General features: G+C 44.6%; 1 protein-coding gene across 1 annotated transcript; it reads right to left on the reverse strand.

The window, feature by feature from the left end:
* Nucleotides 1-44,268: 44,268 nt before the first annotated feature.
* Nucleotides 44,269-109,690, reverse strand: GFRA2 (GDNF family receptor alpha 2). Its single transcript, XM_077262136.1, has 9 exons — nucleotides 109,458-109,690; nucleotides 59,500-59,793; nucleotides 57,933-58,016; nucleotides 56,745-57,084; nucleotides 50,924-51,033; nucleotides 50,686-50,826; nucleotides 49,612-49,787; nucleotides 47,697-47,744; nucleotides 44,269-45,008 (listed from the first exon to the last, which is right to left on the reverse strand). The coding sequence occupies exons 1-9, from the start codon at nucleotides 109,513-109,515 to the stop codon at nucleotides 44,886-44,888; spliced, it is 1,374 nt and encodes a 457-aa protein (XP_077118251.1). The 5' UTR covers nucleotides 109,516-109,690; the 3' UTR covers nucleotides 44,269-44,885.
* Between the last annotated feature and the right edge of the window lie 34,489 nt (nucleotides 109,691-144,179).

The following is a 144,179-nucleotide window of genomic DNA, read 5'->3' on the forward strand; positions in this document are numbered from 1 at the left end:
TACGTTAAAATAGGGGGCAGGTAACTGAGGGATCAGTGACCTGTCAAAAGCCATACAGATGAATACTTAATCAGAGCACCCCATGGAGACCCCCCACAGTCAAGCCCAGAGCATATAATTAACTCAAAATCAAAAATAAGGATCCCTTTAATTACTGTATTCTTATCCAAGTACTTACATACATACTGTTTAATGATTTGCTCAAATATCTTCCCTGGTATAGAAGTAAGGCTCACTGGCCTGTAATTTCCTCATTCCAACTTCTTTCATTTTTTGAAAATAGGGATAACATTTGCCCTTCTCCAATCTTCTGGGACATCTTCTGTTCTCCAGGATTTTTCAAAGATTCTGGCTAGTGGTTCAGCAATTTCCTCTGCTAACTCTGTCAATACCCTAGGATATAATTCATCTGGACCAAGAGATTTAAATTCATGTAAATTATCTAAGTGTTCCCTCACCATCTCCCTGTTTATAGAAGGTGTGGATTATTTTATTCCTTCGATAGCATGAAGCTGGACCCTTGGAAGAGTTGTTACGTGAACCAGCCGTCGTCCTGTCTTTCTCTCCTCGCATTCCTCTGTAACCCGCACACCTTGTCTCTGTCCATGTCCCAAAGCACGGAATAAAGGACTTTCATATTTTACAGAATTGGTGAGTGGAGTCAATATAGTCACAACACCTATAGATAAATTCGCAAAGGGGTATAATTTCCAAAATGGGGTCACTTGAGACGGAATTCTGCTTTTCTTGCACTTAAGTGCTCTGCATATGGAACTGCAAACTGTTATAAGAAAATCTGTGCTATAGGAGGCAAATAGCGCTCCATCACTCCTTAGTCTCGACGTATGGCTAAGCATACTGTATGTCACAACTCTGTTGTCAGGTGTCCCAGGACCAGGGGCCCCATCCCTGTTCCTATCGCTAGGGGCACCTTAGTTCTCCCTGTTCCCCGGATTACTTGTGATTTTGAAGATGCCGGGGCTACATACCTTTCTTAGCTCCTGAATCGGTCCTCAGTCTGTACCCTTTCCCCACCTCGGGAAGAGGGAAGTAGTAGTTTACCGTAATACACCAACCAGACTAACAATGTAAACAGGGATAAAGAAAAATACCAATCATACAAAAATATACCCACATAAACAACAGAGGCAAACACCAGGGAGTGGAGGATGGGTTAAACCAAAGTAGGAGAAGAAAGGGAATTATCACACACTGAAAACCTAGCAACAGTCACAGATAAATCCACCAAAGGCCTTCTCCAATAACAACCACTAACAACTACCAGCCATGCAGCAAAAGCTAACTCTGGCAATGAGTGCTAGCCATGGCTCAGTTTAAATTAGAAATGGGAGTGGCCAACAGTGCACAGCTGAGAGCCTTAGCTACAGGAGCTTTCAACTGAGCAGATTAACCCCTGCACTGCTTAAAGAAACTTACCCCATTTAATATGAAGGTGAAGTGCTTCTAATCAGTGCAGGACCAGAAGACATCAGACGTTGTAGTTTTCTGGCTCTTTTCTGTCACGGTAAACCCATAACAGTACCCCTCACTTTTATGAGGGACCTCAAGAACCTCAGAATCAGGTTTATGAGGGTGTGCCACATGAAAAGTCTGGATCATCCTTGCCGCATGGACGTCAGATGCTGGTATCCACGTCCTTTTTTCAGGACCGTATTCCTTCCAGTGTACCAGATACTGTAGTGTGTCATGATTCCCAATGGCAGGGACTTAGGCAAAAACGGACTAGCTCTAGGAAGATGGAATCTCAGATGACCGTGATGCTGAACCTAACACACAAATAATAGTAGCCGGGGGGCGTGCCTACGTTTTATCCCTAGACGTCTCGCACCAGCCGGAGATCTAGCTACCCCTAGTAGAGGAATACACAGACCTGACTTGCCTCCAGGGAAACCCCAAAAGTGATAGTAGCCCCCCACATATAATAACGGTTAGGTAAGAGGAAAACACGTACGCAGTATGAATATAGGTTCAGCAAAGAGAGGCCCTCTGACTAGATAGCAGAAAATACAAAAGAGGACTTCGCGGTCACCTCAAAACCCTAGTCAGCCATCCTGAAATTACTTTAACTCCGATATCAACTCATGACACCGGAGTAGTAATTTCAGATCACTAGAGCTTCCAGCAGCAAGAGTGAAAAAATGCGTGCTGGACAAAACAAACACAAAAAATACAAAAGATCCAACTTAGCTGAATTGCAGACTTGGAGCAGGTAGCAAGCAACAGAGGTGCTCTGGTAACATTGATTGCCGGCACTAGAATGACTGAGAAGCCAAACTAAATAGGAAACTCCCAATTCCTGATGGGAACAGGTGCACTGGAAATAAAAGACAAAAGTAAGCCAGTACCACCAGTAGCCACCAGAGGGAGCCAAAAACAGAATTCACAACAGTAGTGGTAGCGGTGATGGTACAGTGGACGCAATATATTTTTTGAGTAGAGATCGATGAAACACATTATGGATCCTAAAAGTGGGCAGCAAGGCGGAATACTACAGGATTGACGATGGTCACAATCTTATAAGGACTGATGAACCTTCTTCAGGTATTCCAGAAGAACAATTTCTATTAAATGAGATGAACAGAAGATGAAACCCCTATGTCCCAAAAAACGGGAACTTAACAGTAGACTCATGACGTAAGGGGTACACGGGACTCATGTGCGCCTTTGTAGCCAACCTATTTAACCCTTAATTTTCTGACAATCTTCTACCACCTAGAAAAAATTCCCCCCAAACAAGTAAGACATGAGACTCCAATTGGATTAAATGGCTATGGCAACTTTTTATTAAACATTAAATTACAAACAATTCAACAATATCCCCCCAGAGGGGGTGGTCCTCGAACCCCCGAAATAAATACACTGCAGATATGCAAATTCCACCTTGGTCTCCAGGTTTAGTCTTACCTACAGCCGCTATGCACCAGCTCGGATACAGATAGTGATCAACCCGGCCAAACCAAAACCTATTAACAAGCCCCTTAATCATCCCTTCCACGGGATTATTTACCCCGTCCACTTGAAATCAACCCATGGGGAGTCCAGGACCACTAGAGATCCCCCCTCCAATCCGCCTTTCCCCAATTCCACCAACTTCGAGGACCTCCCCTCCACGCCCCACTGCCGTGACAAATTATGAACTCAAGGAAATAAATTTCGTAACCGACAACCACTGTTACAAACAAAACAAAGAGGAAGGGTGGGTGGGAGCTTCACACGCTCTCAAGGGAGGTAAGTGGAATGGTTGCCGCCACAAAATGGCTGATCCCTTCTATAGTGTCCCTACGCTCCACCTTCAAACCCCTCCTACCCCCCCCGGACCCAACCCCCCTTTACCACCTACCCCTCTGTTAACCCCGAATGCCTACCTAACATTAAGGCTCACTAAATTCCCACGTTACCCCGTCATGACATCCTCCCTTGAGGGCCAGGGCCCCGTACGGCCTCTCTTGACATCGATTCTTTACTACGAATTCAGCTAGAGGTAAGTAGGTAACCCCTCCTGATTCTCAGACACAAAACACCTAAGATAAGTCTCAAGATTTTGGTTAACCCATTCAATTTGCCTATTAGACTGTGGGTGAAATGCTGAAGAGAATGACAGGTGGATTCCCAAATGAGTGAAAAATGCCCTCCAAAATTTGGAAATAAACTGCACCCCCCGTTGGAAACAATATCAGTAGAGATCCCAAGTAATTTTACAATCTCACTTATGAAAATTTGCACTAAAGTCTTGGTGTTAGGTAAAGTGATTAGTGTAATAAAATATTACCTTTTACTGAATCTGTCCATCACCACCAAAGTTACAGTATTACCTGCCGACACGGGTAGATCAATGATAAAATCGACCGATAAGTGAGTTCAATATCTACTGGGAATCGCCAATGTTTGAAGAGACCCAAATGGACAAATATGAGAATTAGAACGCGCATTAGAATGCGTACAGACACTGCAGGATGGCTACATACTCCTGGGCATCCTGATGTACTCCTGACCACCAAAAATGCTGAGTAAGAAGATCTGTGGTGGCTTTATAACCGGGATATCTGGCCAACACTGAATCATAATGTTCACTAAGAACTCTAAGGGTACCGTCACACATTGAAATTTTCATCGCTGCGACGGCACGATTCGTGACGTCGCAGCGTCGTATAATCATCGCTCCAGCGTCGTAGACTGCGGTCACACGTTGCAATCACGGCGCTGGAGCGATGCCGAAGTCCCCGGGTAACCAGGGTAAACATCGGGTAACTAAGCGCAGGGCCGCGCTTAGTAACCCGATGTTTACCCTGGTTACCAGCGTAAACGTAAAAAAACAAACAGTACATACTCACCCGTCGGTGTCCTTCAGGTCCCTTGCCGTCTGCTTCCTGCTCTGAGTGCAGCCGTACAGTGAGAGCAGATCGCAGCACCGCTGCGCTCTGCTCTCACTTTCCGGCCGGCACTCAGAGCAGGAAGCAGACGGCAAGGGACCTGAAGGACACCGACGGGTGAGTATGCACGGTTTGTTTTTTTACGTTTACGCTTGTAACCAGGGTAAACATCGGGTTACTAAGCGCGGCCCTGCGCTTAGTTACCCGATGTTTACCCTGGTTACAAGCGAAGACATCGCTGGATCGCTGTCACACACAACGATCCAGCGATGTCAGCGGGTGATCAAGCGACGAAAGAAAGTTCCAAACGATCTGCTACGACGTACGATTCTCAGCAGGGTGTCTGATCGCAGTAGCGTGTCAGACACTGCGATATCGTAACGATATCGCTAGAACGTCACGAATCGTAACGTCGTAGCGATGGAAATTTCAATGTGTGACGGTACCCTTAGATGGAGATTCACAGGTACAAACAGTTTACCTAATGGACAGATAGTAGGGGCCAGTGGCGTAACTACAAAGTTATGGGCCCCGGTGCGAACTTCCAAATGGGGCCCCCCCCGCCATAAAATTCAATGTAAGCCCCATAGAATACAATGCAGCCCCCCTCATAGTATAATGCAGCCCCTCCATACAGGGGCAGTGACAAAGACACGAGCAAATGGTGACGAGGGGGCAGAGGAGAGGGAACAAGGGGGCAAGGAAGACAGGCACTAGGGGACACATGGGGGCTAGGAGGCAGGGGAGAAGGATACAAGGGGTCTAGTGGGCAAGGGAGACTGACACAAGTGGGCAAGGGAGACTGACACAAAGGGCACACGGGGACTAGTGGACAAGAGAGACTGGCACACGGGGACACGGACTAGTGGGCAAGGGAGACTGACACACGGGGAATAGTGGGCAAGGGAGACTGATACAAGGGGACTAGTGGGCAATGGAGACTGACACACGGGGAATAGTGGGCAAGGGAGACTGATACAAGGGGACTAGTGGGCAATGGAGACTGACACACGGGGACAAGGGACAAGCACAAGGGGACAAGGGAGACAGGCACAAGGGGACACATAGGGACTAGTGAGCAAGAGACTGACACAAGGGGACAAGGGATACAAGCACAAGGGGACACACAGGGACAAGTGGGAAAGGGAGACTGACACACAGGGACTAGTGGGCAAAGGAGACTGACACAAGCACAAGGGGACAAAGGAGACTGACACAAGCACAAGGGGACATAGGAGACAGGCACATGGGGACACACAGGGACTAATGGGCAAGGGAGACTGGCACACGGGGACACAAGCATAAGGGAGACAGGCTCAAGGGGACACACAGGGACTAATGGGCAAGGGAGACTGGCACACGGGGACAAGGGACACAAGCATAAGGGGACAAGGGAGACAGGCACATGGGGACACACAGGGACTAATGGGCAAGGGAGACTGGCACATGGGGACACAAGCATAAGGGAGACAGGCTCAAGGGGACTCACGGCCCCCTGACCTGCCAGAGCCGCTTGCAGCTGCGACCGTAGTAGTTACGCCGCTGCCTCACACACACACATACTACAGATATCACACACACACTACAGATATCACACACACACACATCATACTACAGATATCACACACACACACACACACACACACATCAGTTATTACACACACTACAGATATCACACACACACTACAGTTATCACACACACACACTACAGATATCACACACACACACACACAGACATACTACAGATATCACACACACACACACATCATACTACAGATATCACACACACACACACACTACAGATAACACACACACACACACACACACATACACACACTACAGATATCACACACACACACACATACACACACTACAGATATCACACACACACACATCATACTACAGATATCACACACATACTACAGTTATCACACACACACTACAGATACCACACACACACACACACACACACACACACACACCAGAGATACCAGCTCATATACACAACTCACAATCTCCTCTCTGGTACAGGGGTGGCTGATGTAAACCGGCTGCAGCTCCTCAGCTTCTCCTGACTAAGGCTAGTTTCACACTAGCGTCGGGAACAACCCGTCGCTGTGCGTCGGGCCGACGTTCCCGACGCTAGTGTGGTCTCCGCCGCACAACGGGGGCAGCGGATGCATTTTTCCCACGCATCCGCTGCCCCATTGTGAGGTGCGGGGAAGTGCGGGGAGGTGGGGGCGGAGTTCCGGCCGCGCATGCGCGGTCGGAAAAAATGGACCGTCGGGAGCAAAAAACGTTACATGTAAGGTTTTTTTCTCCCGACGGTCCACTACCACACGCCCAAGCGTCGCAAAACGGACGCAACGTTTGGCAATGCGTCGCAAATGCGTCGCTAATGTTAGTCTATGACGAAAAAACGTATCCAGCAAGAACTTTTGCTGGATGCGTATTTTCGGCAAAACGACGCATTTGCGACGTATTGCAGTTAACGCTAGTGTGAAACTAGCCTAAAGCGGCTCTGTCCCGCACCTCCCCCCTGCTCTCGCCTTCTGTCCCGGGGTTATTTTGGCTTTCTCTTAAAGGGAACCTGTCACCCCGTTTTTTCCGTATGAGATAAAAATACTGTTAAATAGGGCCTGAGCTGTGCATTGCAACAGTGTATTTTGTGGACCCCGATTCCCCAACTATGCTGCAGAAATACGTTACCAAAGTAGTCGTTTTCGCCTGTCAATCAGGCTGGTCTGTTCAGATGGGCGTGGTGTCTTCCCCCAGATCTTGCTTAGTTTTCCGTTGGTGGCGTAGTGGTGTGCGCATGCCCAAGGTCCCGAATCCACTGCACAGGGGAGTGAAAATAGCGTGATGTGCGACATTTCATTGGTGATCGGTGGGGGCGGCCATCTTCCTTTGGCCGCGCGTGCGCAGAAGCGGCGCTCTGCTGGCCGCGGCTTCAGGAAAATGGCCGCAGGATGCCGCGCGTGCCCAGATGGAGATCGCGGCGGCCATTTTCCTGAAGCAGAGATGCGACACCTCGTACACACCCGACTCCGCTCCGTACACCCCCGACTCCGCTCCGTACACCTCGTACACACACGGCTCCGCTCCGTACACCTCGTACACACACGGCTCCGCTCCGTACACCTCGTACACACCCGGCTCCGCTCCGTACACCTCGTACACACCCGGCTCCGCTCCGTACACCTCGTACACACCCGGCTCCGCTCCGTACACACCCGGCTCTGCTCCGTACACCTCATACACACCCAGCTCTGCTCCGTACACCTCATGCACACCCAGCTCTGCTCCGTACACACCCGGCTCTGCTCCGTACACCTCATACACACCCAGCTCTGCTCCGTACACCTCATGCACACCCGGCTCTGCTCCGTACACCTCATACACACCCAGCTCTGCTCCGTACACCTCATGCACACCCAGCTCTGCTCCGTACACACCCGGCTCTGCTCCGTACACCTCATACACACCCAGCTCTGCTCCGTACACCTCGTACACACCCGACTCCGCTCCGTACACCCCCGACTCCGCTCCGTACACCTCGTACACACACGGCTCCGCTCCGTACACCTCGTACACACACGGCTCCGCTCCGTACACCTCGTACACACCCGGCTCCGCTCCGTACACCTCGTACACACCCGGCTCCGCTCCGTACACCTCGTACACACCCGGCTCCGCTCCGTACACACCCGGCTCTGCTCCGTACACCTCATACACACCCAGCTCTGCTCCGTACACCTCATGCACACCCGGCTCTGCTCCGTACACCTCATGCACACCCGGCTCCGCTCCGTACACCTCATGCACACCCGGCTCCGCTCCGTACACCTCATACACACCCGGCTCTGCTCCGTACACCTCATGCACACCCAGCTCTGCTCCGTACACCTCATGCACACCCAGCTCTGCTCCGTACACCTCATACACACCCGGCTCCGCTCCGTACACCTCATACACACCCGGCTCTGCTCCGTACACCTCATGCACACCCAGCTCTGCTCCGTACACCTCATGCACACCCAGCTCTGCTCCGTACACCTCATACACACCCGGCTCCGCTCCGTACACCTCATACACACCCGGCTCTGCTCCGTACACCTCATGCACACCCAGCTCTGCTCCGTACACCTCATGCACACCCAGCTCTGCTCCGTACACCTCATACACACCCGGCTCCGCTCCGTACACCTCATACACACACTGCTCTGCTACATCCACCCAAACCCCTCCTGACCTCACACAAAAGCTTACCCTCCTCCAGCATGATGACAAACAGCACTGCACTACTGTCCTGCACTACATGGAAGCCCTTGATCATGTGACTCCAACTCCTCCCCTCCTGTGACCTCATCACAGGTCCTGTGCGCACAGAGCAGTGGCAGCTAATGCTATAGTAGTGGTGTGCGGCTCTCTGCGGTGGAGGGGCTCTGCTGCGGGTCAAGTGCAGTCCCACCCGTGATCGCGAGTGCACGCGCAGCAGGGCCTGTAAGGAAGAATTATTTAAAGGGCCGGCGGCCCATTTTGTAGCTTAGAGTTCTTAGGAGCCCGCCCAGTCTGCTGGACTGGGTGGGCCCCTAAGCACTGCGGGCCCCGTCGCAATTGCGACCCCTGCGACCGCGGTAGTTACGCCCCTGGTAGGGGCATCCCCCTGAGCCTCAACAACCTCTTCTCAAGATTGAAGCATATAGATGCAATAACCGCACCTTTTGGTAGTATAGGAACTGGTTTACAATTATCTCCACTCTCAGGAAAACAACGAGATAAGGCATCCACCTTAAGGGTATGTGCACACGTTGCGGATTTCTTGCAGAAAATTCCTGAAGAAAACCTGAAATTTTCTGCAAGAAATCCGCATTTTTTTTTTGCGTTTTTTTTCCGTTTTTTTCGCGTTTTTTTAGCATTCTGCAAGCGTAATTAGCTTGCAGAATGCTAAAGTTTTCCAAGCGATCTGTAGCATCGCTTGGAAAACTGACTGACAGGTTGGTCACACTTGTCAAACATAGCGTTTGACAAGTGTGACCAACTTTTTACTATAGATGCAGCTTATGCAGCATCTATAGTAAAAGATAGAATGTTAAAAATAATAAAAAAAATAAAAAAATGCTTATACTCACCCAGACATCTCCTCAGCGGCGTCCGTTCCTCTTTCTCTAGCTGGCGTGTGCGCACAGGACCTTCCGTGACGTCACGGTCCGGTCACGTGAGCGGTCACATGACCGCTCACGACCAATCACAGGACAGTGACGTCATTCGGCGAGGTCCTTCAGCGCACACCAGCTACAGGAACCAGCCAGCGTGCAGCACAGAGGCGGGAACACAGCGCCGGACATCGAGGGTGAGTATAGGACTGTTTTTTATTTTATTTCTTATTTTTTTACCAATTATATGGTGCCCAGTGCGTGGAGGAGAGTTTCCTCTCCTCCACCCTGGGTACCAACCGCACATAATCTGCTTACTTCCCGCATCGTGGGCACAGCCCCGTGCGGGAAGTAAGCAGATCAATGGACCCCTAGGTGTGCGGAATCCCCGCAATTCCGCATTTTTAATGAACATGTTGCTTTTTTTTCCGCTATGCGATTTTTTCGCGGAAAAAATCGCAACATTTGCACAAAAAATGCGGAATACCTTGTAAATAATAGGAGGCATATGTTAGCGTTTTTTTCGCGTTTTTATCACGTTTTTATAGCGAAAAAAACGCGAAAAAAACGCTAACAATCCTGAACGTGTGCACATGGCCTAAAGTTCTTGTTCCCCTGTCTATATGTAACAAAAAAGTCACACCTGGAGAAGAACAATGCCCATCTTGACTGTCAAGGCATTAAATGTTTCACAGACTTTATACATAAGAGATTCTTGTGATCCGTGATTACCATAAATGGATTAACTGCCCCTGCAAAAAATTACGTCACTCTTTAAAGGCCCACTTGATTGCCAAGAGTTCACTGTTACCAATGTCATAATTTCTTTCCACATCCCTGCTCTGAAAACACATCCCCAAAGTCAGACAGATATTTAGGCACAGACTGGGTATGCACCTTTGCAATATGTGTCCCCAAGGCAGTGTCCTTAACAATACTCACTTCACTTTACCACCTCCCAAGTCTGCCAATCTACCACATGGTTGTGCAGAGTGAGCCAAGGGAGTCCAAGAACCACAGGAGAGGGCAGGATCTCTAGCACAAAACAGTCAGTACCTTCTGAGTTCATGGCCCCTATCTGTAGATGTAACTGCAGCGCCCCAGAGTCCTGGTCGTTGCAGTACTGTGGCTCCGCCACTCTGGGGAGCTATGGTACGTCTGATTGCACTAACGGAGTCTCTCTGACCAGGTAACACCTCACTACACTTCACACCCGGCCACCAGGGGGGGTGGTTCTATCTAGTAGGCCACTCCTCACATTCTGGTAAAACTGGGGGTTGGACAGGAAGACAGAGAGAAGTAGCTGGGAAGAGCTAGCGAGAGGACCTGTCAGGGATGGGATCCTGGCAGACTCCTCAGAGCAGGACTAACCAGTGCACAACGGGAATACAGTAAAGAGGAATTGGGACCAGAAGGAGTCGTGCTGTTAGACCGAGGCAACATCCTTCTGAGCCAATTACAGGTTGGCTGTCTCACTTAACACCTAAGCAGACAACGGAGGCAGCTGTGGGAGAGGGGCGACTCTAGGGTCCCGGAAGAACTCCAGGCCTACCCCGTCATACGGGTGCGTCCTACCATATCACCTGGAGGACGGAGAGAACGAACATTAGAGAAAGACAGAACCAGTTGTGAGGACTATCCCGGGAGCTCAGCAGGGAAGGACTACAACACCCAGCGCTAGAAGGTAGACACTGATCCCCACCTGTAAAGAGAACTCCTGATGTGCCTTTGGACCGGCCGGTCTCTGACAACCCCGTTAACAGCGCTCTGGACTGAGGACTCTAAAACCTTCAGTAAAGAGGTAAAGAGACTACAACCTGGTGTCCTCATTATTTACCGCGACCTGCACCCCACAACCGCACCATTATCACCACTTATTGCACCGGACGTCCCCCACTGATAGACAGGGCCACGGACCGGGTCTAGCCACCGTGACTACTCCTGAACTGAGACTCAGAGGCCCGGTACCGGGTACCCCTCGGCCCTGCGGCGGTGTGGGGGCGCTCCATTTTGGCGTCACGAACATGATCTACTTAAGCCTGAAGAATCAGGTCATGTGTGCCTTGGAACTGTGAATTATTGTGCTCGAACTGTACTTTATTGAAAGGACTGTGTATTGCCATTTACCGCCAAAAATTCGCCATTGCCGTGCACGGAGGGAGGAGCCTTAGCTACGTGGGCGGAACCAGCCAAAAGAAGCGCGGAACGGAAAGCGCGGTAAGGCGCCAATCCCGGAAGAGGAACTCCGACCTCCAGCAGGTTAGTGGGAGGAAGGGACAGCCATGTCCGAGTCGGGAGGAGAGGAGGTGGCGGTCGCAGCCGCGGACGCAGGGGCAGCTCCGGTCCCCGCAGCGGGCGAAGCCGCGGCCCTAATACCACCACCGGTTGCTGCAGAACCTGCTGCCCCCGTCAGCCAGTCGGACACTGCCGCTAACGCAAAAGCCATAATGCCCTTCTCTATGCCCTACCTGCCCGGAGCGGCCTGGCTCCCACGATACTCTGGGGAGTCGCATACATTCACTGACTTTAAAGAGGGGCTCTGCAGCCTGCTCGAGTTCTATCCCCTAACCGAGCCTCAGAAGGTCCATATGATAACCGGCCAACTCTTTGGGGCGGCTCTGAGAGAATTGAAATCCTGGCCCGCTGAGGATAAAGGAACTGCACAACAGATTTTTGCCAAGCTTAAAGCCACCTTTGATACTCGCACTGCTACAGAAATTAAACTGACTTTTTATGGATGCAAACAAAGGCCACAGGATAGCTTACGGGACTATGCCCTTAATCTCCAGGAGGCGATGCGGGCCATTAAGCAGAGTGACTCCGGCAGCATGCAGGATGAGGATAAACTTCTGAAGGAGCGGTTCATTGAGGGGCTCCTGTGCAGTCACCAGCGGGGCCAATTGCACTTCCTGGCCATGCAAAATCCAGACTTGACTTTTGCGCAGTTTAAAGATAAAGCTATCCAGGCATTGCAGGAGCGACAGCCCAGCCGTGCAATACCACCCAGGCGCCCCGCTATCACATACCACCAGGAGGTGGCATCGGATACCCCAGTTGCCGCGGAGGTCGACGCCCAGAGCTTCGAGGACGACTCCCCTGCAGGACTCCGTCTTCAGATGCGGGAGCTGACCAGGAGCGTTGCTGCCCTAGCCCGGACGGTGCAGTCCCTACAGGAGGCCCCCAAAGAAAAGATCCAGCTAGCCTCCGGACCAGAGGATGTTCCCTGGACGCGACAGAAGAGGACCCCACCGACCAGAGGCCGGGACAGCGATCGCTTCCATCAGGACGGACGACCCATCTGCCGCCGATGTCACCAGGTGGGCCATCTTGCAAGGTACTGTCCTTTAAACGAGCAACCCCTGGGGCAAAGGGCCAACCCCCAGGAGTAGGACGGTCAGGCCCGCAGCATTGGAGAACCAAGTATATTGGAGGACGACCAGTTCTCCCTGTAGTGATTGATGGAATCCCCTTGAATGCTTTGCTGGACACCGGTTCTCAGGTGACGACTATACCTTACGTGCTCTACAAACGGTATTGGGAGGACGCTGATATTACTCGTGGCCCTGACGATGATTTCACCATAATAGCTAGTAATGGTCAGCCGTTGCCACAAGTGGGGTATAAGGAGGTCACCATCAAAGTGGGGCGGGTGGAATTGAAAGCCCAAGGGATTGTGATTGTTGATATTGATCGTCGAGAATGTAATCCCATGATGACTCTTGGTACTAATGTTATAGAAAATTGTCTTGCAGAAGTGATTGTTTTGTTGCAACAGGTGGCAGAAACCGCTGGCCACAGTGAGCAACGCACCCTGCAGAAGGAAATCAGGGCTCTGATGCAGAGACAGCAGGTAGAGCTGACTGGTGGTGAGATTGGTCGTGTCACTGTGAGTGATTCAAACCCCATCGCGATACCCCCCAAGAGCGAAATGTTAATATGGGGTCGAGCAGCCATAGGTCTCAAGGGGTAAGGACTACCAGGCCTTGGTAGAACCCGTATATTCAGACAATAGGCCTACTGTTCTGACAGCCCGGGGGGTGGTCGACGTCCGTCAGGGGAGAGTGCCCGTACGTGTCCTCAATTGTGGGGAGGAAGAGGTCCACCTAACCAAGTATACCACGCTCGCCAAACTGTTCACTGTCAATAATAGTGTAATACAGACACCTGAACCCTTGGTCCCGTCAAACGTGGCGGAGAACAAAGGTTCTGCAGAGCACTCGAAAGACTGGTGTCGGGAATTGCATGTGGGCACTGACTCTACCCCATCTCATCAAATACAGGGAGCTTACAGGGTGGTACACGAGTACGAGCAGGTATTCAGCAAACACCCCTTAGATTTTGGGCAGGTGAAAGCGATCCAACATCACATCCCCACGGGAGATCACCGACCCATAAAAGAGAGATATCGCCCTGTACCCCCAGCTCATTACCAGTGTGCCAAGGACATGTTGCGGGAAATGAAGGAGGCTGGGGTGGTGAGAGACAGCTGTAGCCCCTGGGCAGCTCCGTTAGTCCTTGTTAAAAAGAAAGATGGTACAATGAGGATGTGTGTGGATTACAGGCAGTTGAATCGCATTACACATAAGGACGCATACCCACTGCCCAGGATAGAGGAGTCCCTGGCTGCTTTAAAATCTGCTAACTACTTCTCTACCTTAGATCTCACCAGTGGGTACTGGCAGGTTCCTGTAGCGGAGGCGGACAAAGAGAAGACGGCCTTCACGACACCAATGGGTCTCTGCGAGTTCAACTACATGCCCTTCGGATTGTGCAATGCTCCCGGGACGTTCCAGAGGATGATGGAGTGCTGCCTGGGACACATGAACTTTGAAACTGTGCTGCTGTATCTGGATGACGTCATAGTCTTCTCTAAGACCTACGAAGACCATCTGAAGCACCTGGCCGAGGTGTTTGAAGCCTTGTCCAACTTCGGCCTAAAGGTTAAACCGTCCAAGTGTCATCTGCTGAAACCTAAAGTGCAGTACCTGGGCCATGTGGTGAGCGCTGAAGGAGTGGCCCCAGACCCCGACAAGGTCACAGTGATCAAGGACTGGCCAAAGCCCAGTGACCTCCACGAAGTCCGGCAGTTCCTCGGGCTGGTAGGCTATTACCGGAGGTTCATTAAAGACTTCACCAAGAAGGCCGCACCCTTGCAAAACCTGTTGGTGGGCCAACCAAAGAAGACCAAGGGGAGGAACACCCCCTTTGACTGGAACGGGGAGCTGGAGGAATCCTTCACCTGCTTGAAGTCGGCGCTGACGGGAGAAGAGGTACTGGCTTACCCCGAATACGACCAACCGTTTGTGCTGTACACAGATGCCAGTAATGTGGGATTAGGAGCCGTGCTGTCTCAAGTCCAGAAAGGCAAAGAAAGAGTGATCGCTTACGCCAGCAGGAAACTCCGTCCCACGGAAAGGAACCCTGACAACTAAAGTTCCTTCAAGCTGGAATTCCTTGCCCTTGTCTGGGCAGTGACGGAGAGGTTCAAGCACTACCTGGCCTCCGCGAAATTCACCGTTTTCACGGACAACAATCCACTAACGCATCTGGATACTGCCAAACTCGGGGCTTTGGAACAGCGGTGGATGGCCCGGCTGTCCAACTATGATTTCACCATCAAATATCGGGCAGGACACCAGAATGCCAATGCCGATGCCCTGTCCCGAATGCCCAATTTACCAGAAGTGGGAGAAGACCCGGAGGCACTTGAAGAGGTGGAGCTGCCTGCCTTCCATCGCCCCAAAGCCACTCAGAACTCTCACCATGTGAAGAACAGGCACAAGAACCCACCAGATGCCACGCTGAATCCCCTGCCCCACCACGGATGGGCAGAAACCCAGGATAGTGACCCCGCGGTCCGTCAGGTGAAGGAGCTCTTGACGCAGGCTGGGTTGCACCCTGGCCCAGATGATCCACAAGAAACCCAACAGCTGTGGAAGGGGAGAAGCAAACTGTTTATCCATGATGGCAAGCTGTGCAGGAGGAGCATCGACCCACGTACTCATGAATTGGTGTGGCAGATAGTGGTGCCAAGGCGAGATGCGCCCATGGTTCTGGGAGCCTACCATGATGGGGCCGGACACTTCGGATGGAGGAAGCTGGAGAAGCTGCTCCGAGGGAGGTTCTATTGGATTGGCATGAAGAGAACCATTGAGAAGTGGTGTCGGGAGTGTGGTCCATGTAGTCTGCGCAGAAAGGACCGTGACAGTCAACGGGCTCCCCTGCGGCCTATCATAACCAAACGGCCGCTTGAACTGGTCGCACTGGATCATGTGAAGCTGACACCTAGCCGGTCGGGCTATATCTACGCCCTTACCATCGTGGACCACTACTCCAGGTTTTTGGTGGTTGTGCCTGTTAAAGATCTAACGGCCAGGACTGCCGCCAGGGCCTTCCAGCAGCACTTTTGTAGGCCCCATGGCTACCCAGAGAAGGTACTGACCGACCAGGGACCTGCCTTTGAAGCAGAAGTGTTCCAGGAATTCTGCCAACTGTACGGGTGTAAGAAGATCAGAACCACACCGTACCACCCTCAGACCAACGGGATGTGCGAGAAGATGAACCAGGTGGTAATCGATTTATTGAAGACCTTGCCTGTGGAAGAACGGAGCCTGTGGCCGATAAAGTTGCCTGACTTGGTGGATATGTACAACCACATCCCAGTAAGTTCCACCAACTGTACTCCAGCGTACCTGATGCGAGGAAGATCTAGTCGGTTACCCGTTGATCTGGATATGGGGGTCCTAGTACCCGAAGATACCCCGCCGGAGGCAGATTGGGATACAGAAAGGCAGCGAAGATACCGCGAAGTACAGGAGTGTGTAGAGAGGAGCCTCGCCCAGGCTAGGCAAAAACAAGAAAGGGACTACAACCAACACGCTCCTGCGATTCCTCTATCACCTGGTGAGCAAGTACTTAAACGAAAGAGGAGGTTACATAAACTCCATGACCAATGGGAAGCGGAACCGTATACCATCCTGCCGTCCGTTTTCGACAACACAAAGGTCTGCCTCATCAGCAAGGACCAAGGTGAGACCTCAACAGCGGTATCCAGGGATCACCTTAAGGTCTGCCCCGATAAGTTGAAAGAGAGAGAGAGGGTCCCAAAGATCTCCCCACCGGAAGAAAAGGAGAAGATGTTCCATACCGTTCTTGGTGACTTTCCCCAGTCCTGGACTCAGATAAATCAAGCCATCGTGGTGCCTGTTCTAATGTTTCAACAGCCGGACCCGCCAGAAACAGTGGTGGCACCAGATCATCCGGCCCCGCTACCTCAACAAGCCTTACTTGATGATGCCATGCCAACCGTTGAACCGGTAAATCCTCCCTCTGCTGTCAGTGAATCTGCTGTACCCACTGTTGATAGCAGCAGCTCTGAGAACCCCAACCTGCCAGTGCTACCCCGACTCACTAGAAGTGTAGCTAGAAGACAGTGCACTACACCAGCGGTAGCAAGCATAGCGGGCCCCGTTAGGCCAATAGCAACCCCTGCGCTGCGAAGGTCCACACGCAGCACTCAAAATCAAACTCCCCTCCGCTACAAAACTTGGAGGTATTAATAAGGGCTGCTCTTTAGTTAAGAATGTTTTTGTGTATGTCTTTTGTTACAGGTTTTAAATGGACAATAGAGTAATGGACGGTGAATTGCTCAAAAACTTTCACAAGGGGACCCCTTTGTTTACCCGGGGTCCCCGCTGTTTCAACCACTGAACTGAGAGTCATAAACTGTGCATGACCTAACTTTTGCAACGTTCAAGAATCCTCACCTCCCGTAAAGGGAAGCACTGTTATGTTCAATTGTTATGCTATTTCAAAAATTTGTGTGTTTTCTGTTAACATGTGTTATTGTTCTTGTTTTCCCAGTCCCGGAGTACTGGATTTAACCGGGGGGGAGTGCAGCGCCCCAGAGTCCTGGTCGTTGCAGTACTGTGGCTCCGCCACTATGGGGAGCTATGGTACGTCTGATTGCACTAACGGAGTCTCTCTGACCAGGTAACACCTCACTACACTTCACACCCGGCCACCAGGGGGGGGGTTCTATCTACTAGGCCACTCCTCACATTCTGGTAAAACTGGGGGTTGGACAGGAAGACAGAGAGAAGTAGCTGGGAAGAGCTAGCGAGAGGACCTGTCAGGGATGGGATCCTGGCAGACTCCTCAGAGCAGGACTAACCAGTGCACAACGGGAATACAGTAAAGAGGAATTGGGACCAGAAGGAGTCGTGCTGTTAGACCGAGGCAACATCCTTCTGAGGCACAAACAGTCGGTGGCCGGAACGCCGAGCAAGTAAGAGACTTTAAGTACACTGCAAACCACGGCCGGACAGCCAATTACAGGTTGGCTGTCTCACTTAACACCTAAGCAGACAACGGAGGCAGCTGTGGGAGAGGGGCGACTCTAGGGTCCCGGAAGAACTCCAGGCCTACCCCGTCATACGGGTGCGTCCTACCATATCACCTGGAGGACGGAGAGAACGAACATTAGAGAAAGACAGAACCAGTTGTGAGGACTATCCCGGGAGCTCAGCAGGGAAGGACTACAACACCCAGCGCTAGAAGGTAGACACTGATCCCCACCTGTAAAGAGAACTCCTGATGTGCCTTTGGACCGGCCGGTCTCTGACAACCCCGTTAACAGCGCTCTGGACTGAGGACTCTAAAACCTTCAGTAAAGAGGTAAAGAGACTACAACCTGGTGTCCTAATTATTTACCGCGACCTGCACCCCACAACCGCACCATTATCACCACTTATTGCACCGGACGTCCCCCACTGATAGACAGGGCCACGGACCGGGTCTAGCCACCGTGACCACTCCTGAACTGAGACTCAGAGGCCCGGTACCGGGTACCCCTCGGCCCTGCGGCGGTGTGGGGGCGCTCCATAACCCTCAGAAGATTTGAGTAAAATACACCTGTCTCAAGGGTACAGAGTAGATTGAGATTATGGTATAGATCTGGACAGTGTATGTGGTTTGAGGTCCTGGACCCGGACGAACCTAGCATCGATAAAGTTAAATCCCGCCTCACTGTCCAGAAAGGCAGAAACAACCACCTTATTTTTGCCCAGATGGATTTCAGCAGGCAGAAAACTTGTGTCCTACAGACGGAGGAGATATGTACACCCAAGTTGCTAACTTCCCCGCAACTCGGGCTCCTTAGTTTTCCAGAGGCTGTTCACAGTGAGATAGTGAAGGACACGTGCCCACGAAATGGCCCTTTCTACAACAAGAAAAGCATACTCCCTCTTTGAGCCGAACAACAGACTGCTTTCCATAACGAGATGTTCCACCCAACTGCATAGGTTTCTCAGATGACTCAGACCAGGTTTCCCTTGGCCCGGACCTCCTGCGCATTGGGGTGTCTCTTTATGTCTCTGGCAAAGACGGCGATCCACCCGGACAGCAGGCACGGTCACTCTAGGCATGCAGCCAGGAAGTATGCAAACAGCAAGCAGAGGACATGGAGCTTATACATACAGCAAACAGAAGACAGAACTCACTGCAGGACCTTGACTGGTGAGTAACTCGGTGTACCTGCCTGGTGGGGAATAGTAAGCCATGCAGTGATGTCGGCAGGGATGTTACAGTTTCCATCAAGTTGCAGGCTTGCTACTTCTGTCTCATTCCTTTTCATGCACCCACAATCAGTGGCCTAACTTGATCCACTTCTGTCATTGACTCTCTCAATCATCTGAACTGGACTCTCTAGAACTTACTTGTAAAACTCCCTCTTTTACTCCCCAAACTCCTTTCAGCTGCAGGGTTTAGCTAACTGTTAAACCCTCTTTACCCTGTGCCTGCAATGTTATTTTTACTATTTCCCAATAACAATACATTTGAAAAGTATAGAAATACAATATAAATTATCATCAAACATCAACATACAAATGATGCATTAATGTAGCACATCACAGTCACAACGGCAACATCTTTTGGGGGTGCTGGCCATCTTCACCTTTAGAAATATACTACTTGTACAGCCTATTTAATACCACCACGTAGTTCCCAAATAATAAACAGTATCCAACTCTAAAAGGGACCACATAATAGTAGACATACTGTATAATCCTACAGATCACATTCCAAATAATGTTGCTCCTGGGGTTCATGTCTTTTCTAGAGGTGGGGACCGTGGAATTGGGGCTCAGCCTGGGATATTTACAGTACCCATGTGGGTACTCATACAATAGAAACTTATAGCCCTTAACACCAGTCAACATTTAAGAGAATCTATACTGATCAACCATGCACGTTGCATAAAATATTCAGTTAGTTATTTTTCCTCCCTCTGGATTTTCGGGAGGCTGAATATGTATGGCATTAAGTTGTCTTGGCTCACACCTGAGCAATCTGTAACTCTTCATTACTTGTCTGTTTTTGTAATTATTGTCAAGGGCTTGGTTAGCTACCACTGAGAGCAGTAACTGACTATCGTCGAAAATTAATTGAATAATGGAGAATTTTAAATGAAACATCTGGTTAGGAATACACTGTGCATAGCGTGATCTATTATCTGTGGAGACCATCTTCTGGCATCTCTCCCAGATATAAGTGGACCAGGTCCAGGAGAGATTCCATGAGGGTGGCTAAAGGGGACGAAGATTGGCTAACCCCCAAGGGTCTAGAAATAGACTTGAGGGATAAGTAGTTCTGGGTATCTCTGGGTTTCTGCCAAAGCTCTTTCAAGATAAAACACATGGCCTATGTGAAGACGGTCTGCTCTTCTTCAGCCTGTTGTTCTTAATGGAAATTATCCTCTTTTACTCCGTACAGAACATTGTGAATTGTACACAACGAATAATACACAGCTCGGTCAATCTCGGAATGGAGCACAAAGAAAGTTCTTCTCAAAAAATGTATCATCAGTCAAAACAGGAAGCAAAGTCCACGTGAAAGTTCAGTGTGGAACTTTGTTGGCCACAGCAGATATAATAAATAATAAGATTATAATATATCCTCCTTAAAAATATAAACAAGAAAAACAAAAAGTTAAGCTAAACCAGCAGACTCATTTATATGAGAAGAGGAAGATACGCCAAAGTTTTGTTTTGATCCATTCCCTCTTCCTGCAACTAAAAGTTGAGAGGGTCCAAAAATATTAAAAGACTTGTCCACTGCAAACTTAGAAGAAAATTGCTTAAAATAGCATAAAATATACCTCACTGATCCCCAGACATGCTGATTCCAGTGCAACCCAGTCCCTTGCCAGTTTCTTCTTCTTTCCTTTTCAGCTGACTAGTCACTGGCTAAGGCGAGTCACTGTGGAGGCCAATGATTGTCTATTTAGACGAGACAATAATTGATGAGCAAACGTTCGTGGGAATGCTTTCCCCTACTTTCGGCCCATCTAAATAGGCCCGTATTTGCAGCGCCCCAGAGTCCTGGTCGTTGCAGTACTGTGGCTCCGCCACTATGGGGAGCTGCGGTGCGTCCGATGGCACTGAAGGAGTTCATCTGATCAGGTATCACAGACACCAATACATTTCACAGCTGGGCCTCCGGGGGGAGCTAAGGGTGCTATTCATTAGGCCACTCCCCACCATAGTGGGTAAACTGGGGGTCAGGCAGGAAGTTAGATCAGAAAGCTGACTGGATTGGACGAAGCAACACCTGGTGGCAGAGGGTGTTGTGGAGGAAGAGACAGTAGGGTCTCTGTCAGGGGTGGGATCCTGACAGAGGCTTGGCATTGAAAAGAACGTAACGGGTCCGCGCCAGCTCCGGGAAGCGGCGGGACCCAAGAAAGGATTAGAAGCGAGATAGATTGTGCTGAGTGAGAAATGGGATCACGCAAAGGAGAAATACCAGTAGGAGTCGTGCTGTAAGACCGAAGCAACATCCTACTGAGGCGCACTACCGGTGGCCGGAACGCCGAGGGAGTAGAATAACATTCAGCTTCAAGCAATACTCTAAACAGCGGCAGGGCAGTCAGTCTCAGGCGGGCTGTCTAACTCAAATCACCTATGAAGTCTTGGGAGGCAATTGCGGGAGAGGGGCGTCTCTAGGGTCCCGGAAGAACTCCAGGCCTACCCGACAAACGGGTGCCGTTCCTACCCGAACCTCAGGGAGGGACGGAGGATTAGCAGAACATCATCTAGTCGAGTTGTGAGGGAACATCAGAAACAGACACAACAGTTGTGGGGTACTTTCCGTAAGCACAGCAGGGAAGGACTACAACACATAGCGCTAGGGGGAAGGCACAGATTTCCTCCTGTGAAGAGAACTCTGGAAGTGTCATTGGACCGGCCGGACTTGCGTAGCCTGGTGAGCCGTATTCTGGATTGAAGACTCAGAGATCTTCAGTAAAGAGGTAAAGAGACTGCAACCTGGTGTCCTCGTTATTTACCGCGACCTGCACCTCACAACTGCACCGTTACAACACCACTATCCACACCGATCATTCACTGTGCGCCCCACGGCAGGGTCACGGACCGGGGCCTAGCCGCCGTGACAACCCCAGAAGCAGAGACTCAGAGGCCCGGTACCGGGTACCCCTCGGCCCTGCGGCAGTGGGGGCGCTACAAACTTGGCGTCACGAACAGGATCTACTTAAGCCTGAAGAATCAGGTCATGTGTGCCTTGGAACTGTAATTTATTATGCTTTGACTGTGCTTTATTACGAAGACTGTGTTGCGCCATTTACCGCCAAAATCCGCCGCCATTGCAGCGCTGAAGAGAGAAGGGGCGTGAAGTAGGCGTAGACAAGCTGGAGAGCGCGAACAACCATGGCCGCCCAGTCTAAATATTGTTGCATCTTAAGGGCGGGCCCGTCGACAGGAGAGATCCGCCTCCTGATCTTCTATAGCGGGCGGAGACCGAAGAAACGAAACTATGACTCAGATGAGGTGGAACTGGAGACCAGGACAGGCCTACAGAAAAGGATGGCTCCGCATCGACCCCCGTCACCAGCGGATTATTCTGACATGCCTTCGCTGGAGGATTTGGATCCTTGGGAGCTGCCGCTGGAGCATCCCGGGCCTGGACGGTCCCCGACTCATATGCCTTCCCCAGGAGGGGCTACTACAAGTGGAGGTACCCCGTGCCGCGATCCCCGAGATGGCCACCTCACTTCTGCACACGGCCCGGTCACTGCTGCGACCGGTGACGCCCCGATGTCCCCGCCGTCTAGCACCAATGCACCGGGGGGGCATGACCTCGGGCCCTTCCCCTGGGGGGAATATCGGAACCATCTAATCGCAGAGTTCCAGCGTGAAGTGGAGCGGGAGGCGCGAGGTGAGCTGCTGGAGGGCTCCTTGCCGAAGTGGGGCGTGGTGGTTGTATACCTGCCCCAGACGGGAAAGGGCTTCGTGCAGGAGATCGGGTCCGCCCTAAGAGTCCGCATCACCCGGGAGGAAGTGGAGCCCTGCCTGAGTGGAGACGGCGCCAAGTCCTTCCTGAAGCCGGGGGATGTAGTCACCTACCGTCGGCACCTAAAGGGGAGCGGATGGTGGGCTCGGGACATGCAGCGCTGCACCGCCGTTCTGGCAGTATCCCGCACCGAGGGGGAGGAGCTTGCCGCTGAAGCCGCCGCTGCCGCTGCTGCTGCTGCCAGCCGTATCCATCGGCCCACGCAGACCATTGCGGCGCACGACCTGGTCGTGCAGAAGACCCAAACCCACGAGGTATCCCTGGCCGCAGGGGTAAGCTTGGAGCCCAGTGAATCCGGCCAGCAGAAAGCCACCTGCCAGGTAAAGCCTCGGTGGGGGTTGCCTCCTGAGTAAGATTTTAAGATGCTTGGAATGTAAATAGTTAACTGTTTTCCTCCTGTTCTGCTAAAACCCGTTCAGGGTAAACTTTTAGGGGGATCCTTCTATGGACCCGGGATCCCTATTGTTTTTGGTTATTCTTCTATTTTTCTATGTTCTTCAAAAACTGTGAAATCATGAACAGTGCATGATCCGAACTTTTTGTAAATAGTTTGCACCTTATTAAAGGCGCTCCCTACTGGTTTTACTTAAAGACTCTTTGCGAAGATACCGCACTGGAACCTTTGCTGAGTATGGACTGGTAGCTTGGGAAGACACGCTACCTCACAGAGACTTGGTCCCCTCTTAAAGGGGATGTTCATTTATCGCATTTCAATAGTAAAATTGCTTAAGATAAATAGCAATAATGTCAATGAGAGAAAAGTGATGATAATGTTTGTACAAGAGAGTTATATGTGTTTAATTAGTTAAATGTGAAGGAATACTGATGATGTGCTCTGAGAAGTAAAAGGTGAAAGATAGAAGAAGGATGCAGTGGGCCCGTAGAAATAGATGTGGTGTCCAGCATGCAAGAAAGGAAGAAAGATATTGAGAAGGCTTAATGTTCGATAGACAATGTTTAGATAATGCTGATAGAAAGTTAGGATAGAAGGTAAACCCTGAGTCCTGATAGGAGTCATGTAGGGATGACTCAGTGCTCTTAAACTGAAAGTAATGTTATGTTCTATACTGTGTATAGTAGTTGAAAAGGCAGTAGGCCCTGGCTGAACGGGGCGGTCCTGTAACAGAAAGGAGAGGCAGTAGGTCTGGTGCCGATAGGACAGGCGGTCCTGCAGAATTAAAGAAGGAGAATGAGAAAGTTAAAGTGCCTTATAATGTGATTATAGGAAGGTCTTTAGTGGATTTAGAGTGTGAGTCCTTAAAGGCAATGTTAAATTATTGTTCAACAATTTTGCACTTAAGTAGAATGCCCGGTTGGGTAACAGGAGTTATTTATAGCCTGTAATTTATAATGTTAACCATGTTTGTAACGTTCAAGTGTCCTCACCTCCCATAAAGGGAAGCTCTGTTCAAATATGCTTATTGTTATTGCACTCAACAAAATTGTATGTCTTTTTGCTAACTTGTATTGTTGTTTTCTTCCCAGTCCCGGAGTACTGTGTTTAACCAGGGGGGAGTGCAGCGCCCCAGAGTCCTGGTCGTTGCAGTACTGTGGCTCCGCCACTATGGGGAGCTGCGGTGCGTCCGATGGCACTGAAGGAGTTCATCTGATCAGGTATCACAGACACCAATACATTTCACAGCTGGGCCTCCGGGGGGAGCTAAGGGTGCTATTCATTAGGCCACTCCCCACCATAGTGGGTAAACTGGGGGTCAGGCAGGAAGTTAGATCAGAAAGCTGACTGGATTGGACGAAGCAACACCTGGTGGCAGAGGGTGTTGTGGAGGAAGAGACAGTAGGGTCTCTGTCAGGGGTGGGATCCTGACAGAGGCTTGGCATTGAAAAGAACGTAACGGGTCCGCGCCAGCTCCGGGAAGCGGCGGGACCCAAGAAAGGATTAGAAGCGAGATAGATTGTGCTGAGTGAGAAACGGGATCACGCAAAGGAGAAATACCAGTAGGAGTCGTGCTGTAAGACCGAAGCAACATCCTACTGAGGCGCACTACCGGTGGCCGGAACGCTGAGGGAGTAGAATAACATTCAGCTTCAAGCAATACTCCAAACAGCGGCAGGGCAGTCAGTCTCAGGCGGGCTGTCTAACTCAAATCACCTATGAAGTCTTGGGAGGCAATTGCGGGAGAGGGGCGTCTCCAGGGTCCCGGAAGAACTCCAGGCCTACCCGACAAACGGGTGCCGTTCCTACCCGAACCTCAGGGAGGGACGGAGGATTAGCAGAACATCATCTAGTCGAGTTGTGAGGGAACATCAGAAACAGACACAACAGTTGTGGGGTACTTTCCGTAAGCACAGCAGGGAAGGACTACAACACATAGCGCTAGGGGGAAGGCACAGATTTCCTCCTGTGAAGAGAACTCTGGAAGTGTCATTGGACCGGCCGGACTTGCGTAGCCTGGTGAGCCGTATTCTGGATTGAGGACTCAGAGATCTTCAGTAAAGAGGTAAAGAGACTGCAATCTGGTGTCCTCGTTATTTACCGCGACCTGCACCTCACAACTGCACCGTTACAACACCACTATCCACACCGATCATTCACTGTGCGCCCCACGGCAGGGTCACGGACCGGGGCCTAGCCGCCGTGACAACCCCAGAAGCAGAGACTCAGAGGCCCGGTACCGGGTACCCCTCGGCCCTGCGGCAGTGGGGGCGCTACATATTTATCTGACGAATGAGCGAAACACTCAATCTTCCGGTGCAATGATTTATATGCTGGCAAAAAAATCATCCTTATCAGTAGTACATCGCCCTGTGTAAACTGATTTCAGTGGCTGTTTAACCGCCTGGATTGGCATGCCTAAAGGTGCCATAAGCGCTCAGCTCCAGAGTGTCAAGACGGATCAGGAAGTACTGACTAGTTGGGGACTGGGGCAGTGTCAGAATAGAAGGGTCAGAGGTATCATTTCTTTTATATGTCCTTCCGGCCACTTTTTAAATTCTATAGTAGACAACCCATTTAACGTTTCACATAACTAGCTCCTGGTAGAAGTCTGTCTAGTGTCTACCACATAGATGCCATTCTTCCTTTAAGCCGGCTCACATTCTCCCCACCATCAAAAAGTAAAATGGGCGGACACGAGACTCTCACTACCTCCCTTCATCATGGCACACTTGGGGCATTGCTCATGCCTAAAATCCTCAATTCTGTCGGTGACCTTACAAAGTTTGTTTCTTGTTTGTGGTAAAATGGGCAATCACCCAGGTTCCCTGTTTACTAGGAAAGGCCTTGAGTAAAGGAACTTCAGTGTTACTCACCTGTCCTTGCAAAGGCACCAGAAAATAATTCCTTCCCCTAGGATGGGTTCCCTTTGTGCAAGTCCACACCAGGTTACTGGTCTAACCCAGCAGACACTTGTGTCATCATGACCCATGGCTTTTCAAGGCCAACTCAGACATCTATTTACTGTCTGAATATTTAGAAGACTTTGTATTCAGTTAATTAAGTGTACTTCAGGAGTTTGCCTCATCATCCATTTCTGTCAGTTAGTTAATCATCTCTTCCATGAACTAATACTTGTTTATCAACTATCTGCTTTTACGTCCTGGCTCAGACCTGCAGTTAACCATTCATCTGCTGTAAGTATAATAAACTGTTCTTTGCGATACTGTGCTGTTCACACAACAATATTGCTGCAATAGTGTGTAATTTTTTTGCTACCAAGTATTCAGTTTGCTTGTTCATCATTTCTGCCTGTGATTAACATTTGTTTGCTGACTGTCTTCAATCTGCCATTAACCATTTCTTTGCTGCAAGTCCTAGACTGACTATACATCTGTTGTTCCTAATTATGTTCACACTCTTGTCTCTGTTTCTTCTGATGGTTCTTGCTCTGCTTGTCTGCCTGCCATCCTGCATATTATGCTATCTTGGTTTTCACTGATCCAAGTGTTGTCTGGCAACAGTGGCAAGTCTTGCTTGCTGTACCATTGTCTTCAATCCATGCTGCTTAGAAAATCCACTTAACCAGCTGATCCTATATCATTCAGGAGAAAACTAATACTGTGCAATATTATTTAGTGATGTATAGTGGTATTATTTAGAAAATCATTGACAGTATCATGTGATATCTATATGGCGGTATTATCTGTATAACACATATTATTTGGACAGTAGGCATTTTAAAAGACTATTATGAGGATCTGCATATCATTAGAGCACTGTATGGTTGTCTGATTTGGTCTTTATATGGCAGTACTTTTTTGGGACTATAAGGTGATATGGAGCTACTAAGTAGACTAATCTTACAAGCACTATCTAATAGTAGAAAGTTAGTCTACCTTTCTAGGTACCAAACCAAAATTTTTTAAACCAGTTTTACACACAATTATAGCAAAATCTCACTCCTTTTTGATGCCCTGCCTTCCCATGGCCTCCTGCACTGAGAAGACCTGCTGACTCCAGTGAGGACTATCAACAATTTTATCCATGTATAAGAAGATATCTATATCATCTCAACCTTTCAGAAGACTAGTTTCCTTGGAAGGTTCAGAGTCTTTGGCAACTCCCAGGAAACTTGCCAAATCTTTGGGGAGTCCAGGAAATCTACCTTTTTTCTGGGAGACTTGCCAAGCATCTAGACAAATCTTGTAAGTATAGACTGACCAGCAAAAGGGTAACAATGTTTTGAACTTTTGACTTTCAGGCTCCATATCTCATCATCCACAACTGCTTTGATCGTGAGTCTACCATCATTTTATAGGGAATCATCTCGGATATCTCATACATAAATTTGACTTGCAGTAATTTAGCATATGATTAGTTATTCAGATTCTTGTTATATCACTGCATTGTTGCTGTTTTGCTCCTAATAGTCTACATTTTTATTATTTTGCTAGTATTTTTTAAATCCACATTTGTTTTTCAACACTGCCTGAATCCTTCTGGGCTGCTCTCAGATTCACACATGTCTTGACCAAAATCTGATCCCATGTCTCTTCTACATGTTCTCAAAGTTGGTGCATACTGGTTGCCTTACTTGGGTATGTATACAGCTTTTTCTTCAAATTTACTCACAAGTGTTCGATTGGGTTGCGGTCTGGGGACTGTGGGGGCCAATGCAGTACCTTTACTTAATTGTCATTGAACCATTTCTTTGCCAATCTCAACGTATGCTTCAGGTCATTGTCCTGCTGGAACACTATGTCGTCGTCCTTTTTATACCCATAGTACTCAAATGTATGAAGTAACTCGTCTTGTAGGATACTCACAACTAGCTCAGCATTGATTGAGACCACCATCGTTCCTGGTGATCATATCATCATGCTTCCTCCACCAAACTTGTCAGTTCCGTCAATTTCTCGATCCGTTAGCCCCTTTTTCCCTTATTTCTTCCAGAACCATTTTCACCCATCAGAGCCTAGTCTATTGACTTTCATCTCATGGCTCCAAATCACCCTTTTCCACTCTTCTACTGTCCACTTTTTGTGCTTTTTTGCAAACTCAAGTCGACGCTGGTGATATTGAAGTCGGGGCTTCTTCACCTTTTTTCGCGTCACAATTCCTGGCTTGTGTAACATGACTCACACGGTGCTTACATGGACATCTGTGATGTCACTATCATGAAGCATGCAAGCCACCTACACAGCCATGTTTGTCTCGCTAGGACTGATAGACCTTGGGATGAGCCAACTTCTTCACTCCAATATTGTGCTTGGACATCCACTTCTTGGCTTCTGAATGGATGGACGGACTTCACTTCATATTTTTCCAATTGTCATGGCACTCACCTGATGCAGTTTGGCAATTTTCTTGACCGAGAAACCGCTATCGATGAACTGGATGATGCTGTTTCTTTTTTCTTGGGAAATCTTCTTCATGGCTGATCTTCAATTTAAACCAGTGACCTTTTGCTTGGGAATCAACCTAATAACACACTGAGCTATTAGGGAATGTGAGAACAGGTTTTAATTTTTTTTTAAAGATTTTTCCACCACCAGGAGCAAAACAATAACAATGCAGTGACATGACAAGAATCTGCATAACTAGTCATATACTAAATAGCTGCAAGGCAAATTTATGTATGAGATAGCCAAGATGATTGTCTTTAAAATGATGGTGGTCTCCTGCTCAAATCAGTAGTGGATGGTGAGATATGGAGCCTGAAAGTCAGAAGTTCAAAACATTGTTACCTTTTTGTTAGTGTAGTTATATTCCCTCCTGCTTCTTCTTTCCTGTATCTATACCTGTGTAAGTAGTGCAAATGCTTTTGGTGCCCATTATATTAGCAAGTACACCCACACCGAGGTCCAAAGGACCTTTCTAGTCTTGTGTGCTCCTTGATTCCTGTTAGCCCACAACAGTGGTCTTTAACTTGTGTACACTCCAATAGTGGCAAAACTAAAATGTCCAATTTGCCCATAAAGACTTGGGGATGTATGAATCTTTGCTTACCTAGGGTGCATGTACCACAAAGGCGGGACACATTTTTGCCCTTTTTGGTCCCATCTCAACTGCCACAGGCTGACGACAACTTTTCCTTTCCAGAGAAGCAGAATTGTTGGCAAGCAATATCACAAGAAACTGTTTCAAGAGTCGTAGAACTGGGTATTAAACTTGGTATCTTAATTGGTGGTCCATTTTGATCTTGTGGATCCCCTATCTTTGATGAACACCGCTGCTCTAAAGCCCCCCATATACAAGACCTGTCGTCGGCCAAATGTTCGTTCAACCAATAGCTCTCTTTTGGTTCCCTCATACACCGGAAAGCCCTGAGATCAAAAGGAAATCCAACGTGCCAAATCCTTCTCTCCCCCGAGATCAATGCTGGGGAACGTGTGGAGGAACCATACACATTGGACCGTCATCCCATACAACTAATATTGGCATTATTCTAATCTGTACGGGGGCTTTAGTCCTTATATATCTTTCAGTACAAGCTGAGACAACATTGTGTGTGGGCCATACAGACTGTGACTTGTGACTAAGGGTACCGTTACACAAAACGATTTACCAACGGTCACGACCTGCGATACGACCTGGCCGTGATCGTTGGTAAGTCGTTGTGTGGTCGCTGGGGAGCTGTCACACAGACAGCTCTCCAGCGACCAACGATGCCGAAGTCCCCGGGTAACCAGGGTAAACATCGGGTTACTAAGCGCAGGGCCGCGCTTAGTAACCCGATCTTTACCCTGGTTACCATCGTAAATGTAAAAAAAAAAAACCGTATATACTCACATTCCGGTGTCCGTCAGGTCCTTCGCCGTCCGCTTCCCGCACTGACTGAGTGCCGGCCGTAAAGTGAAAGCAGAGCACAGCGGTGACGTCACCCCTGTGCTCTGCTTTTACTTTCCGGCCGGCAGTCAGTCAGTGCGGGAAGCAGACGGCAAGGGACCTGACGGACACCGGAATGTGAGTATGTACGGTTTGTTTGTTTTTACATTTACGATGGTAACCAGGGTAAACATGGGGTTACTAAGCGCGGCCCTGCGCTTAGTAACCCGATGTTTACCCTGGTTACAAGCGAACGCATCGCTGGATCGGTGTCACACACACCGATCCAGCGATGACAGCGGGAGATCCAGCGACGAAATAAAGTTCCAAACGATCTGCTACGACGTACGATTCTCAGCAGGGTCCCTGATCGCTGCTGCATGTCAGACACAGCGATATCGTATGGATATCGCTGGAACGTCACGGATCGTACCGTCGTAGCGACAAAAGTGCCACTGTGAGACGGTACTCTAAGGGGCTTCAGCTCAACTTGACCCCTTATTCAAGTGATTAGTTAACCAGATTAAGGTTTTTTCTCTCCCTACACACAATAACAGAAGCAAACAATGGAGAGGAAACTGTCCAGGGACATTACGATTTTCTTTTTCCCACAAGAATGAGGGGCTAAACATCTCACCTATAGGACAGAGTGGTATAGTGGGGCGGGGTGAAAGGCGGGTCCCGTCTGTCCCAAATTGAGGGATTGTGGTTCTGTGAACCAGCAATTACTGGTTTACATATTTCCCATGTGGTCCCGGTAGTCCCTGCATCTGATTTGGCATTAATTGGTTGTTGTATTGCAGTATTATGTGTTCACTATAAGGCAGTAGAAAGGGGAATGTTGCTTTCTTCATGCAATTACACTTTGTCACGCTTTTTTAATATCCGGCACTAGAGCATTTACATATTTATGCATTTGATGGCTTCTCGGAGTGATAGCATAAGATCTGCAAACATATCTGGAGACTCCATAACATTTGCAGACCACCCTGCAGCTAATAAATCCCCCCACAGGGCTAAATGCCTCCCAGCTGCCCTAGTAGCCAGTGTGCTGCAGATACCAGCCTAAGGAATCGGAAGGGCAGAGCTGAACATCTCGCTGTTAACTGTTTCATGCTCCGGCCGACCACACAGTCTCTGTAGTACTAGGATATTTATATACGTCCAACAATATTTTCCATTTTTTTCCATGTCTTGGGCATCTGACCTAATAATGCACTGGAAACTCAATTATCATGACTAATGACTGAAAGCCTGATAAGAATCCATGGTTAATTAAGAACAGATTAAAATAGAAAAAGGCTGGAATCAGCGCAAGTTAGTTCTGATTTCACTGCTTCTTTTCGCCAAAAATGCAGATGTAGCAGAGCTGAGCTTCTCGGAGATAGCAGGGCTCAGTCAGGAATCCGGTACCATTTCTGAGGGTTGTCTCATTACAGGAGCAGACGGCATAACCTCTTCCCTTCCATCCTTTTTTCCGCTTACAGTTTTACCTCCCTTTCTTCAAGAACCATAACTATTTTAATTTTTCGATCGACATACCCAAATAAGGTGTTTTGGTTTTTTTTGTAGGATGAGTCGTAATTTTTAATATACTGTAAAAGAAGAAATTAGCAGACTATGTTAGCACTATAAAAAAATAAAGATTATTATTATTATTATTATTATTATTATTATTATTATTAATTAAAAAATCGAAATACAGTGAAATGGTGAAAAATAATCTCTTTCACCATTTTTTTTTGGGGGGGGGATTTGTTTTTACAACTTTCAATGTGTAACATGGCGCAGGGCAGCAGCCGTGGGAGAGGTACTCGTCTTTTGCGCCCCGGCATGTTACATGAAGGTGGAGGTCCTGGCCGGTTGTGTGGACTTGTGCTGTGAGGCCGCATGTAACCGATGTTGCTGGTTTGCCAGGACCAGATGTTTCACAGTTCAATGAGGGAGACCACCATTTAAAAATAGACTTTTCCCTGAACGGGAGCTTGGTAGGGAATATATACAAGAGATAGCGGGTAGAGACAACGAACATTTTCTTTACAACTCAAAGCATTTTCCACACAGTCTCAATTCCTTCCTCTTTCCTCTCTTGTCCTCTGCATTCACTGTTCCTCACGACTTCACCACAAACCAGCTCGACACTACCGTCCTGTTTAGGAAGCATCCTTTTCTCAGCCCTCAGTTCCGTCTCTTCTTTCCCCCTAGGGGAGCTATGGTGCCAGTATGGCGAGTGCTTATCTTCTCCACTGACGCTCTGGAACTCTCGCATGGGGCACTCTATTTGTCTTGTGTACTCAGTCCTGTCTAGGCCCATTACCTTCAAGAGTCCTCAGCCAGGCATCCTCTCCCAGGACCCGTCTCTGGAAAACCACTCTGTCTCTCAGTCACTTCTGCTCCGGTTATCGCTATCTCTTCCTTTTGGTCTCCTCTCAATTTGGACACTCGAGAATTCAGCACTGCTTACATAGGTCCTCTTTCTATGCACTACAGGCCCTATCTCCCTCACTACCAAGAAACTGTCACTTTCCCTTTAACCTAGCCCCTCCCACTCCGGGCTAGTCCCAAACATTAACTCTCACTATCCCTACTGTCAAACTACACAGATTATCAACATTATACATCACAGTTCACATTACAACAATATACTTGTTTCTTCAAGGGGGACCATGGGCGGTATGTCCATCTCCTTACAATTGCATGGTAAAAAATAACCGGTAAATATAATTTTAGTTTAAAAAAAAAAAAATCAAATCTGTGTAACAAAAAAATTAAAATGATTTGTGTCGTCATTGTCGTGTCTTTTTCCATCGAGGGTTTCTTTTCTGCCCACTGAGCCGTAGATTTATTGCCATTTTTGGAGTGTGATGTTTTCATTGCTTCTCATTGTATTTGTGTGTGTGGGGGGGGGGAGCCAGCAATTCTTTTTTTTTTTTTTTTTTATCTTTTCACCATTTAAATAATTTTATATTTTGATGGATCAGAGTTGTACAGGCTTGGCAATATCGCACATATATATATCTATATATATATATTCTGGGTCGGACTGGCCCACCAAAGAACCAGAGGATTCTCCGTTGTGCCCGAGCACTGGCACCTGCTGCCATACAGGGTCAGCAGCTGCCTAGGACCCCCGTTGCTCCAGGGGCCCCAGCCAGTGGTGTGTAGTTAATAGCGGCAGACCACGCAGCTGCTTTGGGGCCCGTGAGTCAGTGGGGCTCGCTCTGTGCCAGCAGAGCACCAGCGAGTGACAGGAGGCAGAAGCTGGCTGCTGCGGCTAAAGCCTGTCCCCGCTGCTAAAGAAAAATGAATATTCACTCTTCCCCACGCCCGCATGGGCGCAGAGAGGTGAATAATAATTTCACTTTAATAGTGGGCAGTGTTAGATGCAGGCTAACACTGCCTGATATCAGGGCCGGCAGACCAGGGCCCCTATTCCTCCATAGATGCCGATACAGTTGAAAGCAATAATAGAGGAGATGACGCTCCCTCTCCCATCATTCGCTTCTGCCTCTGACACAGCAGGTGCGCGATGACGTCACTTTATCGCGTACCCGATGTGTGCCGGGTAGACGGCAGAGCAGCTGCTGATACCGGAGCAGAACCGGAATCAGCATGGGAGCAAGGAGTAGAGGTGAGTATTGTGTTGTTTATATATATATACTAGCTGTACTACCCGGCTTCGCCCGGGTTAATGACTGCTGTTAGCAAAATAGAATGTGTTAACAAAAATTTATTCTGCACACAAAAACCACAAAACAAATAGATAGAAATGTAATTATTAAAAGGCAAAAACTAAGCAAATAGAAGCATTTCACAACATATATTAGCTTTGTTATACTGAGAATGTCTTTGTTGCCTATATTAACCAATCAGAGCTCAGGTTAATTAACTGTAGCAAAATAGAAGCTGAGCTGTGATTGGTTGCTATTGGCAGCCTGATAAATCCCCAGCCAACAGGAAGCCCTCCCCCCTGGCAGTATATATTAGCTCACACATACACATAATAGACAGGTCATGTGACTGACAGCTGCCGTATTTCCTATATGGTACATTTGTTGCTCTTGTAGTTTGCTTATTAATCAGATTTTTATTTTTGAAGGACAATACCAGACTTGTGTGTGTTTTAGGGCGAGTTTTATGTGTCAAGTTGTGTGTGTTGAGTTGCGTGTGGCGACATGCATGTAGCGACTTTTGTGAGATGAGTTTTGTGTGGCGACATGCGTGTAGCAACATTTTGTGTGTTGAGTTGCATGTGACAGGTTAGTGTAGCAAGTTGTGTGCAGCAAGATTTGTGCATGGCGAGTTTTGCGCGTGGCGAGTTTTATGTGTGGTGCATTTTGAGTATGTGCAAGTTTTGTGTGAGGCAACTTTTGCATGTGGTGCAACTTTTGTACATGTGGCAATTTTTCTGTGTGTGCAAGTTTTGCATGAGGTGAGTTTTCCATGAGGTGAGTTTTGCACGTGTGGCGAGTTTTGCGTGAGCCTAGTTTTGCATATGGCGAGTTTTGCATGTAGCGAGTTTTGAGTGGTGACTTTTGTGTTTCGACTTTTATGTGGCGAGGTTGGTGTGTGTGTGTGGTGAAATGTGTGCTGAGGGTGGTATATGTGTTCAAGCACGTGGTAGTGTGTGGCGCATTTTGTGTTTGTGTTCATATCCCCGTGTGTGGTGAGTATCCCATGTCGGGGCCCCACCTTAGCAACTGTACGGTATATACTCTTTGTCGCCATCGCTCTCATTCTTTAAGTCCTCATTGTTCACATCTGGCAGCTGTCAATTTTCCTCCAACACTTTTCCCTTCACTTTTTCCCCATTATGTAGATAGGAGCAAAATTGTTTGGTGAATTGGAACGCGCGGGGTTAAAATTTCACCTCACAACATAGCCTATGACGCTCTCGGGGTCCAGACGTGTGACTGTGCAAAATTTTGTGGCTGTAGCTGCGACGGTACAGATGCCAATCCCGGACATACACACATACATACATACACACATTCAGCTTTATATATTAGATATACCTGTATGTAATCTCCTGTATATAGTATATACCTGTGTGTCATCTCACCTATATATAGTATATATCTGTGTGTCATCTCCTGTATATAGTATATACCTGTATGTCATCTCCTCCTATACATAGCATATACCTGTGTCATCTCCTCCTGTATATACTATATACCTGTAGGTAATCTGCTCCTGTATATAGTATATACCTGTGTGTCATCTCCTCCTGTATATAGTATATACCTGTATGTCATCTCCTCCTGTATGTAGTATGTACCTGTATGTCATCTCCTCCTCTATATAGTATATACCTGTGTGTCATCTCTCCTGTATATAGTATATATCTGTGTGTCATCTCCTCCTGTATATAGTATATACCTGTGTGTCATCTCCCCTGTAAATAGTATATACCTGTGTGTCATCTCCTGTATATAGTATATAGCTGTATGCCATCTCCTCCTGTATTAGCCCTCGTTCACACGTTATTTGGTCAGTATTTTTACCTCAGTATTTGTAAGCTAAAATGGCAGCCTGATAAATCCCCAGCCAACAGTAAGCCCACCCCCTGGCAGTATATATTAGCTCACACATACACATAATAGACTGGTCATGTGACTGACAGCTGCCGGATTCCTATATGGTACATTTGTTGCTCTTGTAGTTTGTCTGCTTATTAATCAGATTTTTATTTTTGAAGGATACCAGACTTGTGTGTGTTTTAGGGCGAGTTTCGTGTGTCAAGTTGTGTGTGTTGAGTTGCGTGTGGCGACATGCATGTAGGGACTTTTGTGAGATGAGTTTTGTGTGGCGACATGCGTGTAGCAACTTTTTGTGTGTCGAGTTGCATGTGACAGGTTAGTGTAGCAAGTTGTGTGCAGCAAGTTTTGCGCATGGCGAGTTTTGCGCGTGGCGAGTTTTATGTGTGGTGCCTTTTGAGTATGTGCAAGTTTTGTGTGAGGCAACTTTTGCATGTGTTGCAACTTTTGTGCATGTGGCAATTTTTCTGCGTGTGGCAATTTTTCTGCGTGTGCAAGTTTTGCGTGTGGCGAGTTTTGCACGTGTGGCGAGTTTTGCATGTGGAGAGTTTTGCGCGTGGCGAGTTTTGAGCGGCGACTTTTGTGTTTCTACTTTTATGTGGCGAGGTTGGTGTATGTGTGGTGAAATGTGCACTGAGGGTGGTATATGTGTTCGAGCACGTGGTAGTGTGTGGCGCATTTTGTGTGTGTGTTCATATCCCCGTGGTGGTGTGATTATCCCATGTTGGGGCCCCACCTTAGCAACTGTACAGTATATACTCTTTGGTGCCATCGCTGTCATTCTTTAAGTCCCCCTTGTTCACATCTGGCAGCTGTTAATTTGCCTCCAACACTTTTCCTTTCATTTTTTCCCCATTATGTAGATAGGGGCAAAATTGTTTGGTGACTTGGAAAGCGCGGGGTTAAAATTTCACCTCACAATATAGCTTTGACGCTCTCAGGGTCCAGACGTGTGACTGTGCAAAATTTTGTGCCTGTAGCTGCGACGCCTCCAACACTTTTCCTTTCACTTTTTCCCCATTATGTAGATAGGGGCAAAATTGTTTGGTGAATTGGAAAGCGCGGGGTTAAAATTTCACCTCACAACATAGCCTATGACGCTCTCGGGGTCCAGACGTGTGACTGTGCAAAATTTTGTGGCTGTAGCTGCTACGGTTCAGATGCCAATCCCGGACATACATACATACATACATACATACACACACACACACATTCAGCTTTATATATTAGACTAGCTGTACTACCCGGCTTCGCCCGGGTTAATGACTGCTGTTAGCAAAATAGAATGTGTTAACAAAAATTTATTCTGCACACAAAAACCACAAAACAAATAGATAGAAATGTAATTATTAAAAGGCAAAAACTAAGCAAATAGAAGCATTTCACAACATATATTAGCTTTGTTATACTGAGAATGTCTTTGTTGCCTATATTAACCAATCAGAGCTCAGGTTAATTAACTGTAGCAAAATAGAAGCTGAGCTGTGATTGGTTGCTATTGGCAGCCTGATAAATCCCCAGCCAACAGGAAGCCCTCCCCCCTGGCAGTATATATTAGCTCACACATACACATAATAGACAGGTCATGTGACTGACAGCTGCCGTATTTCCTATATGGTACATTTGTTGCTCTTGTAGTTTGCTTATTAATCAGATTTTTATTTTTGAAGGACAATACCAGACTTGTGTGTGTTTTAGGGCGAGTTTTATGTGTCAAGTTGTGTGTGTTGAGTTGCGTGTGGCGACATGCATGTAGCGACTTTTGTGAGATGAGTTTTGTGTGGCGACATGCGTGTAGCAACATTTTGTGTGTTGAGTTGCATGTGACAGGTTAGTGTAGCAAGTTGTGTGCAGCAAGATTTGTGCATGGCGAGTTTTGCGCGTGGCGAGTTTTATGTGTGGTGCATTTTGAGTATGTGCAAGTTTTGTGTGAGGCAACTTTTGCATGTGGTGCAACTTTTGTACATGTGGCAATTTTTCTGTGTGTGCAAGTTTTGCATGAGGTGAGTTTTCCATGAGGTGAGTTTTGCACGTGTGGCGAGTTTTGCGTGAGCCTAGTTTTGCATATGGCGAGTTTTGCATGTAGCGAGTTTTGAGTGGTGACTTTTGTGTTTCGACTTTTATGTGGCGAGGTTGGTGTGTGTGTGTGGTGAAATGTGTGCTGAGGGTGGTATATGTGTTCAAGCACGTGGTAGTGTGTGGCGCATTTTGTGTTTGTGTTCATATCCCCGTGTGTGGTGAGTATCCCATGTCGGGGCCCCACCTTAGCAACTGTACGGTATATACTCTTTGTCGCCATCGCTCTCATTCTTTAAGTCCTCATTGTTCACATCTGGCAGCTGTCAATTTTCCTCCAACACTTTTCCCTTCACTTTTTCCCCATTATGTAGATAGGAGCAAAATTGTTTGGTGAATTGGAACGCGCGGGGTTAAAATTTCACCTCACAACATAGCCTATGACGCTCTCGGGGTCCAGACGTGTGACTGTGCAAAATTTTGTGGCTGTAGCTGCGACGGTACAGATGCCAATCCCGGACATACACACATACATACATACACACATTCAGCTTTATATATTAGATATACCTGTATGTAATCTCCTGTATATAGTATATACCTGTGTGTCATCTCACCTATATATAGTATATATCTGTGTCATCTCCTGTATATAGTATATACCTGTATGTCATCTCCTCCTATACATAGCATATACCTGTGTCATCTCCTCCTGTATATACTATATACCTGTAGGTAATCTGCTCCTGTATATAGTATATACCTGTGTGTCATCTCCTCCTGTATATAGTATATACCTGTATGTCATCTCCTCCTGTATGTAGTATGTACCTGTATGTCATCTCCTCCTCTATATAGTATATACCTGTGTGTCATCTCTCCTGTATATAGTATATATCTGTGTGTCATCTCCTCCTGTATATAGTATATACCTGTGTGTCATCTCCCCTGTAAATAGTATATACCTGTGTGTCATCTCCTGTATATAGTATATAGCTGTATGCCATCTCCTCCTGTATTAGCCCTCGTTCACACGTTATTTGGTCAGTATTTTTACCTCAGTATTTGTAAGCTAAAATGGCAGCCTGATAAATCCCCAGCCAACAGTAAGCCCACCCCCTGGCAGTATATATTAGCTCACACATACACATAATAGACTGGTCATGTGACTGACAGCTGCCGGATTCCTATATGGTACATTTGTTGCTCTTGTAGTTTGTCTGCTTATTAATCAGATTTTTATTTTTGAAGGATACCAGACTTGTGTGTGTTTTAGGGCGAGTTTCGTGTGTCAAGTTGTGTGTGTTGAGTTGCGTGTGGCGACATGCATGTAGGGACTTTTGTGAGATGAGTTTTGTGTGGCGACATGCGTGTAGCAACTTTTTGTGTGTCGAGTTGCATGTGACAGGTTAGTGTAGCAAGTTGTGTGCAGCAAGTTTTGCGCATGGCGAGTTTTGCGCGTGGCGAGTTTTATGTGTGGTGCCTTTTGAGTATGTGCAAGTTTTGTGTGAGGCAACTTTTGCATGTGTTGCAACTTTTGTGCATGTGGCAATTTTTCTGCGTGTGGCAATTTTTCTGCGTGTGCAAGTTTTGCGTGTGGCGAGTTTTGCACGTGTGGCGAGTTTTGCATGTGGAGAGTTTTGCGCGTGGCGAGTTTTGAGCGGCGACTTTTGTGTTTCTACTTTTATGTGGCGAGGTTGGTGTATGTGTGGTGAAATGTGCACTGAGGGTGGTATATGTGTTCGAGCACGTGGTAGTGTGTGGCGCATTTTGTGTGTGTGTTCATATCCCCGTGGTGGTGTGATTATCCCATGTTGGGGCCCCACCTTAGCAACTGTACAGTATATACTCTTTGGTGCCATCGCTGTCATTCTTTAAGTCCCCCTTGTTCACATCTGGCAGCTGTTAATTTGCCTCCAACACTTTTCCTTTCATTTTTTCCCCATTATGTAGATAGGGGCAAAATTGTTTGGTGACTTGGAAAGCGCGGGGTTAAAATTTCACCTCACAATATAGCTTTGACGCTCTCGGGGTCCAGACGTGTGACTGTGCAAAATTTTGTGCCTGTAGCTGCGACGCCTCCAACACTTTTCCTTTCACTTTTTCCCCATTATGTAGATAGGGGCAAAATTGTTTGGTGAATTGGAAAGCGCGGGGTTAAAATTTCACCTCACAACATAGCCTATGACGCTCTCGGGGTCCAGACGTGTGACTGTGCAAAATTTTGTGGCTGTAGCTGCTACGGTTCAGATGCCAATCCCGGACATACATACATGCATACATACATACACACACACACACATTCAGCTTTATATATTAGATATATATATATATATATATATATATATATATATATATATATATATATAAACATCAGTGAGTCCTGGTGGCCATAAGACTGCGGGGGTGGATTATATTCTATGGGGGGGCTACATTATATTCCATGTGTGGCTGCATTATATTCTGTGGGGGAAGGCTGCATTATACCCTATGAGGGGGGCTGCATTATATTCTGTGAAGGGGGAGGCTGCATTATACCCTATGAGGGGGGCTGCATTATATTCTGTGGAGGGAGAGGCTGCATTATACCCTATGAGGGGGGCAGCATTATACCCTATGAGTGGGCAGTATTATACCCTATGGAATGGCTGCATTGTACCTTTTGAGGTGGGCTGCATTATCCCCTATGAGGGGGGCTTCATTATACCCTATGAGGTGCTACATTATACCCTTTGAGGTGGGCTGCATTATACCCTATGAGAGGGCAGCATTATACCCTATGAGAGGGGCTTCATTATACCCTATGGGGTGGCTGCATTATACCTTTTGAGGGGGGCTGCATTGTACCCTATGAGGGGAGCTGCATTATACTCTATGAGTGAGGCTACATTATACCCTATAAACACAAGAGAAAACAGAGTACAAATAGACCACCAAAAAACAAAAATAAAAATTATAAAGAAAATTGTATTACCAATATTACATACAAATAAAAAAACAACCCCCTTTTTGAAAAAGCTGTCACGCGAAACGCTCGTCAAAGGGGCCAGCAGGGAGACGTGAGGACACTGCCTTTGGTGATGGGTAGGCAGGATTAACCCTTTTGGGTATAGGAACTTTGTGTTTATTGTGTTCTGACACCTTTTTTATTACTCACCAGTTTTTGTTTATTATGCATGTCACTTAGGGTACTGTCACACAGTGCAATTTTGATCGCTACGACGGTACGATTCGTGACGTTCTAGCGATATCGTTACGATATCGCAGTGTCTGACACGCAGCAGCGATCAGGGACCCTGCTGAGAATCGTACGTCGTAGCAGATCGTTTGGAACTTTCTTTCGTCGCTTGATCTCCCGCTGACATCGCTGGATCGTTGTGTGTGACAGCGATCCAGCGATGTGTTCGCTTGTAACCAGGGTAAACATCTAAGCAGGGCCACGCTTAGTAACCCGATGTTTACCGTGGTTACCAGCGTAAACGTAAAAAAAACAAACAGTACATACTCACATTCCGGTGTCTGTCCTCCGGCGTCTCAGCTTCTCTGCACTGTGAGCGCCTGCCGGCCGGAAAGCGAGCACAGCGGTGACGTCTGACGTCACCGCTCTGCTTTCCGGCCGCTGTGCTTACACAGTGCAGAGAAGCTGAGACGCCGGGGGACAGACACCGGAATGTGAGTATGTACTGTTTGGTTTTTTTACGTTTACGCTGGTAACCAGGGTAAACATCGGGTTACTAAGCGCGGCCCTGCGCTTAGTAACCCGATGTTTACCCTGGTTACCCGGGGACTTCGGCATCGCTCCAGCGCCGTGATTGCAACGTGTGACCGCAGTCTACGACGCTGGAGCGATAATCATACGATCGCTGCGACGTCACGGATCGTGCCGTCGTAGCGATCAAAATGGCACTGTGTGACAGTACCCTTACACTATCTTTATGTGTTTACATATCTGATCCTGCTCACCCTTGGGAATATGTGACTTATTTTTCCCTGTTGCACTAGTATGTCTCCTTGATTATCTTCCTTTTTGTACTATGATATTGATTGTTTTTCATTTGTATATAGAATTTTTATTTTTGGCTTTTGATTGTCTATTTGTACTCCATCTTCTCTTGTGTTTATACTTTTGGGAGTATTCCACTAGCTTATTATCCTTTGTTGTGGTGGATTTATTTAGGGAGTGAGGTGCTTTCCTCTCTTGGCCACAGTGTTATGTATTACTTACTTTGACTATTGTTCTATTTATACCCTATGAGGGGGCTGCATTATACCCTATGATGGGGCTGCATTATATTTTGTGGGGGCTACATTATACTATATGTGGGGGGCTGCATTATGCCCTATGAGGGGGCTACATTATATTCTATGGGGGGCTGCATTATACCTTGTGAGGGGGTTGCATTATACTCTGAGGGGACTACATTATATTCTGTGGGGGGCTGAATTATACCCTATGAGGGGGCTACGTTCTATTCAATGAGGGGGCTACTTTATATTCTATGAGGGGGGCTACCCCAACCCCTGCTACATACGATAATTAAGACGTGTACTACCTTATATTACACCCTGAAATTAGAGTGTTTTACCGCACAATTATTGGTCTTGTATTTATTTCTATGTAGCTACACAGTGGGCCCCAAGAATGATTTTCTCTGGTTGGCCCAAGGTGCACCAGTCCTACGCTGTATATATTTACATTTCTTTATTTGTTAGTTGGAAAAAGAAGGTGATTTCAAAACCTTTCTGTCACGATACTGCCAAAAATGGCATATTGTGAGTTTAGTTTCAGAAGGTTACATGGTTTTCTACACACACACTGCAGCTTCGACCCCCCTTTCTCCCCCCCCCCTGCATTAGCTCATACCACAAACAAAGCCCTATGGCAGAGACACAGTGCAACTTGATACTAATGTGTGAGCAGGGTGTGGCTTTTAAACTGCAGACGACCAATCCCGTAAAGCTACTCGTTTTCCCTTCCCGTTCCCCAGGAATGCCTTTGCCTGGGGGCTTCCAAAAACATAAATAACTGGGAAAAGAGTGCATATCATTACTCAGCCCACTCAGTGATGTCACGCCAGAGGGCATAGTTAGTTTTCAGTCTTGGCCCAGGAAGCAAGCTAGCAACAGCTCGGCACAGCTGGTCTAATGCACCTGGATGTATTTCCTGAGCACACGGCCCCATGCTGATATGAAATGATATAAGGAACTGTAAGGGTGTTTCTTCTGTTAATCCTTTTTTATTTGTAATTTTCATTTACATACGAATTGTCTCCTATATAAAATCTGTTTATACCTTGTAAACACTGCCTACCTTTTTTATGGAGTAAAATATATAATCTACTAGCTTGTCTCTTCATGCTCTATAAACGAACAGTCGCTTCCTTTGAAGTGAATCACGCTACTAATTTGGATTGGCTCTGGACCCTTGTGGAATCGGAGCTGGAGGCAACATACTTTGTTCTGTGCGATTGGGAATCTTTGTAGCGACAGCAGTGTTGAGAATTATTGTTCCTGCCTGTGTGGGAGTAGTTATATTGCCCTCGCTGCAGTGTGCCCAATAGCCAGTACATAGCAGGCAGCCTTTCTGGCGACTAATTACCCTAGGTGCAGTACCTAATCTGACCTGAGGGTACGGGGGTGCCAGAGAGCTGCAAGTTCCAAACCGGAACTGGGGAGTGGGATATAGATAAATCCCCTTCAGAAGGAACCAGGGTCAACCAAGCTACCCCTGTTTGTGACAAAATGGTGTGAGTAGTGCGGATGATAAAGGTATCTTCCCCGGGATCCCTGACACCTTGTTGGCAGTATGGTGTGAACCGTGACACTTTTATTTATTTTTTATCTTTTTTTTTTTTCAGTCTATCTAGAGGACTTCAACATGCAATCTTTTGATGCCATCGTATTGCAGTATATACTTAAAATTGCTGATCTCCTATGAAGCCCAGACTTTTTGTTTCCACGCACATTCAACTTGGATGTGGAGTGGATAGAAATCGTCTGAGAGGAGCTCGGAAAGAGGCAAACTATCCCGCTAGACTGTCATAACGACCTCACTGACTGATTCTCAGTTAACTCATTCTGGGGCCAACAATAGACGCTACATTGCAAGGCTAAAGAAGGGATGCTACATTTTTAATGTATATCAACGACAACAATTGTTTTTAGCCAAAAATACATGCAAGAAAACAAATTGTCCTTAATAGTGGGACATGTTGGCAATTATGGCCCAAGAGGCTGCATGGTTTACTTCAGTGTTCCCCAACTCCGGTCCTCAGGAGCCACCAACAGGTCATGTTTTCAGGATTTCCTTAGTATTGCCCAGCTGATAATTGCATCACCTGTGAAATACTAAGGAAATCCTGAAAACATGACCTGTTGGTGGCTCTTGAGGACCGGAGTTGGGGAACACTGGTTTACTTGCTGATCAGTCGGGGTCCCCTATCTACTGCCGGTAATGACATCTGAAGATAAGTGTCTCTCTGCAGCCTCTTTCCGTCTCTCCGCCATCCCCCGCCTCATCCCTTGGAGATGTCTAACCACTTCTTTTTCTAGCTCAATAATAAAATGAATGAGACTTTGGGGTCAATACATTTTAATTCGTTAAATGAAGAAAAATGCAGAATTGCAGAAGGAAGTATAAAGATATTTATATACAGGGAGCTGGAGCGACAGATCTCCCTGCTGCTAACTCATCACCTGTCAGCTTCGCCGTGCAGGCGGCTTTATTTCACTTCCTTGCAGGTTTCCTCCTTTATATTCCATGTCTTCACTTTTGTCTGGCTTTGGGTCAATACGGTTGTAATATTTCTCCCCTCTCCGGTTGACAGAAAAATCTGCTGGGTAGAAGTCTTTGTGATGGATTCATCCCTATCGGAATTTGCAGTGCATCGCTCCGCTGTGACTCTGCAGGTCTTCTCTCCACCTTGGAGTTCATTATCTCGCCCTAATTTTATTCTATCTATACATATATTTACTCACGTAGTCAACTAGTCATGTCTAACTGACCAATAATTTACAGATCTAGAGGCGGCTGTAATGTCCGAGTGCCCGGCAGGTGACTGTACACGGTAAATTACTGTATCAGTCCAGAACCTTTTTTAGCCGGTGGTCTCAAGTTTGCTGGCCGGCAACGCTTTCTAAAGGTTCGTTATGTACAAAGTTTCAGTTCGTGTCATCCTTGTGCCAGAGGACTGTCTCAGAACAGGGTGGTGAGGTACAGAACAATGAGGGTGGACATCATGCTGGTGTGGTGCGGAGACATCCCGGAGTTGTTGTCTTCTATCCGTAAGTCCGGAGAAAGCTCTGCATTGAGCCGCGACTGCAAAAAAAGAGCAAATAGATGACATATGAAGGTGCAGCATTATGGAGAACATATCCGACCAGGATTAACCCTCCTAGACCTCTAGGACTGCGAGGTGATACAACAACTCACCATGATTAGGAACGTGACAGAAGTGGCGTGACAGAAGTGACAATGTAATCCGGAAACGACAAGAACGTGGCAGCAAGTCAAAGATCCCGAAATAAATTATATGGATGGCTACGGGGGTCATCCTTGAGGGGCCCCCTGCACTGCATGATTACGGAACAGGAGCACGGCTGACAAGCTGTTAAAAAGCCCTTTGACTACAAAAAGCCCTTGGTTCGGCAGAGTGTGCATGCGGTTTCTATAGGGAGTGGGGAGTTAGCTGCTGCCCGATATCTCAACCTTCCTTGAGAACAAAACGATCAGGCTTTGAAATTCAACATGACTGATCCTCCTTTCTCTGACGTTCAGGGGAATAACTATAATACGTGCAGGAGATCCGATCACACTCAGAACCTAAGGAGCTCAGATGAGAGTGACCAACGAGTGGAACAGGCTGCCATGAGAGATGGTGAGTTCTCCTTCAATGGAAGTCTTCAAACAGAGGCTGGACAGACGTCTGTCTGGGATGATTTAGTGACTCCTGCATTTAGCAGGGGGTTGGACATAATGACCCAGGAGGTCCCTTCCAACTCTACCATTCTATAATTCTATGAGATAAAACAGTCCCTTTGGTTCATATTGGATCAATATTATTACAGAGCCATGAAAGTTAGGGGCCCTGTTTGAGATTTTTTATTGGGGCCCGCGAGCTCCAAGTTACACCACTGCTGATGTCATCTGTCAGGGAAGAGTAGGGAGGCCCCGTGCACACATCACTAGGTTCAGTCCTTCTTTAAGGTACATGTCCTCAGGAGATAAGTGCCATACAATGGCCACAGTCAGCATACAGGCCTACCCTAGACACATTGTAAATCGTATTCCGCATGGTATGCATTTTTTGCAATGGACCTCAATATAAAAAAAGTGCCATCTGTTGCATTTCTATGCCATAAAATAAACAGCATACAAAGGTATAATGGCCAAACAGAGGCCCAAGGAACACACTTTTGGCCTCTGTCTGGTGAATGAGGGCCTATGGCAGGGTTACAGTATTCATCAGGAAAAGCTCCCAAAATAAAGTGTGGACTAAGTGCACACATGCAGCTTGCACCCAGTTTGTTAATACTGGAGGGTTAGGCCACATCTGCACTAACTGTTAAATATGGAGAGGAGGCTCATCTCATGATTGACATGAGTAGTCACTTATTTTAGTCTAGTGGCATGTGTCCAGTAAAGTTAGACTGAGATTATGGGATAAAAATCATTGATTGGCTGCAGCGGTCAAATGTCCCTGTAATAAGGCCTGACTGATACAGCAGGAAGCAGAGGCCCAAGCAATGTCAAAACGAGAGTGGCAAAGATTGGAGAAGACAAGGAGTGGTAGAGAGAGGAGAGGTGAGTATTTTTTTTAACTAATCTAAAAAAAAAATTACTCCCCAAAAAATAATTTAGAGAGGACCCTCCACTTGCCCAAATGACGTAATTGTTTAACCTGTTGTAATGCCGCTGTTAATCTGAATCGGGTGTTGTTTCTCTTTAGTTCCTGCGCCACTCCGTTCATGAGATATGGCACTCTCTTCTCTGTATATAAATTTAGTCTTATTAGCCAAGTGGGTGTATCGATTCTCAGAACACCGGCCAAGTGGTCACATCAGTAGTCTGTGGCTGACTGATGGAAGCCTCCCACCTGCCGGCAATATCTGTAGGCACACAGGCCTGATGGCGCATTGGACCTAATAACTGGAAGATGCAAACAGGTAGAAGAAGGTTTGCTAGGTTCTTTCCAGTGGCCACCGATGACCGACATGGAGAGTGGACCAGGGTCCTGCGAATAGATTCGCTCATCACTAGTGTGATCCTAAACTCTTCCCTGTAGGAATCTTCTTGGGGACCATGTTTCCTAACAAGACTAGAATTATATATAGGGAAGAAGGGACAATATTTCAGGAAAGGTGAGGTACAGGAATAAAAGTAATGGAACAATGGTGGGAAGAGTTGACAAAAACACTAAAAGGAAGAATAGATTAGATAACATGAAGGAGGATTAGGGTGTAGAGTTCGTTCAAGAGAAGGGAAGACAGAATTATGATGCAGAGCATTTTATAAATATCTAGTAGGAGGGTTCTCTACTACAAATGGTGGAAATGCCCAAAAGACAAGCCTCCAGGGAGGATATTTTTACTATTATTTCTGAACCAAAAACAATTGCCTCCTGAGGTCAGAAGAAGGACCTATAAGTCCCAATAAGTTATGGCCATCCTAAATATAGATAAGTGAAGTTGATACTAAGTTAGTTTCTGGACCAGATATCTCCAACCTTTGGTTTTCCACCTGTAAAAGAACTAAACTTCCTCCATATCTTGAAAGTCCACAGCTTCAGAGGACGCTAGGCATTGTTGGTTCATAAAAGCTGGAGAGCTAAAGGCTGGAAAGAATATGTGGAATGAAAATCTGAGAACCTTATAGATGATTTATTGACTAAATAGAGCAATGATGAGAATAGTCAGCATGATCGCAAGTCACGGAATAACGCTAAAGAACACGAGGCAAGAGAAGAGACGACTGGTTCAGAAGGTGGTAAAGAAGAAGACGTAATACCTCAGAAATACAGATCCTGATGTGGGGAGAACTGTCATTCTTCTTATCCTGCAATAAGTAATTATAAACATCAGCGGTAGGTCACACATTGCTATCAAGTATTCGAACCACAGATTTACAGCCACCCAACTGTTATCTATAACACATTGGATCCACACGTTCTGATCATCTGAATCTAGCAGGACAGACCGAAATTTGGGGAGCTGTCCTGCCGTTTCAAGAAGTAGGAACTATGTTGCAGCTCTTTCTGTGTCCCAAGAATAAAATTCCCATGTCTACTTAGTATACAGATACAGTTGAACAAGATGGTGGAGCAGGGACCCGTCAGATCCTTGTTCCACCGTTCAATCTATGTAGATATTGAAGGACATTCAGGTCATGGCTCATTCTCCATTCCTGTAACTGGGCAGCAAAGACCACCTAATTCAGAGGAACAGGACACACAGACTAGTGGGATACTTGTGGGGGACATCTTATTGTGCGTGGGGGGTGCATTATGGGGGCATCATACTGTGGGGTCTGTGAGAGCATTATACTGTGTTGGAGGGCTGTTGGGGGTTATTATGTATGTGGGCTAGGAGGGCATCATACACTGTAGGGGTCAATGTAGGGTATTTGTACTGTTACTGTGTAGGGAGCTGTGATGGCATTATACTGTGTGGGGGCTGTAGGGGCAATATACTATTTGGGGATGCTGTGGGGGCATCACACTGTGTAGGGGTGATTGTGTGGGTATCATAGAGTGGGCAGGATATGGGAGTATTATAATGTGGAGGCAGTAGGCATCATACTGTCCGAGGGTGCTTTGAGAGCAATATTCTGTGTGGCGGGCTGCGGTGGCATCATATTGTGTGGAGGCATCATAGTGTGGATTGGGGCCTTTTAATGTGGGGGGCAGTGGGCATCATAATGTATGGGTACCTGTGGGGCATCATAATGCATGTATAGGGCCCCATACATTGTGCCAGGGACATTGGTCACTATATTGTGTGTGAGGGAATGTACTGTCGGGGCATCATACTGTGTATGGGGGGTCTCAATGGGCATCATATAACTTGTGTGGTGAGCACTGTGGGGGTGTAAGAGTGGTGGACTGTACTGTTGCATTCCTACCCCTGAAACCACCAATCGCACTATAACGTAGTGTGAATAGTATTATGCGTCTTTTTATATAAATTATGATATAGTAATGTATAAAGTATACAGTAACCTGATGTTCTAGGCAGCACAAGGCCTTATAAAATCCCTATGAACATTCCTGCAACGTCCGGAGCTCCTACTAAGAGCATCTCATCCCCTGGCATACAGAGGAAGATGGACATTGGACTGCATGTGGGGTGGTAACAAATCTCGGGAGTACTGCGGAACTGAACTGGGAATCCCTGCTGCTGACAGGATCAGTGAGCATAGGGATAGTCCAGGAAGAAGAGATAGAAATACCGAAAATGTACTGTACTAAGGAACAAGACATGAGAAGTGTTGTGCCCGATACTGCGTGTTACAGTCTGATTAACTTGAACTGTCCAGTAAACTTTTGTGTGTTGAATCGAACTTGGTGTCCCCTGAGTTATGTGCGGGGGCTCCTGAAAATTGAGGCCTGGAGACAGCGGAGGCCTGTGGCTTACAGATAGTGAGTGTAACGCACCCCACACATGCCAGCACATTGGGGCTGAGACATGAATTTCTGTAAAATACCAGGGCATGATGGAGCAGCAGCTCGCCCCACGACCACCGCCCTACGGAACTTTACAGGGGGCTCATACTGTGCATGGTGGGCAGTGTGAGGGCCATGAAAGTGATATCATACTGTGAAAAGGGCCTCTATTCGGCCTCACTAGAAGCAATACGTCTGTGCCCCACAAAGTTAGGAGGTATGTGGGATCAACTATCATACCTCACAGGTTTTGGCTCTTACCTGGATTGAATCACAGATGTCTGGGTTTATCTCATACTGTGTGTTACTATCACTCTGGTTATCTGGGAGAACGTGTCTCTTCTCAGTCCGAGGAGAAATGGTCGTGAGGGCAGGACGAGGGGTGTTCTGCTTGTGTACAATATCCGTACCATTGCCAAAGGCATAGATGGCATTTCCTAGAGATATAATGGGAAATGTTAGTATTTCTATCTATCTATCTATCTATCTATCTATCTATCTATCTACGGTATCTATCTATCTATCTATCATTATCTATCTATCTATCTACTATTATCTATCTATCTATCTATCTATCTATCATTATACTATTATCTATCAATTATCTATCTATCTATCTATTATCTATCTATCTATCTATCTATCTATCTATCTATCTATCTATCATTATACTATTATCTATCTATTATCTATCTATCTATCTATCTATTATCTATCTATCTATCTATCTATCTATCTATCTATCTATCTATCATTATACTATTATCTATCTATCTATCTATCTATCTATCTATCTATCTATCTATTATCTATCTATCATCTATCTATCTATCATCTATCTATCTATTATCTATCTATCTATCTATCTATCTATCTATCTATCTATCTATCTATCTATCTATCTATCTATTATCTATCTCCTTTGGATCATCCATTTCCCTACAGTAAATTAATCATCTACAAAGATCAAATCTAGAGACAATGCTTTCACAAACACATTTTATCGGACCACGTTCTTTCATGCATTTCTAATGCCGCTGCATACACAAAATTGAATTATCATGAGGGTCAATGTGACTTCGATCAATCGCAATACATCTGAGACATGCATTTAGAGAAGTTTGTGTAGCCAAGCCTTGCGTGTAGGGAGGGCACAATACGGTGCTGATTATACCGGTGTTTTATCTAATTGATATTCTGCACTTAAAGGGGAAATCAGTATGCAATTAATGGTCTGAGATCTCCCTCGTATCTATAACATATCAGAAGACTTTGACTGTTTTCTCTGGTCTAGAAGGTAAAATAAGGATCTGCTTTTTCCGTATCCCCACTCACGTAGGCAGCGGTTCTGTGTAAACTCTTTCAAGTACAGCTCACACATAGATTCCTGGTCACCACTTCCACCACAAGAGCACCAAGGTCCTATGGAAACTGAATGCGGATCCGAGTCTAGGAAATTCAGAGCTACATCATATCCTAAAAGAAAAAAACACAAAGGCAACCAGTAATGGATTACGGAAATTGGTAATGCCCACTGAAGCAAGAGCAAGAAGCCGGAAAGCCAGAAACTCACCAATCAGCCCGGCGTACGCTCCGAGACAGGCGGCATAGTTATCTCGTACACAGCCGCTAACAGACAGAGCAGAACTCTGACAGTTAGTAACAAAATCCGCCAGTCTGGACCTAGGTGTCATAAAAAGACAATATAATAATTTATAACATGCACTATGGAAATTATTAAATGTTAAAATCCTAATCTGGTTTTTGTTGTCCTGCAAAGATCAATATATAAAATATTGCACTGATGGGAGAAGAAACACGAAGAGAAGAAAGGAGACAGATGGGGCTATACATTCTATCAGACCTCCTGATGAAGCCTAGTATTGGTGAAACATGCATCAAGGTTATAGACAACCTCTTGGGCTTACTATTTTCCACATTTAACCCTTTGATTACTGCTATATCTATTTACGGCTTTGGCTTCCTGTATGGATGTCATCTATAATTCCCTGTGTTTGGATATATTATGCATTTTACAGTATATATCATACTATTTAATATGAGGCATACACTTTTAAACTTTTATTGAGGCAACATAGCTATAACTTATAACATGACCCATATTGGGGGTGGGTGGAGATGTTTTTGTCTCTGTGATTGGCTTTTTTATGTGCACTATTACACATTTTACCTGTTTCCTTTCTATTATGTTTGTCTTTTTAGTCTTTTTAGTCTAGTTTCTCCTATATTATTGACTATTTCTTCTAGCATTTATGATCTTGTTTGTAATTTTGGAATTACTTTTGAATTTTATTATATATTAAAATTTTTTGCTTTGTCTCTTTTTGTGTCTATTATTTGTAATGTTTGGCCTTTGGGTTATTGGTTTAGTTCTTATAAACTAGGGGATGTATTATATCATGTTCTGGAGACCTTTCGTAGGTCCAACATACACTCTATGAAGTCGGGGTGACTCTGTGATTAAAGTATACCTCTATGGTTACTAAAATAAAAAATGGCTGATGTCAGCTAACTTAGGTGTACCTTTAAAGGGATAATTCAGCTACCCCTTTAAAAAAGGAAGAAACACTGCTCTCAGCTTGGAATTGTGAAGGCTGCAGACGATCAGTGGCCGCTGATTGTTGGCAACGGCCTCATGATATTGTTTATGTCAGGAGCCCGAAGGGGGACACAGGGCTGAGAGCTGAAGACCGGGTACAGGAGGAAAGTATGGATTTTTTTTTTAAAGTATTCAATACCCTGGGACTATCAATAAAAGGTTATGCAGCAGTGGATAAACCCTTTAAGTAACAAAAAAAAGAATGAAACCTACCTATGTGCATGAATTTAAAAAAAGCTGTCAAGATCTTGAGATGTCGGTACCCATGCTGGAAGCTCAACTTCCAACTTTGTTTTGACACTGTAAAGAACATTCTGTCCGCTCCATTTATTGGTGATGTGTATGAAGAGGCTGGCTGACTTGCTAATTGGAATAGCTAAGCCAGACCCCACCATCAGGGTTAGCCATGGTGGAGAAGGATGTTGGCTTAGCTATTGAAATGAGACAGAAGTCTAGTACGCTTTATAGGGAGAGGTTGAAGGAGGCTGTCTTGCGTATCAAAAGTTGAACAAAACCAAAGAAATGAGCGGTGTGAGAAGTGTAATATGTAGGTGTAAATTCACACTGTGGCCATTTTTAACCTAAGTTTCTGTCTGTTTAAAATGGCCACAGTGTGAAATTTCACCTACACATTGAACTTGTACCAACATACAGGTGTTTCTCACAAAATTAGAATATCAACAAAAATTTAATTTATTTCAGTTCTTCGAAACAAAAAGTGAGACTCATATATTATATAGAGTCATTACAAACAGAGTGATCTATTTCACGTGTTTATTTGTTAATGGTGATGATTATGGCTTACAGCCAATGAAAACCCAAAAGTCATTATCGCAGTAAATTAGAATACTTTATAACACCAGCTTGGAAAATGATTTTAAAATCCGAAATGTTGGCCTACTGAAATGTATATACAGTAAATGCACTCAATACTTGGTCAGAGCTCCTATTGCATCAATTACTGCATCAATGCGGCGTGGAATGGAGGCGATCAGCCTGTGGCACTGCTGAGGGGTTATGGAAGCCCAGGTGGCTTTGATAGCAGCCTTCAGCTCGTCTGCATTGTTGGGTCTGGTGTCTCTCATCTTCCTCTTTACAATACCCTATATATTTTCTATGGGGTTAAGGTCAGGAGAGTTTGCTGCCAATCAAGCACAGTGATACTGTTGTTTGTAAACCAGGTATTGGTATTTTTGGCAGTGTGGACAGGGGCTAAGTCCTGCTGGAGAATGAAACTTGCATCTCCAAAAAACTTGTCAGCAGAGGGAAGCATGAAGTGCTCTAACATTTCCTGGTAGACGGCTGTGCTGACTTTGGTCTTGATAAAACACAGTGGACCTACACCAGCAGATGACATGGCTCCCCAAACCATCACTGACTGTGGAAACTTCACACTAGACCTCCAGCAGCTTGGATTGTGGCCTCTCCACTCTTCCTCCAGACTCTGGGACCTTGATTTCCAAATGAAATGCAAAATTTACTTTAATCTGAAAACAACACCTTGGACCACTGACAACAGTCCAGTTCTTTTTCTCCTTGGCCCATTCCACAAGGGATGCGACACTTGTAGCCCATGTCCTGGATACGTCTGTGTGTGGTGGCTCTTGAAGCAATGACTGTAGCAGCAGTCCACTCCTTTTCTTAACAATCCTTTCAAGGCTGTGGTTATCCCGGTTGCTTGTGCACCTTTTTCTACCACACTTTTTCCTTCCACTCAACTGTCCATTAATCTGCTTGCATACAGCACTCTGTGAACAGCCGGCTTCTTTAGCAATGACCTTTTGTGGCTTATCCTCCTTGTGGAGTGGGTCAATGACTGCCATCTGGACATCTGTCAAGCCAGCAGTCTTCCCCATGATTGTGGAACTACTGAAACAGACTAAGGGAAAGCCTTTGCAGGCGTTTTTTGTCTTTTATTCTAATTTACTGATATAATGACTTTTGGGTTTTCATTGGCTGTAAGCCATAATCATCAACATTAACAGAAATAAACACTTGAAATAGATCACTCTGTGTGTAATGACTCTGTATAATATGTGAGTTTCACTTTTTGTATTGAAGAACTGTAATAAATTAACTTTTCGATTATATTCTAATTTTGTGAGATGCACCTGTATGTTCCGGCTTATTTCATTGGTTTTGTTTTAGTTTTTTTGTACTTTGTATAAACAGGGTTGTGGCTCCCCTTTTTTGGGCTGGACACTTATATAACTTCCCATGGGCAGGTGTCTGAACAGTCAGGTCTAGGTCAAGTTCTGCCCCGTCTATTTTGAGGTCTTAAACTAGACAGAACCATCCCAATTGGGAACACCTTGTCGCGGTGGGAAGGTTTTTACCTTTTTTGATCAAAATAGTGCTAACTAAGTACCCTATGTCATTTACATGTACTATTACTATTTATTTACTTGCTCATTTCGTTTTTATCTTAAGGTCTGTATCAAAACTTGAGCTGATATCTTGAGATTAGCGAATTTTGCTTAATTTAAACACATGAGAACAATTTTAGTATTTTTTTTACTTTACTTGCATTGGTATATTTTATTTTCTAACTGGAACGCCCTATTTCAGATGTACTGCATCACTCATGACAGTAAATTGAGGGATATGAGTAAGAATGGTGGGAATAGGAACATATCACTAGACACAAGATGTGGATGAGGCACGAGCTTAAATGAGGTCAGAATATAATTAGGTATGTACCTATTCATTCATTACTGTATATATTGTGCCATTTTAAAGTGATGATGTCAATTGTCGTTTGTCCAATATTAATATTGGGTTCGTCATGTTATAATGGGGGGAATCTTTACAGCAGGAGCTTTTCGATAAAGTCTTACACGGTAGAGAATTGTGTTTTCATCCATGTGCATTGACTATGGAAGGTGACAAAGTCCCGGGGGGCAAAGAGGTATTATCAAGTGATGGTGTATTGCTAACCTATGCCATCACTTTAGGATCAGTGGAGATCCATCCTCTAGGACTCCACCTTTCTTGAGGTGCTGTTTCCTCAATCAACGGATTTGCCGTCCGGATTTCCATGTGGAAGGTCTGCAGCGTAAGGGTATGTGCACACAACGTCTTTCAGATGCCGGCGTACCCATTGAGTTTTGCAAAAGGCACCTCAAGAAAACGCCTTCAGTATTTTTCCTGAAGTGCTATTTCTGACATTTTTGCGGTGGCTTTGCATGTACGTACTAACAGTGAGCGGCTTCTAAATGTAAGCCGCCAGATGAACGGACCTGGCAGTTCTTTTAAGTGCTCCGTAGCTTTGGAAACCTGAAGCACTAAAGAACGTACAAAAAATTAAGCAAGTCTTCTATTAGATATTAGAAAAAAATAAGATTTTAGAAAAAATGTTTTGACATTGAGGGTGATCAATGAGTAAAACAGGCTGCCACGAGAGGTGGTGAGTTCTCCTTCAATGGAAGTCTTCAAACAAAGGCTGGACAGATATCATTGAGCAAGGTGTTGGACATGATGACCCCGGAGGTCCCTTCCAACTCTAACATTCTATGATTCTATGCATAGCAAGTCATTGTGACGTTGCGGTGCATATGTCCCTACTTTTTGGGGTTTTTTAGTGCTTTTTCAGGCTGGTTACCGGTAAACTCTTCCTGACATTGTGTGTACATACCCTAATAGCATTTTTAGTACTCTTATGTATAGCTGGATCTTGTATGACTGCCTCCCCATAGGTTTATGCACCAAAGAATGGCTTTAGCGGTGCAGAAACCCTGTATGCCCTGGCTACCGGGACCATTGTTGGCTTATTCAGTAGGGATCAAATAGATCTGGAAAGAGATGACCATCTAGAAGTCTAGAAAATACCAATCCCTATGATCCTTATTTTATCTTTAAGTCTTAAAGGAGTTATTCATGACTTAGACATTGGTGACCTATCCTTAGATTGGCACCCGGTACCCAGAATCTCCAGTTGTGGCCAGATGTACACGGTATACAGAACCGCAACCAAAAAAGACAAAGTGTATGCAGACAAAATTGGGATCACAACACTAAATCCAAGTTCAAACAAATAACATCTTTATGTAGGAAAACATCACACAAAGACATAAAAACATGCTTAAAAACACCCCCTAAAAAATGTGACCTGGGGTAACGGGTCCATACAAGTAGTAAATAAATGTTATAACATAACACATAGCCTTAAACAACCAATATATAGATCATAAAAACAATAATGACCAGCATGTGGGCGTTATATGGTGCTATATAATACCACAAACCAAATGGTACACCCTCAATGTTCTGTGCCCCAAAGCAAGAAATCCAAAAATAGGGTGGCACATAGTGCACCTAAAGGCATACTGAACACAGCATGGAAAACCAAACCCTAAAGTTCAGGTCCCCTGTATGTTCTATCAACTCACCCTGCCTAGCACCCGGGTGGTAAAAGGGCTCCTAGCAGCGCTGGTTATGTAGATTTATGACAGGCTATGTCATAGTTGTGACCCATGCGTATCGACGCCCGCAGCGTCTTCCTCAAGGTCAGTTGTCTTTTTTGGTTGCTACTATGTGTAGTATGCAGGTGGTGATCCCCCCAGTGCTTATTTGATATGCAGATGGTGCCCGCTCACCAAGTGTTGTGTTGATCGGTATACAGAACCAGCACATCACAGCTCCGGGCACTATAGAGTAGTCGTTCTCGGGTATTGAAGTGAAAGGGATAGGTCATACATATCTAAGTCCCGGAAAGGCAAAAGAGGGTTGAACAATAATTTTGGAGTATCCACTTTATTACAATGTGTCACCTTACCTGCAAACTGTGTCCTGTCTACAGGTGGCCCACACCTCCAAGCAGTTGGGGACATCGGGTAGATTAAAGGAGCAGCTCGGTACTGTGGTCTGGCGGCGTCTCTCCGCACACGGCTTGTCCCCACAGGGACAGAACAGAAGGGGGTGGGTCAGATTTGAAGGGATGCGCTCCATGAAGGTACGCAGGCTCTTATGACACTTACGACGGAAGCATGGCACATCCGCCACTGTGTTGCAGACGGAGATAAAATTGGAGCGTAATTTTTTGCATGCGTCATCGACGTTGCAGAACTTTGCTGCATCCAAGCAGGCATTTTGCTTCATGATGGCTGCCTCTTTGCCTATGGGATGTAAGATAGGGGAGATTCTTCAGAAAATATTAACTAAATTTATATAGACAAGAAGCCTTATTATCTGGTGTGCAATAACAACGGCCTCTCACTGGGCAAGCGCCATGGTTATCCCATTAGGTGACCCTCTTGTGACCATCGGAGGATGCTTCGGCACCTGGTTGGTCAGTTTGACCTCACCCGCATGCTATAGAAACTCAACTATGCCACACTTACAATGTGTATCTCATATATTGACTGTATTGCAATAGTACATTTTAGCTGCAATGCCAACAAGAAAGGCAGAAAACTTCCTGAAGTCGGCATCTCTCCTGCACGCACGTAAGCATCAGGAGAGAGTTTTATCTTCTGGAAATAAATAATAACATTTTTATTCAATGACTTAAAACAGAGATCATGACCTCAATAGAGGAAGAGGCAATTTTTTTTTATTAACTTGTGCCAACTTTTGTTGTAAATCGTGCAAAAAAAATACGGTTGCGACTTGTCTGTGCCAACATTGCACAAAAAAATAGTTTTGTGCAACACACTTAGAAATAGTTGAAAAAAGGACTTGATCACTTTGGAGGACGTCTGTATGTAACTGAAATATTTATAGGGTTAGCATGAAAAGAGAAAAAAATCTTCAGCATACTTAATCAATGAACACCTGTCTTCATTATCGGGAGTGCTATTCCAATGCTGCTGACCAACAGGAAATAAAACGCCAGACTGATAAACATGGGACAAAGTGTATTAGGGAATTGGAAAACTTTTCATTGTATATACCCTTCATAGAGGCCTTCATTTTTTTTATATACAAAGAATTTTTTACAAGGGTTTTTTTTACTGTTGCTCACCGGAGTTAATAGATGCCAGGCGAAAGATGTCTGATAAGCGGGAGGTCACTGGTTCATATGGTGACGACTCATAAAATTCATCCCCTGCGGAGACAAATCTGAATAATTACAACCTTTCACAATGGTCACTGTGATCAGTGTACAATTTGTGATGACCTCCACTGTTCTCTGTAACATACAGTTGTGAATAAGGACCTTTAACTTGTAGAAATCAGCCTTAACGGGCTTGACCATCCTGAGTAAATGTATGTTTTGGGGGATAAAATCATTTTTGCAATTTGGTTTTATTAAAAAAATGTTTAACTGTTTGGCTTTTCCAGGCACTTTGTTTCCTTGCTCATTCAAGTTTGATGTGGTCTGTGATCATAAATCAGCTGAGAGGAGCTAAAAAAAGAGAGGTAGAAGAGTTAGAAACTCTCCCATTGGTCTTTCAGAATGAAATTACTGATGGATTCAATTTTTTAATGAAACCTAATTACAAAAATGATACTTAGCCACATTTAAGTAAGAAAAAAAATAGCTCTTTAAGTCACAGTACATTTATGAGCACTACATTTACGAGTTAAAGGGAATCTGTCGGTAGGATCACCCCTCCTAAGCTGTCTATATATGCATGTAGGTCATAGACAGCGGAATAAAATTATACCTTATTAACTGCGATCCGAAGTCTTATTCCAGAGAAATCCACATTTTTCTTAATATATAAATGAGCTGTTAGGATCTATGGGTGGGAGATAGATCTCCCTGAGAATCTAACTCCAAAGATTATATTGTAATTGAAGGGGGTCATTACCAGTGTGAGACATGTAGTGATTGACAGCCTGCTCTCCTGATCTACATGTCTCACACTGGTAACGCCCCCCTTTCAGTTATAATAAACTCTGGAGGCAGATTTTCAGGGAGATCTACGTCCGGCCCATAGATCTTAATGGCTCATTTACATATTAAGAAAAATGTGGATTTCTCTTGAATAAGATATCAGATCGCAGATATCATGGAATCATTTTTTTCAGTTTTCTGTTACCTACATGCCCATATAGACGGATTAGGAGGGTTGAGCCTATTCACAGATTCCCTTTGAAATCTCAAAAGAGGTCCAACAGGGGCACCGTTCCCCCATGGTTTGGAATTAAGCAATGGGACTTCCACCTTTTAGGTATCTAAAGCATATCCCAAACATATGCTGTAAAGTAGTACTCCAGTTTAAAAAAAAGAGCCATTAGTGGGAGTCAGAGAGCTTGAACCTCTACCTCTATATATTACTATCCAACGGATAGCTCATAGATGTTTTTGGCAAGGATATGATACCCTTTATGGGAGTGCTGCAACTGACGGGGGACGCTTTGGACGTTCATGAACCTTGAGCACTGCTCAAATGGGGAGTCTGCCTCCATTTGACATATATAACTTGTCCATTTCTACAATGTAGATGGACAGCAGAGATCTAGAAAGCACCAAATCCTTCTCAATGTTGGGGAATGGTGACTTCCAATAATAGAAATAATTCCGAAGACATTCAGGCACTGCTATGCCTGCTTCATTTTTGGGAGCACAGACTTCTTCTCACCATCTGTCAGGCCAGCATGTATCCCCCAGTAGACTTGTAGACACTGGAGCTCCTTCTTCATTCCTCTTCGACAGCGACACATGTAGAGAGCGCTTTCCTGAAGCACTTCCAGAGCAGTCTTACACTCCTGGCTGGAAAGGAGGACATCTCGCTCCCTGCCCGCTAGACATTGCCGCAGTGTACGGAGTCTGGAGCTGCAGGACTGGTCTTTAACACATTGCTCATTGGCTTGGAGGCAGTCTGTGTGAGCCCAGGATGCTGATGGAGACCCAGAGAGAGCGAGGCTGATCTGAGCTGAAAGGAGACATGACTATGTTAGTGGATGAACTCTAACATATCAGATCCTATACCAAACAGGGAACCATACACATCAGATGAATGTCAGGCAAACTGGTTGATATATGGTGAGACCAGCCGATAGAGTTGAGCAAAATGATTTGTAGGACCCTGGTTTAGCAGCCACATCAGTAGTCCCTGCTTCTACCTGCCGGCATTTTTGGCGCCTCTCCTGATTAGTATGCCTATGTCATGAGTATGTCACGCGGTAACAGTGATATCATGCCAGTGTCATGGGGATATTGCGACAGAGTGGGGTCAGACGATCGCAGCGACCAGTGACACATACACCTGCAGTAGTTAGAACGGCTTCATCGTCCTATTAGCAGTTCTGGCTTTCTTTGCCCTGGTGCTACAAGGGTTAAATTGCTTAGCTGAACTCCTGGAGTTCTCTATATTGGGTGGTATCAGTTGCTCTGAGTTTGTTACTTCCAACAAGAACCCTCCTTCTTGCTTTTGACCTTGCCAGTGATATCTGGCTAGCTATTCCTGTAAACCACCATCTCAGAGAGAGATAAAAGGTGACACCTCAATTGTCAGGGAGTCATGTGTCTAATCAATCTAGGTCTGAGTCCACTGAGGAACCCATGCAATTGAATGGGCAACTTGCTGCACCAGACCTCCGGTGGTTTGGCACAAAAGAGGAGTGTGTTTTTTTGTGGGGGTATGGGTAATTTTGTGGGTACCTGCCTATCCATACTTAACCACAAACAGCCACAGGAAACTAAGAAGCCTAGGTTGCGTGGAGGTCAGGTTAGCAACCTGCGTGTACTGTACATATTTCCTCCGTTGATAGGTCGCAATTCTTTCTACCTCCCTTTTGGGAGGAAGAAAGGTGTCCATTTCTGCGTTTTTGGACATTGGTGCGGGGTTTAATCTGGTTGACGCCTGGTTCTTCGAGACCCAGGGCCTTATTCCTCATGAGTTGTCAAGAGTCAAGACCTATTCCAATAATCACTATAGATTCTGCAGCCTTGAGCCAGGGGTATTTCACTCAGCTCATTCAGGATATACGCATGCACACTGAATCCATGAAATGTTATGTATTAGAGGGCTTGCCTTCCCCAATAGTTCTTGTACTACATTGGGTGACGCTACACAATCTTGTAGTGGACTGACAGGCACGGGAGGTAGTGAGGTGGACCAATTACTGTCAAAATAACTGCATGAGCATTCATTTATCCATAGTAAGTGCAGCGCCCCAGAGTCCTGGTCTTGCAGTACTGACGCTCTGCCACTAAGGGGAGTGATGGTACGTCTGATGGCACTAAAGGAGTTCACCTGACCAGGTATCATAGTCACACATTACACTTCACACTCTGGCCACCAGGGGGAGCAAAGGGTTCTATGTATTAGGCCACTCCTCACACTCTGGTAAAACTGGGGGTTGGATAGGAAGTTAGAGAGAAGCTGACTGGGTTTTGCCCAGGTAACATCTAGTGAGAGAAGAGCGTTACTTGGGAAGATCCAGGGGGGTCAATGTCAGGGGTGGGATCCTTGCAGAGGCCTAGCGAAAAGGACAGATCGTTACGGAGCCGCGCCTGCACTTCATTGCGGCGGCATCCTATGAAAGGACACGAAGCGAAGTATATTGTGGAGAAGTGAGAAACGAGATCACAGCACAAAGGCGATAGAACCAGTAGGAGTCGTGCCCCGAGATCGGCAACATCCTACTGAGGCACGTAGCCGGTGGCCGGAACGCCGAGGAAGTATTGGGCTCTACGCATTACTTCAAACCAACGGCAGGGCAGTTAACTTTAGGTTGGCTGTCTCACCTAAATCACCTAATGAAGACAACGGAGGCAATTGTGGGAGAGGGGCGTCTCTAGGGTCCCTATAAAATAACTCCAGGCCTACCCCGTCATACGGGTGCGTCCTATCCATATCATCTGGGGGACGGAGAGAAAGAACAGAAACATACACGACAGTTGTGAGGACTATCCCGTGGTGCTCAGCAGGGAAGTACTACAACACCCAGGCGCTAGTAGGTAGGCACAGATTTCCACCTGCAAAGGGAACTCTGGATGTGCCTTCGGACCGGGCGGTCTCAGCCAGCCCAGTTAACAGTGCTCTGGATTGCGGATGCCGAAGCCTTCAGTAAAGAGGTAAAGAGACTGCAACCCTGTGCCCTCGTTATTTACTGTGACCTACACCACCACCTACACCTTTTATTGGGCGCCCCTTAGCAGGGCCACGGACCGGGTCAGGCCACCGTGACATCCTCAGAACCGATAGACCCGGTACCGAGTACCTCGCCGTCCTGCGTCTGGGGGCTGCTCCAACTTGGCGTCACGAGCAGGATCTACTTAAGCCTGAAGAATCAGGTCATGTGTGCCTTGGAACTGTGACTGAATTGTGCTTGAACCGTGATTTATTGCCAAGACTGTATATTGCTATTTGCCGCCAAAAGTTCCCGCCAAAACCGCCGCCATTACAGCGCAACGCGGAGTGCAGGAGAAGAAGAAGGGCGTGGATTTGTGGGCGTGGACAGACTGAAGAGCGCGAAGAACCATGGCCGCCCAGTCTAAATATTGCTGTATCCTGAGGACATGTCCGTCAGCAGCCGAGGTCCGCCTCCTGATTCTCTATGGAGGGTGGAGACCATGGAGACGGGGCCGCCCCCGAAAGAGAACGCGGGAAGACGACCCAGAAGAGTGGACAGACATGGCGACTTACAGGCAGCCACGTGGGGACACCGCGGCCGGCGCAGGGCCTCACCATCAGAAGCGAGCCTGGATCCACCGTCGCTGCGGGGATTGACCGTTGCAGAGCTGCCCCTGGGGAGGCCCAGCCGCCAGTCGCCAGAAGACTGGGTGGCCGTGGCCGAAGCCCGGCAGCTGGCATGCTGCCGGGATGCCCACACCCATAAAGGGAAGCACTGTTAAATTTACTTGTTTATTGCATTTCAAAATTTTGTATGTCTTTTGCTAACATGTATTGTTGTTCTTCTTTCCCAGTCCGGGAGTACTGGATTTAACCGGGGGGAGTGCAGCGCCCCAGAGTCCTGGTCGTTGCAGTACTGACGCTCCGCCACTAAGGGGAGTGATGGTACGTCTGATGGCACTAAAGGAGTTCACCTGACCAGGTATCACAGTCACACATTACACTTCACACTCCGGCCACCAGGGGGAGCAAAGGGTTCTATGTATTAGGCCACTCCTCACACTCTGGTAAAACTGGGGGTTGGATAGGAAGTTAGAGAGAAGCTGACTGGGTTTTGCCCAGGTAACATCTAGTGAGAGAAGAGCGTTACTTGGGAAGATCCAGGGGGGTGCCTGTCAGGGGTGGGATCCTGTCAGAGGCCTAGCGAAAAGGACAGATCGTTACAGAGCCACGCCTGCACTTCATTGCGGCGGCATCCTAAGAAAGGACACGAAGCGAAGTATATTGTGGAGAAGTGAGAAACAAGATCACAGCACAAAGGCGATAGAACCAGTAGGAGTCGTGCCTCGAGATCGGCAACATCCTACTGAAGCGCGTAGCCGGTGGCCGGAACGCTGAGGAAGTATTGGGCTCTACGCATTACTTCAAACCAACGGCAGGGCAGTCAATTTTAGGTTGGCTGCCTCACCTAAATCACCTAATGAAGACAACGGAGGCAATTGTGGGAGAGGGGCGTCTCTAGCGTCCCTATAAAATAACTCCAGGCCTACCCCGTCATACGGGTGCGTCCTATCCATATCATCTGGGGGACGGAGAGAAAGAACAGAAACATACATGACAGTTGTGAGGACTATCCCGTGGTGCTCAGCAGGGAAGTACTACAACACCCAGGCGCTAGTAGGTAGGCACAGATTTCCACCTGCAAAGGGAACTCTGGATGTGCCTTCGGACCGGGCGGTCTCAGCCAGCCCAGTTAACATTGCTCTGGATTGCGGATGCCGAAGCCTTCAGTAAAGAGGTAAAGAGACTGCAACCCTGTGTCCTCGTTATTTACTGCGACCTACACCACCACCTACACCTTTTATTGGGTGCCCCTTAGCAGGACCACGGACCGGGTCAGGCCACCGTGACATCCTCAGAACCGATAGACCCGGTACCGAGTACCCCGCCGTCCTGCGTCTGGGGGCTGCGCCATAAGTACCAGGTCTCTACCGGAGTATTTCTCTGATTACGAGGATGTGTTTTCGAAACAAGGGTGTCAAGAACTACCATCTCACCACCCTTATCATTGCTCAGTCAATTTGATTCCTGGGGCTAAGTTGCCTAAGGGTACTGTCACACAGTGCAATTTTGATCGCTACGACGGTACGATTCGTGACGTTCTAGCGATATCGTTACGATATCGCAGTGTCTGACACGCAGCAGCGATCAGGGACCCTGCTGAGAATCGTACGTCGTAGCAGATCGTTTGGAACTTTCTTTCGTCGCTTGATCACCCGCTGACATCGTTGGATCGTTGTGTGTGACACCGATCCAGCGATGTGTTCGCTTGTAACCAGGGTAAACATCGGGTAACTAAGCGCAGGGCCGCGCTTAGTAACCCGATGTTTACCCTGGTTACCAGCGTAAACGTAAAAAAAACAAACAGTACATACTTACATTCCGGTGTCTGTCCTCCGGCGTCTCAGCTTCTCTGCACTGTGAGCGCCTGCCGGCCGGAAAGCGAGCACAGCGGTGACGTCACCGCTCTGCTTTCCGGCTATGGTGCTTACACAGTGGAGAGAAGCAGAACGCCGGGGACAGACACCGGAATGTAAGTATGTACTGTTTGTTTTTTTTACGTTTACGCTGGTAACCAGGGTAAACATCGGGTTACTAAGCGCGGCCCTGCGCTTAGTAACCCGATGTTTACCCTGGTTACCCGGGGACTTCGGCATCGCTCCAGCGCCGTGATTGCAAAGTGTGACCGCAGTCTACGACGCTGGAGCGATAATCATACGACGCTGCGACGTCACGGATCGTGCCGTCGTAGCGATCAAAATTGCACTGTGTGACAGTACCCTAAGAGCAGGTTGTATAATATTTCAGGTCCTGAGAGGAAGAACACGATAGATTATATTACAGAGAGCCTTGCTAAGGGACAGATCAGACCCTCCTCATCTCCGGTGGCAGCCGGATTTTTCTTTATTAAGAAAAAAGATGGGGGCTGTGCCTTTGCTTGGATTTCCGGGAACTAAATTAGATAACTATTTCGGATCCATACCCTCTTATTCCGAATCTCATTAATCAGATCATCGGGGCAAAGTTGTTTTCTAAACTGGAACTTAGGGGGACCTGTAATCTCATCCGTGTTAAGGAGGGGGATAGGTGGAAGACTGCTTTTAATACACAAGAGGGACACTATTAAAACCTCACCATGCCATTTGGGTTTACCAATGCTCCCACCATGTTTCAGCAATTTGTAAACAGCATTTTCTGCATTCTGGCAAGTAGATTTGTGTAAGTCTATCTAGGTGACATATTGATTTATTTGCTGGACCTTGAGTAACATCAGGTACATGTCAGGAAGGTCCTACAAATACTCAGGGAAAATAAACTTTATGTCAAGTCAGAAAAATGTATGTTTACTGTCCAGGAGATTCCTTTTTTGGAATATCTATTATCTTCCACTGGCTTTCGTATGGATTCTGAGAATGCCGGGCGGTATTGGATTGGGATCATCCTGAAAATGTAAAAGATTTACAGTGGTTTCGACAATTATTACTGCAAGTTCATCAATGACTTTTTAGTAGTGGCCTAAGCGTTTACAGATATGACGAGGAAAGGAACAGACTTTTCCAAATGGCCTTAACCGGCCTGTGAACTGTTTGCTAACTTGAAAAAATCTACTGCTTGTTATACAGTCAGACGTTACTCTACCGTTCATTTTGGAGATAGACATAGATTTTTTGGAGGGGGTTGTTCATCCAGTAGTGGTCATCACTGATCACAAAAATCTATTGTATCTGGAATCAGCTAAATGTCTGACACCTATACACAGGCAGAACCAAAAAACATGAAGTAATATAACTCATAAAAATATAAAAGTATATATGTTTATTAATAAATATAGAAAAAACAACCAAAACAAAACAAAAGATATAATTACAATCCAGAGAAATAGACAATAATTAACACAGAGTCATATGAAGATTGAGAACTGGGTGCACCAGAACCAGTGTTGTACCATGGACAAAGAGGGGAATCTACAATTTAAAGTGCAAATGCTTAATATACCGCAGTAATAGGTATAATAACAGAGGTAGGAAGGGATATACCCTATGGTCAAGTGACCATCATCCTAACAATATAAGAGAGCTAGTCTCATGCTGTCCTCTTACCCTTTTCCTTGTCCATGTGTAACAACACGCGCCCCTACGCGCGTTTCGCCCACAGCTTCATCGGGGGGCTCGCAACACACAGGCAATGTGGTCATTGTTTTATACCAAATTGAACTTTTTTGTAACTTATAGGCTGTGGAATTAAAACATTAAGGTGGATGCATTGTCTCGTTGTTTTCCGTGGGGAGGAAGCAATCGCAAGCTGGTTCCCATATTACAGAAAGGAGTAGTTATTGCTACAATATGTTCTGATCTGGAGAAGGAGGTCATAGAGGCTCAGGGGGACGCCCCTGCTGCCTGTCCTTGAGGTAAATCGTTTGTCCCTGTGAACCTCTGTCGTAGAATTTTGAGTGAACATCATGATTCGGTCTTGGCTGGACATCCTGATATTAAGGCCAACACAGATCTTCTTACTCATCGTTTTTAGTAGTCTAGGATGCACCAGGATGTTCAGGATTAGCAGTACTTGTGCACACTCTAAGACGCCACATACTTGTATGTCCAGGGCTCTTCAACCTTTGGCGATTCCCTGTAGACCATGGATTCGATTGTCTGTAGATTTCATCACTGATCTACCTATGTCAGCATATAACACAATAAGTTCGGTGGTGGATAGATTCAGCAAGATGGCTCATTTCATTGTGTTACCTGCATTACCGAATGCCAAGACAAATTTTTAATAAGGAGATCATGAAATTGCATGGGATTCCATCTGATATTGTTTCCGACTGGGAAGGTTCAAATTATATCTAAATTTTGGAAAGTATTTTGTGCTTATTTAGGGATTCACCTTTCATTTTCATCCACGTTTAATCCACAATCTAATGGGCAAACTGAACCAAAATCTTGAGACATATCTTAGGTGCTTTGTGTCTGAGAATCAGGAATAGTGGGTTTCATATTAACTGCTTGCAGAATTCGCTGTAAATTATTGTTGTCATGAATCAACTAGCAAGTCCCCATTTTTCGGGGCAAATGGGTTTCATACTGAGTTTTGCGCTTTCAATTGTAATCGTTCTTCTGGGGAACCTGAGGAATAATGGTTTTCCTCATCAACCATATCGGTATGGCGAGTTGTTGTTAATAACTTAAGGAAGATGGGGTCCAGATACAAGAGTATGGCTGCTCGAAAACGCTTGCTGGGTGTGAGTGATTTTGTGAGGTTATCCTCAAATAATATTAAATCGAAGGTTCCTTCTTAGAAACTAGGACCCAGATTCATTGGTCCCTATAAGATTTTTGCTGTCGTCAATTCAATGGCGTTTCGCCTTGCTCTACCATCTACTTTTAAGATCCATAATCTATTTCACCTTTCTCATCTAAAAAAAAATATGTGGCCTCCTCATTATCATCCCTACCACCACCTTCACCTGTCATAGTTAATGTAAGTCTGGAATTCCAGATAGCTAAAATGTTTGATTCTTGCTTGGTTCGCTGGTCTCTTCAATATATAGTGGATTGGAAGGGTTACATTCCAGAGGAAAGAATGTTTGTATCAGCATCCGCTGTTCATGTGACAAGGTTGGTTTTGGCCTTTCACACCTCTCATCCTGAAAAAACGAGTTCTGAGGAGGGGAGTACTGTCACGGGGATACTGTGACAGTGCAGGGTCAGATGATTGCAGCTTCTGGTGGCACATACACCTGTGGTAGTTAGAATGGCTTCACCATCCTATTAGCAGTTCTAGATTTCTTTGCTCTGGGGCTGCAAGGGTTAAACTGCTCCGTGGGACTCCTGGAGTCCTGTGTCTTGGGTTGTATCAGCTGTTCTGAGTTTGTTACTCGCAGCAGGCATAAGAACCCTCCTTGCTTCTGACCTTGCCAGTGATAGTTTCCAATACCTGGTTTGGAGTTGAAGGAGAGCGTTCAGTCTGTGGAGCAGGCGGTTAGAGAGTTTTTCAGATGGCTGGGCGGAGTTCGCTTCGACGTTTATCCTTATCCTCTGCCATTTGGTTTCTCCTTCCTATTCCTCCCTGTTTCCCACTCTGTTGTTTTGTGAGTGTATTTGTATGATTGTTGTTTTCTTTTATCCCTATCTGTTTACCACTGTTTGTCTGGTTAGTGTTTGCCTATACACTTCGGCCTCACACCTCCCTAGGAGGGGGAAGGAACAGATAAGGGTAGGATTGGAGCATAGCAAGATATGAAACCCAAGCATCTTCACCATCAGGAGTAATTCGGGAGGCAAGGATAGCCTAGGGCACTCCTATTTCGAGGGATCGAGTAGTTGCCCACAGTCCCTTGTCATTATGTGACAGCCAGACCTGCTAGTTAGAAGAGGCTCTGGTAGGACGAGGTTTGCAGGACACCGGTCCGATCAGCACCCACAGACTACTGACATGGCCACTAGACCAGGGTCCTACACATCATTTTGCCCTTCTCTAGCATCCAATATGCAATGTGCATGGGGGCGTCCCAACTCTCTCCTGATAGCACATTTCAGGAGAAAGAATTGTCGGGCACGAACCTTGGTCCTCACGAGAGATGAGGGCACCACCAGAGTTGACTGACAGCCACTTATTCCTGTTGCAAAGTAGACCTCACTGATTCTAATCTGGTCTATTGGCTTTCTGTTGTTTTGGCCTTCATTTTCCCAGTAAAAATAGGTCAGCATTCTGCTCTTAAATTTTTGGCAAGAATCTATGATGGATCCTCCAAATCAGATGTGAATAGAGCAATTTTTAAAGCTCAATTGTTGTATAATAAATATAACTTTATCATTTACTGTTTTGATTATTTGTCATTTTCAAAATCGGAAGTGAATAGAAATATTCATTGTTTTCATACAGGGGATGAAGACTTCACCCAATTCTACCGGTCCGCCTCATTTGACCTGAGAAGCCGGGAAAATCCGAGACAGTTGGCAACTATCCTAATCATATCCTGCTCCCACAGCAGCTAGATTTAGGAATCGGAATAACGAGTCTGTCGGTCTACGGGCTGATAATCTGTACTGATACACTGTAACAAGCCCTGCAGCTGTGAGAGTCCTGTTTTCTACTGAGAGGCGGATACGATTGCATTCGGTGTAGGCAATGCTCTGTGAGCTCAATAAGGCAGTGTGTGCATATATTAGATAGGATTGTGTTCTCATTCACTGACTGCAAAGAATATCTTGAGTGAAGAAGAATTGAAACACAAAACATATTAAAAAACTGCAGAACTTTATATAGCGATTAAAGGGGTGGTCCAATATGTACAATTCTGAAAATGGCAGGGAAGTTTTTAAAGTTATAAACTAAGGCAGAGGCATACTGCCCTACTCTAACCCTCCTGTGGTCTGCAACTCGACCATAAATGGTCTTGTCTTTGGTCACCTGACCACTTAGGTCCATGATTGGAGGCAGTGATCAGGTGACTGTGACAGAGCAATATTATCTGATAATAAACCATCCTGGAGATGTATGCGGGTTACAGCTGGTGACTGTGCCTCAATTCATTGTTTTAAGAACATCTCTGTCATTTTTAGATCTTTTTACATGCCATACAATCACTTTAAGCATTATTCATATAACACCAGAAAATCCCTTTAAGGCTATGATGATCACACAAGGTGCTATACACGTAACTACTATCATTATCTCTCTAAAACAGGAGGGTGCCACATTTTATATCTCTAGCAGGTCCCTGCACAGTCCCCATGCTGAGCCTTTAATAAGTGCAGCCCAATATAGGATCATTGAGGGACTTCTTTAATTTTACTCCATAGTAAACAATAAAGTTCAGCTGTCGGCTTCTGTTGCAGTGAGCGGTTTTCCGGCAATATAATGTTTCCTGCAGCCTTCGGTCGGCATCATGTCATGGCTGCACTGGCTTACACATATTGTATAACTCGGTACATTCCCATGGCAGGATAGCCCCAGGGTTAGGATGAGATGCCATTTTTATGACTTCCCTATTAGTCAACATGCATATATTAAACAGTGACTATGTAAAAGAAAACCCTCACATCCCTTCTTAGTTCTTATGGAGAGAATCTTATTTCCATACATCTTAAAACAAGCACTGCCTGACATTCTCAACAGAAAACCCGTCACTTGCCATAATTATGTTGGGGTTTTTTTTTGCACCTGATATGAGTGCCCCTGTTCTCAAGAATCCGGCGCTGTTTTTCTTTTGTTCCTGCGCCTCTCCATTCCTGAGCTATAGCTCCTTTTCCCTTTATATAAACCTTTTCTGTGGGCGCCTTCTTTGTGAACCTCACCCAGGTGTCTAAAATCTCTATGTAGGGAAGAAGAGGCCATATCTCAGGAACAGAGAGTCTCAGGAACAAAAGAAAAACAGCGCCGGATTCAGAAGAACAGCGATATTTAGACCATGTAAATAAATTCTGGCAAGTATCAGTTAGTCTTTAAAGGGTTTTCCCAAAACATAGGTGTTAACTGAAAATGGGGCTCTGAAATGCCGACAGCTACTTTATTGGCAATGTTTCATCAGAAAATGATCTATTGCTTAAATCAAGTTTTTTTGCTATATGTAATTTTTTTTTCTTTTTTGGCAATTTTTTTTTTTCCGATCACAATTTTTCTTAAAAAAAACAAATGAGTAATCTTGCAATTTTTATAGTGGCCACAAGGTTTTTTTTTTAGACTCGCGCCTCCTGTTTACAGCAGGCTCCTTACCAGCAGAGGCAGATGGATGGATTTGATGGATCAGAACCAGACCTAATACTCTGATATAGAAACCAAACCGTGAGCAATATATCATGGGAAAGTCTACACGAGCACATGCACAGCAAACCTGGGTTATAAATATGATATATGAGACATTTTGGAGACTCTTTATTTTTCTCAGTTTGCATGCACAATCCACTTTATTATCCACTTTTCACAGAAACTGATGCAATTTATTTTAATGCCGTCCTCTATATTAATATTAATTGATATCTGCTAGTATCAGATTCAGGTCGAACATTTCCACTCCAATACAATGCGCATAAACATGGCGTTTAAATAGATGGAATGTCCGTCTAGAAAACCCATTTTCCAACAAATAAATTATGAAGGCATTTTGGGGTAACAGAAGGGGAGTCCTCCTAAGACAGCTCATAGATTTTAATGGGAAGAATGTAATACTTAAGTTCCCCTGTGGAGGTGCTGTAGAGAAAAGGAACACTGGCTGATCACCGGGTGGTTCGTGATCAATGAGAGTCTTAGTATCGGGACTCCCTGTTGTGTCTCCCCCTTACTGATTTGAGATCGGAGTCCCCTGCCTTGTTGCCCCTTTTTCCAACAATTGCTTAATACTAAGAAGCGAGCCAAAATTTTGGGCTGCAGTTTAGGTAGTATTATTTAAGTGTAAGCATGATTTTGATACATTTTTTTCCATAAATCAATAGAACACATGAAAATAAGAAACTTCATAATATAACTTATCAGAAAAGTCTGCTTCTCTCTCCTCCTGGATTGATCATTCCCTCTCAAAATTCTCAATTCAAAGGTAAATGGGCTGTGACAGTTGGTGCTCATAAAGTTCTATGAAGGCCTGTCACTGTCGTTCATTGTACTATCTATATAAAAAGCATGGAAATGTTGACATTTTTTATACTGACCACTAGACCCAATACTAAACTCTTGTTTCCTGTATGAAAAACTATTCCGAAGTCTCATTATCATGACAGACAGGATTACAATGAAAGGTGACACCTCTTCTTGCTTTCACTTCTGTCGTTGGGTGGTGCCGCACCTTTATTGCAAGTAACATGGTCCAACAACAAGTGCGATAAATTCCCTCGGAATTGTGGTACCATCCGGACAGTGAGCTCGGGGGTTATTTCCCTTCTTTGGTTGTTGTTACCCCCTTCTGTGTGTTGGGCTGCTCACTATATAAACCCCATTGCCAGTTATACGTTCCATCTTACCTGGTCTACACCCCTGATCTCAGCTCCTGGTGCGTTTGCGAATATTACTGTTTCAGACCTCAGCTCGTTTACTGACCGATTGGGTTAATTGTTTTTAAATTTTGATGGATCAGACTTTTCTGAATGCGGTGATACCACATATCTGTATTTTTTTTTAAATATATATGTATATATATCTTTATTTTCAATAGGGGATAAAGAAGGGGGATTAGAACTTCTATGATTTTAAATTTTTTACAATATTTTTTTAAAACTTTTTTTTTTACTTTTCACAGTACTTTTTAGTCCTCATAGGGGACTTGAAGCTGCGCCCGTCCAATCGCTTGTGCTATGTATAGCGAGGCCACAGCATTGCTGCATATAGCAGAAATCTCGTTTAAAGCCCGGCCACAGTCAACAGTAGACCACGACTGCCATGACACCTCATCGGCAACCCACAATGACGTCAATGGGAGAAGAGAATGATGCGCAGGTGTGCCATTGTAAAAATGGATTCATTACCAAGGGAAAAATGGATGCAAAGCGTACTAGATCTGTTACAAACAATCGCAGTCGCAGAGCCGTGACCAGGCCCATGCATGAAGAAAGCCTCAGAAGCCTACTTCACCCGGATGTGCGTCCACGCTGTAAGGGGCCCAGTATACCAGTAAGGTGCCCAGGATGGGGAGCATTATACAAGGTGGGGGGCATAATACCAAGGTGTGGTTCATTATACCAGATAGTGAGAATTATACCAGGAAGGGGGTCATTATAGCAGGAAGTGGCTCAGGATGGAGGACATTACACCAGGAAGGGGCCCATGATGGGGGACAGCATACCAGGATGGAGGCATTGTTAAAGGATGGGGGACAGTATATCAAGAAGGAGCCCATGATGAGGGACATTACAGCAGGAAATAGCTAAGGATGGAGGACAATTCATCAGGAAGGGGATCAGGATGGGGGACATTATACCAGGAAGTGGGACATTTTAGCAGGAAGTGAATAAGGATGGAGGACATTACACCAGGAAGGGGATCAGATTGGGTAACAATATAGCAGGATGGGGGACATTGTTAAAATATGGGGATATTATATCAAGTAGGATCCCCTGATAAGGGACATTATACCAGGAAGGGGGACATTTTTAAAGGCTAGGGGACATTATATCAAGAAGGAACCCCTGATAAGGGACATCATACCAGAAAATAGTACATTTTAGCAGCAAGTGACTCAGGATGGAGGACATTACACCAGGAAGGGGATCAGGATGGGTAACATTATAGCAGGATGGGGAACATTGTTAAAGGATGGGGACATTACATCAAGAAGGATCTCAGAATGGAGGATATTACACCAGAAAGGGGATCAGAAGGAGCCTATGATGAGGAACAGTATACCAGGAAGGGGCCCATGATGAGAGACATTATTACAGGATGGAGGACCATGATTCTCTGTTCCAGCTTCAGTAAAATTAAATATTTCACAGCTACTATTGAAATCAGTGGACTATCCCGGTAGTGCACAACCATAAAAAATGTGCCAGCAGAAGACCCTCTTTAAAGAAGCTCTGTATGAAATTCCAGACTTAACAAATCAACAACATGGTATTTGTTTTTGTTTTATTTTTAATTTGGGGGACGGGTTAGCTGCTGCCAAAAAAATAAAATTATTATCACAGCATCCCTAAATACAGAATTCGTACTTGTGTCCATTATTGACCCATGTTTGTACTGATATGACATGGCCTGGTTAGGAGAATTTATAAGTGTTTTTACTTCAATCCAATTGCTACAATTTTCTCATTTCTCCTGGAGCTTTTACAGCAGGTCCTGTTAGGAGCTGTTCACATTATGATGTAGTCAGAGATAATACTCTGTGGAGCCATTGACTATAATTGTCATAAGTGGTTCAATAATACTTTTGTCCATCTTTATGGGGTTTTTTTTAGAAGTGTAGAAAACATCAGTATACTGCACTTTTCTATACAGTGTGGTAGTTTAGCTCACTCAGCTAGAAAACAGGAACGCTGTCTCTTTAAATCTTCTGTTGGTTTATTAGACAGACAGCATAAACCAAAATGAAGGGAAAAATAAACACAGGCAAACAAAAAAATGCTGTAACACTGTCCATACATTAGTGTGGAGCTGTTGCTCTGGCGCAACCTAGGGATAGTATAGGTTCAGCCTATCCTCCTCAGGACACAAACCACTGGAGATCCTCTCTCCAGCCCTACTGAACCCAGAATGCCTCCGGAGGCCAGCTATTTAAGCCTCAGACCACAGCCTGGGGTGGAGATAAGGTGGACAACCTCCTACCCACTCTATGGATGTCCACAAAAAACTCAGCCCATTACACAAATTAGCTGTTAACCCCTCACTTAATGTGCAGTGAAACATATCTCCCCTTCAGCACTTTACCAGTGACTTTGTCACAACAGCTAAAATACAAAAAAAATAAGATAACATTTAGATAGCTGTACCCTGCTGACCATTGTGGTCTATCGCTCACGTGAGCAGTAATTTTAAGTAGCTTTTATGTTTCAAATGCACTCGCTTTTCGGATTCTGAGATCATGATGTCAACAGACCCCTAATGTGACACCTGTCATGATATGGACTGTCATGCGGCCGGTTAGACCCCACAACCATTGCCTCCTGACGTTGGTCCTTATACTGCTGCCAGTGGCGTAACTTGAAGCTCATAGGCCCCAATGCGAAAGATCCAACGGGACCCCAAATTATTACAAGTCTTTACTAGTATTGGTCTTTTCATATAGTCCAAAGGGACTTTTGTGCCCCTTAGACTCCAGGGCCTGGGGGCAATCGCAACCCCTGCACCTATTATAGTTACACCCCTGGTCGCCACTATTGTATATTGCTGTGTTATACAAGGATGAGGGGAATTGAATTCTGCTTTTTTTTTTTAATAGACACCGGGAAGATTCTCATTGAAACCGATATTCTGCACCACGGCTTTCACGGCACTGCGGAACAGACCCCCTTTTAAACAAAGAGTGTGTTGGTGGTCGTTAAGAGGTTAATTAGTAGCGACATTTCGGAAATTTTGTTCACACTGAAGGAGAAAAAAAAATTCCATCAGTGTGAACCAATCAATGTAGCGCCATAATGATCATCATTAACGATTATGGGTCATGGGTGGGTTGTTAATGATTGTAGCTACGTCTATGGTGGGCTTTACACCCGACAGATACAAGGTAATTGCCGCACCTTGTACTCTAGTACGGCTTCCTAAATCCCACTTCACGCCCATTATCCTCTCTCGTGTCCCATCCTATTTTCCGTTTTTGCATTCCATGGTTTCTCTCGATTTGCTTTCTCTAGTGTTGCATTTTTACTCTCCTGTAAGAGTCTGTGACTTTCCGCCATTTACCGCTTTTTTTTTCCCCCCCGGTGGAAGCGGCTTTTGCTATTTAGTCACCGAAGGGACAAAATTCAATTTGATAACTTTGCTAATCCAGCATTTAAGAAACTGCTTTATCAGTTACCCTGGGAAGAAGGGAAGCGTACCATCGGGGGGAGAGTTGTGCAGCATCAGATAGTCGGAGGGAGGTGTGCGGGAATGTGCTGGAAGGATGTCACAGCGCGAGCTTAAGAGAAACGCGAAAGGATGAGATTTTCACATCAGAGACAAGCTGGTTAAGTTCTGAATGATACTGGATTATAAAAGAAAGTGCAAGACCCCCAGGTGATGACCTGGAACTGGGGGTTAAAAATATAAAAAATATATAAAACATATATAAACATATTCGAAAAACAACAGAAATGTGCATGAAGCAGTTGTCACTCCTTTTCCCTCATATAACTGGACCCCTATCCTCCAGCAACATGTCAGGATCCTGGAAAAGATCATTAAGATTTCCATTACCACTGCGTTGTAAGTTGTAAGTTTTTTAAGTTTTTTTTTTTTTAAGTGGGTCCACTCCGAAAAAGAAGTAGTATGTACCGTACATTCTTTATGCAGCTTCGTTTCGCAGCCGCCCGCTCTCTGTAATAGAAGATATAGGAAAAAGATGGCGCCGGTGGAGAATCTTCAGGAAAAAGCAGCCATCTTTTTCATGAAGCGGCTTTGTGGAAGAAAACTTAAAGACATCGTGTGCACATATTATAGCTTTGCGGTTCATTAATTCAGTCTTTTGAGCTTTTTTTTAATACACATTAGGTTTTGAAAAATGCCTTCAGGTATGAGTGTTTTTGCACCTATGTTTTCGCTAAGATTGTGCTCCAAAAACTCATCAAAAAAACTCAGTGTGAACATGCCATAGTGCAAACCACATTGTTTACAGGCGGATTTCGCCTAGAAGCCCCCTAAAAAAGAACCTAAAAACGTCAAAAAGAATTAACTTATGCACCGCAATGTCAAAACAACTTGCTTAGCATACTTTCTGTGTTTTGTCGCTTCTTTTAACCACTTCAGGCTTTGAAAGTCAAAGCTTCCTGAATAGATTACTGAAAGTTGGCAAGCACGATTTACATATGACATTGGCATTCAATGGAATACACTACCAGGTGGGAACAAGAGGTGTACCTCTGGGGGTCATAGCTGAGAGGTCGGGGGCACTTACTGGACTCCAATGCAAAATCTGTAACAAGTAGCACAGGTCCCCTTTCCATAAAACGTTGTGCTGCCGAGGACGATGATCCTTTGTGCAAAACCAAAAATAGTTTAACCCGACGAACGAGCTGTAATAACCAGCCTGTTTACACTGTACAATTACCGTATTTAGAAACAAACGTTCCTAGGAGCATTCATTTGAGTTAATCGTGCAGTCACTGCAGTGCAAAGTATGATGAGCAATTTTAAGTATGATCCCTGATAAAGGCTGGACACAGAGCATGAGTGACAGAGAGAGGTTATTTAAGAGTCGTCTTCCCTCCATTCTGGGTCAGTTGCAGAGGGCACGAGGACATGTGGAGTGGGTAGGAGCTATGCCGCCTAAATGAGTAAAGAGCACATCTGAATTGGTTGTTACTCCAGGTGACAGAAGCAGTGTCAGGCTGGGTTGGCAAAGACCCACCAATAACATTAATTCTTGGGGCCCACTGTTCAGCTACATGCAAATTAAACATTGACAAATCCCCTGGCCCAGATGGAATTCATCCATGGATACTGAGGGAGTTGAGCTCAGTAATTGACAGACCACTATATCTTATGCTTTTAGTCTCTCTTGTAACAGGGGTGGTGCCACAGGATTGCAGGATGGTTGATGTGGTACCGATATTTGAAAAAAGGTAAGAAGGTGGTTCCAGGCAACTACCATCCAGTAAGCCTGACATCAGTGGTGTGCAAAGGACATATGAAACAGGAGAAGGACTTGGGTATTCTGGTTACAAGTAAGCTGAGCAGCAGTACTCAATGTCAAGCAGCAGCTACAAAAGCAAACAAGGTTTTAAAGTATCTAAAAAGAGAGATAACATCCTGAGATCCCAACATATTGTTACCCCGATATAAATCACGGGTGAGGTCACATCTAGAATATGGGATCCAGTTTTGGGCCCCATATTTAAAAAAGGATATTCAGAAATTAGAGTCAGCTCTGAAAATTGAGAATCAAGTTTAATAACATTGCTCATCAGCACTTCTTCACAGGGGCCTACCGGAAGATTCTCCAGTTCTCCTATGGGCCAGTCCGAGCCTGGGTGGAAGGGAGATTGCCCCTATGAGTCCTGTGGGTGCATGAAGCCATGCTCACCCATAAGGAGAGGAAAAAATGAGAGTGAGGGTGAGGAGCTTAGAGAGAGTACCTCTGTCTTATTACCCGAGAGGCCTGTATGTGGGCACTGATGATTACGCCACCAAGATCGTGAAATGTGCAAATGGTGAAAGCTGAGTTTTGGAGAAAAATTGCAGAGACTGTAAATATTTTGATGCTGTAATGTGTAAGCCAAGTACCTCATGTGAGAAAAGCTGTTTGGTACTGTTGTTAAAACAGACGCCGGCTCATGAGGGGAATCCTGTAAGGTAATTTGAGGATATTTCCTTCCACGTGAGATCGGTGGCCTTCTTACAGGCATAACTGTCGCCGTAGCAGCCACTATGGGGACAAAATGTGATGGGGACTCTCAGAGGCATTGACCGCGTTACTTTTTGTGAGGAAAAGTGGCTTTCACCTATCTGGTATTATATGTAGAGTCTTTATGCAGAAGATATGCAATGTGACTAATTCTCATCATATTCAATGTCCATGGCCACCAAGAAGTCCGCGACTGAGAGGCTTAATTCATGAACGCTGGCATCTATTATGTCTACCCTTCACTGCTCAGCAGACTATGGCCGCTCAGCTACATCATCCTGTCAGGCATTGTTATAGACTCGGTCCTTCTCATTCTTGCAGAACATTGCACCTCCCTGCAGAGCACGCGATCCTCTCATTACTACTATGCAGAGCGTGGCCCCAGCTTCTAATGAAGTCCTGTGGGGACTCTGAGCTCTGATAGAGAGAATGGGGCCAGCGTCCGGACAGATGTGGGACCGTCCGTGGGATTGGACGAGGAAGAAAACATTGGGACTTTAGAGGTGACTTTTAGTAACTATTACTTGGACCGAAATCTCATTTGACACATGCAGAAGACAGCTCAGGATATATGGCTCATCTTTACAGAACGGCACAGCTCAAGGACAAAATCAGCTCTTCAAGATCTATAAAGAGGCACAAATTTGTGATATGTTCCTTGAAACATACTCCCTTTCTCATCTTCAAAAATTATGTTTTTTATATCTTTATACAGTGTATATAGTTATTTCAGGTAAAACTGTGATACTCAATATGGCTGCCATTACCGGGGTTGTCTATTTATATATCATTTTGGCATCAGACAACTTATGACCACAAATACATCATATGGACAAAAGTATTGGGACACATGCCTTTATCATTGAAATCAGGTTTATCATTCAGTCATATTTCCTCTGGTGTATCATATAGCCCCTCACCTGCAGTGTATAACATCTGCCCCCCGAACCCCCTGTGTAGAACATCTAGTCCCTCACCCCCATTATATAACATTTATCTCCCCGCTCCCCCCTCCTTGGTAACATCCAGTACCATTGCCCCAGTGTATAACAACTCGCCCCCGGAATATAACATCTGGACCTTCACCCCAGTATATAACTTTAGCCCCTTTGTCCCCGGTATATATCCTCAGACCCCTCGCTCACGATGTATGACATCAGGCCACTTGCTCCCAGTATATAACAACTGGCACCTCACCCCCCCAGTGTATGAAATCCAGCCCCTCGCATGCTATGTATAAGATTCAGCCCCCTCCCCACCCGTGTATAACATCCGGCCCCTTTCTCCCTCAATGTATAACATCCGGCCCCTTTCTCCCCAGTGTATAACATCCGGCCCCTCAACCCCCCGGTGTTTAACCTTCTGCCACCCGCCATACCCTCTACCTTTACTAAAATGGGACAGAATGGCTGGTAGTAAAGCGCTCAGTGATACCAGTGCTGTCCTATAATAGGAACCAACGGTGTAGCAATTCAGTTCATAACATTTGTTCCTCCTAAATATCCTCCCATCCCCTTTGAGAGATATTATTGAAAAGTGGAAGGAACCGCAGAAACTCAGTCACGAAGTGGAGAGCCCGTAACGATACATAGCGGGGTCACTGGGCACTGAAGAGCAGAGGGAAGAAAAGTCACCAACGCTCTTCTGACTCCATAACTGCAGAGTTCAGACCTCCTCTGGTGTTAACGTTACCACAAACACTGCACCGTCGCCGGGAGATTCATGGCCAAACAGCTGCATGCAGTCTTACATCACCAAGCACAATGCAAAGCGTCGGATGGAGTGGTGTAAAGTCGCCACCACTGGACTCTGGAGGAAACATGTTCTGTGCAGTGACGGATCACACGTCTCTATCTGGCATCTGATGGATGATTCTTAGTTTGGTGATTCCAGGAGAACGTTACCTGCCTGACTGCAATGTGTACAGTTTGGTGGAGTGGGGATAATGCTATGGGGTGTTCTTCAAGGGACGGCCTAGATCCCTTAGATCCTAGAATTGGAAATCTTAATCCTTTGCATACAGGACATTTTGGACAGCTTTGTGGGAGCAGTTTAGGGAGGGCTCTTTTCTGCTCCCCATTACTGAGCCCAGTGCACAACGTCTACACAGAAATGGTTGAGGGAGATTGGTGGAAGAAGCTGACCGGCCGCACAGAGCCCGAACCTCAACTAGATCCAACACCTCTGGGATAAACTAGAATGGAGGTTGTGAGCCCAGACTCTCCTCCAACATCAGTGCCTGAAAACACAAATGCTCTTCTGCATGAATGGTTAGAAATTCCCCAACTTGTAAAACATTTTCCAGAAGAGTGAAAGCTGTTATAGCTACAAAGAAAGAGAGAGGAGGGCAACACTATATTAAAGGGGTTGCGTAATGATATGGACTGGATTGGAGGTTTTAATATTGCAACCACTAAGGGAAGCAGAGGCTGGTAGCATAGTCAAAGGTAGTTTGAAATCCAGAGAAAAAGAAAAAAATGGTTTGCACACACCAAGCCCGATAAAACAGATAAGACTTTATTAGGACATATGCGAAATGGACAAGGAGATCATGTTGACCACAGGATCATCGGGATCTGTGGAAGCGCTGCGTGCACGAAACAGCTGTCGTCCTGTGGTCAACATGATCTCCTTGTCCATTTCGCATATGTCCTAATAAAGTCTTATCTGTTTTATCGGGCTTGGTGATTGCAAACTATTTTTTTCTTTTTCTCTGGATTTCAAGCACTTTTTTGGTTATGTATCCGAAGCGCCCGTGTATGGAGTAGGTGGTATGGGTACTGGCATAGCAGCTTAAGGCACGCTGATAGGTGATCGCAGAAAGCGGCAGTGCGGGTATATAATTTTTTTTCTTTTTTCTGGACATAGTCAAAGGTAGGTACACAGGAGTGGCAGAACGGTAATGGAGGATTAGCAAGTGGCGTAGTTGTAAAAAGGTATGTGGATGCAACAGCGTGGCAGATGAAGACAGTGGTAACTTAACCAAAGATTATTTATTAATCTAACACAGGGGTCCCCAACCTGTAGCTCGGGAGCCACATGTGGCTCGCGGTCCCATGAATTGTGGCTAGCGACTGTCTGTCAGCTTGGTGCATTAGCTCCAGTTATAGCAAACAGGTGTGAAGAGCACATCTGAAAATTGAGAATTTTGTGAGCAGCCCTGCACAGAAGAGCAGATCTGGATGCACATGAACTGGTCTTAGGGGTTTTGAGATGATTTAAGTATGGTACGCTGGAGACAAGATGACACCACCTGTCAGAGGAGGTGTTTGAAGCCGGATGTGACAGTGTCTTAGGAGTACTTTATAGGAGAATACTGAATGGGGGTATTGTAGGAACCCCTGGACTGGATCTTTGTATACTGCTGTGGGGTGGTTGATTTTTGTGAAAAAGCTTTGGTTACCATTATGCCTGTAATGGGGGCTTTAGTTGCCACTACTGTGAGGGGGGCGGGAGCTGATATGTGGCTCGCGACCCTCTCTCAAGGCTGGATGTGGCTCATGACGTCTCAGTAGCTTAATTAGTAAGTCAGCAGTGACAATCTCAGTACAGGCCCCAACGGGAATCAGTGGTACTACTCCGTTAGGCCTCAAGTCCCTTATTGATTATTCCCTCCAGCGATGCATTTACGCTGGCCACCTACGTTTACTGAAGGGCGGCCCCCAAGTCCCCTGTGTATCGTAATTTACACCGCAGTCATCTGAGTTCCTCTGATAGTCTCCCTCTATCTCTCGATTTCCCTCATGGGCTCCCTCTCTTGGCTCATCTTGATTCCTCAGCTTTATCTCTCGAATCCCTCTTCCTCGATTCCTCTGATCAACACCCTCTCTCTCTCGATTTCCCTCATGAGCTCCCTTTCTTGGCTCATCTTGATCCCTCAGCTTTATCTCTCGAATCCCTCTTCCTCGATTCTTCTGTCTGATCAACTCCCCCTCTCTCTCTCGATTTCTCTCATGGGCTCCCTTTCTTGGCTCATCTTGATCCCTCGGCTTTATCTCTCGGATCCCTCTTCCTCGATTCCTCTGATCAACTCCCTCTCTCTCTCGATTCCCCTGTTGGGCTCCCTTTCTTGACTTATCTCTATCCATCGGGTAGGCTGTAACTCACGCATCCCTCTTTCTCTATTCCTCTGATCAGCTCCCTGTTGTGAATTCCGTTCTTGGGCTCCCTCCGGTGGTTGTAAATGGCACTTTTGTGAATTCTGCCCTTGGGCTCCCTCCAGTGGTCTTAAGTGGAACTGCTGCTCCTTGGATTTAGCTTAGCAGCTGCTTCCACTGATCGTCTCTCCTGCTCTGCTATTTAGCCTGGCTCTGATCTTCAGCCAGTGCCAGCTGTCAATGTTTCTTGGTTGGATTCAGATCTCTCCTTGGATTTTCTTCATAGTCGGTCCAGTTCAGCAAAGATAAGTCCTTGCATGTTCATTTGTGGTCCACTTGCTGTGGACTTAATCGTTCAGCTCATTTTATGTTTGCTCTAGTCCAGCTTGTCTATATTCAGTTAAGCTGGAAGCTCTGGGGAAGCAGATTTGCCCTCCACACCGTTAGTCAGGTGTGGAGATTTTTTGTAAACTCTGTGATGGATTTTTCTAGCTTTTAATACTGACCGCACAGTATCCTTTCCTATTCTGTCTATGTAGTTAGAAGTGGCCTCCTTTGCTAAATCCTGGTTTCATTCTGTATATGTCATTTCCCTCTCCACTCACAGTCCATATTTGTGGGGGGCTGTCTGTCCTTTGGGAATTTTCTCTGAGGCAAGATAGCTTTCCTGTTTCCATCTTTAGGGGTAGTTAGTTCTCCGGCTGTGACGAGATGTCTAGGGAGTGACAGGAACATTCCACGGCTACTTCTAGTGTTGTGTTAGGTTCAGGAACTGCGGTCAGTAAAGATACCATCTCCTCAGAGCTCGTCCCATGTTGCTCCTTAACCACCAGGTCATAACAGCTCCCTCTCTTGCACCCCTTATGGACTCCTTTTTTTTGGCTCATCTCAATCCCTCAAGTTAGCTGTATCTCTCAGCTCCCTCTTCCTCACTTCCTCTGATCGGCTCTCCTTCTTTCTCGATTTCTCTGATCGGCTCCCTCTCTCTCTCGATTCCCCTGATGGGCTCCTTTTTTGGCTCATCTCGATCCCTCAGGTCAGCTGTATCTATCAGCTTCCTCAATTCTTCTGATTGGCTCTCCATCTTTCACAATTCCTATGATTGGCTCCCTCTTTCTGGTCGCTTTGATCTCTCTGGTTGGCTCTCTCTCATCATCTTCCTCACTCAAGGCTTCAATTCACTACACTGGTCTGTCTTGTACTGGTAGTTGAGGCTATAAACCAGCTCAGTAACTTCTATATGTCTGTCCTAATGCAGGTCCAGCTGTCGACTCCTCTCCTTTTCTGCTCCCCTGGGCCTTTCATAATTCTGAGCTGTGACACAGTTATCACATGACCTTGTGTTTTATATTTTACTGCCTAAATTACTTCTGCAGTTAACAAGAAGGAAGGCAGGGGAGCAAGGCAGTGCTAGAAATAGACCCTGAAGCAACCCTTTTAATGCCTATGGATTTAGATCACTGCTGGGGATACCCCTTTAATACCAAACTCTTCTTTTTAAAACACTGTTTGTAAAAAGGTGTGATGAAACATATTGAAGTTGGCAAAGTAAGTAAAATAATGGGAACTTTCTCATTTCTATTTTCATCACCTTACAACGTTCTTTGAAATACTTCATTAAAAATGTTACTGTGTAGTTGAGCCCTTAAAGGGGTTGTTGAGCCCTTAAAGGGGTTGAACAGCATTAGAAAAAAATGTCTGCCTTCCTCAAGAACCAGCATAAGGATGTAGTATGGAGGGAAAAAAGGCCAATGGAGCATTTCCCTGGGCACAACATTTTATTGGGGTGCAAAATTTGCACCCACTACTGCTTCTTCTTCTAATGGTGCAGGAACACAGTGAGCGCCTGGCAAGCGAGCTAGATACTGTATGTAAAGCTACTTTGACATCTCAGTCGATGCTGCAGGCTCCTATGCAGGACCAAGTCAAAATGTCATTGGCTGCTGTTCTCTGCATAGGCAGCAACCAAGATGACAAAGCTCTCAGTGTAATGAAGGGAACTTGGTTGCTGTCTATAAGAGTGCAGTAGCCTATGAAAAACTAATTTCAACTGCTGTGCTCTGCATAGGCAGCGACTGAAAAGACAAAAGCTGCAATCTGCTCTCTTCCAAATCATCCGCCTTTCCTCTATCTTATAATTTTGTGAGAAGAGAAGCAGAGACCTGCTGAGGTAGGAATCCCAAATTTTAAAAAAGTGTACCCTTTAAAAAAAAATACAAAAGTTATAATAAACTCTTAATTTTCAAATACTTTTTCTAACTAGGGCTAGTGTTAGGGTTATAACTGAGAATAAAACTAAGGTTAAGACTAGGGATAGAGTTATTACTAGGGTTAGGGTTAGAGTTAATACTAGGGTTAGGCATAGGGTTAGGTATAGAGCTAGGCTTAGAGTTCATACTAGGGTTAAGTATAGGGTTAGGTTTAGAGCTAAGGTTAGCATTAATACTATGGTTGGGTATAGGATTAGGTTTAGAGCTAGGGTTAGAGTTAATATTAGGGTTAGGTATAGGGTTAGCTATAGAGTTAGGTTTAGAGCTAGGGTTAGAGTTAATACTAGGGTTAGGTATAGCGTTAGGTTTAGAGCTAGGGTCAGAGTTAATACTAGGGTTAGGTATAGGGTTAGCTATAGAATTAGGTATAGAGCTAGGGTTAGAGTTTATACTAGGGTTAGGTATAAGGTTAGGTTTAGAGCTAGGGTCAGTTAATACTAGGGCTAGGTATAGGGTTAGCTATAGAGTTAGGTTTAGAGCTAGGGTTAGAGTTAATACTAGGGTTAGGTATAGCGTTAGGTTTAGAGCTAGGGTCAGAGTTAATACTAGGGTTAGGTATAGGGTTAGCTATAGAATTAGGATTAGAGTTAGGGTTAGAGTTAATACTAGGGTTAGGTATAGCGTTAGGTTTAGAACTAGGGTCAAAGTTAATACTAGGGTTAGGTATAGGGCTAGCTATAGAGTTAGGTTTAGAGCTAGGGTTAGAGTTAATACTATGGTTAGGTATAAGGTTAGGTTTAGAGCTAGGGTCAGAGTTAATACTAGGGTTAGGTATAGGGTTAGCTATAGAGTTAGGTTTAAAGCTAGGGGTAGAGTTAATACTAGGGTTAGGTATAAGGTTAGGTTTAGAACTAGGGTCAAAGTTAATACTAGGGTTAGGTATAGGGTTAGCTATAGAGTTAGGTTTAGAGCTAGGGTTAGAGTTAATACTAGGGTTAGGTATAAGGTTAGGTTTAGAGCTAGGGTCAGAGTTAATACTAGGGTTAGGTATAGGGTTAGATATAGAGTTAGGTTTAGAGCTAGGGGTAGAGTTAATACTAGGGTTAGGTATAAGGTTAGGTTTAGAGCTAGGGTCAGAGTTAATACTAGGGTTAGGTATAGGGTTAGCTATAGAGTTAGGTTTAGAGCTAGGGTTAGAGTTAATACTAGGGTTAGGTACCGTATAAGGTTAGGTTTAGAGCTAGGGTCAGAGTTAATACTAGGGTTAGGTATAGGGTTAGCTATAGAGATAGGTTTAGAGCTAGGGTTAGAGTTAATACTAGGGTTAGGTATAAGGTTAGCTATAGAGTTAGGTTTAGAACTAGGGTCAGAGTTAATACTAGGGTTAGGTATAGGGTTAGCTATAGAGTTAGGTTTAGAGCTATGGGTTAGAGTTAATACTAGGGTTAGGTATAGCGTTAGGTTTAGAGCTAGGGTTAGAGTTAATACTAGGGTTAGGTATAGGGTTAGCTATAGAGTTAGGTTTAGAGCTAGGGTTAGAGTTAATACTAGGGTTAGGTACCGTATAAGGTTAGGTTTAGAGCTAGGGTCAGAGTTAATACTAGGGTTAGGTATAGGGTTAGCTATAGAGTTAGGTTTAGAGCTAGGGTTAGAGTTAATACTAGGGTTAGGTATAGCGTTAGGTTTAGAGCTAGGGTCAGAGTTAATACTAGGGTTAGGTATAGGGTTAGCTATAGAATTAGGATTAGAGTTAGGGTTAGAGTTAATACTAGGGTTAGGTATAGCGTTAGGTTTAGAACTAGGGTCAAAGTTAATACTAGGGTTAGGTATAGGGCTAGCTATAGAGTTAGGTTTAGAGCTAGGGTTAGAGTTAATACTATGGTTAGGTATAAGGTTAGGTTTAGAGCTAGGGTCAGAGTTAATACTAGGGTTAGGTATAGGGTTAGCTATAGAGTTAGGTTTAAAGCTAGGGGTAGAGTTAATACTAGGGTTAGGTATAAGGTTAGGTTTAGAACTAGGGTCAAAGTTAATACTAGGGTTAGGTATAGGGTTAGCTATAGAGTTAGGTTTAGAGCTAGGGTTAGAGTTAATACTAGGGTTAGGTATAAGGTTAGGTTTAGAGCTAGGGTCAGAGTTAATACTAGGGTTAGGTATAGGGTTAGATATAGAGTTAGGTTTAGAGCTAGGGGTAGAGTTAATACTAGGGTTAGGTATAAGGTTAGGTTTAGAGCTAGGGTCAGAGTTAATACTAGGGTTAGGTATAGGGTTAGCTATAGAGTTAGGTTTAGAGCTAGGGTTAGAGTTAATACTAGGGTTAGGTACCGTATAAGGTTAGGTTTAGAGCTAGGGTCAGAGTTAATACTAGGGTTAGGTATAGGGTTAGCTATAGAGATAGGTTTAGAGCTAGGGTTAGAGTTAATACTAGGGTTAGGTATAAGGTTAGCTATAGAGTTAGGTTTAGAACTAGGGTCAGAGTTAATACTAGGGTTAGGTATAGGGTTAGCTATAGAGTTAGGTTTAGAGCTATGGGTTAGAGTTAATACTAGGGTTAGGTATAGCGTTAGGTTTAGAGCTAGGGTTAGAGTTAATACTAGGGTTAGGTATAGGGTTAGGTTTAGAGCTAGGGTAATAAAATAGTTGCATAAAAAATAAAAAGGGAGAAAAAAAGAGAAAATTTCATGTTATGCAAAAAGCAGAAAATAACTAGAGGGTCAAAAGGCAACTTATAAATACATCAGTATTTCCTTAAAATATAATATTCATCCATGGGGGACAAGAGGTTCAAAACTTGTCTGGGTAAGAAGTGATACTTAGGGGGTGCTAACAGTCCCTGGGTTAGGAAAATCCATGAACCAGGGCACCAGACGTCCTCCATTTGGTAATTTTATTAGTGCAGAAAAATCACAACGTTTCAGCCGTGCAGGGCCTTGATCAAGGGATAGAAAGATATATGCATTTCTATGGCTTGAAAAACCTGCGAGGTCAAAACGTTGTGAGTTTTCTTCACAATTAGGTTACCAAAAGGTGAAGAGGTTCAAGTATAAATTCCTAGGTTAGGGGGGCACAAAAGATTGCCTTGCCCTGGAAGTTGGCTACCCATAATATGCCACTGGTACCATGGGTTGTGTAGGTAACCACAGCTCACCTCCATTGCACTGAATAGAACTGAGCTGCAATACTATGCGTAACCTGTGGCCAGGTGTGGTGCTGTTTTTGAAGATGTTGTAGTAATTTTTTTTTTCTATCGCTGTGCAAGCCTAAAAGTAATGAAAGATATTTTTTTTTCCAACAGAGTGGACTCTGTGTTTTGAGTTTTTCTTTGTAATGATTTACTGTTTACATTTTTGGCTGGATTTTATGCATTTCTTCCAAAATTTGTATAATCCAGTTGCTTATTTATTAGTCAGAGGATTTAGTAGCAATTACAGCTTCTTAATCTAATCTTAGTCTCTATTCTTAGGGTACCGTTACACAAAACGATTTACCAATGATCACGACCAGCGATACGACCTGGCCGTGATCGTTGGTAAGTCGTTGTGTGGTCGCTCGGGAGCTGTCACACAGACAGCTCTCCAGCGACCAACGATGCCGAGGTCCCCGGGTAACCAGGGTAAACATCGGGTTACTAAGCGCAGGGCCGCGCTTAGTAACCCGATGTTTACCCTGGTTACCAGCGTAAACGTAAAATTAAAAAAACACATACTCACATTCCGGTGCCCGGCGTCCGCTTCCCTGCACTCCTCCTGCATCCTGTGTAAGCGCCGGCCAAAGCAGGAGCGGTGACGTCACCGCTGTGCTCTGCTTTCACTTTACGGCCGGCGCTCACAGTCAGTGCAGGGAAGCAGACGGCCAGGGACCTGACGGACACCGGAATGTGAGTATGTACTGTTTGGTTTTTTTTACATTTACGATGGTAACCAGTGTAAACATCGGGTTACTAAGCGCGGCCCTGCGCTTAGTAACCCGATGTTTACCCTGGTTACAAGCGAACGCATCGCTGGATCGGTGTCACACACACCGATCCAGCGATGACAGCGGGAGATCCAGCGACGAAATAAAGTTTCAAACGATCTGCTACGACGTACGATTCTCAGCAGGGTCCCTGATCGCTGCTGCGGGTCAGACACAGCGATATCGTATGGATATCGCTGGAACGTCACGGATCGTACCGTCGTAGCGATCAAAGTGCCAATGTGAGACGGTACCCTTATGAGCATGTCAGGTAGTGGAATCAATGGAAATACCTAAAGTCTGAGACGGCACACACTCCAGCCGTGACCCCAGGGAGGTGCACTATTGACCTCCCTATGGATCAGAGTAAGAGGAGGCTCTACCAGAATCTTCAGGCTGGAAGCTGGAGACGGTGACAACCTCTATAATACTGGAAATTCTCTATCTAAGATATCACATTAAAAATGTGGAATAAAACTGTGGATGAGGTATGTCAGCTAAAAAAAAATGCTGATATAAACCTACCCGTACCTTAAAAGGGGTTTTCGAGAATCAGAGAAACATGGCTACTTTTTTCCAGAATCAGCACAGTATCAGTCTTCTAGTTTGGATATTGCAGATCATGCTAAGCTGCACTACCAGATACATCCTGTAGACAAGTGTGGCGCTGTAACAATGTTGTTCTAATCCGGTCCCCTTTAAATGTTTTCGTAGTAGGAACTCTCCAAGGGTATATGCACAAAAAGCTTTTAAGGGCTTGTTCACACTTTGCAGATTTTGCTGCGGATTTTTCCGCAGCGGATTTGGAAAAACCGCAGTGCAAAACCGCTGCAGTTTTCACTGCGGATTTTCCTGCGGTTTCTTCTGCGGATTCCTCTGCGGGTTTTCAACAGCACTTTCCTATTGGTGCATGTTGAAAACCGCTGCGGAATCCGCAGAAAGAAGTGACATGCTCCTTCTTTTTTTCCGCAGCAATTCCGCATGGTTTTTTAAAGGATTTTCCGCAATGTGGGCACAGCGGTTTTTGTTTTCCATAGGGTAACATTGTACTGTACCCTGCATGGAAAACTGCTGCGGATCCGCAGCGTCAAATCCCCTGCGGATCCGCAGCAAAAAACGCAAAGTGTGAACATAGCCTAAGGAGGTTTTGGAGCACAAACTGAACAGAAACTCTCCAAATCCGCCTAAAAAAAATGCAAAATTTCTCAAAATCTTTTAAGTTCTGCTCTGAAAATTCTGCAAAAAGACTCCAGGTGCACTTACCCCAACCCTCCAATCAAAATCTGTGGCTTTACAGGGGGGATTTTCATATGCAGTGTTTTGCTGCTTTTTTCTCCAGCCAAAACTTGCTCTCTTGGCAGGAATAAAAAAACTGCTTTCAAAAGACCTGTTTTTGACATGTTTATTGGGTGCGGATTACATATGTGCTTTGTCTACAGTACATGTTTAATAAAGTTTGTTTCATACAGCAAAAATGCTTCGAAAATGCAGCGAGAAATGCCATTGCTTTTTTTTGCAGCATTTTTTTCACGCTGCCATTGCTTTCTATGAATGAAAAAAAAAAACACTGAAAGAATTGAAGTGATGCAGATTTAGAAAAAAAACTCAGTTTCAAATTCAGTCAGGAAAAAAAAACACAAGCGTGGGCTTGAAATTTCTGAAATCTGGTGGCTTTTGCTGAAACTGAAACATAAACATGCTGAAACATAAAAAAAGCGGCAAAAAATGCTGCAAAACCTCAACGTGTGAATATAGCCTATGGATATGTTCATGCTGAATTTTTTTTGCTGAGTTTTAAGAGTGGAAACTGTCCTAAATCCTCCTCAAAAACTTATCTGCCCAAAATTGAGCTAAAAGACTTAAAGGGGTTGTCTAAATCTGCAGTTACACTAGATGACTGTAGACTTGTGAATCCCCGCAGCGCGCGCACTGCACAGTGTCAGGATTCTTCAGGATCTGGTGACCACAAGTATGTAATTTGCGTTCATTTCCATGCATAATAGGTTTTTACATAAAGTTGTTTTTTTTGTTGTAGATTCCTGTTTTTTTTAATGTTTTGAGGTTATGTTTGTTTTTTTAGTTTTTTATAGAGTTCTTGGAACTCAATGCAAAACAAAGGACATCAAATAGTTAATTGCTATTCATAGCACTGCTGCTCTTTTATGTGGCAGAAGGGCCTTCGGGTTCCCTCGGGCACAAGGGCCGGTGGCAAATGCAACCTCTGCACTCCTTGCAGCTACGCCACTGCTCACATTTATTTTTAATGACTAGAAAATAAAGATATAGTCAGAGACGAGTATTTCCAGGGGCTGAAATGTGGATCTGGAAATGTTACTATGAAGTATGAACAGATTATTTTAGTTTAGTATAAGCCAAAATTCCAAGAAAGGAACAGATACACGGATAGTACGTATATGAACATTAATCATTTCCAGTGTAGACGTTAATTACGTGGAACTGCCTGGAATGACTAGAAAGTATCTGGGCCCCAGGGTCCCTGCATGTGGCCTTGGAAATGCGCATCCGCCATAGCGATAGTTACATAGGGCCCCAAATTGTTCCCAAACATCACTAGATCACTAGATCGACAACGCCATATTAGATCCGTCATACAAGAGATTGACCAACTTGAAGTGTGGCCCCCTATAACCAACTTGGCATGAAGTGTTCAATTTCCCTATAGCACCTCCACAGGGGAAAGGAGGTATTACATCGATTTGTCAAGCCTAAAAGGTATGAAAGAGTATATCACTCGAGCAGAAAAAGTCAAAGTCTCACTGTTGGGTCCCACATTTAGAATTGAAGAGATGGTCCCCTATGCTCTCTCCCTTTATTCATCTATGCATTCCAAAGATTTTGGCGCAAACAATTTTCTGAACTCCCAAACTAATTAGCGCACAACACTTCTGGATAGGTCGGCATTGGGCCCTCAAAAACATTTGACACTTGAAGCTTGGGGATCCCAAAGCCATTTCTAGTAATGGTGGCTTCTTATGAGGGCATCTGACCACCCTCACCCACCAAAGTCCTTGTGTAGTCCTACCTGTGCACCCCTTATGACTAAGCCTTTGGGCTTTTCATCACCATATAATCGTATAGTTATTTTATACACAGCATCAATCCTCTTAATTCGTGGATTTTTTTAGTTTGTGGGTTCAGCTATATGAACAGAAAATACGTAAACCACATAGCTCTATGGGCACAATTCATTTTTTTTTAAGTCACTTTTCCTTTTTTTATTCCCTTCTGCTATTAGTTGTTGTTTTTTGCACCACATTATTCAAAATGGCAATTGTGCTTAAGGAGTTTGGCAGAAAATAAATACAAATGTTCTTTATTTTTGTTCTTTACCTCTTTATGCGCTTTTTTTTTAGAGCAAAAAGTCGCGATTTTATCTGGCGTACATAAAAAAAAGTCGCAATTGATGAATCGGCTGCAGAAATCAGAAAAACAAGAACCACACTCACATTGGGAAAAATAAAAAAAAATAAACAAGTGAGCACGTGTAAAACAGACATAAAAAGGAGAACATCCAAAAACTAAACAAAAGAGGCGCTATTACAATAATGTCAGAAATGTTGCTTTTGGTAGTCTTCCCGGCTCCAATTAGTGTGGACTGTGACCAAATAAGATTTATCTAAATATGTGAAACTGAAGAAAACGCAAGCATGTCTTCACATTGATACATCCAGTGCTGATTTCCGAGGACAGAGGAGTCAATGAGCAAGACCACAAAGCCCTTGACCTACATAGATTGGCAAAGATTTGTGATGTGATCCTTTTTCGCATGGTAAGTCAATTACAGGAAAGAGAGGAATAAACTTCCAGAGCTATTTAGCATGTAATTAGAATAAGGTGAATTAAATAAATGCTAGATATGTTTTACTAATTCAGGAACAGCTCTCTCCCTGTCAGATCTCACCATATTTGTTGCTGGTCACCATCTTTCTGTCACAGACAGATGAACCATCTAAGTTTTGTTTGTCCATTGTCTGGACCTAGTAGATGAGAACATAATAGTTCATGTTCACCACCTTCCGCCCTTTGGTCATTAAGAAGATCTTGGTCTTGGTTTCTTGGACCCTTTTGGTTCGTGTTTACCATCTTCATCTCCATGTCAGATAGGACCATCCTTGTTCATGGTCACCATCTTCCTATCACTGACAGATGGGACAATTTAGATTTTTTTCACCATCTTTTTCTCTCTGGCAGATGGGACCATCTTAGTTCCTGTTGACCAGCTTCCTGTTGCTGGAAAAAGTACCATCTTGGTCTTTGGTCACTATGTTCCTCTTTGACAGAGTGGAGCATCTTGGTCACTGATCACGACCTTCCTCTCCCTGTCAATTAAGAGCATATTTGTCCCAGGTCATTATGTTTTTTTTCCCTGATAAACTGAACCATTTGGTCTTTGTTCACTATCTTTCAGTGATATATGGGACCATTTTGGTCTCTCATCATTATGTTCCTCTCTCTGGCAGGTTGAACCTTCTTGGTTCCTAGCCACCATTTTCCTCACCCTCACGGATGAGACCATCTTACTGTGTACCATCATCTGGTCACTGTTTTGCCTTCTCAGACTAATAATGGGACCATAATGGTCCTTCATGACTATGTTCCTCTTTCTGGCAGATTGAACCCTCTTGGTTTTTGATCACCATCTTCCTAACCCTTAAAGATGGGTTCATCTGGCTGTTCACCATCTTCCTTTCTCTGACCGGTGGGACCATATTGATCCTATGAATAAATCTTTCACTCGCTGGAAGGTGGGATCATCTTGGACCTTGGTCAAGATTTTCCTCACCCAGACTGATGGAACAATCTTGCAGGACATGGGACCAAAAGTGAAGATAGCACATGAATACCTACCTAATTGTTGTATCTTAAGATCTCCATACTTTTAAGCCATGGCCTACATTGCTATACTCAGATCTACTATTTTTGAAGCCTTTACTAATTAGTAATACAATCTTAATCTGTTTGACTCTCTGTAGGCATTGGTTTTCACCACCACTTCTCACCTTAAAACTTCATTATCAGGATCATAATGCACATAACTAATATGGCACATCATTCTCACTCTTCTCACCTTTCTCACAAACATTCATTAAGGAAGAAAGCTTAAAGGGAACGCGGCGAGATTGAATAACATTAGTGCTTAGTCTGATTGGTGAGAAGAGTAAAGTTATTAGTACATTATGCTAAAATATTAGACTCATCATTACTAATTAAAGTAGAGGAGGATTGTGGATAATTTTCTAAATACTTAGGACACTGTGAATAATGCACTATCTACACAAGGGGGAAAATCAGACCCAGCAATTAAATATTCAAGTGATTGAACATTAATTTTGGTCATCTGCTTTAGACAAACCCTCCTCTGAACCCTTGGACAGGATTAGAAAAACATGGCTGCTTTCTACCACAAAAGGCACCACAATTGTCAGCTGACTGAAGTCAATAGGGTTGAACTGCAATATCACACACAACCTATAGACAAGCCCTGCGCTGTTTTTCTGATTCTGTACACCCCCAGTTAACATCCTTTATAACATACAAAGACTATAATGTAGATATGAACAATTCAATTCACAAAGCTGTCATGCTGTAACGGTCTTCGGTAAGGAAGGGGGGCCTCAAACTGTCCCTGGAACTGGGACCCTAGCTATCCCTGTCCCGGGGGTACGTTAGACCTTACTATGCTCCTGGTAATCCCTGATCTGTCCCCTCCGCCACCCCATGAGGATGAGGCATAGGACAGAAATGTAAGGTTAACAAGACATAATGACAAAACAGGCATTACAGAAAACCTCTATCATACAAAAGTACCAACCAACAATAGGGAGGAGGGTAGGAACAGGGAGGAATAAACTAAATGGCAACAGGGACCTGGAGATAAACTCACATGTACTACAGAAAACCACAGAACACTACTACAACAATTCTACTCCAACCAGTTAGCTTTAGCACAGGAAGACAAATCTTTCACCAGCAGGGACAAGAAGGTCTGACCAGTTATTATAGGAAGAGGTAATGACCAGATCAGAAGCAGCTGAAATGGAGCTGCATGTTTCTGACCAGCGTAGAAAGAACCAGGGGAAACTAAATCTATTTCATATGGGACACAAATCACATCAATCCCTTGATTAGGGCAGTGGGAATGAAATTGATCATCTCTATGATGATGTACATCATAGATCAGAGTCCTGCAAAAGTTAGTTAATTTTTAGTACTGTGAATCCTGAAGACAAGCTGGGGTTTTCATTTATAGGGGGTTACTGGTAGCAGGCATGAGTATGGGTCAGAGAATTAGGAAGATCTGGATTGGACAAATGCGCAAAGATTGGGCAGAACTATAAGGAGCAAGATGAGGGTGATGGTAGCGCTCATCTGTAAAAGTTGTGCAAGGACACAAACACCTGTAGAAGCCTGATGTGCCATAGTTGCAGCCCCATGGCTGGAAAAGAGTGTTGTCCAGATAACAGTTTGGCGAAGGGGAGATTATCACAATGTACAGGATGTACTCACGGAAAGGATGAGATTCAGAGAGTATAAACATGGTTTTTTATTCAACCAATTTGATTTTGGTGTCAAACCAGCATCTTTTTCGATGTAAAAAGAACAAGAATTACTTAGTGTTTACCTTGAGAAAGTGTTATGATCCGGTGACCCTGGAGCCACATGTGACTATCTCTGGAGTTGGTGGTACCTGTACTGACCGCAATCCTAATACTGACATTGCAACTAGAAGTAGCCGTGGGATGTCCCTAACATGGCCTAGACACCTCGACACAGCCGGAGGACTAAATACCCCTAAAGATGGAAATGGGAAATCCTATCTTGCCTCAGAGCAGAGCCCCCAAAGGATAGACAGCCCCCCATAAATATTGACTGTGAGTTTAAGAGGAAATACGTACACAGGCAGAAAAGACAGAGTTTAGCAAAAGAGGCACTACTAGCTTAAATAGAAAAGGATAGGACAGAGTACTAAGCGGTCAGTATTAAAACTCTAGAAAAATCCACAGCAGAATATACTATCTACTACATCTTACTAAAGACATAGGATGTATATCTGCATCTCCAAAGAATCCAGCATGACAGAAAAATCCAAACATGTCTAAGCTGGACAAAAACACATTAGATAGCACTGCACATAAAAGCACACTGCATGCGTGCTGCAGAGAACAAAAAACAAGACACTTATCTTAGCAGAAATGTCAGCAGGGCAAGTGGAGCCAGACAGAGATGCAATCCCTCCAAGATACAATGGACATCTGGCAGGGATTGATGGATCCTACAAACCTAAATACCTAATAGAACTGCAATAAGCAGAAACACCTGCCCAGCTTACAATCCAGAGACCACTGCACTACCACTAGCAACCACCGGAGGGAGCCCAAGAGCAGAATTCACAACAGAAAGGCACCAGTCTGGCACTGAAACGCGTTGGGCGAATAAAAAACCTTGTGTATACTCTTCGGATCTCATCCTTTCTGTGAGCGCAGTCCACGCATCATGATAATCTTCACTTTCCCAAACAGTCCAGAGAATTAGACATTTTAGAGAGATGGGCGAATTGATTCTATGCGAATCTAATATATTTTTAGGAATTCGCTGAATCTGATGAATTTGAACAATTTGAGACTGTTAAAAAGTGTCACTGCCTTCAGCAAATTAATTTGCAGGATCTTAAACCAGCAGCCACCTCAGTAGTCCTGTGCTGCTGGACCAGAGCCCAGCGAACCTCTGCCTACCTGTTGTCATCAATGACTCATCTTCTAATCTGTCCTCCTAGCGCACTATCATGCCTTCTTCGCAGCTTCAAGGATGACGACGCACTGGACCAACTATTCAAAAGAAGTGCTGGGAATACTGTCAGGTGGGATGTAGTTCACAGATCACTGGTATGATGGTCATAACAAAGTGGATGCTAGACCAGGGTGTTACAAAACATTTTGCTCAACTCTACCACCACCATTTTACAGATTGTAGAAGTTTGCATCAACCAAGGAAGTATCACATGACTTTGGGAGAGGACGGGCCTGTAATGCCTTACAGCTATCACATCACATGATATAGCCCAGCCAATCAGGAGGGACAATCGTAGCCTGTATAAAAGTAGAGGCAGGGAATGCAGCAGCAATTTAATGGTGAATGTGGGGAGTGAGAGGACAGCACAGGTTACAGCTTAGCAAGAGAGAATACCGTAAAACACTGAAGAAACTACAGATAGTGTGTGAATAAGTGTAGTATATTAGGAAAAGAGAATAGTGTCCTAATACACATTCTCCAGAGCAATTGGAATATTTTGAATACTTTCGATTTGCAATTAATCAAATTTACTGGGAAAGTTTGAGTAAGCTAGTGAATTCCAATTTCAATGATTCGCTCATCTCTAGTCTACTCTCATGTGCAATTTTTTTTCTTTCATTTATAGAAATAGATTTAACAGTTTTCGCCCCCACTCTTTTTACTAATCCTGTCCACTTTTTTTTAAAAAAAATGGTGGGGCTAAGGCTGAAGGGCAAAAAGTTAAATAATGCTTGCAACTTATTTTTTTTTACAACAGTTTTCTGCTGTGCAAGAATGATAAATTCCCCTCTTGGATAGTCTAAAGCTGTGCCGAGTTTATTATTATTGTGCACTTTTTAAAAAGTTTGACTCAATTTGCTGCAGTGACCCTTTTTTTGTTTAGGCTGCGTACAAGACACTAGTATTATTTTATCTGCAGTTTGCTTGGAGAATTCTGCATGGTCCTTCTGACACTAGGACCCAGTGGCCACCTCCCCTGGCTCTAATGGTCACACCTGGATCTGGGTGTTTATAACTCCCAACTTGCTGTGATATTTTCTATTTCCATTTCCCTGTTGAGGCTTGAAGCTGCAGCATTAGGCTAGCGTCTTCTTTGGAATTTGGAGGACGTTGGTGTTTTGGTCTACTCAAGCTAAGTGTTCCCTTGGGTTGTGAATCCTAGCTGTCTTTAGTGGTAGTGGAGATTGACTAGTGCTCATCCTATCCTTCTGGAGCAGGGATTATCACCAGGGTCAGGAAGGGAATAGGTATCCTGCTCGGCGATAGGTACGGAACCTATAAAGGGACAATAGGGCAGACGGTGACGTTAGAGCTGTCTAGGGGTCTCCACTCTCCTGTTCCCCTATTGTTTGGTTCCCTTTCCCTTATCCCATCATGTTGCACTTAGCCTTTCCTTCACGTTGCATGACAGTTAACTCCAGAGATCAGTCTCTGCAGCCTCCTTCTCTGGCAGCCATCTCCCTCTGCTCCAGTGTACATCAGTTACCATCGCAACCCAGCCTGCACTTCTGATATTATAAGATACAACCTTATTGGCTAACTCAGGTGGGAATATGCCATCTGAGTATTCAGGTAGTTTCCATCCTAGTCACTACCACAGCATTTGGCTTTTCTACTTGCTCTATTGTGTGACACATTACAAATCCAGCTTTACACCTGGACTCTGCTGCATATATCTCAAAGTGAGAAAGTGAGTCTCCTGACAAACTCAACTTCGCTGTTCAGCTGGGCTTTGCTTCATCTATTCATGCTATTCTAATGTAGCCATTCGTTTACCTAAATCCGCTATTCCAAGGTGCCTGTCCATATACTTAGCATTGCTTTTCCAAGGACCTTGTCTGCACATTCAGCTCTACTGTTCCAGAGTGTCTATCCTCATATTTAGCTCTACTTTCCCAAGGTGTATGTCTGCATACTTGGCTCTGCTGTGCCAAGGTGCCTGTCCACTCAGCTCTGCTTTTCCACAGATAAAATACCACACAAGACACCCAGCTGCGTTGTTCTATGACCATGTTGCTGTCTATCATGCTCACCTCTGCTATTTCAATACTTTGAGTGCAATCCATCCCAACCATATCTGCTATTCCACATTGCTCCAGATGCTGTCCAGCACCCACAGGTCGGCTGTTCATCTCTGGTCCATGCAGCTCCTCCAGACCTACGACTTAGTGAATCCACCTCACCATGTGAGCTATAACAACTTTGTGCCTAGGCGGTATATGCTGTGTTAAACAGTTGCTACCCTTAGACGTATAGCGGCTGTTTTACTGTTCTGTTCTGCTATTCACAAGTCTGTGTGAGAGTAACCTGCAAGTGCTGTACCTCTTCAGAGACTGTAACTATAAAGCTGGTACAAACTAATGTGATCTTAACCACCATATTATGTGCCTGCCAGTGTGAAAAGAAAGCTTTTTCAAGGTCTGTGACTTTGCAGTGGGGTACAGTGCACCCACTTTAGTTTACATTTTTAGAAAAAAACAGAAATGCTGTCAATAAAATGCCATGTTTGGGACTTTGAGGATAATTTTTTTGTGTTTTTTTTTTTAAGTTACTACATTGCATTTCGGTTCTCCGCTGCAAAATTCAAATACAAGTTTGCTATGCAAACCCATATGCTACAAAAGAAATATTTAGAACATTAGTCACATCAAAGAGCAAGAATTCCATATTTCTGATCTTAGCAGTTCCGCTAATCGCCCTCTACACAACACATGTTGTCCCTGGATACCCGGCAATATATTATGTCAGTGAATGAGCGTATTCTGTGTGTCCGTCCGGGGCTTGAATTATCATGTCTGTGCCGTGTTTTCGCAGACAGCTCTTTTCTTTGTCCGCGTTCTTCAGTTAGTGCCTACATTAGGCACATTATCAGCTTTGCATAGACAAATAATAAGTCAGAGGGTCACAGCCATTAGTAAGGTTACAGCCATACTGATTGCATCACATATCAATCGCTCTAGTACGGAATATTCTACTCTGCATCCAACTCGGTGGGCTCATACCCAATCTATAGGATTCATATATTAGGGAATCTGACATGCAGCAATTGTCCAAGAATGTGTGTTATGGGAATCACTTAGTTTAGTTGCAGGGGGGTCTCTGATAATAGAGGGAGGAAGCTGCAGGGAAATCATATTCCCCATACTGTCTGTGAAACGCGTTAGTTACAGGAGATATAATCTACTAAGTATTTAGTCAGCCACCAATTGTGCAAGTTCTCCCACTTACAAAGATGAGAGAGGCCTGTAATTGACATCATAGGTAGACCACAACTATGAGAGTCACAATGAGAAAACAAATCCAGAAAATCACCTTGTCTGATTTGGCAAGATTTATTTTGCAAATTATGGTGGAAAAGAAATATTGGTCACCTAAAAACATGCAAGATTTCTGGCTCTCACAGACCTGTAACTTCTTCTTTAAGAGGCTCCTCTGTTCTCCACTCATTACCACAAAAACACTAGTACATGCCCTTATCATCTCCCGCCTTGACTACTGCAACATCCTACTCTCTGGCCTCCCCTCTAGCACTCTGGCACCTCTCCAATCCATCCTACACTCTGCTGCCTGACTAATCTACCTCTTTCCCCGCTACTCCCCAGCCTCTCCCCTATGCCAAGCCCTTCACTGGCTTCCTAGTGCCCAGAGACTCCAGATCAAAACTCTTACTATGACATACAAAGCCATCCACAACCTGACTCCTCCATACATCTGTGACATGGTCTCCTGGTACTTACCTACACACAACCTCTGATCCTCTCAAGATCTCCTTCTCTACTCCCCCCTTATCTCCTCTTCCCAAACCGAATCCAAGACTTCTCCCGTGCTTCCCCCATACTCTAGAACTCTCTACCCCAACATATCAGACTCTCGCCTACCACGGAAACCTTCAAAAAGAACCTGAAGACTCACCTCTTCCAACAAGCCTACAGCCTCCAGTGATCCTCACCCTACTGAACCACCGCACGACCAGCTCTACCCTCTCATAGTGTATCCTCACCCATCCCCGTAGACTGTGAGCCCTCGCGGGCAGGGTCCTCCCTCCTTATGTACCTGTGTGCCTTGTTTTTTGCTCATGTTTATTGTATTTGTCTATTTTTGCCCCCTTTTCACATGTAATAAATGGCGCTATAAAAATGTATAATAATAATAATAATAGGTATCAAAAAGAAAATGTAACAAAGGAATTGCTAAATGTTGGTGAGGGTATCCATAATATTCAGTGAGCATAAAATATATATCTATATAGAGTAAAAATAAAAATAATAATAATAATGATCATACCACCAAACAGCCTGACTAAAGTGAGACTACGTGGACAATCGGAAAATAACATAAGGCTAAAAGAGGCGAAAAAAAAACGATCATATAGTCCAAAAGTAGAAAGTTTATTTATTAAATACAGGCAGAAATAACTGGACAATAAGCAATGGTAGGAAAAATAGACAAATACTAAAAGGGACACACATGCAGGGATATGCAAAAGGACCACTACTATGTAAAATTATAAAGAAATAAAGATAATGTACATACTGTACAATTACTCAGAAATAAATATGCACAGGTGGCGATTAGAAAAAGTGCTTAGTGCAGTATGGCAAAAAAAATATTACAACGAAGAAAAGTGAATAGTCTGTTGTGAACAAATCAAAAAATATAAAAAGTGTTAGTAAAGTGTAGTAAATACTATTGCCATGGTATAAAAAACTGTGTATGTCATAAAGTGACTAGAGCAACATAATAGCAGTACTGGATGGAGGTGTAAAATAAGGTGCCGTTAAAGCATCAAGAATTGTGTACAGTAATAAGGCCAAAGATAGGTAATCACTTACAGAGTAGTGTGGCACATTAGCTCCTGGATGGCGTGCACCCCAACGCGCGTTTCAGCACGCTGCCTTTGTCGCCCCCTGACGAAATGTGGATGGGTCTTTCAGCATAATAATGATCCCGAGCACACCGCCTGGGCAATGAAGGAGTGGCTTCGTAAGAAGCATTTCAAGGTCCTGGAGTGGCCTAGCCAGTCTCCAGATCTCAGCCCCATAGAAAACCTTTGGAGGGAGTTGAAAGTCCATGTTGCCCAGCGACAGGCCCAAAACATCACTGCTCTAGAGGAGATCTGCATGGAGGAATGGGCCAACATACCAACAACAGTGTGTGCCAACCTTGTGAAGACTCACAGAAAACGTTTGACCTCTGTCATTGCCAACAATGGATATATAACAAAATATTGAGATGAACTTTTGTTAATGACCAAATACTTATTTTCCACCATGATTTGCAAAATAAATCTTGCCCAATCAGACAAGGTGATTTTCTGGATTTGTTTTCTCATTGTGACTCTCACAGTTGTGGTCTACCTATGATGTCACTTACAGGCCTCTCTCATCTTTATAAGTGGGAGAACTTGCACAATTGGTGGCTGACTGAATACTTTTCCCCCCACTATATGTCAGTGTGAACTGCCATATATTAACACTACTGTATAGTGGGACACTAGCAGCAGTCTGTATTTTGCTGATATTCCCGTATTATAATATCATTTTTAAGTATCCTAATAGGGAGCCCTGAATTTATAAAGATAGGCGTTCTCCTGGACTTGGGAGACTCAGTCACTAAGATACAGGTAGGAGGTAATCAGGACAATAAAACCGCTCTGGAATGGGGCATACGGGTGTTTTTGCCTGGTAGTGCAACTTATCCCATTGCCACTGTTTTCTCTAAGGCTGTCCATACTTTGTTAATAACTGTCGACTGAACTAGGTCAACAACTATTGCTCCTGTCCCCCACCCCATATACATGCATGCTCCACCGGTTCTAATGATGATGTGTATAAGTTGCAGCCAGACACCTTTAGAGGTGGCCTATCAACATGAGGATTAAAGGATCAGGCATGTTGAAATCTGACATGCCCGATCTTTATTTTGGGGGACAGTCAGGACACCTTCTTACATACTGGATGGGTGTGTAGTCTCACCAAAAAAAGAATGGAGCAGCAGGATGTAGCAGCTGTGCCACTCAACTCCACCTGGCCATGGAGGGAACCAGGGGAGAACATTTGGTAGCGTTCACACAGGCAATGTGGTTTGGTCCCAACAGGTGCAGTTTTATTGCTTTCATTGAACTCCAAGGGATTCAAAACCAGAAAAACAGCCTCTTCTGGTTCATTTAGCAGAGCACATATATGTCAGTGCAGGCTTCCCCGAACAGATTACGGTCCATTCTCCGGGAGCAAACTTCACACACAGAAGGCACAATCCCATCAGTCACGGTATCCCCTTCAGCCAGAGCTCCAGCAGCTTCCAGCGCCAAAAAGAAGTGTTCAACTCCGGGCACAGTTCACACTGAACCGACTGCAGCTTCCACAAGTTACTCTACAGCTCCAACACACAGACTGCTCAGCTTTCCTAGCTGACCCATGCAGTTTCCATTTACAGAGAAACCCCAGCTCTTCTCTCTTTCAGCTGCAGCTCACATTTTGGCTGGTCACTCACCAACAGCACACTCGTCTCTACTCCATCCAGCAGACTGACACACCCCAAAGTGAACACAGGACCTGGTTCTAGTAAAAAGCTAGTCATGTGCATCTCATCAAGACATGCAGAGCTAGGGCATAACCCTGTCCCACCTAGCTCTGCTATAGTACCCATAATGATATAATAACCGTCACCTATAAATCCAGTGGAAAGTGCATAATTTATACAGACTGCAGCCTAATGGAAGCACAAGCCTAGATTCTATGTGTAAGTTCCATTGAACCCTGCAATGATTCAGTTTTCTGGAATTCCCACACAGTTTACATTTCATTTCTGGAGGTCCCTTCATTAACTGATATATCTTTACAGCAGTCAGTACTTTGCCTGATACAGAGCTCACAATCTCCTGAAATATCTTACATTGTAACAGCTCCCTCTGCTTCACTTCCCTTCTGTGAGAAATAGAAGCAAGGATACAAAGGGCTTTGTATACAAATTTCCAGTGTGGAGAGAGGGGAAAGCATGTATAGTCTCAGGGAAGGCAGAAAAAAAAAGACTATAGAGAAGGAGGTAAGCACATGAAGAATAAATGAGTGCAGGATAGAAGCTGTGCTGATATGTGAGCTAATGAAGATATCAGGTAGGCAGCACAGTGGCTCAGTGGTTAGCACTGCAGCCGGGGGTTCAAATCTCACAATATTTGCAAGGAGTTTGTATGTTCTCCCCGTGTTTGCGTGGGTTTCCTCCGGGTTCTCCGGTTTCCTCCCACATTCCACAGACATACTGATAGGGAATGTAGATTGTGAGCCCCAATGGAGACAGTGATTATGAAGCATGTAAAGCTCTGTTGAATTAATGGAGCTATATAATTGAGTAAAATAAATAAATAGCAGCAACCTGGATATTCACAGACCTCACATCCAGCCCGTATTACTTGGAGGGACACTCCCACGCATGAAAAATCAGAAAATTTATTCAAACTACATATCAGCGGATCCATAAATGGATAAAGGTATGCAGATTGCAGACTGAAGCCTGCTGCGATTTTATTAACTAAAGGAAACCACTAACAAATGTAAAAGAAATCTTCCAGGTTAAAGGTTGGCTTTAAAGATAACATAATGATTACCTACATCCACCACTAGAGGGAGCTCTCACATACTGTGTGATTATTGAGTCCAATGTACAGTGTATGCTGCATAGCTCCCCCTAGTGGCTGCTTCAGGAAGCCAGATTGTTATATTTTTAAATTCTGTGTGTATGTAGAGGATCTGGAGCTCTGTATCAGGAAAACAAAGCACTAAATACTAAAAAATAAAGACATTAAAATGCAAATAATTATTGATTAAAAAAAATGACCCAATGATACAAGGCGAAGGAATTTGTAATCACAACCAGTGATAGAGCAATGTGATGGTAAAAACTACTGAAAGGCGCGAGAGACCTGACGTTACACAAGGAGCAAAGATTACATCCACCGCAGACCTACAGAGAGGATATTACAGGCATGTATACAGTGGACGGCTCATAAAAAGACGTAAAACGGGCAGATCATAGTGAGGGGATGAATAACTTATCCCTGGACTCTAGTGGGGATGAATACATAATAACTTACACCAATGGACGATACCAGGGGAAATGCAACATTACGTCATAAAGCATAAAATCGGAATTCGGCCGGGGATACAACACTGTGCGAAGCATTTAAAGGGGATGTCACTGCAACTGAAGGCAGGAAGATAGACGGGGGGTAAAAGCCAGGGGTTGGAAGTCACTTATATGTCATATTTTACAGGTATAAAGACCAATCCTCTAATAAAGTGATTTGCAAAGTTTCATAACTTTTCAAGCCAAACAAAATTATATAAAAGTGAAAGTTTAGTTACACTGAAGGTGGACTGCGAATAACTGATCGGAAGGGAGCTGGGTTCCCAATAGCCCACCGTACAGCTGCCTCCTCTCAGCCATCGCACCCTCGGGATTGCTCACAACAGCCAGACCCTAAGGGTCCCTTTCCACTTGCGAGGAAAACGGACGCGTGCAATCCGATAAAAAATCGGATTGCACTCGGACCAATGTTAGTTAATAGGTGTCTTTTGATTTGCGATTTTTTTCTCAGCCGAAATCGGACTGAGAAAAATCTGGATCGGCTGAGAAAAAAATCGCAGCATGCTGCGTATTGCTGCGATTCTCGGACGAGACTCGCCAATGCAAGTCAATGGGTGCGAGAAAAAAATCGCACAGCACTCGCACCATGCGATTTTTACGCACCGGTGTCCTTTGAAAAGCCGGTAATTCAGCGCGGTGTACAGTAAAATCACACTGACAGGTTAGAATAGAGTAGATATATACACATAGAATAGGTATATATACATATATATATATATGTCAGTGAGACACCTATATATGTATATTTATATTTAATGCAGCACTAGATAGCATTAAAGCCGCTAATTCAATTGCCGGCTTCTCATTTCTCCTGCACAAACCCGACAGGATATGAGACATGGTTTACATACAGTAAACCATCTCATATCCCCTTTTTTTTGCATATTCCACACTACTAATGTTAGTAGTGTGTATGTGCAAAATTTCAGCGCTGTAGCTGCTGAAATAAAGGGTTAAATGGCGGAAAAAATTGGCGTGGGCTCCCGCGCAATTTTCTCCGCCAGAGCGGTAAAGCCAGTGACTGAGGGCAGATATTAATAGCCAGGAGAGGGTCCATGGTTATTGGCCCCCCGTGGCTAAAAACATCTGCCCCCAGCCACCCCAGAAAAGGCACATCTGGAAGATGCGCCTATTCTGGCACTTGGCCACTCTCTTCCCACTCCCTGTAGCGGTGGGATATGGGGTAATGAAGGGTTAATGCCACCTTGCTATTGTAAGGTGACATTAAGCCAGATTAATAATGGAGAGGCGTCAATTATGTCACCTATCCATTATTAATCCAATTGTAGGAAAGGGTTAAAAAACACACACACACATGATTTAAAAGTAGTTTAATGAAATAAACACAGCGGTTGTTGTAATAATTTATTGTTCTCTCAATCCATCAGGAACACCCTCGCTTGGAAAAATAATAACCGCACAAGATACATACCTTCTGATGTCCGATCATGTCCCACGAGGTAATCCATCTGAAGGGGTTAACTAATATTACAGGCACGAGCTGCGATAAACCACTCACTGGTGCCTGTAATCCCCGGGTGCTGAAAGGAAAGCAGGATCTGTACTTACATTGAGTCGCGGTGAGGCGCCCTCTGGTGGATGTTCTCATAAACTGCAGCCTGGGAACTTTTTCCCACGCTCCAGGTCATATGAGGACATCCACCAGGGGGCGCATCACCGCGACTGAAGGAAATGTAGGTCAATGACCTACATTTCATTCATTCGCCGGGGAATTACAGGCACGGAGCACAGCTGCATTAGCAGGGCTCCTGCCTGTAATATTAGTTAACCCCTTCAGATGGATTACATCGTGGGACGTGATCTGACATCTGAGGGTATGTATCTTGTGCGTTTATTATGTTGCCAAGCGAGGGTGTTCCTGATGGATTGAGAGAGCAATAAATTATTACAACAACCGCTGTCTTTATTTCATTAAACTACTTTGTAATCATGTGTGTGTGTGTTTTTTAACCCTTTCCTACAATTGGATTAATAATGGATAGGTGTCATAATTAACGCCTCTCCATTATTAATCTGGCTTAATGTCACCTTACAATAGCAAGGTGGCATTAACCCTTCATTACCCCATATCCCACCGCTACAGGGAGTGGGAAGAGAGTGGCCAAGTGCCAGAATAGGCGCATCTTCCAGATGTGCCTTTTCTGGGGTGGCTGGGGGCAGATGTTTGTAGCCACGGGGGGGCCAATAACCATGGACCCTCTCCTGGCTATTAATATCTGCCCTCAGTCACTGGCTTTACCGCTCTGGCGGAGAAAATTGCGCGGGAGCCCACGCCAATTTTTTCCGCGAGTTAACCCTTAAATTTAATAGCTACAGCACCCAAATTTTGCACGTACACACTACTAACATTAGTAGTGTGGAATATGCAAAAAAAAGGGGATATGAGATGGTTTACTGTATGTAAACCATGTCTCATATCATGTCGGGTTTGTGAAGGAGAAATTAAAAGCCGGCAATTGAATTAGCGGCTTTTATGCTATCTAGCGCTGCATTAAATATAAATATACATATATAGGTGTCTCACTGACATATATATATGTATATATACCTATTCTATGTGTATATATCTACTCTATTCTAACCTGTCAGTGTGATTTTACTGTACACCGCGCTGAATTGCCGGCTTTTCAAAGGACACCGGTGCGTACAAATCGGACAGTAATACGGATGTCATACGGATGATGCGATTATAAAAAACGGATGATGCGATTAAAAATCGCATTGTACTCGCATGACACTCGCATGAAAATCGCATACGTTCCATCCGTTTTTTCGGTCCAGATTACGGACCGTTTTTTATCTCGCAAGTGGAAAGGGACCCTTACACACAAATCCGACATTCATGGTATGGGAAGGACGGCGAGGTATCAACTGGCCGTAAGTCTCCTGACCCGAACACAACAGCCTCAGTACTGTCTGCCTCTTGGGTCAGGAAATCTGTGACCGGTCCGTACATCGCGGTCCGTACGTGTGACGCCGGACCAAGATCTCCATCAGGTCAACATCTGCCCAAGGCTCCGTCACACTTGTGTCCCAACAGATCTGATGGACTTAGAATGGAGCAGATCAGATCTCAGCTTTGGCTCCGGAATGATTGATGTCAGCAGTAACGCTGCAGACAATCCAGGCTCCAAATCCTGACAACTGGTATGGACAGATATAGATGATAGATAGATAGATAGATAGATAGATAGATAGATAGATAGATAGATAGATAGATAGATAGATAGATGATAGATAGATAGATAGATAATAGATAGATGATAAATAGATATAGATAGATAGATAGATAGATAGATGATTGATAGATAGATAATAGATAGATGATAGATAGATAGATAGATAGATAGATAGATAGATAGATAGATAGATAGATAGATAGATAATAGATAGATGATAAATAGATATAGATAGATAGATAGATAGATGATAGATAGATAGATAGATAGATAGATAGATAGATAGATAGATAGATAATAGATAGATAATAGATAGATGGATAATAGATAATAGATAGATGATAGATAATAAATAGATGATAGATAGATAACAGATAGATATAGGTGTGACCACACATAAAAGTCAGCAGTAAATCAACAGCTGTTTTACATGCAGATTTAGTACAGATTTTGTCACTGATTAGTCACCAGTTTACTCTGTATTACATGGGATGTAATCAGTGGTATAAATTGGCAGAAGTTGCTTGATATTATTAAGCGGCTGCACACTGTACACACAGTATATATATATATATTATATATATATATATATATATATATATATATATATATATATATATATATATACCGGGATATACACACACCTACTGCACTGTATATAATACATCACACACTGGCTTCTGCTCCAACAGTCTGGAGAGCACAATATCTGCTCATCCTGGGCGGACAGGACACAGGACTGAGTGTATTATATTATATTACAGTATATTGCCTCCAAACTATAGATAATATTAGCATCAAATACTGAACATTTCCCTCACAGGCCCCTCACCCACTCCAGTTATATACATCCACCCCGGGCTAAATACAGACACTAATGGCTCTCAGGCTGTGATCATAATTATACAAAGGTCACACTATGATACACAACATATAAGAGGTTTATCTAAAGGTCTGCAACACTCGTGTGTATACTGTATATACGCCATGCACAACTTCTAACAACATAGAGAGAGAGAGATCATTGATAGATAGATAGATAGATAGATAGATAGATAGATAGATAGATAATATATAGATAGATAAAAGATAGATAGATAATAGACAGATAGATAGATAGATAGATAGATAGATAGATAGATAGATAGATAGATAGATAGATAGATAATAGATAGATAGATAATAGATAGATATATAAGATAGATAATAGATAGATAATAGATAGATAGATAATAGATAATAGATAGATAGATAATAGATAGATAGATAATAGATAAATATATAATAGATAGATAATAGATAGATATATAATAGATAGATAGATAATAGATAGATAATTGATAGATAGATGACAGAGTAGATGGATATATATAGATAGATAGATGAAATCTATAATAAATAATTAGGTGCAGTATAGATATTTTTGGGAAAAATTGAGAGGATAGCGGCACACCACTGATGAAAAAATGAAAAAAAACGTATTCAGGCATAACAAGCCATATTAAAAACATGAAAAACCTTACACGTTTCAGGTGCGTGCAGCACCTTAGTCATAGGAATACATTTTTTTCCATTTTTCCATCAGTGGTGTGCCGCTATCCTCTCTATTTTTCCCGTTTTCTGTGCCCACCAGCCTTGCGAGCACCCACCTGCCTCCTGATTTGGCTCTACCCATTTGGTGTTGCATGTGGATCCCGTTGAAGCTCCCAGACCTCCTTCTCCTATAGATATTATCATAGATAGACTATAGATATTCTAAGTGATGTTTCGGCAAAGATAGAGGGATACAGATGTTATAATGACAGATAACATAGAATAGATAGATAGATATAAACGATGATTAGATAGAGATAGATACAGTACAGCTATTACAAGATATAGATAGATGATAGATAGATAGATAATAGATAGATAATAGATAGATAATAAATAGATAGATAATAGATAGATAATAGATAGATAGATAATAGATAGATAGATAGACACATTCTTTAGCCGTCATTCACACTTGCAGTACCAGCGCAGCTGTATCTCCCACCCATGATAAACTTCAGCCATGATGCTCAGTGTCTCTCACCCCAGAAGAGGAGGCTGTGCGGGAGGTGGGCGGCCAGCAGCATCTTCAGACGTCCCATGGACCAGATCCTCTGCTCAGGAGCCTAATATCCCGGTGCTCCTGGTCCTTGTAGTGCCCCGTCGGTGCGCTCCTCTATGTGTGGGATCCGATGTCAGACATCCTTTACAGGGTAAAAGAGCTGATGGCAGGAAATCCAGGAGCGGAGAGATGCTGAGTGCAGGGATTTAGCTCCTGAAAGAAGGAGAGGGACAGGGGAAGAGTTTGTGTGAGATGGGGAGGACGTCCAAGAGGTGCTGATCACTGGAGAGGAGGGAGGAGAAGGATGGGAGAGACAAGAGGGAAGAGACTATAAAGGGGCGAGAAGAGGCTGAGTGTCCGCAGACAGAGGCAGATGGAGCTGAGAGGAGCCGGCGATGCTCAGAGATGAGTTTGTCATTGGTCCCCAATCACTGTAAACTTTTATCTGGGAATTCAGCCCCAAATATGACTAATGTTCCCATACCGGTCACTATGGCCAATAACGCCGCATACACCACAAGATGTATGAATATTACGCCGGAAATCTATCTGCTGCCATGATACTTTTCTAGTGTAAAGACAGTGAAGAAGTCCTCAATCTGTTATATAAGAGATGGAAGAAATCTCCACAATCGTTAACAATCGTCTTCTCCACTCCTAAAAGATTTACGTATGTGTGATGACAAACTCAGCTCTGCTACATGTACGGAGAGAGATGACCTCAGATGTAGCAGAGGTGAATATATCACCAGACAATGATTGCTCCTGCCTGGGATTATCTTCACCAAGAAAGTTATTGTAATGAACGAAGTGTAAGAATCTACTAACAAACTCAGCACTGCTACATCGGAAATATAAGTATAAGGATGAGGAAAGATCTAGGTGAGGTACCGGCTTACAGAGAGAGGGGGGTTAACAGACCTGCTGGCGATTATAGGAAGGATATGGAATGGATCCTATAGGGAGATTGGATGAAATCCGGTATACATACAGTGACATGTAAACGTTTGGACACCCTTGGTCAAAAATACTGTTATTGTGACTAGTCAAGCAAGTTGAAGATGAAATGATATCTAAAAGGGTTCAAGTTATTAAAGATGACACCTGTCCTTTGTATTTTAGGGAAAAAAATAAAATATTTATTTTCTTCTTTTACATTTTAAATATTACAAAAAGGAAAATGGGCTAATGCAAAAGTTTGGGCACCCCTGTAGATTTGTGTCCTCAGATAACTTTGAACAAGGTTTCAGACCTTACTTATCTCGTTAGGGTTATGGCTTGTTCACTATCATCGTTTTGTAAAATCATCGCTTTATAAAAATCCAGCCTCCTCTAATCGTGTGCCAAAAAACAGCAGCCACGGGTTCTTCTAAACAGATGACTGGCACTCTAAAAATGAGATTGGTGGAGGCCCACAAAGTAGGAGAAGGCTATAAGAAGATGGCAAAGTGTTTTCAAGTTGCTCTTTCCTCAGTTCAATATCTAATTAATTAAGAAATGGCAGTTAACAGGAACTGTGGAGGTCATGATAAGGTCTGGAAGACCAAGAAAAATTTCAGTGAGAGCTGCTCGTAGGATTGCTAGAGAGGCAAATCAGAACCCCTGCTTGACTGAAAAGGCCTTCAGAAAGATTTAGCAGACTCTGGATTTGTGGTACATTGTTTTACTGTTCAGAGACACCTGCGCATATATGGCCTTCATGTAAGAGTCATCAGAAGAAAACCTCTCCTGCGTCCTCACCATAAAATTCAGCATCAGAAGTATTATTATTATTATAGCGCCATATATTCCATGGCGCTTTACATGTGAGGAGGGGTACACATAATAAAAACAAGTACAATAATCTTAAACAATACAAGTCACGACTGGTACAGGAGTATGCAAGAACATCTAAACAAGACTAATGCTTTATGGAAACAAGTCCTGTGGACCGATGAGGTTAAAATAGAACTATTTGGCCATGATGATCAAAAGTATATGTGGAGAAAAAAGGGCACAGGAGTTCAGGAAAAGAAAATCTCGCCAACCATTAAGCATGGGGGTGGATCAATCATGATTTGGGGTTGTGTTGCAGCCAATGGCACAGGGAACATTTCATGGGTAGAGAGAAGAATAGATTCAACGAAATATCAACAAGTCCTTTCTGCAAAGATAACACCATCTGCAAAAATGCTGAAATTGAAAAGAGGATGGCTTCTACAAATGGATAATGATCCTAAACACATGTCAGAATCCACAATAAATGACATCAAAAGGTGCAAGCTGAAGGTTTTACAATTCCCCTCACAGTCCCCTGATTATTCCTCATTGGAAACCTGTGGCTAGACTTCAAAATAGCAGCGGATGCAAGACGACCCAGGAATCCTCACAGAACTGGAAGAATTCTCCAAGGAAGAATGGAAGAAAATCCCTCAAACCAGAATTCAAAGACTCTTGTCTGGCTACAAAAAGTGGTTGCAAGCTGTGATACCTGCAAAAGGGCGCGCTACTAGGTACCAACTATTCTTAAAACGGAGAAAAATGAGTCAACATTAACCCAAATTAATCTAGAAAGGTTTATAATTTATTGAAATATGAAATTTGTTAAATACAACATATATTCATGTACAGTAGATAATAATTCATAGGATTATATAAAGTGACAAATCCCTAGGTGCAACCAAAACACCAGATATACAGGGGGGACACAAATATCTCCAATCGTAACAGAGGTTATCCAATATATACCCCTAAATATTAAGGGTCGTATATGGCACACAAAATGAATATTGTATGGCTATACACATTAGAGCCGTGATATCACCATGTGCCCTATCTATACCGACCAACGCATGTAAGCTAAACAAAAACAGAAGGGGAATAAATGGATTAGTTACCCATATTTAGCAGAGTGTCCGACCTGTATCCTGGTGCCGTACCCCAACGCGCGTTTCGCGTTCTCGTGTTGCCGCTTCCTCAGGGGGTGTGGCTAAATCCGGTTCTCCATCCGGTTTAAATAGGATATATTTCCGGTGACGTGAGTGAATAAAAAAGTGCGCTGCTATTAACCGCAAGTGAGATATTCAAATTGTGCCTCAAGCCTCACTCTCGGCAGGCAAGTCCGGGTCACATGAGTGGGTCGGCGCCACGCCCACATCACATGACACCGGACCGCCGACGGGAGCTGACAGGGGGCTGCGGGTAATGTTTACCAGTACTGTGCCAATATAGAATAATATTAATATAATGAAACGCAATATAATCATTATAATAAGATTACTACAAGTGCATAACATGCACTCCATGTGTGCAGATATTATAATGTGCACGTGAACTCCGCATTAAAGTGACAAGTGCAAAAAGTGCAAAGAGGACCAAATGAATAAACCTTTGTACACATGAATATATTAACTTTATTCTACTACAAAATTACAATATAAAAATATACGAATGTCACACCCAACAGGCATGGGACATTTAGAACCAAGTGGGACGGCCAGGGTGTATATTAGCCATAGGACTAATTACTACAAATTACAATATTAAAACATTGCATAGCCCATCAGATCAATATATTCATCACATATACTTTGTAAAACATAACGGAAAAACTGTCCCGATAGTAGTCCATTAATTTTCATCTTTTTCATACAGGAAGAATGCTCCACCACAGGACAACGATCCTCCTCCATCACCACCAGGTAAATACAGTCTTTCCAAAATCCCACGGTCACATCAACGTCACATGTCATATGGATGTAGACATAAGCATAAACGCACTAAAAACAATAAAAATAGAGACACCAAATTTAAAATCTAATGGTCAATGACAGGGACAAGTTCGTTCATCAGACAAAACTTAGAGGAATGACGAGAAACCATGTGCCTCATTGAGGCCTTTAGGTGCCATGGTTCCCAGAATCGAGATCCAGCGACACTCTCGTTGTGCTAGAATACGCTTAGTGTCGCCACCTCTCACACTGCATTGCACGTGATCAATCCCCCGTACCATGAAGGATTTAGGGTCACAGTCATGGGATTGTCTAAAGTGGCGCGGTATGGCTTTAAGTTTTGCCATATCAGTCTCCTTTGCTGCAGCCATTATGTCCCGCACATGTTCTCTTGTGCGTGTACCAAGACGGCGGGAGGTCAATCCAATGTACACTTTAGGACAATTGCACATTGCATAATATACAACTTGTGTAGTATTACAAGTAATATGATAGTTGATTCTGAATGTCCTCCCGCCGCATGCTAAGTACTTATCTGACGCTTGTTTTTATATATGCTTATGTCTGTATTTTTACAGCAACTAAAGTCAGTCTCAATATGGACTACAAAGCCCGTGAACAAACGTGGCTGTCACAGCTAAATGACGTGTTCTGTGACGATCCGGGTGCTTCCCTGATGACCAATGGCAGGGATAAGCAATAAATTTTCAGACAACTTAACCCCTTAGTGACAGAGCCAATTTGGTACTTAATGACCGAGCCAATTTTTACAATTCTGACCAGTGTCACTTTATGAGGTTATAACTCTGGAACGCTTTATCGGATCCCGCTGATTCTGAGATTGTTTTTTCGTGACATGTTGTACTTCAAGTTAGTGGTAACATTTCTTCGATATTACTTGCGATTATTTATGAAAAAAATGGAAATATGGCGAAAATTTTTTAAATTTTGCAATTTTCAAACTTTGTATTTTTATGCCCTTAAATCAGAGAGATATGTCACAAAAAATAGTTAATAAATAACATTTCTCACATGTCTACTTTACATCAGCACAATTTTGGAAACAATTTTTTTTTTTGTTAGGGAGTTATAAGGGTTAAAAGTTGACCAGCAATTTCTCATTTTTACAACACCATGTTTTTTTTAGGGACCACATCACCTTTGAAGTGATTTTGAGGGGTCTATATGATAGAAAATAACCAAGTGTGACACCATTCTAAAAACTGCACCCCTCAAGCTGCTCAAAACCACATTCAAGAAGTTTATTAACCCTTTACGTACTTCACAGGAACTAAAACAATGTGGAAGAAAAAAATTAACATTTTACTTTTTTTTGCAAACATTTTACTTCAGAACCATTTTTTTTAATTTTCACAAGTGTAAAAACAGAAATTTAACCACAAATTTTGTTGTGCAATTTTTCCTGAGTACGCCGATACCCCATATGTGGAGGTAAACCACTGTTTGGGCGCACCGCAGAGCTTGGAAGTGAAGGAGCACCGTTTGACTGTTTCAATGCAGAATTGGCTGGAATTGAGATCGGACGCCATGTCGCGTTTGGAGAGCCCCTAATGTGCCTAAACAGTGGAAACCCCCCACAAGTGACACCATTTTGGAAACTAGACCCCCCAAGGAACTTATCTAGATGTGTGGTGAGCACTTTGAACCCCCAAGTGCTTCACAGAAGTTTATAACGTAGAGCCGTGAAAATAAAAAATCGCATTTGTTTTCACAAAAATGATTTTTTCGCCCACAAATTCTTATTTTCACAAGGGTAACAGGAGAAATTAGACCACAAAAGTTGTTGTGCAATTTCTCCTGAGTACGTCGATACCCCATATGTGGAGGTAAACCACTGTTTGGGCGCACCGCAGAGCTTGGAAGTGAAGGAGCACCGTTTGACTTTTTCAATGCAGAATTGGCTGGAATTGAGATCGGATGCCATGTCGCGTTTGGAGAGTCCCTGATGTGCCTAAACAGTGGAAACCCCCCACAAGTGATACCATTTTGGAAACTAGACCCCCCAAGGAACTTATCTAGATGTGTGGTGAGCACTTTGAACCCCCAAGTGCTTCACAGAAGTTTATAACGTAGAGCCGTGAAAATAAAAAATCTCATTTTTTCTACAAAAATGATCTTTTTGCCCCCAAATTTTTATTTTCACAAGGGTAACGGGAGAAATTAGACCACAAAAGTTGTTGTGCAATTTCTCCTGAGTACGTCGATACCCCATATATGGGGGTAAACCACTGTTTGGGCGCACCGCAGAGCTTGGAAGTGAAGGAGCACCGTTTGACTTTTTCAATGCAGAATTGGCTGGAATTGAGATCGGATGCCATGTCGCGTTTGGAGAGTCCCTGATGTGCCTAAACAGTGGAAACCCCCCACAAGTGATACCATTTTGGAAACTAGACCCCCCAAGGAACTTATCTAGATGTGTGGTGAGCACTTTGAACCCCCAAGTGCTTCACAGAAGTTTATAACGTAGAGCCGTGAAAATAAAAAATCTCATTTTTTCTACAAAAATGATCTTTTTGCCCCCAAATTTTTATTTTCACAAGGGTAACAGGAGAAATTAGACCACAAAAGTTGTTTTGCAATTTCTCCTGAGTACGTCGATACCCCATATATGGGGGTAAACCACTGTTTGGGCGCACCGCAGAGCTTGGAAGAGAAGGAGTGTCGTTTTACTTTTTCAATGTAGAATTGGCTGGAATTGAGATCGGACGCCATGTCACATTTGGAGAGCCGCTGATGTGCCTAAACAGTAGAGACCCCCCACATATGACACCATTTTGGAAACTAGACCCCTTAAGGAACTTATCTAGATGTGTGGTGAGCACTTTAAACCCCCAGGTGCTTCACAGAAGTTTATAACGTAGAGCCGTGAAAATAAAAAAATCGCATTTTTTCTACAAAAATGATCTTTTTGCCTCCAAATTTTTATTTTACCAAGGGTAACAGGAGAAAATGGACCCCAGAAGCTGTTGTACAATTTGTCTTGAGTACGCCGACACCCCATATGTGGGGGTAAACCACTGTTTGGGCGCATGGCTGAGCTCGGAAGCAAAGGAGCGCCATTTGACTTTTCAATGCAAAATTGACTGGAATTGAGATCGGACGCCATGTCGCGTTTGGAGAGCCCCTGATGTGCCTAAACAGCAGAAACCCCCCAAAAGTGACCCCATTTTGGAAACTAGACCCCCCATGGAACTTATCTAGATGTGTAGTGAGAACTTTGAATGCCCAAGTGCATCACAGAAGTTTATAATGCAGAGTCGTGAAAATAAAAAATATATATTTTTTAACAATAAAGATTTTTTAGCCCCCAAGTTTTTATTTTCACAAGGGTAACAAGAGAAATTGGACCCCAAAAGTTGTTGTCCAATTTGTCCTGAGTATGCTGGTACCCCATATGTGGGGGTAAACCACTGTTTGGGCGCATGGCAGAGCTCGGAAGGGAAGGAGTGCCATTTTGGAATGCAGACTTTGATAGAATTGTCTGCGGGCGTTATGTTGCCTTTGCAGACCCCTAATGTACCTAAACAGTAGAAACCCCCAACAAGTGACCCCATTTTGGAAAATAGACCCCCCAAGGAACTTATCTAGATATGTGGTGAGAACTTTGAATGCCCAAGTGCTTCACAGAAGTTTATAATGCAGAGTAGTGAAAATAAAAAATATTTTTTTTCCCACAAAAAAGATTTTTTTAGCCCCCAAATTTTTATTTTCACAAGGGTAACAAGAGAAATTGGACCCCAAAAGTTGTTGTCCAATTTGTCCTGAGTATGCTGGTACCCCATATGTGGGGGTAAACCACTGTTTGGGCGCATGGCTGAGCTCGGAAGGGAAGGAGTGCCATTTTGGAATGCAGACTTTGATAGAATTGTCTGCGGGCGTTATGTTGCCTTTGCAGACCCCTAATGTACCTAAACAGTAGAAACCCCCAACAAGTGACCCCATTTTGGAAAATAGACCCCCCAAGGAACTTATCTAGATATGTGGTGAGAACTTTGAATGCCCAAGTGCTTCACAGAAGTTTATAATGCAGAGTAGTGAAAATAAAAAATATTTTTTTTCCCACAAAAAAGATTTTTTTAGCCCCCAAATTTTTATTTTCACAAGGGTAACAAGAGAAATTGGACCCCAAAAGTTGTTGTCCAATTTGTCCTGAGTATGCTGGTACCCCATATGTGGGGGTAAACCACTGTTTGGGCGCACGGCAGAGCTCGGAAGGGAAGGAGCGCCATTTTGCAATGCAGACTTTGATAGAATTGTCTGCGGGCGTTATGTTGCGTTTGCAGACCCCTAATGTACCTAAACAGTAGAAACCCCCACAAGTGACCAAATTTTGGAAACTAGACCCCCTAAGGAACTTATCTAGATATGTGGTGAGAACTTTGAAAGCTCAAGTGCTTCACAGAAATTTATAATGCAGAGTAGTGAAAATAAAAAAATATATTTTTTTCCAACAAAAAAGATTTTTAGCCCCCAAGTTTTTATTTTCACAAGGGTAACAGGAGAAATTGGACCCCAAAAGTTGTTGTCCAATTTATCCCGAGTACGCTGATCCCCCATATGTGGGGGTAAACCACTGTTTGGGCGCACGGCAGAGCTCAGAAGGGAGGGAGTACCATTTGACTTTTTTAGCGCAAAATTGGCTGTCGTGTTTGGAGACCCCCTGATGTACCTAAACAGTGGAAACCCCCCAATTCTAACTCCAACCCTAACCCCAACACAGCCCTAACCCTAATCTCAACCCGATCCATAATCCTAATCACAACCCTAACGATAATCACAACCCTAACCCCAAAACAGCCCTAATCTCAACCCTAACCATAACCCTAATCAAAACCCTAAATCCAACACACCCGTAACCCTAATCCCAACCGACGCAAGTGTGAAAGAAGCCTTAGGCTACTTTCAGACATAGCGCATTTTTGAGCGCTATTTTGCGGGCGCTTTTCAAAAATGTGAAATGTCATTTTCGTCTGCCGGCAAAGTGAATGAGAAATTCACTTTGCCGTTCAGACACACCGCAAAAAAACGCGGCGCTTTTGTCTGCAAACACGCCGGCGTAAAAAGAATTGACATGTCAATTCTTTACGCAGCGGCGTGTCTGCGTATCCCCCTAGGGCCCCATATTACCTTCCACACACAGCGCCTTTGTCCTGGGTGTCGGCGTCTTTGTACGGAGGGGTTGACACCCAGGACCGGACGTGACGTCGGACAGGAAGAGGGAAGCCCCCGCCCCCCAGTGAAGCAGCATGGAGTCCTTGTGTGTGTGTGCGTGTGTGTGCGTGTGTGTGCGTGTGTGTGCGTGTGTGTGTCCCCATGCGACGCTAGTGCCACCATTGTGCTAAGTCGCCGTATGGGACTACTACTCCCATCCGGTATTAGGATGGGAGAGTTGTCCCTGTGTCCGGCGACTTAGCACAATTGTAAAGTTACACAAAACACCTACACACAATACACATACATGACACACAGTACATACAACATATAACACAGAGTATATACTCACCAACAGCACACTGGTAGGCGAAGCCTTCGATCCTCCAGGAAAAAATCCAAAAATAATAAACCAAATTCATACTCCCTGTCCGCAGAATCCATAAAACGAGTGTCCCACGCCGATCGGCTGCTCTCCGGCGATACACTGCCAGGAGCGAAGCTCCTAGCAGTGTATCGCGTACTGTTCCGGAGTTCAATGACTCCGGCGTCTCGGTTAACAGCAGTACAGCTGCGTTGAACTTTCCCACGCAGCACTGCCGTTAAGCGAGAGTGCCGGGGTCAATGACCGCCGGTAAACTCGCTCGCGCATGCGCAGTGACACACCGACAGGAACTATGGCTCCTGTCAGTGTGTTGCTGCAGCCGTGGAGAGCAGACATATCTCTGGATGTGTCTGTTCTCCATGGAAAATCTTGATACGTGGCACTTAAATATGTGGCAATTAAATACGTGACACGTGGCACTTATACGTGATACGTGTCACTTAAATACGTGGCACTGAAATACGTGATACGTGGCACTTTGATACGTGGCACGTGTCTCTTAAATACGTGGCACGTGAAACTGAAAGATGTGGCACGTGGCACTTTGATACGTGGCACGTGGCACTTTGATACGTGGCACGTGGCACTGAAATATGTGGCACGTGGCACTTTGATACGTGGCACGTGGCACTTTGATACGTGGCACGTGGCACTGAAATATGTGGCACGTGGCACTTTGATACGTGGCACGTGGCACTTTGATACGTGGCACGTGGCACTGAAATATGTGGCACGTGGCACTTTGATACGTGGCACGTGGCACTTAAATACGTGGCACGTGGCACTGAAATATGTGGGACACGTTGCACAAAAAAGTTACATGTAGTTTTTTTTGTGTCGACGGTCCGCCGAAGCACGACGCATCCGTCGCACGACGGATGCGACATGTGGCAATCCGTCGCAATGCGTCGCTAATGCAAGCCAATGGAGAAAAAACGCATCCTGCAAGCACTTTTGCAGGATGCGTTTTTTCTCCAACGACGCATTGCGACGGAAGCCAAAAAACGCTAGTGTGAAAGTAGCCTAACCCTAGCCCTAACCCTAACCCTAAATTTAGCCCCAACCCTAACCCTAACTCTAACCCTAACCCTAACTCTAACTCTAACCCTAACCCTAACCCTAACCCTAATTTTAGCCCCAACTTGTCTTCTCCTGCCGGCCGGCAGATGGCAGCAGATGGCGGGCGCACTGCGCATGCGCCCGCCATGATGAAAAAGCCGGCTGGCAGGAGAAGACAGAAGAGGACCCAGGGACCCCGGGTGAGTATGATAGGGTCCCCGAATCCCCCTATTTCTCTGTCCTCTGATGTGCGATCACATCAGAGGACAGAGAAATAACTGATCGCTTTTTTTTTTTTTTTTTTTTTGCGGTCGCCGGTAAACTGTTAATTACCGGCGATCGCAAAGCAGGGGTCGGTGCAAATCGACCCCGATCATGTTCTTTGGGGTCTCGGCTACCCCCGGCAGCCGAGACCCCAAAGAACATCCGGGTGCCGGGCGGCGGGCGTACTGCGCGTGCGCCCGCCATTTTTTCCCGGAAAAAAGATGGCGGCGCCCATGGGGAGACACGAGGAGCACCGGGGGAGGTAGGTAAGTATTGGGGGGCTATTGGGGGCCATCGGGGACCACATTTCTCTGTCCTCCGATGTGCGATCACATCGGAGGACAGAGAAATTAAACGGCAAATCGCGTTTTTTTTTTTTTTGTTGCGACCGCCGGTAAACGGTTAATTACCGGCGATCGCAACTCGGGGGTCGGTAAAAACCCCCCGAATCATGTTCTCTGGGGTCTCGGCTACCCTCGGCAACCGAGACCCCAGAGAAAATCCGACTCTGGGGGGCGCTATTCACTTTTTCCACAGCGCCGTTAATTAACGGCGCTGTGGTTTAAGTACCCTTAGCGGCCGCCGTTAAAAGGCGTATCGGCGGTCGTTAAGGGGTTAAGGACCATCTGAATAAACGTTTGAGGATTTGGTGGAATCGGGCATTTCTTAATAAGTATTTGGAAAAAGGACTTATACCCAGGGGTCTTAGGGTACAAGTGGTCCCCTCTTTTGAAGTGGATGATGTAACCTTTAGACAGAAATGGGAGGAGTTGGCCACTGGGTGCTCTAGAGGTTTTATGGAGCTCTTGGCTCAAAATAATCAACATAATTTGGAGATGTTAGATGGAAATATTGAGGAGCTTCAAACTAAATTAAAGATAGATCTACCAAATGAGACCCTGGCCCTGTTTAATGCAGAGTTGGAGAGTGAGTTCGCCAAGTGGGAGAAGGGCATCTGTGAAAGTAAATCCAGAAAGTTCCAACGAGATATTAGTGACCAACAGACGAACACCATCTACAGATGGAATAGAAGAGGGAATCGATTTAGGGGATCCTCCCGTGCCAGATCTGCCTCCTCGGTATCTATAGCATCTAGTGAGGAATCAAACAAAACACAACCAAGGTTCTATGATCTGCGCAATTCTGGCTTTAGTTGTGAGAGAAATGGTGGAAAACGTAAAAATACCTTGAGCAATCAACAAAATAAAAAAGAGAAAAAAGGCTTGGAGGTAATTAATCTTTCTCAACACATCCTCTCAGTGGATCAGTTGAATGTATTACAAAGGGGTCTAACATTCTCCCCTACTAACAGATTCGATTTATTTACAGCCACCAAGGATCTCTACCTTTTCGCAAGGAAATTGACCCTCAAGAAATTATTTGAAAAAGGTGGCCATGAATTGACTGACGCAGATATGGAAAGGGAGGCATTGATGGCATTGGAGGATCTCCTAGAGGAACAAACAACTGGCACGGTGAGTACCTTTCCACAGGAATGTCGCCCTAGGTCAACCACATTTCCCTCCTTGTCTGTATGTCCAGCAGTGGATATATTTACTAGGATGGTCATTCAAGACTTCCAAAAGATATCTACAAGACGTAATCGTGACAATCTAACAGCGAATCAAAGATTGGCTCTAGAACAACTTAGGGGCTATAGAGACATAGTTATAAAACCAGCGGACAAGGAGGGGGAATGTGGTTTTATGGCCTAGTGCCCTCTATGAGAAGGAAGCCAACAAACACCTTAGAGATAGGGAAACATATAAAAAACTTGATTCATACCCTATTGACAAATTCTCCTGTGAATTAGAGAGTATTCTAGTTAGTGCATATGAGAGAGGCATTATTCCAAAACGTGTGCTGGATGGTTTACTTACTGGATCCCCTAAGGTTCCAACATTGTACTTCATTCCTAAGATCCATAAAAATCCCATTGATCCACCAGGGCGCCCGATAGTCTCTGGCATTGGAGGTTTGAGCAACCCCATATGCAAATTTGTGGATTACTATCTTAAGCCACTGGTTGAGTCGCTCCCCTCCTATGCCAGGGATACGTCGGATGTCCTGCGTCGGATCAATGGGATACAACTTGAGGATGATATGTGTCTTGTGACAGCTGACATACAATCATTGTATACTTGTATTGGTCACAATGACGGGCTGGAGGCGGTCCGCTTCTTCCTGGGTGCGAGCAACTGGGATGGCGCCATTTGTGATCTGGTCATGGATTTGTTAACATTCATACTAACGAGGAATTTCTTTGTATTTAAGGATGTTTTTTATTTACAGCAGCGTGGCACTGCCATGGGCGTGGCCTGTGCGCCTTCCTTCACCAATCTCTTCCTGGGCTACTGGGAGAGAGAGATTTTTGGTGGGGGGGCCCACGGGCCGCGGACCATGTGCAGTGCTGGTTACGCTATATCGATGACCTGTTCATTATATGGCAGGGACCCGATGACGCATTGCATGAATTTATGCAACAACTAAATGATAATACATATAACATCAAATTGACTTATCAAATGAGTAAGACCGAGGTGGACTTTCTGGACATCAAAATTGAGGTAGACGGAGAACGATATTTACAGACAGATGTTTTCAGAAAGTCCACATCGGTCAACTCTCTTCTGCATGCGGATTCGGGTCACCCATACAATACCATCAAAGCCATCCCAGTGGGCCAGCACCTAAGGATGAGGCGGATTTGCTCCTCAGCCATTAAATTTGAAGCGCAGGCGCTGGATCTTAGGTCTAGATTTCAAACTAGGGGATATAGTAATAGGAACATCAAGAACGGGTATTTGAGGGCCAAATATACATCACGTGAGGAACTATTGCGCCCTAATAATAGCCACTCCAAAAGAAAGACTGAACAACAGGATCTAGTGAGATTCATTTCTACGTATAACAGTGAATGGACCACGATGAGGAATTGCCTCCAGAAACACTGGGGTGTCCTCAGAAGTGATCCATCTCTCTCTAAGGTCCTCAAAGAATATCCCTCAATGACTGCTAGACGCAGTAAAAATCTGAAGGACTTACTAGTATCTAGTCACTATGTCCCTAAGCCAAGTGAGTACAACTTTGGTTCCGGTGGCCCAGTAAGGGGCTGTTTCCCATGTGGGAATTGCATCTCATGCCCTAATATTAGCCGTATCACCTCTTTTGATGCAGTGGACGGTGGGAGGACATTCAGAATCAACTATCATATTACTTGTAATACTACACAAGTTGTATATTATGCAATGTGCAATTGTCCTAAAGTGTACATTGGATTGACCTCCCGCCGTCTTGGTACACGCACAAGAGAACATGTGCGGGACATAATGGCTGCAGCAAAGGAGACTGATATGGCAAAACTTAAAGTCATACCGCGCCACTTTAGACAATCCCATGACTGTGACCCTAAATCCTTCATGGTACGGGGGATTGATCACGTGCAATGCAGTGTGAGAGGTGGCGACACTAAGCGTATTCTAGCACAACGAGAGTGTCGCTGGATCTCGATTCTGGGAACCATGGCACCTAAAGGCCTCAATGAGGCACATGGTTTCTCATCATTCCTCTAAGTTTTGTCTGATGAACGAACTTGTCCCTGTCATTGACCATTAGATTTTAAATTTGGTGCCTCTATTTTTATTGTTTTTAGTGCGTTTATGCTTATGTCTACATCCATATGACATGTGACGTTGATGTGACCGTGGGATTTTGGAAAGACTGTATTTACCTGGTGGTGATGGAGGAGGATCGTTGTCCTGTGGTGGAGCATTCTTCCTGTATGAAAAAGATGAAAATTAATGGACTACTATCGGGACAGTTTTTCCGTTATGTTTTACAAAGTATATGTGATGAATATATTGATCTGATGGGCTATGCAATGTTTTAATATTGTAACTTGTAGTAATTAGTCCTATGGCTAATATACACCCTGGCCGTCCCACTTGGTTCTTAATGTCCCATGCCTGTTGGGTGTGACATTCGTATATTTTTATATTGTAATTTTGTAGTAGAATAAAGTTAATATATTCATGTGTACAAAGGTTTATTCATTTGGTCCTCTTTGCACTTTTTGCACTTGTCACTTTAATGCGGAGTTCACGTGCACATTATAATATCTGCACACATGGAGTGCATGTTATGCACTTGTAGTAATCTTATTATAATGATTATATTGCGTTTCACTATATTAATATTATTCTATATTGGCACAGTACTGGTAAACATTACCCGCAGCCCCCTGTCAGCTCCCGTCGGCGGTCCGGTGTCATGTGATGTGGGCGTGGCGCCGACCCACTCATGTGACCCGGACTTGCCTGCCGAGAGTGAGGCTTGAGGCACAATTTGAATATCTCACTTGCGGTTAATAGCAGCGCACTTTTTTATTCACTCACGTCACCGGAAATATATCCTATTTAAACCGGATGGAGAACCGGATTTAGCCACACCCCCTGAGGAAGCGGCAACACGAGAACGCGAAACGCGCGTTGGGGTACGGCACCAGGATACAGGTCGGACACTCTGCTAAATATGGGTAACTAATACATTTATTCCCCTTCTGTTTTTGTTTAGCTTACATGCGTTGGTCGGTATAGATAGGGCACATGGTGATATCACGGCTCTAATGTGTATAGCCATACAATATTCATTTTGTGTGCCATATACGACCCTTAATATTTAGGGGTATATATTGGATAACCTCTGTTACGATTGGAGATATTTGTGTCCCCCCTGTATATCTGGTGTTTTGGTTGCACCTAGGGATTTGTCACTTTATATAATCCTATGAATTATTATCTACTGTACAAGAATATATGTTGTATTTAACAAATTTCATATTTCAATAAATTATAAACCTTTCTAGATTAATTTGGGTTAATGTTGACTCATTTTTCTCCGTTTTAAGAATTTGTTACTGAGTCGCCGCATGCTAAGTACTTATCTGATGCTTGTTTTTATAGGTACCAACTATGCAGGGTGCCCAAAACTTTTGCATCGACCCATAGATAGATAGATTAATAGATAGAGATAGATGACAGATAGGTAATAGATAGATGATAGATACAGTGGGCACGAAAAGTATTCAGACCCCTTTAAATTTTTCATACTGTGTTTCATTGCAGCCATTTGGTAAATTAAAAAAAGCTAATTTCTGTTCTCATTAATGTACACTCTGCACCCCATCTTGACTGAAAAAAAACCCAGAAATGTAGAAATTTTTGCAAATTTATTGAAAAAGAAAAACTGAAATATCACATGGTGATAAGTATTCAGACCCTTTGCTCAGTATTGAGTAGAAGCACCTTTTGAGCTAGTACAGCCATGAGTCTTCTTGGGAATGATGCAACAAGTTTTTCACACCTGGATTTGGGGATCTTCTGCCAGTCTTCCTTGCAGATCCTCTCCAGTTCCATCAGGTTGGATGGTGAACGTTGGTGGACAGCCATTTTCAGCTGTCTCCAGAGATGGTCAGTTGGGTTTAGGTCAAGGCTCTGGCTGGGCCAGTCAAGAATGGTCACAGAGTTGTTCTAAAGCCACTCATTTATTATTTTAGCTGTATGCTTAGGGTCAATCTCTTGTTGGAAGGTGAACCTTCGGACAATTCTGAGGTCCAGAGCGCTCTGGAAGAGGTTTTCATGGAGGATATCTCTGTACTTGGCCGCATTCATGATTCCTTCAATGACAACCAGTCGTCCTGTCCCTGCAGCTGAAAAACACCCCCATAGCATGATGCTGCCACCACCATGTTTCACTGTTGGGATTTTATTGGGCAGGTGATGAGCAGTGCCTGGTTTTCCCCACACATACTGCTTAGAATTATCACCAAAAAGGTCTATCTTCATCTCATCAGACCAGAGAATCTTATTTGTCATAGTCTGGGAGTCTCTCATGTGTTTTTTAGCAAATTCTATGAGGGCTTTCATATGTCTTGCACTGAGGAGAGGCTTCACGTGGACACATCCAAGGACCATGCATGATTCATCTCCAAAGTGTATGAAGTGAAAGTTACACTTTGGGGATGAATGGTCCTTGGATGTGTCCGCGTGATAGGGTACTGTATGGATACTTATAGAGGCCTCCCCCATTAGATGTGGATGAATTGGACCTTAAACCTTTGCGGTCCAGTGAAGGAAGGAACAACGCTGGGTGAGATCGTTCCTTTTCTTTATTTATATTGTTTCTTCTTTACATTTAATATAGATTAATACTCACCAGGGCATTGATGTGTTCTTGTGCCTTCAAGATATCGTGCTTATTGTAGGGTTTAGTAGGGTACATGTTTGAAGTGGTAATGTTCCATTATCCCAACCCATTCCTTTATCAAATCACTAGAGTGAGTGATGCTTATATGTGACTTGTTGGTGTGTTGTCTTTGTTGACATACAGTGCCTTGCGAAAGTATTCGGCTCCCGGGAACTTTTCATCCTTTTCCCACATATCATGCTTCAAACATAAAGATACCAAATGTAAATTTTTGGTGAAGAATCAACAAGTGGAACACAATTGTGAAGTTGAACGAAATTTTTTTGCTATTTTATATTTTTGTGGAAATTCAAAAACTGAAAAGTGGGGCGTGCAATATTATTCGGCCCCTTTACTTTCAGTGCAGCAAACTCACTCCAGAAGTTCATTGTGGATCTCTGAATGATCCAATGTTGTCCTAAATGCCTAATGATGATAAATATAATCCACCTGTGTGTACTCAAGTCTCCGTATAAATGCACCTGCTCTTTGATAGTCTCAGGGTTCTGTTTGAAGTACAGAGAGCATCATGAAGACCAAGGAACACAACAGGTAGGTCCGTGATACTGTTGTGGAGAAGTTTAAAGCCAGATTTGGATGCAAAATGATTTTCAAAACTTTAAACATCCCAAGGAGCACTGTGCAAACGATCATATTGAAATGGAAGGAGTATCATACCACTGCCAATCTACCAAGACCAGGTCGTCCCTCTAAACATTCATCTCAAACAAGGAGAAGACTGATCACAGATGCAGCCAAGAGGCCCATGATCACTCTGGATGAACTGCAGAGATCTACAGCTGAGGTGGGACAGTTTGTCCATAGGACAACAATCAGTCGTACACTGCACAAATCTGGCCTTTATGGAAGAGTGACAAGAAGAAAGCCATTTGTCAAAGATATCCATAAAAAGTGTTGTTTAAAGTTTGCAACAAGCCACCTGGGAGACACACCAAACATGTGGAAGAAGGTGCACTGGTCAGATGAAACCAAAATCGAACTTTATGGCAACAATGCCAAACGATATGTTTGGCGTAAATGCAACACAACTCATCACCCTGAACACACCATCCCCACTGTCAAACATGGTGGTGGCAGCATCATGGTTTGGGCCTGCTTTTCTTCAGCAGGGACAAGGAAGATGGTTAAAATTGATGGGAAGATGAATGGAGCCAAATACAGGACCATTCTTGAAGAAAACCTGTTGGAGTCTGCAAAAGACCTGAGACTGGGACAGAGATTTGTCTTCCAACAAGACAATGATCCCAACCATAAAACAAAATCTACAATGGAATGGTTCACAAATAAACGTATCCAGGTGTTAGAATGGCCAAGTCAAAGTCCAGACCGCAATCCAATCGAGAATCTGTGGAAAGAGCTGAAAACTGCTGTTCACAAACGATCTCCATCAAACCTCACTGAGCTCGAGCTGTTTGCCAAGGAAGAATGGGCAAGAATTTCAGTCTCTCGATGAACAAAACTGATCGAGACATACCCCAAGCGACTTGCAGCGGTAATCGCAGCAAAAGGTGGCGCAGCAAGGTATTAAGTTAAAGGGGCAGAATAATATTGCACGCCCCACTTTTCAGTTTTTGAATTTCCACAAAAATTTAAAATAACCAATAAATTTCGTTCAACTTCACAACTGTGTTCCACTTGTTGTTGATTCTTTACAAAAAATTTACATTTGGTATCTTTATGTTTGAAGCATGATATGTGGGAAAAGATTGAAAAGATCCAGGGAGCCGAATACTTTCGCAATGCACTGTATGTTTGAGTAAGTTTATGAACCATATAGTTTCTTTTATAGTAGAATAATAAAAGTTAAATTTTAAAGATTTTTTCCGCACACTACCTTGCTTTTTCACATTTTTATTATTGATTGGTAGACTCTTTACCCTTCTCTGAAGAGTTAGAGGGAGCAAAAACCTTTGAAGGTGACACTGCTGAGACCCCAGAAAGGGCTGAAGGTGTCACAGCTGAATCCCAGGTGAAGACCGAAGGTGCAGAAGTGGAGGAAGCCACCAAAGAAGTAGGGCCTGAAGCAGATACCTCCTTGAGTGATGGAGGCTCACCCAGTTCAGGGGAAGGAAGAAGTGAGCTAAGGAGGCTCAAGGAAACTATACATGCTCAAATGAAGCAAGAGAAGCTTCAGAGACAGGCTGCTGAAGGCCGAGTGAGTGCATTGGAATGAGAGGTGTCTGAGCTCAAAGGCCCCTGGCAGAAAGCCAGGCGATGAATACGGCAGCCCTGAAGAAATTGGAGCAGCAGGTGTCTGTTCTGGCCAAGTGACTCGAAGAGGTGGATATCCGAAGAGAGCCGATGCCGGAAACTGAGCCAGGCGATCGTCTCTGTGCAGTGGAGACGAGTGAGACTCCCCTGCTCAAGTACCTTTCAGAGGTCCAGGAAGACCTGATGGAAGAGTGTGCCAGAGAGTCGGTGCATGACAACTTTAAGAAGGCCGTGGATGCCTGTAGGGTGCTTTGGTCCCCAGAAGCTAAACAGCTGGTGGTTCTGTCCACATCTGAAGTCACAGCGGTTCGAGTGGCTATCCTGAGGAACAGGTGAGGCTGAGGGATCAGGTTCCAGAAGCCAATGCTTATAGATGGATGGAGAGGGTCCCCTCGACTGGTAGCCCGAGACGACAGGGATAACTTTTCTCAGGGCCCGGGACTATGATCATGTGTTCATGCCCACTGGTTTGAACAGAGGATGAGGGTATATGATGTACCAACTAGTGGTATTCTCAGAGACAGGTATGTATTGCACAGACAGACATCTGTTGTGATCTGAATCCAGGACAGGTCGCTGGGTCTTGTAGTCCCACAAACCTGTATTTTAGTAAAGGGCTGGATTTCAGGGTTAACCTGAAAGTGATGGGCAGGACTGGTTAACCACATACCTCCCAGGGGGTGTGCTCCTGTGACATCAGGAAGGTCCTATATCAGTGATGGGCAACCTTTTGAGCTCGGTGTGTCAAAATTCGCCAAAAAACCGAGCATAACTTGGGTGGTGTGTCACTTTGATAAAAAAACATAATTTTGCGACATGTATAGTTTAAATAACAAATATGTATAATTATAATTATTTAACTTACCTGCTTAGTGACTTCTTTGTTCATCTGTCAGTTGTTTTCTTTTGTTGGTCTTGCTCTTGCTATTATTTAACTTGTGTGGGGTGCCGTGAACTAAGATAAGTGAGGGGGAGGGGGAATTCTTGCGATGGCGAACCTGTGGCATTCCAGCTGTTGCAAAACTACAATTCCCATCATGTCTTCACAGCCAAAGCTTTTGCTTGGAATGGCCAGGCATGATGGGAATTGTAGTTTTGCAACAGCTGGACTGCCACAGGTTCGCCATCACTAAATTTAGTGACTTTTTTGTTGCTGAATTTCACTAGCTAAATGTTCAATTGAAGGTTGGTATTTTGTACACTTCAAGCCCAAGCAAGCGCTACTAAGTTCATCTGTCAATCTGTTTCTTTTGTTGGTTTTGATATTATTTAATGCTGAGAATAAGGTCTCACAAAAGTAGGTAGAAGGAAAAATAGTGAGTAAAGCCATTGCTATATTTTTCAGGGTGCTAAAAGTGTCTGGTAACCTATTCCAGGCACTCCAAATTTCCTGTTCATAGTGGCACTCCTCTTGATTCTCCAAGCGGCACCTTTCTAGATTCTCAAGCTTTGACCTTAAGTCAACAAACACCTGAGCCCAGATGCTGTCCTGAAATTCTGCAAGTTGCATCTCCAAATCATCAATTTGTATCCACTGGAAACCATTTAATTCCAAACTACTGTAGACTACTACATCAGGATACTTAATTATTTTCATGGTCTGTTCTAGGCTTCTAAACTGATGAAATCTATCACTGAACTGGTCAAGTAACGAGTCTAAAACATGCTGGTACTGTATATGCAAGGGTTCCATTTCATTTTGTACAGCTGCACTGGCCTTCTCAAAATACTTTGTTACTCGAGGAAAATACTTATAAGTTTTAGTTTCTACATCTCGCTTGAAAATTTTAAGTTTACTTTCAAAAGCTTTTATGTATCCAAACATAACGTCAATACTTTTGCCAAAACCTTGTAGCTTTAAGTTCAGTTCATTAATATGAACAGAGAGATCTGTAAAAAACATCAGGTTATTGACCCACTTAGAATCATAGAGCCGAGGAAAGTTTCCCAGATCCTTATCCTCAAGAAATACCTTAATTTCTTCAAAACACTCCACAAAGCGCTCAAGAACTTTGCCTCGGCTCAGCCATCTTACATTATTGTACATCAGCAGTCCACTGTAGGTGGAATCAACCTCCAGTAAAAGTGCAGAAAATTCTCGCTTGCGAAGGGGGCGAGCAGATATTAAATTAACTATTTTTGTAACAACTGACATTAAGTCGTTTAAGTCAGTGAATCCTGCTTTGGCACATAAAGCCTCCTGATGGATAATACAATGAAAAGGCACAATCGGATGTCCAATACCTTCCGTAAACAATTTAACAAATCCGACTTTTTTCCCCACCATGTTTGGTGCCCCATCTGTCGTTACTGACACAACTTTAGAGATATCAATGCTTAGGTCACAGAATGTTTGCATAACAACCTTACATATTTCACTTCCTGATGTACTTGTTGGCACTGATACTAACTGTATCAACTCTTCTCTCATTGTGAGACCATCAGAATATCGACCAATAATGGCCAACTGAGCATGTGATGTGACATCAGTAGTTTCGTCAAGAGAGATCGAAAAATATTTACAATTACTTATGTCTCTCTTTAATTGATGTTGTACGTTTGCGTTCAGTCTCATTATTCGGTCTTTTATGATATTTCTACTCAGTGGTAACTCAGATATTCTCTTAATAATTGCATCTTTATTCTGCATATCATGAAATAGAACTGGTGCACATCTTAAGAGAGTATCTTTAATAAATTCTCCCTCACTGAGTGCTTTTCCATGCTGAGCTATGGAGTGAGCAATGCTCAGACTTGCAGATGTTAAATTTGTAGAGCTTTTTACAAATTTAAGGATGGAATTAGATTGGCTCTTATGAAGGTGTAGCTGCCTGGAAATGTATTCCTTCCTTTCATCCTCACTTTTTTTCAAGAGCTGGGAATGATTAGTTTCAAAATGTCTATTTACATTCCACGTTCTGCTTACTACCGTTTCACTACATAGAACGCAAAATGATCTGCCATTTTTTTCTATAATGCCATACATCTCAGTCCATGACTCTTGAAAGGGTCGGCTACTGCTACTACCACTCCCTTTACTTAACTTTGGTTTTTTATTTTGTGGCTTCTCCATGAGAGAAGATTTATAGTTAGCCCTGCAATTAGCAGAAATAGGGGTTAATAAGGATGCACCACAAACAGTAATGGTGGTGAAATGGAGTCTGTACTGCAAGATGGCGTTCCTAATGGCGGGAAACGGCACCCATAGCACAGGCCTCTTCCAGCCTCCCCCTCACTTATCTTAGTAATGGCAAATGACACCCCACAGTTCACAGAATGATGATGGTTGCTGCCTGCAGACAGCAATCACAGGCCTCCGGACAGCTATCTCCTCAGGCCTCAGAAGTGCAGCCTGGGACTTCTGGTCGGCGCAGCAGGGAGCAGCGCAATGTCGCCCAAACAACACAGATCCGACGCAGAGGCCTGGGACTTCCGGGAGCTGCGCCTGGCCTACCGGAAGTCCCAGGCCTAGACGCTCTGCACCGGAGCTCTGTTGTTTGGACCCACAGACCTCCTGCATGGCATCCGATCCGATAAAAAATCGGATCGGATGCCATTAGTGTTGAGCATTCCGATACCGCAAGTATCGGGTATCGGCCGATACTTGCGGGTGTCGGAATTCCGATACCGAGATCCGATACTTTTGTGGTATCGGGTATCAGTATCAAAACAACATTAATGTGTAAAAGAAAGAATTAAAATAAAAAATATTGCTATACTCACCTCTCCGACGCAGCCTGGACCTCACCGATGGGACCGGCAGGGTTCTTTGCTTAACCCCTTAACGACCGCCGATACGCCTTTTAACGGCGGCCGCTAAGGGTACTTAAACCACAGCGCCGTTAATTAACGGCGCTGTGGAAAAAGTGAATAGCGCCCCCCAGAGTCGGATTTTCTCTGGGGTCTCGGTTGCCGAGGGTAGCCGAGACCCCAGAGAACATGATTCGGGGGGTTTTTACCGACCCCCGAGTTGCGATCGCCGGTAATTAACCGTTTACCGGCGGTCGCAACAAAAAAAAAAAAAACGCGATTTGCCGTTTAATTTCTCTGTCCTCCGATGTGATCGCACATCGGAGGACAGAGAAATGTGGTCCCCGATGGCCCCCAATAGCCCCCCAATACTTACCTACCTCCCCCGGTGCTCCTCGTGTCTCCCCATGGGCGCCGCCATCTTTTTTCCGGGAAAAAATGGCGGGCGCACGCGCAGTACGCCCGCCGCCCGGCACCCGGATGTTCTTTGGGGTCTCGGCTGCCGGGGGTAGCCGAGACCCCAAAGAACATGATCGGGGTCGATTTGCACCGACCCCTGCTTTGCGATCGCCGGTAATTAACAGTTTACCGGCGACCGCAAAAAAAAAAAAAAAAAAAAAAAGCGATCAGTTATTTCTCTGTCCTCTGATGTGATCGCACATCAGAGGACAGAGAAATAGGGGGATTCGGGGACCCTATCATACTCACCCGGGGTCCCTGGGTCCTCTTCTGTCTTCTCCTGCCGGCCGGCTTTTTCATCATGGCGGGCGCATGCGCAGTGCGCCCGCCATCTGCTGCCATCTGCCGGCCGGCAGGAGAAGACAAGTTGGGGCTAAAATTAGGGTTAGGGTTAGGGTTAGAGTTAGAGTTAGGGTTAGGGTTGGGGCTAAATTTAGGGTTAGGGTTAGGGCTAGGGTTAGGCTACTTTCACACTAGCGTTTTTTGGCTTCCGTCGCAATGCGTCGTTGGAGAAAAAACGCATCCTGCAAAAGTGCTTGCAGGATGCGTTTTTTCTCCATTGGCTTGCATTAGCGACGGATTGCCACATGTCGCATCCGTCGTGCGACGGATGCGTCGTGCTTCGGCGGACCGTCGACACAAAAAAAACTACATGTAACTTTTTTGTGCAACGTGTCCCACATATTTCAGTGCCACGTGCCACGTATTTAAGTGACACGTGCCACGTATCAAAGTGCCACGTGCCACATATTTCAGTGCCACGTATCAAAGTGCCACGTGCCACGTATCAAAGTGCCACGTGCCACGTATCAAAGTGCCACGTGCCACGTATCAAAGTGCCACGTATCAAAGTGCCACGTGCCACATATTTCAGTGCCACGTGCCACGTGCCACGTATCAAAGTGCCACGTGCCACGTATCAAAGTGCCACGTGCCACATCTTTCAGTGCCACGTGCCACGTATTTAAGAGACACGTGCCACGTATCAAAGTGCCACGTGCCACATATTTCAGTGCCACGTGCCACGTATTTAAGTGACACGTGCCACGTATCAAAGTGCCACGTGCCACATATTTCAGTGCCACGTATCAAAGTGCCACGTGCCACGTATCAAAGTGCCACGTGCCACGTATCAAAGTGCCACGTGCCACATATTTCAGTGCCACGTGCCACGTATCAAAGTGCCACGTGCCACGTATTTAAGAGACACGTGCCACGTATCAAAGTGCCACGTATCACGTATTTCAGTGCCACGTATTTAAGTGACACGTATCACATATAAGTGCCACGTGTCACGTATTTAATTGCCACATATTTAAGTGCCACGTATCAAGATTTTCCATGGAGAACAGACACATCCAGAGATATGTCTGCTCTCCACGGCTGCAGCAACACACTGACAGGAGCCATAGTTCCTGTCGGTGTGTCACTGCGCATGCGCGAGCGAGTTTACCGGCGGTCATTGACCCCGGCACTCTCGCTTAACGGCAGTGCTGCGTGGGAAAGTTCAACGCAGCTGTACTGCTGTTAACCGAGACGCCGGAGTCATTGAACTCCGGAACAGTACGCGATACACTGCTAGGAGCTTCGCTCCTGGCAGTGTATCGCCGGAGAGCAGCCGATCGGCGTGGGACACTCGTTTTATGGATTCTGCGGACAGGGAGTATGAATTTGGTTTATTATTTTTGGATTTTTTCCTGGAGGATCGAGGGCTTCGCCTACAAGTGTGCTGTTGGTGAGTATATACTCTGTGTTATATGTTGTATGTACTGTGTGTCATGTATGTGTATTGTGTGTAGGTGTTTTGTGTAACTTTACAATTGTGCTAAGTCGCCGGACACAGGGACAACTCTCCCATCCTAATACCGGATGGGAGTAGTAGTCCCATACGGCGACTTAGCACAATGGTGGCACTAGCGTCGCATGGGGACACACACACGCACACACACGCACACACACACACACAGAAGGACTCCATGCTGCTTCACTGGGGGGCGGGGGCTTCCCTCTTCCTGTCCGACGTCACGTCCGGTCCTGGGTGTCAACCCCTCCGTACAAAGACGCCGACACCCAGGACAAAGGCGCTGTGTGTGGAAGGTAATATGGGGCCCTAGGGGGATACGCAGACACGCCGCTGCGTAAAGAATTGACATGTCAATTCTTTTTACGCCGGCGTGTTTGCAGACAAAAGCGCCGCGTTTTTTTGCGGTGTGTCTGAACGGCAAAGTGAATTTCTCATTCACTTTGCCGGCAGACGAAAATGACATTGCGCATTTTTGAAAAGCGCCCGCAAAATAGCGCTCAAAAATGCGCTATGTCTGAAAGTAGCCTAAGGCTTCTTTCACACTTGCGTCGGTTGGGATTAGGGTTAGGGGTGTGTTGGATTTAGGGTTTTGATTAGGGTTATGGTTAGGGTTGAGATTAGGGCTGTTTTGGGGTTAGGGTTGTGATTATCGTTAGGGTTGTGATTAGGATTATGGATCGGGTTGAGATTAGGGTTAGGGCTGTGTTGGGGTTAGGGTTGGAGTTAGAATTGGGGGGTTTCCACTGTTTAGGTACATCAGGGGGTCTCCAAACACGACAGCCAATTTTGCGCTAAAAAAGTCAAATGGTACTCCCTCCCTTCTGAGCTCTGCCGTGCGCCCAAACAGTGGTTTACCCCCACATATGGGGGATCAGCGTACTCGGGATAAATTGGACAACAACTTTTGGGGTCCAATTTCTCCTGTTACCCTTGTGAAAATAAAAACTTGGGGGCTAAAAATCTTTTTTGTTGGAAAAAAATATATTTTTTTATTTTCACTACTCTGCATTATAAATTTCTGTGAAGCACTTGAGCTTTCAAAGTTCTCACCACATATCTAGATAAGTTCCTTAGGGGGTCTAGTTTCCAAAATTTGGTCACTTGTGGGGGTTTCTACTGTTTAGGTACATTAGGGGTCTGCAAACGCAACATAACGCCCGCAGACAATTCTATCAAAGTCTGCATTCCAAAATGGCACTCCTTCCCTTCCGAGCTCTGCCATGCGCCCAAACAGTGGTTTACCCCCACATATGGGGTACCAGCATACTCAGGACAAATTGGACAACAACTTTTGGGGTCCAATTTCTCTTGTTACCCTTGTGAAAATAAAAACTTGGGGGCTAAAAAATCTTTATTGTTAAAAAATATATATTTTTTATTTTCACGACTCTGCATTATAAACTTCTGTGATGCACTTGGGCATTCAAAGTTCTCACTACACATCTAGATAAGTTCCATGGGGGGTCTAGTTTCCAAAATGGGGTCACTTTTGGGGGGTTTCTGCTGTTTAGGCACATCAGGGGCTCTCCAAACGCGACATGGCGTCCGATCTCAATTCCAGTCAATTTTGCATTGAAAAGTCAAATGGCGCTCCTTTGCTTCCGAGCTCAGCCATGCGCCCAAACAGTGGTTTACCCCCACATATGGGGTGTCGGCGTACTCAAGACAAATTGTACAACAGCTTCTGGGGTCCATTTTCTCCTGTTACCCTTGGTAAAATAAAAATTTGGAGGCAAAAAGATCATTTTTGTAGAAAAAATGCGATTTTTTTATTTTCACGGCTCTACGTTATAAACTTCTGTGAAGCACCTGGGGGTTTAAAGTGCTCACCACACATCTAGATAAGTTCCTTAAGGGGTCTAGTTTCCAAAATGGTGTCATATGTGGGGGGTCTCTACTGTTTAGGCACATCAGCGGCTCTCCAAACGTGACATGGCGTCCGATCTCAATTCCAGCCAATTCTACATTGAAAAAGTAAAACGACACTCCTTCTCTTCCAAGCTCTGCGGTGCGCCCAAACAGTGGTTTACCCCCATATATGGGGTATCGACGTACTCAGGAGAAATTGCAAAACAACTTTTGTGGTCTAATTTCTCCTGTTACCCTTGTGAAAATAAAAATTTGGGGGCAAAAAGATCATTTTTGTAGAAAAAATGAGATTTTTTATTTTCACGGCTCTACGTTATAAACTTCTGTGAAGCACTTGGGGGTTCAAAGTGCTCACCACACATCTAGATAAGTTCCTTGGGGGGTCTAGTTTCCAAAATGGTATCACTTGTGGGGGGTTTCCACTGTTTAGGCACATCAGGGACTCTCCAAACGCGACATGGCATCCGATCTCAATTCCAGCCAATTCTGCATTGAAAAAGTCAAACGGTGCTCCTTCACTTCCAAGCTCTGCGGTGCGCCCAAACAGTGGTTTACCCCCATATATGGGGTATCGACGTACTCAGGAGAAATTGCACAACAACTTTTGTGGTCTAATTTCTCCCGTTACCCTTGTGAAAATAAAAATTTGGGGGCAAAAAGATCATTTTTGTAGAAAAAATGAGATTTTTTATTTTCACGGCTCTACGTTATAAACTTCTGTGAAGCACTTGGGGGTTCAAAGTGCTCACCACACATCTAGATAAGTTCCTTGGGGGGTCTAGTTTCCAAAATGGTATCACTTGTGGGGGGTTTCCACTGTTTAGGCACATCAGGGACTCTCCAAACGCGACATGGCATCCGATCTCAATTCCAGCCAATTCTGCATTGAAAAAGTCAAACGGTGCTCCTTCACTTCCAAGCTCTGCGGTGCGCCCAAACAGTGGTTTACCTCCACATATGGGGTATCGACGTACTCAGGAGAAATTGCACAACAACTTTTGTGGTCTAATTTCTCCTGTTACCCTTGTGAAAATAAGAATTTGTGGGCGAAAAAATCATTTTTGTGAAAACAAATGCGATTTTTTATTTTCACGGCTCTACGTTATAAACTTCTGTGAAGCACTTGGGGGTTCAAAGTGCTCACCACACATCTAGATAAGTTCCTTGGGGGGTCTAGTTTCCAAAATGGTGTCACTTGTGGGGGGTTTCCACTGTTTAGGCACATTAGGGGCTCTCCAAACGCGACATGGCGTCCGATCTCAATTCCAGCCAATTCTGCATTGAAACAGTCAAACGGTGCTCCTTCACTTCCAAGCTCTGCGGTGCGCCCAAACAGTGGTTTACCTCCACATATGGGGTATCGGCGTACTCAGGAAAAATTGCACAACAAAATTTGTGGTTAAATTTCTGTTTTTACACTTGTGAAAATTAAAAAAAATGGTTCTGAAGTAAAATGTTTGCAAAAAAAAGTAAAATGTTAATTTTTTTCTTCCACATTGTTTTAGTTCCTGTGAAGTACGTAAAGGGTTAATAAACTTCTTGAATGTGGTTTTGAGCAGCTTGAGGGGTGCAGTTTTTAGAATGGTGTCACACTTGGTTATTTTCTATCATATAGACCCCTCAAAATCACTTCAAAGGTGATGTGGTCCCTAAAAAAAACATGGTGTTGTAAAAATGAGAAATTGCTGGTCAACTTTTAACCCTTATAACTCCCTAACAAAAAAAAAAATTGTTTCCAAAATTGTGCTGATGTAAAGTAGACATGTGAGAAATGTTATTTATTAACTATTTTTTGTGACATATCTCTCTGATTTAAGGGCATAAAAATACAAAGTTTGAAAATTGCAAAATTTTAAAAATTTTCGCCATATTTCCATTTTTTTCATAAATAATCGCAAGTAATATCGAAGAAATGTTACCACTAACTTGAAGTACAACATGTCACGAAAAAACAATCTCAGAATCAGCGGGATCCGATAAAGCGTTCCAGAGTTATAACCTCATAAAGTGACACTGGTCAGAATTGTAAAAATTGGCTCGGTCATTAAGTACCAAATTGGCTCTGTCACTAAGGGGTTAAAATGCGCGCGTTTACTTCCTTCTGTGACGTCACGGCTTGTGATTGGTCGCGTGCCGCCCATGTGGCCGCGACGCGACCAATCACAGCAAGCCGTGACGTAATTTCAGGTCCTCAATGCAGAATTAGGCATGAACGTAACCGCAACTAAAATGGACTGTTTTTTGGTGCTGTAATGTTCAGGTGCAGACATAGTGGTTTATGATTATATAATAAACCAGGGATGGACTTATTTTAATGAAGGAACTGTTGCCGTGTGTTGAAATATTGCTGCCAAGTGAGTGTACCCCAACCCGCTATTGATCACTATGTCATGATAGATAAATAGATAGATAGATAAATAGATAGATAGATAGATAGATAGATAGATAAGTTTTCGTGTCCATACGAATTTTTTGATTTCTTTTTACTCCATTTCTTAGGACGTGAAGTGACCAAAACACTGTGATTCTGTTTATTTAGTTACATATTTTTTGTATTTATTTTAGTGTTCACCGTCTGCGATAAAGTTGATATTTTATTAGTTATGACAGTTACTATTAAAAGTTTTATTTTAAAAAATATATTTTTTTAGGATTTTTTTTAATTGTTTTTCCCTAGGGGACTGGATAATGTGATCACTAGGCCGCGCGTACAATACGCTAAAATATTGTAATGCTGCAGTGTATTGTAGGAAATACACAATGAGGCTCAGCCACTTGCTGGGCTTCAAATGTGAACAAGGCAGACACGAGGGTGGGTTAGGTATCCGAACACAGAGATGCGAGACCTCCCCGAAATTCCAAACTCAAACACTGAAGTCATGATTGACAGCAGAATCGAACAGATGGAATTACCGCAATCGGAGCCAGTTCTAATCACAGCACTTGGAATCAGATGGTGGCTGTATCCCACAACCTGCATCTGCGACGCATGGAGCACGGTCAGCTTCTGAGCCCCCTATATACATGCAGTGCGGACACATTTGGAGGGATATTTATTTAGTTTGCTATTTTTCAATGCTTAGGAGTCCAGTGGGCGGCTCTACAGATATCTCTATGCACAGTTATAAAGGGAAGGCTGTCAATCACTGATTATGGCCACCCTCTGGACTCTTAAGCATAGTCACAGCTGGAAAAAATAAATAAAATGCAAGTTAAATTGAATATTTCCTACTCACTTCCTGCTGCTCTGTAGCATGCTACCTGCATAATCGTGATAAGTTCTCTTGCAGTGAAGCGATAAATTCTTGTCTGCCTGCAGTCACCACTAGGTGGAGCTCTTTGCATGCAGATTTCTTCAGCTCCAAATTAGTTCAATTGGGGTTGTATGAATTTAGGTAGAGAGAGCTCCACCTAATGGTGACTTCTGGCATGTTAAATTGTCATCGCAAGATTAGAATTTTTTTTTTCTTGTTATATCAAACTTAATGGGGTTTCCCCATTAGGAGAAGTCATTCTTATATGCCAAATTGGGGCAAAAAGAAAGATTTAAGGACTGGACAGCCAGGGCAGAGGGGTAAGGATAGGATAAGAGGTATGAAATATACAAATCACACTAGACTTAAATCAAAACTCCCAAAAGGAATGAATGAGTAACAACACAGCCAACAGTAAGACCAGAACCGAGCAGAAAATACACTTACAAGGTAATGTAACCCTGGTGAGTGTGGACCCACTGCACCATGGGCCGGGCATGACTTAATGCCTACAGGGTATTCACTAGCGCCTCTGATGGTGAGGATAGGCTTGGCCACCAGTAGTCACCAGGTACCACTCCAGGGCAGTCCACAGGTCTTCAGCAGATGACTGGAGGGTCAGAGACAGGGATATGAGACACAGTGGGACAGAGGAAAAGATGTGGCCAGATAATCCGAGGTCAGAGCAGGCAGCACAGGTTCCATATATGTAGCTGAGGTCAGGAGCAGATAAGTCAGGATAAACGGGTAGGCAAGTCGTGTCAGAAAACAGGAGAGACAATGCAAGACAGCACATTACAGGAATCTAGACAGAGACTGGACTATAACCTTAAATCAGGCAAGGAGTGGTTGGAGGAGCTGCCTAATAAACCCCCAGCTGCTTGGGGAAAGGCCAGAGGATCTCACCTCTGCAGGACACGATGGGGTTAAATATCTGTAGAAAGTGGCTGTGACTCTGTGTAGCCAGGTGGAGATTTACCACTGGCAGGAAGATGCAGCAGTGTTGGAAATGGTACAAGAGGCAGCTCAGTGAGACAGCCCGCAACTGGGAGAGCAGAGCAGTGACCGCAGTGAGTTAGTCGGCACTTTAAACCTGTGCGAGTCACCGGGGGCGTGACAGGTAAGAGATTGGGAAACTAATTGCACCCTTTATGTTATTCAAAGGAAAGAATAAAGCATTTTCTGGACGTTCTTTTTTAACTTTTATTAAACTTACAGTATGGGAGGCAGAAACACTAACAGTGAGCCGCAGGCTGCACTGCTGTCTATGAGAAAATTTTCTCTAACAAAAAAACTAAATAGTATTCAGTACATTATAGACAGAAGAAAAGGTAAACCGTAAAAGTTCAATTTTAGTTCTATGAAGCTGCTAAAAGATAACAGAACAAAACCTATAACAATAAGTACATACTATTAATATGTAATCAATTAATCAGTCAGACTCTAACCTCTACAACATGGGCAAGACCAAAGAGCTTTATAAGGCCTGTTTCACATGTCAGTGGCTCCGGTACGTGTGGTGACAGTTTTCTCACGTACCGGAGACACTGACTCACGTAGACACATTAAAATCAATGTGTCTCTGCACATGTCAGCGTGTTTTCACGGACCGTGTGTCCGTTTGAAAAACACAGAGACATGTCAGTGTTCGTGGGAGCGCACGGATCACACAGACCCATTAAAGTCAATGGGTGCGTGTCAACACGTACCGCACACGGATGCCGTCCATGTGCCGTCCGTGTGCTGTCCGTGTGCCGACTGAGGACCACACGGACCGTGCAGGAGACAGCGTTAGAGTTAAGCGCTGTCCCCCTGCGTGTGGTGCTGAAGCCGGCATTCATTCCTTCTCCCCAGCAGCGTTTGCTGGAGAGAAGGAATGAAAAATCTAGGTTTTTTTAATTTTTTTTGTGTTTAAAATAAAATTCCTGGTATCCTCCCGCCTCCCACCCCCTGTGCGCCCGCCCGCTGGCATTAAAATACTCACCCGGCTCCCGCGATGCTCCCTCTGAGCGCCGCTGCTTGTCCTGTGTGAGCGGTCACACATGTTCCTGTAGAGAGTCAAAAAAGATTAGTATGTCGTCCAAATAGATCACCACAAACTGGTCCAACAAATGTCTGAAAATGTCATTAGCAAGGTGTTATTATGCCAAAATGTTAGGTGTTTCCATTATTTTGTCCAACCCATGTACTTCACCTGTGGGAAGATATACCATCTAGCTGCCATAACATCCCCCAGCGGACCCCCTAAAGCAGGGGGGCTACAGAGCTGCAAGAATGGAGAGGACCGTGGGAAAGGGTTACAGTATACCCAGATTCTACAAAAAATTATGGATGGATGGATAGATAGATTCCTGTCCACAGACTCAATCAGTCAGACTCTAACCTCTACAACATGGGCAAAACCAAAGAGCTTTATAAGGCCTGTTTCACACGTCAGTGGCTCCGGTACGTGTGGTGACAGTTTTCTCACGTACCGGAGACACTGACTCACGTAGACACATTAAAATCAATGTGTCTCTGCACATGTCAGCGTGTTTTCACGGACCGTGTGTCCGTTTGAAAAACACGGAGACATGTCAGTGTTTGTGGGAGTGCACGGATCACATGGACCCATTAAAGTCAATGGGTGCGTGTCAACACGTACCGCACACGGATGCCGTCCATGTGCCGTCCGTGTGCTGTCCGTGTGCCGACTGAGGACCACACGGACTGTGCAGGAGACAGCGTTAGAGTTAAGCGCTGTCCCCCTGCGTGTGGTGCTGAAGCCGCCATTCATTCCTTCTCCCCAGCAGCGTTTGCTGGAGAGAAGGAATGAAAAATCTAGTTTTTTTTTATTTTTTTTGTGTTTAAAATAAAGTTCCTGGTATCCTCCCGCCTCCCACCCCCTGTGCGCCCGCCCGCTGGCATTAAAATACTCACCCGGCTCCTGCGATGCTCCCTCTGAGCGCCGCTGCTTGTCCTGTGTGAGCGGTCACACATGTTCCTGTAGAGAGTCAATAAAGATTAGTATATCGTCCAAATAGATCACCACAAACTGGTCCAACAAATGTCTGAAAATGTCATTAGCAAGGTGTTATTATGCCAAAATGTTAGGTGTTTCCATTATTTTGTCCAACCCATGTACTTCACCTGTGGGAAGATATACCATCTAGCTGCCATAACATCCCCCAGCGGACCCCCTAAAGCAGGGTCAGTCTTTCTGACTAAATACCACAGGTGGCATCACGAACATAAACTCTATCCCTTTAAAGACCTTTCCCTTTTACATGGGCGCCCTGGGCCACGGACCGGGTCCCAGCAACCATGACATCCCCCTGTGAAGTACCGGACCCGATACCGAGTAACCCCTGGCCCGCGGGGCGACTCATCTACAATTACATAAAATAAGGATAAACATAAATATATTAAAGCGAACTTCTCACCAGGTTTGGCCGATATAAGATATGGCCACCGCCTTTCAGGGCTCATCTACAGCATTCTATAATGCTGTAGATAAGCCCCCTGATCCAATCTGAAAGATAAGAAAAATACGTTTTATTATACTCACTCGGGGGGTGATCCGATCCAATGGGTGTCGCAGGTCTGGTGCCTCTCATCTTCTTATGATCACCGCCCTCCTGCTTGATTCATGGCTCTCCGGAATTACGCTCCTGCGCACGCGTACTTATCTGCCCTGTTGAGGGCAGAGCAAAGTACTGCAGTGCGCCGGGAAAGGTCAGAGAGGCCCAGCGCAGGAGGGAAGATAAGTACGCCTGCACAAGAGCGTGATGCCGGGGAGCCTGTGAAGCAAGCAGGAGGGCGGCATTGCAAGAAGATGGAAGGTTCACTTTAATCCTGATGTTGCAGTTTGGCTCTGGCTTTTATGAAGGGGAAGTCTTCGTTTTTTGGGAAGCAATGGGCAAAATTGTAGTATACTGCATTTCCCAGGTCTGACAGAGATTATAATGTGGCATTTGCCTTTATTAATAAAAGTTAGGCTCACATATCTCCGGATTCGTGACTCATAACAGGGCTGGTCGCTTCCTATAACCATCAACAAGCTTCATACACCTCTCACCTGGAATTTTGGACAACTCTTCTTTTGAAAACTGATTCAGGTCACTCATATTTGAAGGTCCCTTCTCCCAACAGCAATTTTAAGATCTTTCCACAGTCGATCAATGGGATGTAGATCCGGACTCATTATTTCAGAACACTCCAGTACAGTGTTTCCCAAACTCCAGTCCTCGCGGACCCCACGGGTCATGGTTTCAGGATTTCCTTAGTATTGCGCAAGTAGTGGAAGTATCATCAAGGCATCAGGAATTGTCTCACCTGTGCAACACTATGGAAATCCTGAAAACATGACCCGTGGGGTCCGTGAGGACTGGAGTTTGGGAAACACTGCTCCAGTGCTTTGTTTTCAACCTTTACTGGGGGGCTTCTTAAAGTATATTTATGGTCATTGGCCTGCTGGAAGACCCATCACCTAGTATGCAAACCCAGCTTTCTGACACTGGGCAC

This window comes from Ranitomeya variabilis, chromosome 5 (assembly GCF_051348905.1).
Source record: "Ranitomeya variabilis isolate aRanVar5 chromosome 5, aRanVar5.hap1, whole genome shotgun sequence".
Classification (NCBI taxonomy): domain Eukaryota; kingdom Metazoa; phylum Chordata; class Amphibia; order Anura; family Dendrobatidae; genus Ranitomeya; species Ranitomeya variabilis.

Excerpts from the sequence above, each read along its gene's own strand:
- GFRA2 (XM_077262136.1), bottom strand. The coding sequence starts at position 109,515 with ATGGGACGTCTGAAGATGCTGCTGGCCGCCCACCTCCCGCACAGCCTC. Across the intron at positions 59,794-109,457 it reads GCACAGCCTCCTCTTCTGGG|CTCAGATCAGCCTCGCTCTC; the intron begins GTGAGAGACACT and ends GTCTCCTTTCAG. Across the intron at positions 47,745-49,611 it reads ACATCTGTGATTCAATCCAG|GATAAGAAGAATGACAGTTC; the intron begins GTAAGAGCCAAA and ends TACTTATTGCAG.